This window comes from Eucyclogobius newberryi, unplaced genomic scaffold (assembly GCF_026437365.1).
Source record: "Eucyclogobius newberryi isolate DKJ021-1_F unplaced genomic scaffold, fEucNew1.0.hap1 SCAF_3, whole genome shotgun sequence".
NCBI lineage: Eukaryota > Metazoa > Chordata > Actinopteri > Gobiiformes > Gobiidae > Eucyclogobius > Eucyclogobius newberryi.
This window is the reverse complement of record NW_027315945.1, coordinates 21,679,747-21,816,896: the sequence shown is the minus strand read 5'-3', so window position 1 is coordinate 21,816,896 and position 137,150 is coordinate 21,679,747. Positions and strand designations below refer to the sequence as shown.

Sequence of the window (137,150 nt, the reverse complement as noted above, 5' to 3'; positions counted from 1 at the left end):
TTTATGTAATCAGCTTTACTGTTTTAAAGTTTTCTTTTTAAAAAGTATAAATTAATTTGTGTTCAGTCAATGGTATGAGATTGTAAACTGTATTTGTAGTCTACTGTAGGCCTTTAACATTTATGATGTATTATAAGAGGTTGTGCACAAGAGGGCGACAAACACCTAAATACTCCAAACTTTTCAGGTCATTTGTGTTCTGCTCTGAACTAGATGATTCTTGCAGACATCTTTTTGTCCATGTTGATTTAATGTAGGTCAAATACTCAATTTATCCCTGACCATTTTCGCATCCACATTTTCCAAAATAATTTCAGCAATACATTATTTCTTCATGGCACACTTTTAGTTTTGATTCTGCAAGTATTTGATTTCCTGTAGCCTTTGTAGTTCATCACATGTATGAGAAACCTTAAAATCTTGTTTTGTTTTTGACAATATTTTACCTTTTATAAGTTAAATATATCATTAAAATCAGGGCCGGCCCAAGCCTTCATGGGGCCCTAAGCGAAAACATTTTTGGGGGCCCCTCACCACGTCATCAGAATCAGTTTTATTGCCATTGTCAGTGAACAATTCACATATGGGAACTTTCTTCAACGCAAACAAAGCGCACCAAAACTCCAGGGCATCCATTTGCCAGTTAGTTTATTCTCAACACCTCACAAGCTCAAATATTGATAACTTAAATCCCACAATGCAACTTGGTATTCCGCTGACATCACCTCTACTCCCTGTACAAATAACACACGTCCCAGATATGTTTTTGGGTGTATTTGTGGGCGTTAAGGGTCTACAGCCACATTAGCACATTAGTTTAAATTAATGAACAGGGGGGTCTGGGGGCCCTCCCCCAGAGATTTTCAGACCTTTTTTGGGTCTTCTGCTGCATTTTAATGTGGTCCAGCCGGCTAAAGTAAGAGTAAAATGTTGAGGTTGTAATGCTATAAAATGATGATGTGATGAAACTGTGCCAGGAGAATATGACTAAAGCCAGTTATTAATACATTAGTGTACTTAATTACTCAATACAATATTGGCTATGAAAAATAATTATGGTCAAATTGATTCATTTTAACTGAAAATGTAAAAGTAATAGTTATCCTTACTAATTTATCTTTTACAGCTCCCAACTATTCCTTCTTGCTAAAGTGACAAAACAAGTTATATTAAATTAAACAAATGGCATAAGCATTGCCTGATTAACAATTAACACTGATAAAACAAACATGTTATTCCCAGAGAATGAACAGAACAAGAAGTGAAGGTCCAAACCTCGCTATAGTGAAGAGACTGCGTTTCTGCAACTTTGCCACTTTTATATAAAAATATATAGTAAGATTCTATAACAGACGTAATCATAATATGTCTAGTTATTTTTCACTATCAATTTATTATAATTTATAACAAATAGTCTAAAGATGCTTTTTAAATCAATTGAAACGTTTTATTGCTCTATTAAAAGTTAATTACAATATAAATGTTTGTTCTGATCAGAACACCACACACTGGACTCCTGCATGAAACAATGCTGCGATGTGATTGGCTGATGGACCTCACGTGCATAAACCTTTACGTTCCTCTTATTGCACTTTAAGAAGTCAAACAGACATCACGAGTCACGATTGATCTCACACATGGTGATGTGAGAGAGAGGGGACGCAAACTCAAACCGCTCATCTCTGACTGAGGCTGCACAGGGGCCCGGGACAGGGGCCCGGGACAGGGGCCCGGGACAGGGGCCCGGGGCCCGGGACAGGGGCCCGGGACAGGGGCCCGGGACAGGGGCCGCACACTGTTCACTCCAAAGTCTCACGTCAGAGGTTCTGGACGAGACGGCGCTCGTCTGGACCGGATCTCCGCCTCTTAGTGACCCGGGGCACAGACGCCCCTCACCGGCCTCACCTGCAGCTGACACTACGGGGCTGGTGTAAATGTTAAGCTTTATTATCTTTCATTCAGACATATTATTGTGCGCGGGGCAGAGCTCTCGTCGCCTCCAGCCTGAGCGAACTAACGTGACAGAATCGTGTTGTTTCAAACAGCAGCATTAACCGTCTCTTTGTAAGAGAAGTTCAATACCTGGAGAGTGTTGTTGAGTTTGCAGTTTCTTTACATCGTCGGCATCGGGGGGATATATTCCTCTGGACATGAGGACCATGTTCTGTTGTGTTTATGTTTTGCTCTCGAGCTCCTCGCGCACAATGAAGTTGCCCAATCAGCGCAGGTTTGGTGTCTCGGTTGCCAGATTGTCATTACAAATAAATGCGGTTTGTGCGTTATAATGTTACCGCTGTGTGCGCTGCCGCGCCAGCAGCGCTACTACACTAGTGGCGCACGCTGCGCTTGCACTTCGCATACGACGGGTTGCCAGATTGGGGGCCCTATTAACGCCTCGGGGCCCTACGCGACTGCTTAGTTCGCTTATAGGCTGGGCCGGCCCTGAAAAATATGTCTGTAGTAGGGGCAAGTTTTTGAGATATTTTGAAGAGGAAGAACGTCATCAGGAGGAATGTTGGCAGTGAAATGCAAATGAGATTTGTAGCACCTTCAGTGAGCGTCTCCAAGTCAAGCTCAACCAGTTTGTCTAGTTTCAAACAAACACTTTCGGGAAAGTAAATGTTTTTTGTAAGTGCAGTGCAACAGGAAGATGTGAGTCAAACAACACAGGTGAGCAACTTTCTTTTGATTTCTCAAAACATTTATTTTATTAACGTTATAACATACAAAAGTATTCACATGTGTTGTGACTAGTATATTTGTCTTAATAACTAAGCTGTTCAACATGTATGCAATATATAACATCTTGGTTTGTCACTGTTGTATTAATGTGCGTTATTTAAAATTCTAAAGAAATTGTAAACACTTAAAATCAGAGCCAACAGAACAAAGCAACATGGAGAAGAAAGTTGTGGAGCTGTTTGGGAGGAAGAGCGTCTTTGTGGTTCTGGCCATTCTTCAGATCTCAAAACACACCTCAGGTAAGTATTTCCTGCAACAACAAAACTGAATAAAAATAGATTTCAATAAAACTTAAAAGAGAATGTGTAGTGCCACACACAAATTGTCAAATGTAGGGCGACCAAAAAATACAAACATCTACAATGAGTAGGTTGAAATATATTTACTTATTTGGCAAAGACAGACTTCCTCATACCCCAATCAATCTTACCACATTTGTAACAAACTGTGTTAATAAGAAAAAATGTAAAATTATTATATAGTTATATTATATACATTTTCTGTGATCGGGTCACCACTACAGTTTAGCAACCTGCAGAGTCAGGTTTGAATCCTGTACCTCCTGGTGACTGAGCAAAAATAAGCCTGACACTCCACTTAATAATTTATGTCCACTAAAAAGATTCTTCCAGAATTAAAATTAAATTGATTTAGTTTACCAAAATGTGTTAAAAATAAATGTTCAAACGATAAAACAAAGGGGGAGATTAACTAGAACAAAGAAGGAGGAGAGAATGAAGTCAAAGACTGTCTCTTCCTGCTGCAGCCACCTCCAGGTAGAGACTTCTCCTCCGTCTTTAGGGAGGCCACAAGATGGAGACAACTCTAATATTAATTAGACACAGTTAAAGCAAAATCTCCTTTTTTGTCTACTACACAACCTTATCACTGGGTTCTCCCAAACGCAAAGTTTGTTGACCTAAAAAACATAATTAAACTGTTACTAAGATCTGTTGTTCAGGCTGCCATCTCTGCTGTCGTCTGGTAATCATGAGGTAACCTGTTTAAGCTTGATTGTGTTTCACTAATGAGAAAGCTTTCCGCTCCTCTTCTTTTCAGCTCAAAAGACCACCACCACTTCCTCCACCACCACTGTCCCACCCTCCACCTCGACTGCCCCTGGGCCGTCCCGCAGCTACCTGACTGTGCCCTCAAACATGACAGTAGGACTGGGTGATCCGGTTCAGTTTTTGTGTGGAGTCCCCAAAAACTCTGAGGGTTTAACCTTCACCTTCTATGGAAGCAGTCACAACTACAGCCTCAGCTGCCCCAGTGGACATGTCAAGGACATACCACAGGTAAGAAACACTGCAGTAGAAATAGGCACCACAGGCACCAAGTCACAAGTCTCAAAATACTGTATAGTATACAGAGGGTGGGTACAAACTACGTGGCACAGATAAATGACAGTTATGTCTATCCATTTGCAATAATTAATATATTTTCAGAGAGCTACCAAAGACCTTTTGTAATATGGTCAATAGCCATTATACAGATTTCTATTTTTATGTAAAGAAATTAATGAATGAATTTAAAGAAATGTACAGAGTAATTTGTGTTACCCAACGAAATAATTAATATCATATCATTGTAGTGAAACTCATTTAATGTGGCATTTAAATATGATCTGTCAAAAGCCTTCCTTGGGACTGGTGTTGGGAATAGGGATGGGATGATAAATAATATTGTTTATTGTGATAAAAGAGAAAATAATCGTTTGATAAAAGAGATAATAATCGTTTGTAGTACATTTGGTATGATCACGATAATCTCCATTTTATCAACTAATTGTTTTAAAAAAGCCAGTTATCTTTTATATTTTTCTCTAGATGGTGGTAGTTTCAACAAAATACATTTCTATGATAGTTATTTAAACATTTTCAAATTATAATAATGAATATACATTCTATTTTAGACTGTCAGCAATTTTAATTCTTGTGATATAATTGATATAAAAGGATTCAGGCCATCATAATCGTGATACAAAATGGCATTATCGTCCAATGCCTTCTTGTGAACAGGCTCTAAATACTGTGATACCTCAATCAGGTTACTACAGGTCAACCATGTCAAGTTAACAATCAATAAACAAATACATAAATTATGCATCCTTATTTTCCAGGCTCTTGAGGGGTCTTGTCAGGTGCATTTGGAAGAGCTGTTGGCTCGGTGGGTCCTCAAAGGCACGTCTTTACCGGACAATGGTGCACGGGTGGTATGTCAGCGAAGAGGCCACCCGGCTGCACCTACTGCACACTTACATGTATATGGTACGGTCGCTCAATTCAACTACTATAACCAGAAATAAACCAATATTAATACTAATAGTATTTATTTACCAGATAATGGCTCGGGAAACTCTCTACTGATTGGAGTGGCCCTTGGAGGATTTTTTGGTGTAATAGCAGTGTTTGGTTTGCTGTACCTGATGCTCACCAGATCTGAGAGACTCCGGATCTGCTTCAGAGGTGAGATTACCTTATATGTCCAGCAGAGAGAAGCATTTAGCAGACAAACTTGTAATAGTGATAGACAACAACTTAATTACAAATCAACAGTTTATAATGTATATTGTTCTTTGGGACTTTCCTCAGGAAAAGACAACGGACCAGACGATCTGACAGAGATTGTGGACAACATTGAATCCACTGATATATCTCCTCTGCCCAGTCTCAGTGAGAAAATGAGAGATCTGTGATGAAGCTTGGATAAGCCTGATAACTTTCTTTTCACTAATGAAGTACATCTATTAACAAAATGTAACAGTGATTGCACTTATTCTAAAACATGAAGGCTCAGATGAAAAAGTTCCTCATTATGTCCAGCAGAGAAGTATTGTACGAATATCTAATCTCTTTTATCTCAATAATCTTGAATTAACATGAACATGAATGAATGAATGAATGAATGCATAAAGCACTATTTTTCCCCAAACAACTCATGCAGTGAATTTACTCTAATTACACTTGTGTTTGTATTAAGAATGATGTATGCTGACGCTGATACAATGTACTAATAAAATACTTAACTCCTTCAGTCTATAATTACATATTACGCTTTCTAGTGGTCAACACGTCACATTTCACAAAGAATTCCACAGTAGCAGGGAAGAATGCACACAGCATTATGGACTAGAGGTGTAATTGATACATAGATCTACAAAAAATGAATTTGAGCTTCAATAACAAATAACCTTTTTGACCACTAAAAGAATACAGATAATCTAACGTAATAAAAACGTAATACAATAGACAGTGGGCAGATATTAGCCTGTTTTTACTTATAATATAGACAAAATAGATTAGTTTCTTTGACCTGAATAACAAAAATAACATTATCTTTTATTCTGGTCTTGTGCTAAGTGTTGTCTGAGTAGAGGACTGAAGCCTTCCTGTGTGGCCCTCAGTTCATCAGCTCGTCGGGTCCTTCATGTTGTGACACCTGACAGAGGTCACACACACCACACACAGGCAGCGGCTGGCCAGCAGGGGGCGCCTCTCCAATGAGCCTGACCCACAACAGAAACAGAGCTACATGTTTACTCAGCTGCTCACACGCCTCATGCAACTTTATGACACTTTCCGATCTGTCTACGCCGACACTGTCTAGAGCAAAGCACAGGGAAGTCAAATCGCCAAATCTGCACACTATACAGTTAAAGTAGAATGTGTTGCCCTGGCATTTAACTCTACAAACTGCAGTGGATGGGAAAAGGGCAAAGGCGGGGCAGGCACAGAACTATAACGAATTTTGACTTTTATATTGATTCAGTGGATGAAACTTAATTAATAAAATGTCTTCGACACCGGGGAGGATGTCACCCTGCATTTTTTTTCTTCTTCCCTGAAATAAACAGTTTGATCACAAAAGAGAAGAAGCAGATTTGTGTGTTTTTAGGGTCCGCACTTTTGAACTGATTTAATCTAATTTTACAATAAAGAAATAATGTAGTAATTTCATATTTAAATATTATTTTATATTTTATAGCAAGTATACATTTCTTAATTATATATTGAATTTATCAGATTAAAGTCAGTCAGCCTCAGCCCACAGAAGTGCCTCTAGGGCAGGGGTGCCCAAATTTGCCCTGCTGTCACAGTGAAAGACAGAGATGAGATGTTGTTCTTTCATTTATGTTTCTGTTATGTTAATTTTCACAGACAGAGACTGAAATGTGACAAAAAGTGTGACAACATGCCCGGACCCTCCAACCCATAAAATGAGCACATCGGACCTAATTGGACGGTTATTCAGTTTTTACACTGTATTATTTAACGTCGATTGATTGTTTATATAAGTGAATAACGCAGTGAAGACACCATGATGTTGTGAGTGATTTGACTGAATTGTGCGTGGATTTGAGCCCTGCAGCTCCTTGTTGATGTATAAACAGTACAAACACCGTCATCGCAGAGGGCCGTGCTGAAAGTGTCAGCAAATCTCTGTGTCCCTGTACTGTGTGTGAGTGTGTAACCAGATAACATACCACATGATAACCTGCATTGTTCATGGTGTATTTGAGACGACCTCCAAAGTACAATGTTGTGTGAGAGATAACTCAGTCAACAATAGGTTAATGATTTGATTGAGTTAAACAAGGAATTTATAGTATGTGATGTGATGTGAATGATGGAAGTGACATTTTACAACTTCCTGTGGAAAAAGCCCTTAGTATGGACAAGTGACATTGAAATGTGACGCTCTTTACAGTTCATTTTAGTGTAGAAAAGTTGTGTGAATGTAATGTTTTTTTATTGAAGAATAAGTATGTCTATTGAAGTAAAAGTATATGCTTCAATTGTGTATGTAAAACTTGTAATACAATATAGGTCAACCATGATAATTAAATCCCAGTATTTTTAGTAAGTTGTTTTGCCATATTCAACATCCTTAAATGGCATGGCAAGGTGCACTTGATATGTTAAAAAAATGCAATCAGCAATTAATCAATAGTTATACTCTTATTTCTAGACTAGATAATGGTCCAGGAAACTGTCCTGAGGATTTTTTTTGATTTATCAACAGTATTTGGTTTGTTGTACCACAAGATTATATCAATCAGTCAAGTATGCTTTGTGCCCACTAACTGTGGTACTGGGTACATTAAATAGACCAGTTCACTGTATAGTCAATACTTTAAACTGTTATTACTTTTTTCTGTTTTCCCCGCACCCTGAACACACTGGAATAGACTCTTTGTGCTGTTGAATAATGATCTTATGTCCGCACAAAAGCAAACTACGCTCTAAACACTTTAATGCTTGACAAAATGGCGTAAAAGATCACGTGACTCTACAATGAAACATCGTAATTGTATTGTGTTGATTACATTAAATATTTAAAGCTCGCTCAATAGTTTATAATCACTAATGATGCTTGAGTTGAAATGATATCCATAGCACAGAGCCTCACACACTCATAGCTGGGCTAATTTTGTCATGACAGAGAACAAAGTGACCTACAGTAAGCTTTATGTAGACACAAACAGTGTGACTGAGCCTTATAGCCTTTTCCACACCTCAAAAATGTATAATTAAATATCTGAAATAAGTAAAAGAAGGAGCTAGTATGAATTGAGTTGTCCATTGCATTATCTCTGGTGTTAGCGTTTATCTCATTGTCGCCAGTTTTCTCACTTATCGAGAGGACTTTCAAGTGACGGTATAGATATTAATAGCTACTTTCACCATTGTATGTGGTACTTCCATTCCAGGAGACAGAAGAACTAACCAACTGTTGTAACTGTTCACACCATACTTTCTTTATAATTAGATACATCGTTTAGCAATGCCCACAATCTGCTATGCATGCAAAATAATAAAACCAAAGAACAAAGAACTTCATAATTTTAATGTTGTTTGTTCCGGCTATTGTTAAAATGTAGTTTATATAATTTAATGTTACTTACACATGTCATGTATTTAGTTAACCTCAGTTTGGTAGTCTGAGGATGAAGGATGTGTGCCCTACTTCCACAGGGAAAATGTCTGTCAACCTTGAGATCAACAGAAACACTTTAACCCTTCACATTCTGGCAGCTTTGTACAGATCCGTCAACCTTTTTCGGCATTTATTCCATTTTGTCCACCATCTGATACAATAATTATCAAGCTCCTGGGAAGGAAAAAATATATAAATAGAAAGCTAAAGTCCACTTATTTTCAGTCAAAGCATTCATTCTGGGAAGAATCAGGGTCAGTTTGTACTCTAACCCAAAATAAAATATATATAGTAAAATAAAAACCTTCTCACATTATTGCAAGTCCCTAAATATATTTTTTGTGGAATCTTAGCTTCAGTTTGGAAAAAAATAATTGTTAAAACCCAACAAATGCTCAACAAGTCAGTCCAATCTACCAACAGCAACTTCATATTTTTACCAAAGATAATCCAGGCAGTATATGAAATCTGATTTTCCTCTGGGCAGAACCAGTTCCCACTTATATTTAGAGTAAATCAGACGAATCATTCAAAACAAGTGTCTCATCTTCACAAAGAGTTCAGCCATTTGTTTGCACTCAAAAGGGTTCAAGAACAGCTTCAGTTTGAATTCGAAGAGACTTTAAGGAAACGTTTCCCAAAAGTTTCACAACATAAACTTGTCTTTCAATCAACAATTGCAATATTCATACTTCATATAGTTCTTTGTCATGTAAATAAAAAGTTCACTTGTTGGATTTGGCAGACTGGGGATTATTTTTCCAGGTTGACGACTGTACGCTGGTGTTTATGCCATAACACAGACAGAGGCCTCTAATATGTATGTAAACAGTGTGCTGCCATCATGCACTTTAATGCAGTGTGAAGTGCACCAATGTTTATATTTCAAACAACAAGGAGGAGCTGGAAATATTGAATCCGCTAAAAACGACAAGACGCACTTTAGTCTGGACACTGAACCTTTACTCACGCTTCTCTGCAGCATCAGCAACTCAGGTAAATCCAGATAATGTCAATATTTTTGATCAGATAATGTATTATTACGCAATGATAAAACTTTTTAAACTTGCATTGCAAAAAAAATAAAAATAAAATAAAAAAATCTTAAAACTAGGATAAAACTAACTGCTATGATGTCTATGTAAGCAAGGCTAATGATGGTGCAACTGACTAATGTTAGATTCATAAGCAGGATAATGCCATAACTACTTATAACTATTAAATGTCCCATGCAAGGACAAGCTGTAATCTCATTACATTACAGCTCATTAACTTAATGCATCTGCAAATATCCGTTTTTAATTATGTTTTTTTTGGCGCATTTAGTGGACATAGTTCATTGGCACTTGACAACTTCACACCTATACATGTGAAGAATGTATGATGTCACATAATATTGACAAAGAAATATTCTGAATTTGTAAATGATGAATGTGAAACTGCAGTTGCTTCAGTAAGTAGACACAAGAGTCCCCAGAGGCTGAGAATCTAGAACCTGATGTGTGAAAACATGCTGCGTTTTGGCCTGTGAGAAAATGTCTTTCTCTGTTTACTCTCCAAACACCCACAAAGCACCCCTGCTGATGAGATCCTGCAACTAAAATTCTTAAAACATGTAGTGCAAGACTTTACTCTTACTTACACTATTCATGTTATACATTTCAGGTGTATATTAAACATGAGGAGCCTCGGTTTTATAACATTGCTGACAGGTAAAGAAAGAGCAAAGAACAAGTTTTATATTATTTACATTGATATGTTTAATTCATTTTGCTTAATTTAATTTTCTACCTGATTCCGCAGCACTCTTTGCCCTTTTTGTGGAAACTGACGCAAGTAAGGCCATCATTTAACAATTACTAAACACATACATAGTGAGGATTTGCACACACAAGTGTTGCAGAATCAATTATTATTATTCTGCCAATCTAATGCTTTTTCTTTCTTGTTTCTTTTCAATTCGGCAGATCCCTTTGTTTACAGTAAGTATCATTGTGTATATATAGTAGGGCAAATATTCCTGACAGTGAATATGGAATTACTATAAATTGTGTGCTATAGAGTGTCTCATTTTATCTATATTCTTTTTTTTTTCCAGACTATGAAAGGTTACGAATTGGAGGCCTGATCTGTGGCAGCTTGCTAATGGCAGGAGGGATTGGAGTCATCATCTGTAAGTGAAAGAAAGCCACACACATGAGCTGTATTTGGACAGAAACCCAACACAGCAGCATGTGTCCTCATGCTTGTTTGTCTTCATTTTTGCAGATCACAAGTGCAACAAAGTTCAATTGAAGTAAGAATTTAACACTTTCAAGTAACTGCGGTGGTGGAGTGTCAAGGTCTAGACTAAAATAAACTATAGAAGAAGTAGAAGTAGTAGCATCTGTATCAGCTAGAATACTTAGTTTATTAGTTATAGTAATAGTAAATGATAGTAGTAGAAGACGTGGTAATAAGTGGTGGATTTGGTACAATTGCACTAGTAACAATAGTAGTCATCATTGTACCAGTGGTAAAAGTATTAGTACGAGTTCTAGTACCGGTACTGTAGTGGCAGTAAAAGGACTATAGGGAGTAGCAGTCGTTGTACTTATTGAAAATAGCACAGTAATAGTTGTGTTTGAAGTTGCAGTTACCATACACTTAAAGGCCCAGTGAGTGTCGGGCTCCTCCTTGTCTTCATGGTGGGGATGGGCGATACCATATGAAGTACTTTGGGGGTAATCTTTTGGATACCGATACTCAGTACTGGTCTAACCTCATGAGTGAAGGCATTTCAATCAATGCAAGTATAAAACGGGTGTAAAATCGGCTCAAGGACACACACATACAGACAAAACAATGAAGAAATGGTCAAAAATACATACATACAATACTTCTATAGCGATACACCTATCCCTACTTCATGGATATGTTATTGCTACATGTCCCGCAATAAGGCATTAGACTTATCATTCATTAATCCAAGTGCAGGTGTTTAAAATGCTCAAAAATACTCGCTTGCATTCTTACTGTGAGCAGAGTCAGCTCTCCACAGATCCGAGCTGTGACTAGGCCTAGTAGTGTCACTTGCTTGTCTCCATGGCGATAGTTACGTTTAATGCCATACCGTGGAACACAAGCATGCGGTGGGCCCTCTGCTTGCCTTGTCCTATTGTCATCTTTGTGTTTTCACCTTCACAATCTATTGTACTAATTGCCGCCCGCCCTCTTGTGTTTTTCCATCCTTCTCCCACAGGAAAATAGACGATGACAGTGAAATTTGATCGCACACCTGGCAGTTCGAAACAGGAAAGGGCAGACGTGTTGGGACAAAACAAGGGTGGGTGATGGGCAGGAGTGGAGAAGTCATGTGATGTCACCTGTGAAGACTCGAGCAAACAGACAATTGATAAGAAAACAATGCTCCATCAACGTAAATGTCTATAGTTCCTCTTTTACTAATGTATTATTGTTTAACAGTAAATCAATGACAGAAAGAAAACATTGTCGCTTATAATGGATTTTCATCCATTACCTTTGAAAATCAGACATATTCTCAACAGATAAGTGGATTACGTATAAACTATCAGCTCCACTTTGTAATTCATAGTTATTCCAACTTTATCTGGCTAATTACTTTGTGCAACACTGTATATTGAGATAATTATAATGCATTGTCTTGATGGCGAAAGGGGTTTGTATTGTTTATGTCCTGCAGTTCATTGAGTCATTGTATCTATAGTTAGAACACATGCATACTTCTTGTAGTGTATAGCTAGGATATAAGGATGTAATAAGGTTTTCATTTGATTTGCCTTTAAAAAAGTACCAGTGGTCTGATTAAAAGCTAAAATGCAAACTGCTTTTCTGTTACCATCTTTGTTATTCAAGTAAGTTACAATACCTGCTGACTTCCCCTCGCCACGCAAGGCAAATACAAGTGGAACATTTTCCAGCAAACCGTTCCCGACAAACAAAGAATAATGTCAGCTCCTCCTCCAGCTCAGCGCTGACCCTGGATCAGCTTCACGCCCCTGTGCGCGCCTAGATTTTTACTTTCTCCATTCCTGAAGCGACAAAACTCCGCCGACCCCAGATCAGGAAATTGTAGTAAGACTCCAACAGCTAAATACGCAACCGCTTGAGTTCAAACCAAGCCAACCTGTTGAGCGTGTGAGTGAAGGGTGTGGACGCACGCGACATCCTGTGAGAGAGAGAGGTTTGGACGTGGCTGAAGTTTACGCACAAGGGTAAGTCCGCGACAGAAGGAGTCATTTGTGGCTCTTTGTGATTTTTTTATGCAAGTTTGGTGATGTTTTGGGCGCTGGCACGGCATCTTCCTGAAGTTGTACAAAGTTATGTTCTGTTTAGTCCAATTTGAAGAATGGCGTCTCCGTCTGGATGATGTGACGCGTGCGTAAATTTGATGATGAAAAAGTGTCCTATCCACCATCTTGTACGCTCAATACTCAAATGTGTGCCAATGGAAAATTAGGCAATACATATTCATTAGAAATAAGTAGTTCCATTGATGTTTCCTCCTTATTATTGGCAAAGATGTTTACAAAGTTTTAGTTTGGGACGCATCCCAAAACGATACAATATTATGTATTCTACATGCATTATTAAATCAGTATTTCATATTTTAATAATTACTATTTTCATCATATTGATCTGTTAAGTGGTGGTAAGGAGCGAATTTTGCATAATTCACACTTGTGTGTGAAATTTCCAGGAGGAAAAAGGTCATCTAGACCTGCTCAAACGGCACTGGGACAGAACATGATAAGGACAAATAGAGACTCTCAAACTATGCTGATGACAGAAGAACATATCAAAAGTAGTATGCATTGATTCAATTAAATAAATTAATTAATAAATATACTAGCTTCTCCTTGAATTGAAGTGGACACAACCCGTAATGTATGGTTTGTCTGTTAGATTTCTTTGTATTGATCCATATTTAGGGATCAATGATTGTGAATAACAAGCCAGCATTACCACGGTCTCATATTAGGATAGAGGGACCATATAGTAGTAAACCTTTACAGAGGTTTGTTACTATTACTCATAAGTTAAAGGTCATTTTGGTGGAGGGTCTACTTTCTTGGCTTGGCTTTTCAAGCTTTCCTTTTTTGGCTCTTATCAGTCTGTAGTTTGCATTGCTGTTCTCACCTTGCTGTATTTATTTTGTATTTTAGCCTATTTTATTCTTACACATATTTATTTTGCATAGACACTCACTCACTTTAGTATATATCTTTTTTTATTATTGTTGTTATTATTATGTATTGTATTATGTTGCACCTTACTACTGAAGCAAGTTCCTAGTTTTGGAATTCTCTCACTCATAATGGAAATACAACTTTTCTGATTGAACTTATCTATCTTGCATTTATTTAATTTAGTTTAAGGTGCCTATATAAACGTGTGTTTCCACCCCTGAAGTGGGGCATTGGCCGAACCAACCTCCACCCCATCAATGCTCTTCTGCCTGGCTCTTTCATGGTTGGTCCGCTTAGTTTATTATTTATTTGTCAGTTTAAGATACATTAATCTAATCACTTAAATCATATGTAGCAACAGGCTGTTCTATTACAAGTGTTTTTTATTTCTCAAAATACCTATAAAAACATGCATTCTCCACAGATCTGACCTCCACACTACTAATTACATCAAAAGTGCACCATGGAACGTTTCTGGTGGAGGGTCTGACACCTGCTCGTCTCCATGGAGATAGTTCATGTTAATGCCATAGTGGGACATTCTAGGCAAAGCATTGACCTCCACAGAGACAAGCCGGTGTCAGACCCTCCACCAGGAAAGTTCCATAGTGCACCTTTGCTGTAATTAGTAGTGTTATAACCTGCATAGAATCATACATGTTTTGGAGTCAGAATGAAGGTCTTAATAGGTTTCAAAAGGACCAAATTGTCGCAGTGACTTTGCTTTGTCAAATGACTTTCCTCTTCTCATCTTTCCCCCATAGCCTCACGTGACTCTGGTCTTAAAAAAGGCTGTGAGTGAAGTAAACAATCAAATGGAATGACCAGCAGAGAAAGCTTTTAGGAGGTGCCCTCTACTCAGCTTTCCATCATCACACAAATAAATATAGAAACTTTTCTGACCACGAGACATTGATTTTCGTTTACTACAATTGCGTTTTCTCCACTGATTGTACCATGAGTACCAGAATGTGGGGTGAGTAAAGGTAGTATAATTATTAGTGTGGAAACTAGAGCACCTGAGTAAATTGGAAAAATATAAATTATATAAAATAGTTATAATTGTATTACTTTGATGTGCTGACAGAAATCAGTAGAAGCTGAGGAAGAGCATAATCTTTAAGTTTTAAAAATCTTGTATTTCATTGGGTTCTGCCACAGTAGCCTATAAAATTAACTGAAAATGCTATCCAAAGCAAAAACGTACTGAAACAAAAAGTAAATCTCAATCTTTCCATAATGAGGCAAATAGTGCTGCAACTTGTTTAAAAATTGGTTTAAATTTGGTGATGCTGAATGTATTTACATGTTTGCCATGTCTTTTTGCAGTAATTCTGGCTCTGCTTGAGTCATAAAAGCTCTATTTTCAGCACATGTTTTGGAGTCAGTTTATGGTCCAGACAACGATTATTTTTATTAAATTAGTTGCAATTCATTGATTAACTTTTTTCAGTCCATGAAGCATTTCAATCTTGTAACATTGACAAAACGTTTGACAAAAGAGAGACACTACTAAGTTATTAAAAAATGTACAGCATTAAATGTAAAATAATGACTTTCTAAAACCAGAACTAGCTCTTGGAAGGCAATGGAACTGTGCTTTGTCCCATGTGAGACAGTTAGCTGCTCAGTGTTAGCCTGTTACCAAAGTGACTTAGAGCTCTAGTATGCACCACTCCCTCTCTGCCTCTTTCATAAGGGCCTTCCTCTCTCCCACTGGGGCCCAACCACTATCTCACCGTCTTCCCTTAGGCCTACATTCTTCATAAAAGGAATTGCTTGTTTCTGTTTTCTTTTTCTGGTTCCCCCTGTCTACATGGTGTTGTCTTCCTCATTTCCCTGTGTCTACATATTTGCTCTTCCTCACCTCTAAAGGCAAATGTACTTGTGTTGCTAGGCTGCAATTGCCATGCCATGTCCCTAGGGTTTGTCTTTTTAATAGTTTGGATGCACAGAGTGATGAACAGTGGTCATGTGCAGTCACTGTTGTATGTCAAGCAAAATCATTTATTAGAATTAGAACTATTACAATTAATAGTTATTTACACACCATACAGTTTTACACATTTCTACTATATTATTTTGTTTTGGACACCATAAATACATGCCTTTTATAACAATGACAAAGGCATTATTAAATGTCAAAAACAAAGTCAACTAATAGAATATTCATTGCAGATCTTGATTCTGTCCCAAAAGCACTAAACATCACCAGCACTTTTATGCTGCTCCAGAATGTTTATCTTTCATGTACCTCATGTGTGTATCAGAGGAATCTGGCTCGGCTAAATTAAGAAGAAACCATTGCTGTGAGAATGGACAGCTGCCTTTGTAGTTGTAGGAACACACAGATGTATGTCCAGTGTGGGACGTGAACCGATCATTTGGAAAAACACACACTGCCTCAGTCACTCAGATAAATAGTTTGGATACTACAGTAACATGAAGCATACAATTAACAGACTTTGAATGTGACGGTGAAAGTAAACTCACCTTAACTAGACAATGGACTCTCACATTTAAAGCTGTATTATCTAACTATGTATGAAGGAGGATAGTCTGTAGTAGGCCTTTAGTTGTTTAGTCAATTAATTGGGATGGACATGAATTGTGATTTTTAATCTGCCTTTTAGCAGAAAAAATACATAGAGATATATAGAGTATATAATGTTACTATATATTCTGTATATATATTTGTAATTCTGTGAACTCCAGTGATCTTGTTGACTTGTGGTTCAAATAAATGATCAGATTATAGAGATACTTTTGAGAGTTTTTGACAGCACCATAAACCTTTCTCTTTTACTCGAATAATCAACGTGGACCAAAAATGTCTTTAGTCGACAGCAGCCCTTGAGGGTCCGCCACCTTCTCACCTCCATGAAGATACTATTGCTTTGCCTGGAATGTTCCACATTAAATATCAGTATCGGGCCACATTACAGGTTAGATCAGTTTAATGATACACTTTGTAAAATTCTAGGCAAAACAATGACAGCTTCATAAAGACCAGCAGGGGTGCACCACCCTGCAAAGTTACATAATGCACCTTTAAAACATCAAGCATTCATGGTAGCAATTTGTCTGATTTCTTAACCTTTTGTACCCTTTACTTTTACTAAAATCTGTCTACAGTAAATGGACTCGATTGATGTTAGTTGTAATTTAAGTTTTGACAAGATACAACTATAGTTATAGTAGAGAGTTAATCCGTAACATTTATTACATTTGTGACAAAAAAGCCTTGTTTATTCAAAAATTAGGGTAATTTGAGGAAAAAAGTCAATTAAAGAGTCTTTCAGGAAGAGTGCCTTTATAAAGAGGATACTTGAAATGAATGAGTGAAACAGACCTAACAAAGAGGAAGGAGGTATGGGGAGGACAAGCTGAAGAGACTGGAGAGCATTACAGAGAGAGGTAACACAAGTTTGATCAAAAGAGAAGAAAAAACACATTGGCTCAGATAGTTATTTGGCCTGGTCTTGTCAAATCTCAAAATCTATGCCGGTTGGGCCTGGTTAGTGTTTGATTGGATCCGCTTGGAATACCAGGTGGGTTGCTGTGTCCTTGGACAGATGTATCATTGGGCAAAAGTCTTAAATGCCTCGATGCTCATGAACGAAAGGGTGTTCAAGACTTCTCTGTGTTGCCATCGCCATTGGTTACGCATGTAGTACATACCATGGGCTGCACCTTAAACAAACATTTGATTTACACTCTAATGTTCAAACTACAACTGTGCAAAATGTGTTCAGTTCCTCAGTCAGTTCAAGGGGCAACTCAACTTAGATTTCTGATATATCTTTAGTTATTGAATATTACCAGTTGCAAGTTAGTAGTATAGTTTAATTTCAAGTTGTGCTCTTTATAGGCTTCTCTCTGCATTTCATTTAACAATGAAAGTGATGGAGTTGACACCATATCTATTATGTATCAATGTGTCTAGATTGTCTACCGTTGCATCGCGTTCTTTCTCATACACTCTCTTTGGGTCATCTCCTCTCTTTCTGTCCTTCACTGAGCTCTTTACAGCTCCTCTCTCTCTGGGTGTCTTTATTTTGAGGTGAGACTTCTCTGTGGTGGTTTTTGGCCCCTTTCCCATCCTCCACATTCCCCCTGCCTCACTGTGGGTTGCTGTGGAGAGAGTTAGAGAGAGTGACATCCTTGTCTTGTCCGTCCTTTTCGTTGTTTTGATTTTGCTTTCCCTACCAAGGCCAGATTACTAACAGAAATTAAATCTACACTATCTGTTAAAGGTTACTAGTATTTATCTTTCCAGATTATTTGCGACAAAAACAGCTTTTCATTTCATTGCCAACTGGTGCAATCTTGAATCAAATGTTATTAAAATGGTGAGATGAAGGATCTTATAGGTTATCAGACATTAAAGGCTGATCAACACAAAAAAACTACCACTATTTAACCAAAATATATGCATTTGTTAATCTAATTTATGTAACAACAATACACTCACAAAGTTTCATGATGGGACACACACACAATTAGCCACAACAAAAGACTAGGGTCAGTTTATTGAGCACTGATGTTTAAACTTTAACTTTGCTTTTAGGTTACTTCTAAATAAAAAAACATATTCTGAAGGTACTAAGCCTAGTTTTCTGTTCATGTGACTATAATGTCACTGTAGCCCACTGTGCATTTCATTTTTACCTTTTGTACTTTAAGTAAATAATCAAATTGTAATTGTGACAGTATTTGTGTGCCTGTCTTATGTGTGTTTTCCCAACACTTCCTCTTGTGCGCTTGTGCCAGTCTGTTGTGGGCACGGGCATGTTTGCTCATGCGTGCTGAGTGGAAAGTGTAGTCGTCCACAGGGTTTGTCTCCTCCCAGAGCTCATGCTACTTCTGTTGCTACCTAAACAAACCTCAGGGGTTTCTGGAGTTAATTAGAGGGAATTTGACACCATGACAAACCAGACCATATCTAGACCAGAACCTGGACAAAGTCAGGACACAAAATTTAATATATGTTTTTTGGTTGTTTTTTATTTGGAATAGAGATTGTCACAGGACATTTTACCCTTTTATTGCCCTTTTGAAAACAAGTGTTGAATCATGTCTTTGTTGCCTCTGCTAGCTGGTACCAGTACAATCCTGTGTCCAACTTCCACCAACTTGAAACTAAATAATTTGTGCCATAGGGATGAGAGCTAATGCGAATACAAAAAGCCTCGTTTGTGTGTTTGGACATGTTTAGTAAGTAAATGTGTCACTTTCTCTTGCCTCATTTCTCATTTTCTCTTGTGATCAACCAGAAAGTGATCAGATGACACTTGACATTTCAGTAATTTGTTTACTCCAGGCAGAAATCAGATCATGATCAGATTTGTAGTGTGCATGTGAACAGAGTTTTGTATTGCTAAATTTATTTTTTGTCTGTCTTTTAGGTTTACAAGCCTTAAGACTGAGAATGTCAAAGATTATCGCATTGGTGTTGATGACAAGTAAGTTAACACCCATGTCTCATGTTGAGCACTTTTAAATTGTTCAGATAGAAATATAAAGGTATTGAAAATGAAAAGCCTGATCATCCAAGACATCCATCTCTGCCAATAAACCTGAATAACCTTTTTATTTATTTGTAATGATCTTAAAGAATGCTTTGTCATTTATAATGCTTTAGTTAACGTGTTTGTTCTGTGTCCAAACTTTTGCAGGTGTGTCACTTGTCTTTGCAAATGAAGAAAAGGGTAAGAGGGTTACTAATACTGTCCATTTTATTAATCTTTATTTAAACCGATAAGAACCCATTGACAACTCTTTTTCAAGGGTGACCTACATACCAATATATCAATAGCAAAGTACATGTGGGAAACTATCCAAAACAGTCCAAAGTGTATTCTGGGTTTATTTTACGTAGAAGCCTATTGATGTCAATGATTTGCTAGCAAACCAACTAGGACACTGGTTTATTGATGTTCACCTGTTTTCTTAAACATTTATACTATTGAATTATTAAAAAATACTGAACATTTTACATCTTTTATATAATTTTAACTCACTTTCTTTCTACAGTCAACTCTGAAGATGACCCATTCACTTTTGGTAATATATTTATATTTTTTATATTGTTATAAGCTAAATTTAAGCTGTTAATTTGTTGTCTTTGTGTCTTCCTGTAGACTATCACCAGCTGCGTGTTGGAGGCCTGATCCTTGCTGCTGTGCTATGTCTCATCGGCATCACTATTCTTCTCAGTAAGAAAATAATTATTTCAACATCAAATATCCAATTATCCATGAGGTACAAATAATGACCGCATGCTCTTCTTTTTCCAGGTGGCCACTGTAGGTGCAAGTTCAATCAGAATAAGAGGTAACACCTTAAAATGCTATAGACTGTATAATATTTTAAGTAGTATTGTGCAAATATCAAATTAAAATGTCTATGTTTCTATCTTTTCTATTTCTACCTCTTTAAGAAGGAGGACGGGAAGCAATGCACAGCAGATGCTCACTGACCAAGGTGGGAGACCAGCTTTTTGCAATTTATTACTTTTGTAAAGTATCTTAACATGTATCCCAGTATGTTTACAAGCATATACTGACGGGTTTATTAATTTATAAGATCCATGATTTATTTATTTTGAAATATTTTGTTAAGCTATCTCTATCTGCAGATATTGTCATGTCAATGCTACTGTTGCATTGGTGCTAAAATGACGTTTGATTAATATAAATTATATTTGTCCTGGCCATATGTTTAGTGTAAACACATGGAAACTACCCATGATGCTTTGCTTTGCTAAATGTTTCTTGCTGTATAACAGGTGCTGAGTCTTAGGGTGCTTGGCAGACAGAGCAGTGGGAGTGCATAAACTCCTGTTTCTATTCTCTTCTGGCTGCACTTAATACATAAGTGTATTCAGGGGTTTCGGTTTGCTGTTATATGCAACATTTTGAGGTCTTTTTTCCCATTTACAATCTATAATATTTCAACTGTCAAGCGCTAATTGCTCACCATTCTTAAACCCATGTATAGAGTAATTATATGTGTGCTGCCATTTCACACTACACTACACCAAAAATTACTTTAAAAAAATAAAGAAATTCCTTCTTTGTAAATGGTTGCATTTAATGAACAAATAAAAGATTCTTAAACTCATAGCTATGTGAACAGAGAAATAGATAGCAGTCATAACACATTCAACTATTTAAAATGCATTTCCACAATTAAATTCAACAAAAGAGCTTACAGTAAATGCAGCTGGAGGTGAGTTATCTTATTGTTGTCCATTTTTGTGTTTCCAGGTCGTGCTTGCGAATGCTAAATGTCTACAACTCACTGGCTTCACAGACCTGCAATCACTGCAGAAGAAGTAGCTGAGGCTTTTTTTAAACTTTAGTTCGACGCAACAGGAAGTATACAAGGAAGTATAGAGCAGAGCAAGTGCTGAGAGCTGTACGCTTTCTGCAGCCATAGTACAACAATATGAGGGTTTCTGTGGGTATCAGCAGAAGTAAAAAATGTATTTTAATGCCCCAGTTCAATGAAACAACCGCTTTTTTTAATTTAACACTTGGGTAAAGAAGTAGTAAAGGAGGCTACATTATTTTTGTTGGATTTTCTTTTGCTAATTTCCGAGAAAAATCCAATGCTTGTAATGTGGGAAAACGTGTTTAATACCGTACAGAAACCCGTAACGTAATATTGGTTATGCCTTTATTCACTTTCAATACCTGGAAACATCTTGTTCACAAAATGTCTATCAAAAATGTATTTTACTGTAACAAGCGAATGCTGTTTTGTTCACGTTTTGTTTCGGTTGATCTCTGATTGAAGTTCAACTATACCCAAAAATAGTCTGTGTATTAGTCTTGACGAATTGTAAAATAGATGTTTTAGATAACGCTGGACCATCTAACCTTTTTCATATGTTAAAACTAGTCAGTGAAATGTCATAATCAAGAATAATGTGTATTTACGAATAGGCGTTAAGGATTACAATGTTCATGTTTATGAAAACAATGTTGAAACTAAAGACTGGGTTGATATTGTTGATATATACACATGGTACAGAAAATGTGTAATGGTTTTGTTATGGCCCATTAAAACGTTAAGAAACAAAAAAACTAAGTTCAAAACAAGTAACCTTAACTTAAAGTACTGTAACATTTTACAGATGACGGAAGATATGGATGTGTGCATAGTAAAATATACATTTAATTAAAATAAAACATTCCGCCAGTGTGTCAGGAATGTTAAGACCATATAGCCCTTTTTGTTTTAAGTGTTGGCGCCATCTACTGGTGTATTTGAAAATGCATTTTGCCCACTTGTACACAAAAGCAAATAAACTTTACCATCGTGAACGTTTCATTGCCAGATATATTCTCATTCATCATTTACACTTCTGCAACTCAATCACCAGGGAAAGGGGTTCAATGCAATTTTAGTGTAGTTCTATTTGTAAGCGGATCCTGGTTGTCCCGCGGTTGATTGTCCCACTGCTTTTTAAATCCACACTAGAGGGCGCTGTTATGTGGCGTATTATCTACATCAGAGCTTCTTATTGGGCGGGGTGCGCCTGGATGGAGTGGGCGTAGCCGTGCCCTGAGGGAGAAATGAAATGCCACGTCTGCGTCTGCCCCTGTGCCCCTCACAGGAATGAGTCACAACTTTGGCTTCTCTTTGCGCAATATGTGCTATGTCTCTCCTCTGTCTTTCCTGTCTCTCCTCTGTCTCTCCTCTGTCTAGAAGAAGAAGGCAGGCACGCACTGTCCGTGGATCTGTTAAGGCATTTTCAAAGTAACTGTAGACTTTTGTTTTATTCCAGATAAAGGTTTGGCCAATTAACTATCGTCCTTCCATTTTGTTTCTAAGGTTCAAGCGGCCGTTAGGTGCGTAGCAGTTGTTTGTCTGGAGCAGTTGTTGTGGGAGTGGCGAAGTGACCACCGCTCCGTGTGTGGGTGGGCTCCACTTTAAAAACTTCCTCGTTCGTCGAAGGAAAGAAAGGTTCAGAAGTGCTCCTTAGAGTCACAAGTAAATCATGGAGTATAAGTCTGAGGAGAAGGCGGCCATGGCAGGACAGCCGAATCCTCCACCCTACCAGGAGGACTCATCTATGGGGTACTCACAGCCTGGTCAACAAGTAAGAGCTTTTATTACATGCGGTTATACACTGTGTGTGTGCGTGTGTGCGTGTGTGCGTGTGTGCGTGCGTGCGTGCGTGCGTGCGTGCGTGCGTGCGTGCGTGCGTGCGTGCGTGCGTGCGTGTGTGCGTGTGTGCGTGTGTTATGCAGCTAAAATCTGGAACAGTCTTCCTGAAGATGTGAGACAGGCTTCAACTCTGGCAATGTTCAAATCTAAGCTAAAAACAGTTTTGTTTAGCTGCGCACATGACTGAAAGGATTTTTTCTTTGCACTCTTCTCTTTTGTTTGTGATTTTATTAGTTTAGAAAATCAGTTGGATTGATAATTTTTTATTTAGTTAATTTTATTGTATTTCTGTTTCTGTAATTTCTTTGTGATTTGAATGCATTTTTCCTGCTGTGAAGCACTTTGAATTGCCTTGTGTATGAAATGTGCTCTACAAATAAACTTGCCGTGTGTGTGTGTGTGTGTGTTATTTTAATTAACTAAACATAATATTAGGCATGCAAAGTTGTGCTGTTAACCGATTTGTTACTAATCCCTTATTGAGATATTGTGATGGTCAACTAATTAGGTAATTAAAAAAAAAGTAATCTACAGTATGTACATGCTTGAAAACATTCCATACGAAAAGAGGATTAATGACTCAGGCAAAGACATTACCAAAATGACACAGGGAAAATGAACATTATCTGTTTATCATCCTCGCCCCTGAGGCCACTGCTTTTGTGATTTTGGAGTTACAAAAATGTATTGACTTGACATTTAATTAAATTATGCTCAATTGTGTCCTTAAATGACATTACTTTTTATTTATTTTCCAGGGTCAACATTGATCAAAAATATTCACCAAAACAATAATTGCAAGAATAACTAGATAATGTGCAATGGCTGAAGCCATTGCGAGAGTCTGCATTCTTGCGTACAACATGTGTGTAAAAGTACTGCATGTGTGTAAAAGTACTGCATGTGTGTAAAAGTACTGCATGTGTGTAAAATTACTACATGTGTGTAAGAGTACTGCATGTGTGTAAAAGTACTGCATGTGTGTAAAATTACTACATGTGTGTAAGAGTAGTACATGTGTGTAAAAGTACTGCATGTGTGTAAAATTACTTCATGTGTGTAAGAGTAGTACATGTGTGTAAAAGTACTACATGTGTGTAAGTACTAATTTGTTGAATTGTGAATGTGTTGAAAGTGATTTGAAGTGTGGAAGGGTGAATATTTGTTGAAAAACTGAATTGTGTTCAATGCCCCATTCATTTCAATGAGAAGAAGGACTGATACTTTTGCAAATACTGCAAAAAGTACAAGTTATTCAAATGTCAGAAGTAATAGCACCCTAAGACAGTTAAAGCGATCGTAAAGAGCTATAAGCTGTTGAAATCGGTTAAAGTGTTAAGGAGTTGAAACGTAATCCTGGAAAACAAGAACATTGAGTGTCTGCTTTATGACGCAGACACTCAATCAGAGCAAAATAATAATGTGTGTCAGCTATAATGCAGAGTATAGGATAAAACAGTATTATTCTCATACTTCATTTAATCCAGATTTGACTCAGTTCCTCTGTAATAGTCACGTCATAGTAAAAAACCTATAGAATATATTTTTGATGTTGTTGTTTTTAACATTATTGGCCAAATCCTTCCGTCATCGCTTCCTTGGATTCTGCTGTTGTGTTGTTGCTGCTGTTGCTGTTGCTGTTGCTGTTGCTGTTGCTGTTGCTGTTGCTGTTGCTGTTGCTGTTGCTGTTGCTGTTGTTGCTGCTTCACTTCATAGATGTTTATTTCTTTACAGTTTGCTGGGAACCCTCAGCCCTACCCCGGTCAGCCCTACCCCGGTCAGCCTTACCCCGGTCAGCCTTACCCCGGTCAGCCTTACCCCGGTCAGCCTTACCCCGGTCAGCCTTACCCCGGTCAGCCTTACCCAGGAGAGTTCTACGCCGGACAGACTGTGATCGCCTTACAACCCCAGGCACCTCTGTCTCCCCCTGAAAATGACTACCTGGGATACTCCATCTTCACCCTGCTGTGCTGCTGTATGCCACTGGGGATTGCTGCCGTGATTTACTCAATCTTTGTAAGTTTGACTATTTTAGCCCTCAAATATGGATTCATAAAGGATACTACAATACAAAAGAGTAGATTGGCTGTAAGGGGCAGGAATAATACTGAGCAATTTTCCAGTTGACTCAAATTTAAACTTAAATTTAAATTTTAAATTATTATATATTTTATTAGTATTTATAGTTTATAGATTATATAATGTAGTGTTTGAGTAAGTCTTGTTGAAGCACTATTTTAGATCAGATTTTGACCTGACCTGGTTCTTGTTCCGAAATATGACAACAGATTTAAGCATCTGTAATGTTCTTGTTTTGTCTTCTAGTGCTGTGGTGGCACTTGTGTCAGTGTCAGTAAATACTAGTTTATTTGAGGTTTTATAATGTTCTTTCTTGTCCCCACAGCTAATGCATAAACCACTAGTTCATTGCCGGATGTGTTGACCCTAACATGAACTCTGCAAGATCATGATTGTAAAAAAAGAAACCAGTAAGGGCCAGTCAAGCTTGTGTTTTTGTGTTCTGGCTGCTGGGAAAATAGGAAATACAAATTGTATGATGGTCATAACATGGCTTCACCTGTTCTTCAACATCAGTAGTTAAATAGGGATAAAAATAAAAAAACGTTAATATTTTTTTATGACTGAAGATTTGGTTCCTCTTCCTGAAATCGTTAAATCTCTGTAAACCACCACATGTATGACTTGTAACTGTAAGTAGTGGTAGGACCAAATATTGCTCCAGGCTTGTTAGGACATATCTGCCAGATTAAACTTAGTTGAAAAAGTTCCCATGGAAACTCCAGATTTGACTCATGAGTTTCACAATGATTAGAAAGTGAAAGGAGCATTTCAGCCACATGATAACATGATAACAGCTTATTGTGACACTAGGTTATAAATCAAGAATGTATTAAAATCTTGTAATCTGAAAATGTCCTGTTGAATATTAGGTCTGAGATTCTTAGTAAATTTATCCCACAAGAACTCTGCTGGATTGTGTTTCAAGCCTTCAGAATCATGTGCTTTCAATAATCTTTTGAGATATATATTTTATTTAGAGTGTTCTCAGCATCACTGCACTTTTTCCAAATTAAACGCTGGCTGTACAGTTTAATATAATATACAATCTAAAACATGGAAATGGGCAAACACACCCTTTCTGTAAAAGCCCAGATCCCACGGTCACACTTCCTAAATATGGCTGATATCAGGAGGCTAATGATTAAACTTAAACATACAGTATGTATAACCTTCTGATACACCATCTGCTTGTTTCCATGGCAATGTTATTGCTTCCTCCCCTCCAGAACATGAAACATTTTATTTAACAGTGCACACTAGTTTTGAGGGTAGCACGAGGGTCAAACGTATCTATCTCCACTGATAAAAGCAGTTCTGCGACGAGATAAGATATACGTTTGTCATAATGTGGAAAATTCACATTCAGTAAAAGCATTTCCATGAAGGTGTTCTCTGCCCCCAGAACAGTCACCATAGTGCACCTTTAAAGAGGACACATAAATGCGGCATTTTGTGGTCATCAGATGTTGTCACCCGTTAAAATCGAATTTCTCCCTAGAGGACAAACAGACCTCAGCCGAAATGTTGTATTAGTCATATTATAATTGCCAATCATTAAATAAACGATAATCTAATCTGGCGGGCGTGCAGTTCTTATTATGTCCCAGTTTGTATCAGAACATGCCCTTTTCTCCTTTTCTTTTGTTCTATAGGGCTTCACTTCTTTTTCTTAAATTATCAGAAACCACAAGCAAGTACTTTTTATTATTAGACAAAATCAAGCACAATGAGGACTAAATCAATCAATCAATCAATTAATCAAGGTTTATTTGTAGGGCACAATTCATACAAAATGTAACTCAAAGTACTTTACAACCATGAAAATACATAAAAATCACAAAGTCACAATACAAATACAATAAAAACATATTAACATCACATTAACATGTATTTAAAATAGTAAATTGCAGATAAAATGTCTGTAGGTTTCAGGTTTCAGTTGGGTGGGGGAAAAAACATATTGCCATCGCAAGTAATATAGTACACTATAAATGCAAAAGCTCACTCAGTGACTTGTGGTGAATCAATGGCTCTCCTTGTGTGTTGGAACAGCGCAGCCCTTTGATTTTGCCTCCACAGTATGTCATCAGATGCATTCAGTTCAGCCCTTTCTCAGAAACACTTGCCAACCCGTATTCAGCCTACTCCATTCTACACTAGTGAGCCAACTGAAAAAAAAAGGTATACTTTACAAAATCCATATTTTTGTTGTACTCTAATAGGATAATTTGGGCAAACTGCAACAAAAAAAGGTTTAAAGTAGTCATTTGATTTGAGCAGTTTTGAGGTTTTAAAATGATCTCATCTGTGGTCAATACTTTTTTCAAAATAATCTAAACATTGTATACCGGTACACTTTTTTTTAAACAGATTTACAGATATACAATATTTTAGTCAGTTGTAGCAAAAATTCCACTCAATCGCCACTCCCTTTTCTCACACGCCCCATTCGCTTTCATCCTCCTCCTTTAGTGTAGGCGTGCTGACCACTTTCACTTCCAGTTTTGAGTTGTTTTTCAGGTAAATCTAAGACAGTATGGTTATATAGATACTAGTAGTAATATACAATTTAAATGGCATAGTTAAGATGTATATATATATATATATTTATTTATCAAACTTATCTAAATAGTGTCTAATTTTAATATCCACTTTTATTTATTCATTATTTACACTGGACAAGACTGACTGTGGCACCTCTCACTGCACAAGATTAGATCTCACATATTATTCCGTTTCAAAGTCAGGTCAGGTCAGGTGCTTTATCTTAAACACACAGGCTCCACTTCTGGAACGAACAAAGTCTATTCAACCTGATCAGGCTTGGTGCCGAGTCAGATCGCGCCCATGTCTAAAGTTTGAACACAACAGAAAACATTGTCATGGCAAATTAATGGGTTCATGAATTCCAGGAGCAGCTGCTGTGAAGTGGGTGAAGGGCCACAATTCTTTTGGACAAAATACATTCATCAAGTGTTTAAGGAAAATGAGACAAAATAGAAAGAAAGCTGAGACCTGGTTTGTTGTTTTATGGAAAGGTTTAGTAAAGTTGTGAAATTAATTGATAGTTGATTGTTGTTAATAGATCATAGTTTTTAGGTTTTTTATATATTGATATGCCGACACCTTAACGTGGTGGAGGGGTTTGAGTGCCCGAATGATCCCGGGAGCTATGTTGTCGGGGGCTTCATGCCCCTGGTAGGGTCTCCCAAGGCAAACAGGTCCTAGGTGACGGGTCAGACAAAGATCGGTTCAGAAGCCTCTTATGACGACGACACAATCAAGGCAGTTCACGTCGCCCGGATCGGCGTCACCGGGGCCCCATCCTGGAGCCAGGCCTGGGATGGGTGCTCCATGGCGAGCGCCTGGTGGCCGGGTCTTACCCCACGGGGCCCGGCCGGGCACAGCCCGAAAGAGCGACGTGGGGCCGCCCTCCCGTGGGCCCACCACCCGCAGGAGGATCCATAGGGGGCCGGTGCAGAGAGATCTGGGCGGCAGTCGACGGCAGGGGCCTCGGCGACCAGATCTCCGGACACAGAGACTAACTCTGGGGACATGGAATGTCACCTCGCTGGGGGGGAAAGAGCCTGAGCTTGTGCGGGAGGTTGAGCGATACCGACTAGATATAGTCGGCCTCACCTCCACGCACAGTTTGGGCTCTGGAACCCATCTCCTCGAGAGGGGCTGGACGCTCCACTTCTCTGGTGTTGCCCGCGGGGAGAGGCGGCGGGCTGGTGTGGGCTTGCTGATAGCCCCTCAGCTCAGCCGCCACGTGTTGGAGTTTACCCCGGTGAACGAGAGGGTCGCGTCCCTCCGCCTTCGGGTGGGGGACAGGTCTCTCACTGTTGTGGCGGCCTACGGGCCGAACAGCAGTGCAGAGTACCCGGCCTTCTTGGAGTCCTTGGGAGGGGTACTGGACAGTGCACCGACCGGGGACTCCGTTGTTCTACTGGGGGACTTCAACGCCCACGTGGGCAATGACAGTGACACCTGGAGAGGGGTGATCGGGAAGAACGGCTTCCCCGATCTGAACCCGAGCGGTGTTCAGTTATTGGACTTCTGTGCTAGCCACGGATTGTCCATAACGAACACCATGTTCAAGCACAAGGGTGTCCATCAGTGCACGTGGCACCAGGACACCCTAGGCCGGAGGTCAATGATCGACTTAGTTGTCATGTCATCAGACCTCCGGCCGCGTGTCTTGGACACTCGGGTGAAGAGAGGGGCAGAGTTGTCAACCGATCACCACCTGGTGGTGAGTTGGATCCGCTGGCGGAGGAGGAAGCCGGACAGACTTGGCAGACCCAAGCGCATTGTGAGGGTCTGTTGGGAACGTCTAGTGGAGCCCTCTGTCAGTAGGGTATTCAACTCGCACCTCCGGGAGAGCTTCTCCCATGTCCCGGGGGAGGCTGGGGACATTGAGTCCGAGTGGACCATGTTCTCCGCCTCCATTGTTGATGCGGCTGCTCGGAGCTGTGGTCGCAAGGTCTCCGGTGCCTGTCGTGGCGGCAACCCCCGAACCCGGTGGTGGACACCGGAAGTAAGGGATGCCGTCAGACTAAAGAAGGAGGCCTATCAGGCCACTCTGGCTTGTAGGTCTCCGGAGGTCATCGACGGGTATCGGCAGGCCAAGCGAGCCGCGGCTCGTGCTGTCGCAGAGGCAAAAACCCGGGCCTGGGAGGAGTTCGGGGAGGCCATGGAGGAGGACTATCGGTCGGCACCAAAGAAATTCTGGCAAACCGTCCGGCGCCTCAGGAAGGGGAAGCAGTGTCTCACAAACACCGTTTACGGTGCGGGTGGAGGCCTGCTGACCTCGACTGGGGATGTCGTCGGACGGTGGAAGGAATACTTTGAGGATCTCCTTAATCCCTCAGTCACGTCTTCTGAAGAGGAAGTAGAGACCGGGGACTCGGAGGCTGGCTCATCCATCACCCAAGCTGAAGTCACTGAGGTTGTCCGCAAACTCCTCGGTGGCAGGGCTCCGGGGGTGGATGAGATCCGCCCTGAGTACCTAAAGTATCTGGATGTTGTAGGACTGTCTTGGTTGACACGTCTCTGCAACATCGCGTGGCGTTCGGGGACCGTGCCTCTGGACTGGCAGACCGGGGTGGTGGTCCCTCTGTTCAAGAAGGGGGACCGGAGGGTGTGTTCCAACTACAGAGGGATCACACTCCTCAGCCTCCCGGGTAAGGTCTATTCCAAGGTACTGGAGAGGAGAATCCGACCGATAGTCGAACCTCGGATTCAGGAGGAGCAGAGTGGTTTTCGTCCCGGTCGTGGAACACTGGACCAGCTCTATACCCTCCATCGGGTGCTCGAGGGTTCATGGGAGTTTGCCCAACCAGTCCACATGTGCTTTGTGGATCTGGAGAAGGCTTTTGACCGTGTCCCTCGGGGTGTCCTTTGGGGGGTGCTCCGGGAGTACGGGGTCCGGGGCCCTTTGCTCAGGGCTGTCCGGTCCCTGTATGACCGGAGCAGGAGCTGTGTTCGCATTGCCGGCAGTAAGTCAGACCTGTTCCCAGTGCATGTTGGACTCCGCCAGGGCTGCCCTGTGTCACCGGTTCTGTTCATAATTTTTATGGACAGAATTTCTAGGCGCAGTCAGGGGTCGGAGGGGGTCCGGTTTGGGGACCACAGGATCTCATCTCTGCTGTTTGCAGACGATGTTGTCCTGATGGCTCCATCAAACCCGGACCTGCAACATGCACTGGGACGGTTTGCAGCCAAGTGTGAAGCGGCTGGGATGAGAATCAGCACCTCCAAATCCGAGGCCATGGTTCTCGACCGGAAAAAGGTGGCTTGCCCTCTCCAGGTGGGTGGGGTGTCCTTGCCCCAAGTGGAGGAGTTCAAGTATCTCGGGGTCTTGTTCACGAGTGAGGGAAGGATGGAGCGTGAGATCGACAGGCGGATCGGTGCAGCGGCTGCAGTGATGCAGTCGCTGCATCGGACCGTTGTGGTAAAGAGGGAGCTGAGCCGAAAGGCAAAGCTCTCTATTTACCGGTCGGTCTACGTTCCTACCCTCACCTATGGTCATGAGCTTTGGGTAGTGACCGAAAGAACAAGATCGCGGATACAAGCGGTCGAAATGAGTTTCCTCCGCCGGGTGGCTGGGCGCTCCCTTAGAGATAAGGTGAGGAGCTCGGCCACACGGGGGGAGCTCGGAGTAGAGCCGCTGCTCCTCCACGTCGAGAGGAGCCAGCTGAGGTGGCTCGGGCATCTGTTCCGGATGCCTCCTGGGCGCCTCCCTCGGGAGGTGTTTCAGGCATGTCCCACCGGGAAGAGGCCCCGGGGAAGACCCAGGACACGCTGGAGAGACTATGTCTCTCGGCTGGCCTGGGAACGCCTCGGGATCCCCCCGGAGGAGTTAGAGGAAGTGTCTGGGGAGAAGGAAGTCTGGGAGTCCCTGCTCAGACTGCTGCCCCCGCGACCCGGCCCCGGATAAAGCGGCAGAAGATGGATGGATATATTGACCAATTCATTAACATAATTATAAAATACTGCGGACTAAATGTTTCCTCATGGTTGCTTTTGTGTCTGAAAAGACGGAACCACATCAATGGATTAACTTTACACATGTGTTGCAACAATGGAATTTCCCCATTGTGGGACAAATAAAGCCTTATCTTATTTTACCGTACCATATGTTGACGTTCCCTTTTCAGTTCCTCTTCTCTTTTGTGGGATTTTAGTTTATTTTCTCATGTGACAGTCAAGATGCTTACAAAATAATAAACCCATTAACACTGTACAATTTCTCTGCTGAATGCAAAAGTAAAAAATGAACCGTACGGTAAATTGAAAAATGTTTTGTATGGTGAAATACCACAGTAAAATGAATAATGTGATGGGACAAATTAGCTTCTGCTTTTAACTTTTAGGTTCATCAGCAGTTTTGTCCATATGGTCACAATGGTCCTTACACAAAGGGTAGATTACAGATTTGACTCTAATGTTAAAACCTCATGTATTTAATTTTCAAAAATGCTATTGTGCTGTTTATTGCCACTATCGTCTTGCAATAGGACAAATGCAAATGATTCTTCTTTTTGAGAATTCCCTGACAATACACCTTGTTTGTGTGCTGTCTCATATACTGTTATCCACCACACCACTGTACGATAGGCTCAATGGCTTCTTTCTTTTGGCCTTGTGATTAAATCTTCACTGTATATCGGACATGCAGTCTTCTGTTTCACTTACCCTGATTTTATTGTCTCTGTCAGACACGACAAGCCAACAGCAGCGGAAATCGAGGAGAGGCAGAGCGAAGCAGCCGTTGTGCTCGAACGCTCAACCACACCGCCGTCGGATTGGGTCTCGTGTTCATCATCATCTACATCGTCTATGTATATGTCATTATTAAGTCAAACAATTAATATGCCACAAAATAGTAGGATACTTGCTAATCATGTGAAAATGTTTGGGGCCTTCTTTGCCAAATCTAGTCTTTAGTGATATCAATCAATATACCTTTTGTGGATGAAATAATATAAACTATACAGTGTCATTCAAAATGTATAGTTTTTTTTGGGAATCTTAGTCTCCATATTTCTCCTGTTAGATTGCATGACATGTGGTATTGCTTAAAATGCAACTTTTATGCAGTAATGTACTCTTATTGCATTATCCAATAGTTTGCACACGGTTTGCTGCTATGCATAAAGCAACTTATGTTTTTTTTTTTTGTTTTTTTGCAGCTCACCGTTTAAGAGTGTTTGGAAGCATCTGGCTGTCAAAGGTCTAAGAAAAGTCCTCAAAATGTAAACTATTTTTTTGTTTTACATTTTGTTCAAACTTTGTGCTTTCATGTCTGCTTCTTCCATGTTTGCTTCTTCCATGTTTTGTATTCACTTTATATGCATTTTAAATAAAACTTTTATTCTTCTTGCAGTGTTCTTTATAATATTTGCAATTACACTTGTGAAGTATATAGTATAGTATTAAAATAATAAATGTAATGGGCTTCTTTGTACGATGTTTGTTGTTTGATTGCTTATTATTTAAAAAAAAATCTGTTCAAATGTTACCAACAAGGAGCAATGAGATCTCAGACTAGCTCATAAACCTCAACAAGAGCATGCCACTCTGAGACGCACACCACTGAAACCAGTTTCCTGTTATGCATGGAGCAAGTTGTGGTGTTTTTGTAGAGCATCATTGGGTTGAAGACATTTGGCTGTCAAAAGTGGTCAAAGAAAAGTCCTCAACCAAAGTTATGTTACATTTTGGACAAACTTTGTGCTGACAGGTCTGCCTCTTCCATGCTTTTTAATCAAGAATTAAAAAAAAACATCTGTTATGTGACAATTATCTGTAACAAGTAGGTGTGTAGTAATTGTGTTTTTCCAACTGTGGAAAGGGGTCTGTAGATCAGATTACTAACCCAGTTTTTATTTGGAGACAAACTGAATAAGATACAATGAGCATGACCAAGGAGAAATGTCAACAATGGTAGAAGTGGAGCTGTCCTTATTGAGATTATGCAAAGATGGAAACTACTACTATATTGTCAATATTTGTCACTTTTAGACTTACTCACAGTGGGAAGAGTAATGAAGTGTATTAAAACTAGGTCCATGCAAAGTTAGGCCTCATTCTGAGACTGGCTTTTAGGAATATGTGTGTTTCTACCAAAATGTCTATTCCACGGAATGTAAGGGGCCCACATCTGATTAACTACCGAATGGGAGATGTCTCCATTCGCTGCGAGGCCTTGAGATGCCTTGTGTACATCTGTGTAAGCGCATGATCTCATTTCTGTAACTTCTCCCCTGGTGCTACCCAAATAAGGATACCTTTACATCTTGTTCTCTCATTGGCTAATCCGTTGGTACATGGATAGGGTCATACCTGTCAGATATTGTTTATCGGTCTTTGTGCGTCTTCAGTATATAAAGGCGAGATACGCCCAGAGACGAGGTTCGTCTTCCTGATCACCAGCGGACCCAGGGCGCTGTTTTCTGCTGTCCTGTATTTGACACTGCTTTCTCTGTAAATAAACTACCTTGAAAAGTTTGCAGAGCTTTGTCAGCGTGAATCCTTTGTCTACACCCGACGCCCCAAACGAGCATTGATCCAGCCACCACAGTAACCACAAATGTTACTCAAGTAACCCCCCCCCCCCCAAAAAAAAATGCAGAGTAAAGTAATTAATTAATTACTTTTTCTCGTTGAAAAAAGTATTCCCCTCAGTGTTACATAATGGTACAGTCCAGTAACAGCTCTGTTTAGTATGAACTGTGTTTAAAGCTGTGAAGCCGATCTGCATTTGCATCTCTGGAGTCTTTATTACACAAACACACCACCACCAGGACGCAAATGGCGCTTGGTTAAAAGTGAATACAAAAGCCCACAATAGATCGATCTTTATGAAGCGGGTCTTTTAGACATCACAAACAATCATGTCCCCGGTGCAGTGTCCCCATGTCGGGTCCTGGACCTGTAAAATGATGTACTCCGGTGTTGGTGCTCGCGTGTGTTGGAGCTCATGCCATGATGTATGGATGATGCATGGATGATGTATGGATGATGCATGGATGATGTATGGATGATGTATGGATGATGCATGGATGATGCATGGATGATGTATGGATGATGCATGGATGATGCATGGATGATGTATGGATGATGTATGGATGATGCATGGATGATGTATGGATGATGTATGGATGATGTATGGATGATGCATGGATGATGTATGGATGATGCATGGATGATGTATGGATGATGTATGGATGATGCATGGATGATGCATGGATGATGTATGGATGATGCATGGATGATGTATGGATGATGTATGGATGATGCATGGATGATGTATGGATGATGCATGGATGATGTATGGATGATGTATGGATGATGCATGGATGATGCATGGATGATGCATGGATGATGTATGGATGATGCATGGATGATGTATGGATGATGCATGGATGATGCATGGATGATGTATGGATGATGTATGGATGATGCATGGATGATGTATGGATGATGCATGGATGATGTATGGATGATGTATGGATGATGTATGGATGATGCATGGATGATGTATGGATGATGCATGGATGATGTATGGATGATGTATGGATGATGTATGGATGATGTATGGATGATGCATGGATGATGTATGGATGATGTATGGATGATGCATGGATGATGTATGGATGATGTATGGATGATGCATGGATGATGTATGAATGATGCATGGATGATGTATGGATGATGTATGGATGATGTATGGATGATGCATGTGTGTAAAACATATCGCTTTTAGGCTGTGCCAAACACGATCCAGGCGTCAGGAGGAGCTAAGAGGAAGCGCAGACGGATGTTTGTGTTCTGTGTGTTTTACTGAGTTTGTCCAAAGGGATGACAAAAGGTTAGAATCCGGGCATAAAACTTAAGTGCACACAATGAGCACGTGAGAATAGTGACTGTGCTCGAAGTGCCCACGTAGAGAAACAACACTATAGAGGAGCAGAACATGAATATAAGACCGAGGCTGCTCCTCCTGTCTCCGGGCAGCTGTGGCGCGGAGCACGGCTGCTGTTTGAGCCCATGATGCACTAGAGCTGCACCATGGAGAAAGTAAAGAGTTTATTATAACAGTGTGAATGATGCGTAGCAGGAAAGGTGCCGCTAAACGCAGTGTCTTGTCTTGTAATAAACACACGTAAGACATCGTTTTAAAGGCCAGGAAACACTTTAACATCTATTTCAGGCTTTTATGTAGTTCTAAACTGTCAACTCACCCAAGCCCGTTCTTGTGCGTCCTGACCGTGGGACTGAAAGTGAACTGATCACGTCACTTTGAATCGGCGCCTAAACTACGACTTTTTTCTCATTAATTAAGTTTTTTTCTCATTAATTAATGACTTTTTTCTCGTTATTTAATGACTTTTTTCTCATTAATGAATGACATTATTCTCGTAGTGCAGCGCATTTTTATTTTTTTGGTTGGCCCTTATACTCCGTCGTACTCCGTAAGAAGTACAGTTCCTTCAAAATGTTCCTCGAGTAAATGTAAGTGAGTTCTGCTCGCACAGTAGGCGTGTTCGTGTTCAGAGTCTCTGGATGATCGACAGTTGAAGTGTCCAATGAAAGCGTAGAAAAAAAGCCTCGTAGCCTCGTGCAGACCAACAGGCTTAAACAGAAAACTGCGACGTGGATCGACACAAAACGGATCTGCGCCTCTTGTTTTCTTTGTCCCGTGGATGTATCGTCCCGAGGCCAATCGCACTGGGGACCATGAAGCGGCAAAAAACTGGACCACGGCCTTGTCTCCTCATAGTCGTCATCTGCTATGGTCCGTGCGTCAGTACCTGTCCCTGAACCATGAATGACCACTTTGAAAATAAAAAACATAATTAAAATACATGTGGCACAGAATTCTGTAACATTTCTGACTACAATAAGATAATTGCACCATATGTATTTGGTTTAGTTAATACAATTTACATTTTTTTTTTCTGAAACCCAACAAGAACTAAAAACAAAAAGTAACATCTCTAACATAAATATTAGTAGATTTTTGTACCAAGACATTTAGTTACTTATGATGTAGTATTTTGAATTTATGAATTAAGTATTGACTGGTGATTTGCTGCCCTCTATTGACGAGGCTGCAAACAGAAAACAATATTTTGGTCAAACCAAGCTGCTTTACCCTTGTATCATCATCAAGAGCTAGGTCAGAAAATCGGGTGGTTTGATCCCCAGCCACAATAAAAAGTGTAACCACACAAGCAAACTTACTACTCTTAGACATTAACTTTATTGAATAGATAAGTGCCAAACAAATCAGAAAAATATTGAAAATAAATATTACAACGTATTCTCACAATAGTTAACAAAAAAGAAATAATCCAGTTGTACAGAAGACACTTAGGGTTGGAGTAAATTTACTGTATCTGTATAGTTGGATTAAAATGCACAGCTGATGAATGAAAATAAACTGTTTTAAAATGTGGCAAGTGATATTGACTTGTGTTGCTGAACTACAATAAATCATTTCCACACAGCACTGAAGGCCAAACGATGTTTAACAAGAACATGCATCATATTCATTGAACATTATTTCAATATTTACACTTAACTTCCCTCGTTTCTAAACTGCAACATACAATTTGAATAAACATTATTTCTACATTCTTCTCACGAAAGATTAAGGTGTAATTACGGAAGTACTTTAAACAGCACACTTAAAAATAACGCTGCAAGAAAATAAGCAATCATTTCCCTTATTGATAGATCAGTATATGCACTTCAATGTGGAAAGTCAAGCAATTAGAATTTGCTTTATGTTTTAAAAGCACATAAGTGGAACAGTACAAGATTAACTGCAAAGTACTTGGTGCCTCAATACAATCTCTTCATTAATAGCCATCAATGAGTGACAATAGGTACAAGTACATGAATGAGAAATGGTTTTGTTCTTAATAAGAGCGGATGGCAGGAGGAACATGGGCACAATCCTGCTCATCCAGAGAGTGGTCGATAACGCGGCGGTACTCAAGGGTCACCTGGGAAGACACAGGAAATTAATGCTTGGGTTCATCTTATTTTAGGGAATGCAAAAATTTAAGTTAGAGATGCGGTACCTTTCCAGTCTTGGGGTCAACATATGACATGGTGTGTTTCCTCCAATGCTCCTCAAAGGGCTTCTTCTCCTGACCCGGCAGGGGCTTGGAGTAGTCATACTCATCAATGCGATCCTAGATAGGGAAGAAAACGTAAAATGCATATTTAAAAATAGGTACCAATTGCGCACAAATATTTAATATCTATATATCTATATGATCTATATATCTGTATGATCTATAGATCTAGAGAGATAGAGATAGAGACCTTGAAGTCCTCTCTGGCATGAGCTCCTCTGCTCTCCTTCCTCTGCTCAGCAGAGTGGATGGTCTGCACAGCATTCAACATAAGGTTTTGCAACTCCAGAGTTTCCACCAGGTCAGTGTTCCACACAATACCTGTAGAAAAAAAAACAATTAACCACACAGTTTCAAAGATATAAAATGAAATAGGACAAGTAATTACCTCTGTCAAAAGTCTTAATGTCTTCCATAGTTGTATAAATGGCATCCATCTTGTCGCAACCTTCCTTCAGCACAGTCCCAGTGCGGAACACAGCAGCATGATTCTGCATGGTCTTGATCAAAGTACAGAAAGCTTTAAGAGTTTCCAATGACCTCATGTTATTGTAAACATAAAATGTATTTTACCTTCTGCATATTAAGCCTAATTTCAGATGTTCTCAGGGAACCATTTGCATATCTCAATTTATCCAAGTTGGCCACAGATTCCTCTCCTGCGTCGGTCTTCAACGGGGATAATTTCTCTCCTAAAAAGCGTCATCAGTAGAGTCAACATCTCTCCCAAAGTCAAATACCATAAAAATGTGTAGAAAAATCTCCACCTGGTTTGTGTTCTTCAGCAATTGTGAGAGCGCAGGCTCTGCCGAACACCACCAAATCCAGAAGAGAGTTGGCACCGAGGCGGTTAGCACCGTGGACACTGGCACAGGCCGCCTCACCACAGGCATACAGTCCAGAGATCACCTTGTCATTTCCATTTTCATGAGCAATAACCTGAAAGAATATAGAAATGTGAGATGGGGTGAATGTTAAGTCATAAATTAGTTTGAATACCTACCTGCCCCTTGTAGTTGGTGGGTATTCCACCCATGTTGTAATGTACAGTGGGAAGAACAGGAATTGGCTCCTTTGTGACATCAACTCCAGCAAAGATCATAGCCGTCTCTGAGATGCCAGGCAGCCTTGTAGCCAGCTGCTGAGGAGGAAGGTGGTGCAGCTGCAGGTACACGTGGTCCTTATCTGGACCAACACCCCTGAACCACAAGACACAATTAGCATCTAGCATACATGAAGACAGTGTAATTCAAAAAACAAAACCTTTTGGTACGACTAAATTATTTATGCTTAGAGAAAATGCATTAAGGGTGCAAGGGACAATTTTTCGGCGATTTGAGAACTCAGGCGGAAGTGCGCATGCGCACTCTCCCGTGCGGACTGATACAACACACACGTGCGTTTGTTTATTAGCGCGACGGATCGCATTGCATCTCTCATCTCCCGTTGATTTCCGTCTTCTTCTGAGTCAGCTCGAACGGTCTTTCTCCGTCTTAATTTTGTCCCGTACACTGAGGGAATTAGATTATGATAGATCAATATGCTTAGACACGCGGAAACGAACCGCACGCGGCTGCAGGTGAGCGATAGGTGCGTTTTATGATTGATACGAGGCAGGACTAATCGGCAGTCCACGCCACGAGGAAATAAGACTCAGATTTGGGCCAAAAAAATCGTCCATTCAACCTTTAAGCTTTACTGTCAATGCTGACATGCAGCTAATAGTGATCCACAGAGGCTATTTGAGCAACCAAAAGGAACAGCATTTTAACAGCATTTTAACACCATTAAATGCTCAAAACATTAACATTTGCCCATACCTGCCCTCTCGAATTTCTATTGTCATTGAGCGTGACACTACATCTCTGGATGCCAGGTCTTTAGCGTTAGGGGCATAGCGCTCCATAAATCTCTCTCCTTCACTGTTAACTAGGATTCCTCCCTCTCCACGGCAGCCCTCAGTGATCAGACATCCAGCTCCATAAATACCTGTACGTAAATAATACAGCGCTCCATTAAAACTGAAGACAGAATCACACCATACATAATTCTAAGAAAAGTAGAGCATTTTTTTCATGTATCTGTTAATTTTAGATTCATATTTCAAAACGTACAATAACGAAAACCTTACATTAATTTTCCAATAATAGGATAGTCATAATTTCCTCACCAGTGGGATGAAACTGCACAAACTCCAAATCTTGGCAGGGGAGACCAGCTCGAGTAACCATTGCATTTCCATCACCTGTGCTTGTGTGTGCAGAAGTACAGCTAAAAAAGGTTCGCCCATAACCCCTACAAAAGGTAGAAGTAAAATATTGAATTGTGTAGAGTTAAAGCAAAAAAATAAAAAAAATAAACTACCAATGCCCACCCAGTAGCAATGACAGTATTGTTGGCTCTGAAGCGGTGGATAGAGCCATCTTCCATGCACAAAGCAATCACTCCTTTACACTCCCCATTCTCCATGAGCAGGTCAAGAGCAAAGTACTCCACAAAGTAACTGGTGTCATAACGAAGTGACTACAAGAGGGTAGAAGATTATAATTTAGTATTTAAAAGAGCTGACTTGTAAACGCTTACCATCATTATAGAATATTAACCCACCCGTCCATAGAGTGTATGTAGTAATGAATGTCCAGTTCGGTCTGCTACACAGCAGCAGCGATGGGCCTGGCCACCTTTTCCATACTTCAGGCTCTGGCCACCAAAGGCCCTTTGGTAAATCTTGCCATCCTCAGTCCGGCTAAATGGCATGCCAAAGTTTTCCAGCTAGACAATTGAACATTTAAGTGTAAAAAATAGATAGGTAACACGTATAAATGTATTCAATGGAACCTGAACTTTTTATTTATTTTGTATCAGTCATGAAATTACCTCAACTACAGCTGCAGGGGCTTGTTCCGTCATGTAGTGGATTGCATCCTGGTCTCCCAACCAATCAGATCCTTTCACTGTGTCATAGAAATGCCACCTCCAGTCATCTTCCTCCATGTTTCCCAGAGCTGCATTGATACCACCCTATTTATAAAAAGGGACAATCAAAAAATGATTGTATACACAGTCTATATTAGGTCTATACTTTGAAGCAGCCCAGTGCTTACCTGTGCAGCCACAGTGTGGGACCTGGTGGGAAACAGCTTGGTCACACATGCTGTGTTAAAGCCTGCCTCAGAGAGACCAAAGGCAGCTCTCAGACCTGCTCCTCCAGCTCCTACGACCACAGCGTCAAACTCATGATCCACCACAGGGTATTGTGTAGAGATCTGAGAAGAAAATTATTATTTTGAGTAGGACTAGTACGATAAAAGAATCCTGAGGTGACACTTCTGCCACTGGTATTCAGTGTCAACTTACATCACCAGACACTTTTGCATTGTTTTTCTTCCCATAGACAGAGAAGTGAAAATCTCTAGAGCGCTCCACTGCAACTGCAGGAATCTGAAACAAATAATGTGTTTACTTCTACATTTACATGTCTCCAAAAATCATTATAAAAGGTGAAAAATAAGCCTCAAAACAACACTTTTTAGCGTTCTGTTAGCATGTTAGCATCAACGGCTCTTGGACAAGGGCAGTGCAGCACAGGGCAATCCAAGTTTGTAAAGGTTGTACATCACATAGAGTTTAATTCACAAAAATGTCAACGTAATGTGGGTTCTCTTCAAAGATGTTTAAAATTGTTTTTGTTTTTGTTACAGAAAACCACAAAAGTAAATGGTATGTATCCTTCGTTGAGGTGTCACATTGAGCTACATAAGAGCTTACGCAAGTCACAGACAGTCAGTTACGAAAGCCAAAGACAGCTCATATTTCAAAAATCTTGGAAATCATGGACAGAGTTATAGTGAAATATGTGATCAATCAGTCTCCTAGCCCGTGTACTTACTGCTTTAGATTTGAGTAAAGTCCTTTGGGAGAGGAGTCTGGAGGCTGCACGGACACTCGCCATGTTGACGGTAGAGACAGCGCTGTGTGGGGACTATGGAGGGTTTGGACAAATCTGCTGCACAGGACCGAACCATTCCCTTATCATGGGGGTGTTGAGTAGTGAATCACGTTTATGAAACGATTTAAACTAATTGCTATTGCTTTAAAATGTTGTTTATCCTCTTTATAATGCTTAGGAAACGTATTGTAATATTTTAATACGTACAATACACACTTTATACCACTATGAATTATAATATGTTTTAAGATATAACCTGTTGTCAAGTTCACATGGACTATAACGGCAACAAAGTTGTATAATCTGAGGTTTGGGTGTACGGCAGGACAAATGTATAAGTGACCTAGACTTTTCCGTCAAGGTGAGATTATGCACCGGTTATTTTATAGACACACGCCCGATGTTTGTAGTCATTTGACAGTTGTTCTTCAGTTTTGTCCCTTTGGTCATTATCAGAGCTTGCAGTTTGTGCGGGCTAATGAGAGCTAGCTTTAGCTCCTAGCCTTTGTGGCTTGAGACGGTGGATCTATTATGTTGAGACACGGATCAATATAATATGGACTTTTTATGCGTCTAAGTTTAAGATGGCAGCTGACGCATCTCACTGTCACATCCCCCCCCCCCAAAACATCTCGGTTCTGTTGCTACCACTGACTGTATCTGTATATTCTTCTTCTTCTATAGTTGTTGTTTAATGGCGGTCGGTATCCAAGCGTTACATCACCGCCAGACTTTATTCTTTAGACTTCAATCTTCAGTTCAAAACCCACAAATTCCAAGCACATGAGATCTTCTTCTTCCTCTTCTTCCTCTTCTTCCTCCTCTTCCTCCTTTCCACGTTGGCCGGCATCCACCCACTGTAATTGTGATTTCTGGAGTTACTTAGAAGTACTTAAAAGTTGTTGTTGTTGTTGTTGTTGTTGTTTTATGGCGGTTGGCATCCAAGTGTTGCATTACCGCCAGACTTTATTCCTCAGACTTTGTCGTAGTCCTCAGACTCTGTCGTAGTCCGTAAAAGTACTCCTTCCATTGCTTTGGTGTTACAAAGCCCATGAGGTCATGATATGTCTTTGTGACTAGAATAGTTGTTGTTGTTTCAGACAACAACCGGCTTTATTCCAGGGAGACTCTTCTTCATCTTCCTCTCCTTCTTTGACGTTCGGTGCTTCCACCGTACAGCTTTATTCTTTAGGCTTCATTCTACAGGCTTTAATATTTCCACTGATGTCGCTGCTTGGTAGCCGTGCGTCTACGAGACTGGACGAGGACAGGAGACCACCCCCACCCCCATCTCGTCACTCTGATCACTCTGACTCCCCAAAAGCAGACCCCCATCACTCCGACTCCCATTTAGCGCCTTTAGCCTGTTTTCTATATCTGCCCAATCAAGCTCCTTTGTTCCAAGGAATCTCCCTGCAGCTTTAGCAATGATCCTGATCCTTTCAGTTCTGCTTTGAGTCTGAGCAGCACAGTTTACAACATCCACCATAAAGAGTACAAAATCCTCTCTATCCACAACCAGGGTATTCTCATTAATTCTGGAACCTGCACACTTGGGACCTCCACTCTTGAAACCTTCACACTTCTTGGGAGCCACGCTGGCCTTTCTCATTTCGCCCTGGCTGGGAGCAGCGCTGGCTCCTCTCTCTGTATTTACTCTAAACTCGTTACTTGAAACTTTCTTGACTGCATCTGCATAGGATATATCTTGAGAGACCTTTATTTTCTGCACCTCAGCAGCTCTTTTGCTAAACCTGCATCCCCCGTAGGCAGAGCTATGTTCTTCCCCACAGTTACAGCACTTCAGTTTTGCACCCACGTCACACTTCCCATACTCATGATCTCCTGCACATTTACCACATCTTTGCTTCCCTCTACAGACCGCTGCAATATGCCCAAAGCGCTGGCACTTAAAGCAACGCAGGGGCGGCGGAACATATGGCCTGACGCTATAGCACATGTACCCAATGAACACCTTACTAGGCAGGCACCTCCCTTCAAGTGTTACCATTACCGACAAGCTGTCACATCTTACCCCAAACCGGGTCACCTTCAAACGCCTAGCGTCCACCACCGTAACTCCAGTCAAATTCTCCTTAACTTCATCCACAGACGTCGCCGTAGGGACACCTACGATAACTCCTCTGACCGTGTTTCTTTCAGCATCAGACACAAGAATGTCCTTTCCACCCAGACGTTTAGTTCCAATCGCCTTCCGTTGCTGAGCCGCGTCCTTGCACACGACCAGCAGCGAGCCATCTCTAAGGACACTCGCACTCTTGATCACTCCCACAGCTACAGTTAGGCTCTTTGACAATGCCACTGAATTCCACTCCTTAAAGGATGCACTATCCTGTGCAAGCTTTATGATCAACTTACAGTCTCTGCTCTCACCCCGGATATCAATAGCTTCAGCCTCATCCTGCTGCTCATTCCCAGAACCCTCGGACGAGCTAAGGGACTTTTTACGTTTCCGGGCACGTGCAGGCAGAAAAGGCTGCTCCTCCACGCCGTCCAGAATGTCTTCCATCCCCGATCCACTCTCCTCCGCCATCTCCCGTCTCCCCCTATGTTCTTCCACACAGTTAGAGCACTTCAGTTTTGCTCCTTCGTCACACTTCCCATACTCGTGATCACCTACACATTTACCACATCTTTGCTTCCCTCTGCAGACCGCTGCAACATGCCCAAAGCGCTGGCACTTAAAGCAACGCAGGGGCGGCGGAACATATGACCTGACGCAATAGCTCACGTATCCAATGAACACCTTATTAGGCAGGCATTTCCCTTCAAGTTTTATCATTACCGATGGGCTGTCACATCTTTCTCCAAACCGGGTCGTCTTCAACCACCTAGCGTCCACTACCTTAGCTCCAGTTAAATTCTCCTTTACCTCATCCACAGTCAACATTGTAGGGACGCCTGCAATAACTCCTCTGACCGTGTGTCTTTCAGCATCAGACACGAGACTGCTCTTTCCACCCAGACTTTTAATCTCAATTGCTTTCCTTCGCTAAGCCGCGTCTTTGCACACAACCAGCAGCGAGCCATCTCTAAGAACTCTCCCACAGACTTATTTAGGCTCATCGTCAATGCCACTGGACTCCACTCCTTAAAGGACGAATTTTCTTGTGCAAGCTTTATGAACACCTTACACTCTTTGCTCTCGTTCCCAATATTTGCAGCTCTATCCTGCATCTCACTGCCAGAACCCTTCGACACAGACGAGCCAAAGGACATTTTACGTTTCCAGGTACCAATGTCCACAGGTCCACTCCCCTCCGCCATCTCTTATCCCTCCGGACTGCCCACTGCGCAGCCCTGAGTCCTCTTCTTCTTCCTTCCCATATGGACCGCTTTGTCTGAGATCGATAACGATTCTTGGAGTTACTTTCCTGGTTGTTGTTGCTTACCCCCACTCTTAACTGATGCCCTCTTCTCATGATTTACCAATCCCTCTAAAGTTTCTAAATTTCTCCACATTCACTATGTCTAAATCCTGGATAGAATGGAAAAAGTATTGTGCTAAACTTGAACCTCAATAACGACATCTTATTGACACTTTTCTGCACATATCATTCAAATATTAAGATATTCATTTTGTATAGATTGCTCACCCCTGATCCTGGATGAACTTTTTGTGTTATCAGCCCTGTACAAAGTTGCCAAAATAATGAATATGACATGACCCGTTTCACTGTAGCCCCAATGAACAACTTGAATGACCCTCCCAGATGGAACATCCAACCGGACGGTAGAGGACGGGGTCCAGGGGCTGATGATGGGAACAAGTGGAACTATGCCCTCCTCGTGCCTATGCTGGGACTGGCAGCTTTTCGTGAGTGGTTTTGTGTTTACAAGAATTTCAAACGTCAGATTTGGGTCTTAGTAGGGCAGGGAATGATGCGCCCATCATGATTCCATACAATAAGTTATGGTCCATGATACAATATTATCACAAATTAATTATAATATTATATATTATCATTATATTATTATGTATTGATTAATAATCAATACATTGATATGAACACATGATATTCTGCAATAAGACCTAATGCATTTTAACAAAAAAACCAAGACAATTTTTGCATTTTGTAAAATATGCCAGAAAATACTTATGGCGATGCATAAGGATTGATACAGTAGCCTGCAATATCAATACTGTGTCACCAAATTTAGATGTATCAATATTGCAATATTTTTACACACCTCCAAGTCTGACTTTATTGTATTACAGGCTGGATTTGGACTAGAGAGTCCCAAAGGGAAATCCAAATGGTTAAATCTCAATATGAAAAAGACGTGACCATAATAAAGGATGAAATGGAGGCACGCTACCAGGAGACGCTGACTGAGAGGCGGAGGGCAGCAGCTTCACTGGAGCTTCAACTGGAGAAGGAGCAGCAAAGAGTGACAGGCTATAAACAAGCCTTGATTTCACAGAGTCAGCAGCTAATGGAGGAACGGAAGAAACTTCAAGAGGTAATATGAATGTCTTTTTTAATTTGTAATTTTCTCAGTTAATTCTGTTTTCTGTGGGAGTCTGGATTCAAGAATGGTATGGAGTGGATTCTTAAGTTGTCCAGTTGTTTCTGTGGTTTATCTCTGGTTACTCCTGCTTTCTCCCACTCTATGTTGAAATTAAGATGACATACCCAGAACTGGTGTTGGGTCAAGCTATCGGACGTATTAATGAACAGTGTTCGAAATTATACTCAAACACAGAATGACTCCACATCTTGCTTAGCAAGGAGCGTGCTAATCACTTTGCTGGTATGTTATGGGGGAATTATGAAAGTGAGATGTTTCCCTGACTAGGCCCTACATGGGATGTACCACCAGAAAATAACACATGTGCCTGATATCACAAAATCCTACCAATGGCTAGAAAGAGCCGGTCTGAAGGACAGCGCAGAGGCCCTGATCATGGCAGCACAGGAGCAGCCCCTGAACACCAGATCAATAGAGGCCCAGATCTACCACACCAGACAAGACCCAAGGTGTAGGCTGTGCAAAGGAGGCCATGAGACCATCCCACACATAACTGCAGGGTGCAAGATGCTGGCAGGGACAGCATACATGGAGCGCCATAACCAGGTGGCTGGCATAGTGTACAGAAAACACCTCCAAAGGTTGTGAAGAATGACCGAGCCAAGGTCCTCTGGGACTTCCAGATACAGACAGAATGGTAATAGCGAACCAACCAGACATAGTGGTGGTCGACAAGGGGCAGAGGAAAGCCGTGGTGGTGGACATTGCAGTACCATGGGATGGTAACATCCGGAAAAAGGAACACGAGAAACTAGAGAAATACTAAGGCCTGAAAAGAGGAGCTGGAGAAGGTCTGGAGTGTGAAGGTATCTGTGGTGCCCGTAGTGATCGGAGTACTTGGGGCAGTGACCTCCAAACTGGAGGAATGGCTTGAGCAGATCCCAGGAAAGACATCAGACATCTCGGTCCAGAAAAGTCTGTGTATATGAAAAAAAAAAAAATTATACTAAAAAATAATAGTGAAAATGTTAGGCGCAAAATTAAGTAGTTTAATTAAATCTCTGTGTTCCAAAAAGTTGATGAAAATGAAAAGTGCTTTTTAATCTGTCTATTCACATTAACTTAACTTTATCATTCATGAAGTTGTATTTCTTTAAGCTGGTCCCATACTAGAGGAATGATGTGTTAAGCAGTGTGAACAAAAGCAACAATTTCAATTATCACAGATAAATTGTAAAATTGTGATGTTGACAATAAAACGTGATATTGTGACTTTTTACAGTGGCTGTTTTTCTCTGACTGTACCCGGCCATGACATATTATTTACTGACGCAAACACGTGTGAATGATTACTTGACTTTCTACTTCATTTGCAAGGAACGAAATGCCTTGGAGGAAGAGAAGGGAAAGCTGGTGAAAAGCGGTGCGGCTGGAGCTATCTTGCACCAAGCTCTGGAGAGAGAGAATGAATGGCACCAACGAGCAACTGCCACTCTGAACGAGCTGGAGCACCTTCTAGTGGAGCGGCAGAGCGCCTACTGCTCCATTATCCTGCCAAGAGAACAACGTCTTGAAATGGAGAAAAACATACTGCTGAAGGCCGTTAAAGACCCCACAGTGTCAGAACTTAATCTAGAGTCGGACTTGAAGGACATTTTTAAGAGGGACAAGTATTGTGCAGACTTGCTTAATATGGACAAGAGGAAGAATGGGAGTTTAATGTGGGTCTATCTTAAATACTGGCAACTGCACGTCACTGTTCAGAAACACAAGAGAGCGGAAGATGCACTTTTAGGAAATCAAAGTGAGAAACGAATGCACTGAAAAATGAAATGATTTCAGCATAAATGTGAAAATAAAAGTTTTCAGCTCAAAATGTCGTGTCTGTTTTTTGTTTCTACAGATGTAAAGGTACACTTTTTAACATGATATACTACTTGCTTTTCTCCATGGAGTTATTGCTTTGCCTGGGATGATCCACAGTATTATGGCATTACACTTCTCTATGCCACATGACATGTTTTTCTTGCATAGAAAATACCTTGAAAAACATGCATTCTTATTGTGAGTGATGTTCCCAATGGCATTTTGTGGAATATTCAAAGCGAGGCAACAGTAATAGTATCTCCATGGTGAAAGGCTGGAGGCAGACCCTCACCAGAAAAGTTACATAATGCACCTTTAAAACTCTAAAACAGTGTCCAATAAATGAGATGCAATGCTGTCTAACTGGATTAGGGGAACAAATCGTTCTTAAATTGCACTACATGAATCAACAAAAGTGATATATATATTTTTAAACAGCACTAAGCACATTCTGAAGTAAGTTTGAAGGGCTGTAAACGGAAACCCAACTAAATATTTTGCTTTGTGACATGCTTTATGGCAAACAAAAGTTTAGATTAAAATGGATTTCTTCAACTGTTTCATAATTTAAGACTCAATAAACCTGTTTTTCTCAGGTATGATACAGTAGATTGCATGCAAATGATAAAAGTTACTCTCTTTTCTGGCCCATATAAGACCATTCCTGAGGCAAAGGCATCAAGCTGACAGCCCTGAAGTTAGTTTGAACAGGTTTAGTGAGGTCTTCTTCAGTCCTCTTAATTATTGTCCTATTGTTTTCTTCTTTGGAGGGCCCTCTGATTTTCTGGAGAAGTGGCAACTGGTGCTCTATCGTGTCTCCGTCTCTGTTGCTCAGCTTCAGTGTCTGGTTCAGGTTTCTCTCAACAATGAAGTGGACCACCTGTTGCTGCTCATAACTCTCTTTGCCAATGCGTTTTTTCTCTGACAGTGTTAAGGGAGTGTCTGCAGTGCCGCGGCACGCGGCCGAAACTGCCATGTTATTTCTGTAGCGGCCGCCCGCCGCGGTTCCTGAAACTGCACCGCTATTTGACCGCGTTTAGCGCCGTTTTAGACCGCGCCGGGTTAGGGTTAAGGTTAGGGTTAGCCATGAGGCTATAAGGGAAATGCCGCGGTCCCTGAAACTGCGCAATTTGACCGCGCCGCGGCTCTCCAGCCACGGCCTTGCCTTTTATTTATATAATATATAAATTATATATATATTTAATTATAAACCATTATACAATGATACAAATACATTTCTCCATGAAAAAACATTGATCGATGTACGTAGTATACCCTGTCCTAAATTTAAAAGTACCTGTATTGCGGTCTTGTTTCTATCACTAGACTTATCCAACAAGCCTGGTAGCGCTCTTTTGTCTAGTGGTTTTCCTCCTGAACATCACAGGAGTTCACCAGGTAGAAGCCTTCTCGACTAATGCAATGCATTAAGCCAGTAAGTGCTGTCAGTTTCTTTAAAGAAACGGATTATTAATAATTCTAACCCCTGAGTGCTGTCTAGACCTGCAGCAGGTTGGAAGCCTTTTAAATATCATTGGAGGGTTCTATTTTTACTTTTGCATCACACCAATGTTCTCGTATTTGGCATTTCAAAGGATGGCTTTCATTAAACATAAAGTGGGAGCTTTCAGTACTTTGAAATACACCAGACTTGTGTTTGTATTGTATAGTTTGAAATAAAATGGCTTAATGTGTAAGATTATCTAATTTAGAAGAAGAAAGAAATTGACATTTTTGTGACATAGTGTATGTAGTGTGTATTTGAAAGTGTTAATCTAGTTGAAAAAGAGCCAGTAGGCACACATTTATCATTCCTGTCATCAGATGGTTCATATTAAAGTTTAGGAAAAAAGTTACAGCTACATATAGCACAGGAACCAGTTTTGTGTTCTTTCGCAGTCTACACAACCTCTTCTGTTCATTACAATTACATATTTTTGTTGACTCTATACGAAAACATTTTAATAAGGCTTCAATATTGTTGAGCTATAGAAATATGAACATAGCATTTATAGATTAATCTGCATTAAATTCCCCCATGTGGGACAATAAAGGATTATCTTATCTTATTATTTTAATTGTATTTATCAATAAAGCCTTATTGTTAAGGATTTATTGAAGAAAAAAATAAAAATTGAATAACTGTCATAATCAGGCCTTTTACAGCAAATAAGAAAATCAACTGAAGCTCACTGTAATTTCAACTATTTTATATTTTATTTATCACAACATTGGGACTATTTTATAAAAAGGTCCAGTTTCCATATTTATTATTGACACATCATACTCCAAACCATGCAGGGCGCTTTCTTGGCCTCTCTATAATCCTTTTATCTTTGTCTTGTGCACTCGGTGTTTCTCCCTCATACAGGACAACAGTCTCCACTGCTGGCGCACCAAAAGGTCCACCTTCCATTTCTTTAATTTGATTACGAATTGAAGCAGTTTCTTTACAAACTTTGGCGTAACAGAAGCCACACAAGATATGCTTCTGTTTCAGATGGCCACACTCTGGACAGGGCTCAATGTTAGTCTAAGCACAGAGAAAAAAAGAAAAAAAAAAGTTGAAAATGTCAAATTAAAGAACATTTTGAGGAAATGTTACATTTCAAAAATCACCTTCAGTTTTAACAGTTTGCTCTCAGATCTCCTCCTTGTTCGGTTGATCTCAATACTACGTCTCTTTTTGGGTGCTGCCATCCAGAGGATACCATCAAGGAAACCTGGGGGCTGGTCTGGACCCTCTGGCTGCTCCTCAAACTCCTTCTCATTGTCAAGTTGAGGCAAAATACTTGAGCCGTTTACAGCAAATGCTGGAACTACAGACACAAGCACATCATTTCAGAGGGGACAATACTACAGGTGTATATCAGTTATTTCCATTTGTCATTTTGGAGCCAATTTGAAGGCAACTTTTCTTCTCCACACATGTGTAGATGTGTTAATTTAAGCAAGTCTTATTTAAATGTGTTTGTTTTTTTCTACCCTCTGAGACAGAGATCTTACATATGCCAAATTTACATTCTTGAGTTCATTAAGTATTGTACTTAATGAACTCAAGAACGTAATATTATTTATACATATTATGATAAAGGAAGACACAATGGTTATTATACATATTATTGGATAAGGACATTATACATAGAGTTGTTGTAATATGCTAAATAATAATAAAATAACTAAATAAACCAAGAATATGAAACCATTATTTAGACTACAGCATCTTCCATGATGTATGCATGCATGTACAAAATTATTTTAGATTTGGATCCTGGTAGGCTTTTTATGTAAAATGGGACACTGTAAACTATACACCATTTTAGGCCATGTATAATATATTATTCCTTCTCCAGACTTGAAAAGAACTGAAATGGCATCATGCGAATGTGTATATTTACGCTTGCGACCCAGCGGAAACACGGTCTAGGTGAGTGGACATACCCAGTTGCCTCTCAAATCCTGTCACTTGCAGAAGTCTGCTTTCAATGTGGAATAAAGACGTCCTCAAACGCTGTAGCATTGAGGCTAAATTCATCATTTTTCTTATTCACAGCACGCTATATTTTACTCAAGCAAAAGCCCACGGTCATTCAGGCATTGATGCGTCATTAATCGGCGACAAAACTATCTTCTTCTCTGGTTTCTTGCCAGGCGAATCTTGGTCGACCCTGCATGACAGCGCCCACTCTTGTTTTTATTTATTATAAAGATTTGACTATTTCCTAACTTTTAAATTATTCAGCCATCACATACAAACGTCAATGTTGTCTTATTTCAAAAGTGTAAGCGTGAATTTAACAAACCCGATTAATGTCCCACTTATTCCACACGTGATGTATTATGTGCAACAGTGTTTTTCTTTGTTAGCAGAGTCGCTAGAGGGCGCTACACAGCTCAAGTTCACTTTAATTCGCCTCGATCATACGCAGAAGAAAAAGATCTCAAGATGGCAGACCGAGGCTATAGCTTTTCTCTCACTACATTCAGGTAACTTTTGTTGAATAATGAAGTCTTTACCCTTTGCATGTTTCATTCCAAGTTACGGCAACATTTTCTGAGATAAAAGACAAAAGAAGAGCATGTCTAGTGTTGTGGGCGTCTTAAACTATAGTGTTTTTGAAGCAGGTGGCGTTGATGCACAGTCATTCCCGGTGAATGAGCTAACATTAGCTCAATGCTTCTAAAGCGAAAGCAAAATAATATGCATTTCGAAAACTAGACGACATCTTCAGCGTGATTTCGTAACATATTTTTGGAAAGGTGTTTTTGTCCGTGTGTCACTGGCAGTTGTTTATTTTCATGTTTTTAATGAAGCGCTTGTCTTCTGTTTCAGCCCTTCGGGTAAACTCGTCCAGATTGAATATGCGCTGGCGGCGGTAGCAGCAGGCGCACCGTCAGTGGGCATCAAAGGTAACTTTAATATGATGTATCTTTTTTATAATTTTCAATATAATGACGTGTGTGTGGTATTATAACCGTGGACATGTCACATTAGCAGTCTCGTGTTTCGTTTGAAAGTTAAAGGAAAATTCATGTTTTTCAGCAACCAATGGAGTTGTCTTGGCAACAGAAAAGAAACAGAAGTCGATTCTTTACGACGAGCAGAGTGTGCACAAAGTGGAGCCAATCACAAAACATATTGGGATGGTCTACAGTGGGATGGGGCCGGACTACAGGTATTGTCATTTAAAAACAAACAAAAACATGTAAAATTTTATAGGCATGGACTCGAGGGCAATCTTTGTTTTGCAGAGTCCTTGTTCGGCGAGCCCGCAAGTTGGCGCAGCAGTATTTTCTGGTTTACCAGGAGCCAATCCCCACGGGACAGCTTGTGCAGAGAGTCGCCTCCGTGATGCAGGAGTACACACAGTCAGGGTAAGGAAGGCAGATTTGTGAAACTGTCTCTGTTTACATGTCCTGACAGGGCAAATTGATAAAAACAAAGGTCTGTGTCTATGTGCATGCCCCAGCAATGCTCAATGTTACAGCTTTGTTAAGCTATGTTAATTTTGAAGGAAAAATGTAAGTTGAAAATTACAGGAAGCAGAGCTGAGTTCTAAACATCCCTCTGTAACCAATAAGTGACATTCCATAAAAAATTAGACAATCAACGTGTTTCAAAAAGGTGTTATCAGGGCATTATTTGTCAAATCATAGCTATTGCTCAATTTATATGGATTTTGGAGCTTGTTTTGCAGTATGATTACTAGTTAACAGTTATGTATTTACCTTACGTCACATCTGCTGCTCATGTCCAACCAGGGAAGGGCATAATAAACCACTAAAAATGTTGAACTTGGACGATATATGCAACAATTTCAATAAACTCTTAGTAAAGATGTTCACCTGACTGGCGCGCTGAGCGATCAGCCCGTTACACACTGAGACAGAGGTCCACAATAGTGTGAGTTAGCGTCAGTGTGAGTCGTTTTTTGTTTTAATGCCGCTGCTTCATTAGTTTACACTGGGCAGAGCGAGGCACCGTACCACTGACGCCGCTGGAGTGCAAAGCAGCCGCTCAGCGCGAGTGGGAGAGAGGGACTTTATTTTTAATTGATATGCTGTATTAAAAGGCAGGGAAGTTAATTGTTATAAAACCAAATTTTCCTCTCACTGGAATATTTGCAAGTTCAAACATAAAAAATACAATATAAATGTTTTCTTTTTGCTGTTAATTGTGAATAATCGTAAAATTGTGATGTTTCTCATGATGATCGTGAGAATATTGTGATATCCCTAACTGACAGATTTTTGACACTGACACTGGAAAATGGGTTTATTGAACTTGATCATTGGACAGATACATAGTAGATGCTGCTACTCACTTACTGTAATTCACCTTCATATTTCATCTTTGTAGAGGTGTTCGGCCTTTTGGAGTGTCATTACTCATCGCTGGATGGGATGAGGACCACCCATATTTGTTCCAGTCGGATCCATCGGTATTCCTTATAATGTTATCTTAGTCTTTGTCAAGCATATCTCCTGAGTTATACATGTGTTTACATTTGTCTTAAGATGGTTGAAAAATAGTTTTGTCTGTTGTGCAGGGTGCATATTTCGCTTGGAAAGCCACTGCAATGGGAAAGAACTACGTGAACGGAAAAACATTCCTTGAAAAAAGGTTAGTTATTTATTGTACCAACAATCAGTCATATCTGAATGGCTTTTGTTTTTCTTAAACTTGTGTGTGGAACAATTGATTTAAAAGTGCCCCCTCTTGTTTAGGTACAATAATGACCTGGAATTGGAGGATGCTATACATACAGCGATCTTAACACTCAAGGTAATGGTTAAATACATTAACATGTCAACCTTGATTTGCAGTCTTTCTAAAAACAATTTTTTTTTTGTTTTTAGGAAAGTTTTGAGGGTCAAATGACTGAAGAAAACATTGAAGTGGGAATCTGCAATGAGGCTGGCTTCAAAAGACTCACTCCAGCAGAAGTTAAGGACTATCTGGCAGCCATTGCATAATTAATATAATTCAATGACCATATTTTAAAAGGCACTTAAACCAACATGGACATGATGCATTGTAGTAAAAAGAATAATTCAATGTTTGAACAACTGGTTTAATAAAAATCACTACTACTGTGTCATGTTGTAATTGGTTTCTGTGCAGCAGAAGCAAATGACCTCAAGCTTTCCTCTAAATATTTAAATTAAGATCAAATAAATGACAAACAGATTTTTAAGGTTTCATATTAAAGCATAGCTGGTTACAAATACTGTGCACTAAATCTTTTTTGTAGGGCAGTAATGGAATTGGTGTAAGAATAATTAGTGGAAAGCTTGAGGAAAGCGGTCATCTGGGTGTCAGGTTTGTTTTACTATGTACGTTTACAAAATTTAAAAACAAAAAAACGTTTGTATGCCATTCATTGAAATAAAAATATTGATTTCTTGGGTAGATTTTGGTGTCCACAGTCGTCAGTTGATCACTCCTTGTGCAAGCCACCAAACAACCCAACTTGTACCCTACATCCATGCTTGACCAGGTTCAGAAGTTGTAGCGCATGCGCACACGTGTTATGGCTTGCGCTTGCATGGATTCACCTCCACAAAGACCATTGATCATGCACTGCTTGTGATTAGAGCACCGATATAGTTTAGATCGCTTCACTCATACAATGTCAGATATACGTTCTTTTTGAGGGATGAAATCTGAATCTCCGCCTCCAAAACAACCGGAACATCTTTATGTCCAGATATTCATCCGCGTGGAAAACTGTCCATAATATGGGAACAAATAAAGATATGATCATTACAGTGTCCCTCAATATCCAAATAGTTACAGCATATTGCTTGCTGTACAGAGAATATTGCGTGTATTTGTTGTCAGAGGTTTATTTTGTCGGGCGGAAGCAGCTGGGTCATTTCTTCACTCCCTGATGACGTTTATGGCGCCAGAAATCAAGGGTTTGCCGAAGCGCGAGCTCGAGGCTGTCACTCGCAGACTCGAGTGAGGACTATTTACGTTTTTACAGCTTTAAACATTTCCTTAATACTTTTGGCTTTGGCTGCGTGAGGTCGGATTCAAGATGGTGATACTACGTAGTAGCGGCCACGCCGGGGCTGAGCCTGGTGCGACCCCGAAAAGAGGCTCTTCGGAGTTGGACACTAGCTCCGAGTTTCTGTCGCTGCTTCCCGCGTCCCAGAGAAAAACCGCCAGGAAGACGCGCTCGTCCCGTGGCCTGGATGACAGCTTCAGCAGCCCCGAGAACAGCACTGCTGCTAATGTGAGCTGCACACACAACCCGCTAGCATGTAATGTGTATGAACACAGGGTTATAGAGTTTAGTTAACTACAAACTTTCTGTGCTATACCTTGACAGCTAAGCTAACTAGCAGACTGAGTTACTGATGATCTCTAAATATGAACGCAGGCTTGTTTATTGATGGCCTTTATATCTTTCACTGTGCAGCTGAACATGTACTCTTCACGTTTATTGGATGATGTGTTTTTCTTAAAGAATGAATCTTGAATAAATGTTTAATTCATCATTCAGGATCTCGGAAAACGGCGTAAAACATATCAAACTTTGTGAAAAAAACCCTTCAAAGTAGAGGAATGGTGACATCTCTTAGTTGCTTTAGTCTTCAAAGTTAGAATAGAATTTTACCAGACTGAAATTTGTCTTGGGCTGGAGTACAAACCTCTGCTACACAAGAAGAAGCACCAAAGAAAAAAAAAGAAGAGTCAGCTCTGGAATAAAGTCTAAAGAATAAAGTCTGGCGGTAATGTAACACTTGGTTACCAACCGCCATAAAACTCCAAAGCAGAACATACACATAATAGAAATACATATAATAGAAATACACTGTGACATACACTGACTGATCCACTCTGATAAGTTTGTTTATCAGCATGCAATGTTGTAAATGGTGACTGAGTGCTTTGTATTTGTTTGAATTATATATTTTCCAGGGACATGAGAAAAGTGAAGACCAAAGTCAGTCTCCCTCTTTAAAGACCAGGGCACAGAGGGTCAGACTGGACGTGTTGGAGGCAAAGACCAGATCTTCAGCAAATGATGACAAGGTTGGCATGTACTGCACCAGGTAAACACTGTTTACAGAAGGGCACTTTGTCAATTAGACATTCAAAACTTTGTGATAACGATTAACTTTCAATCTTTTGTACTAGAAAATCCTCTAGACTGCAGAAAAATGGAAAATTATCATTGGGTGGGTTTATTATCTTTATTGCTCTGAATTTGCTCTGTTGGTGTCATCTAGATGATAAATTTATATTTTGTTTAGATATAGATGAAGAAGTGGAAGAGTCGTCAACTCCAAAACGGAGCCATTTTAACATTAGACACAGGGAAACTGAGGATGAGGAGGAAGATCATTCTGTGAGGCGTAGCTCTCGAATCACCAGGTACAGACTGGATAAACGCAAACAGTCTGTGCTTTATGATCGCCTCATAACCAAGTAAGTGTGGCATGCGTTCAGTAACAACAACTTGAGAAAAATTGCCCTGACAAATACAGTAACTAATTAATTTCTCCTGTGATTGTCGTTCAGCACCGCAGAAGCTGTTCTTCAAAAGATGGATGACATGCAGAAGATGAGACGCAGGCTGAGAAGCAGAGACACAAGGACACAAGAACAGGTAAAACTCTGCAAATGAACAGGGTAAAAGAAAAAGGAAAATAATGCAGGAATATTTATGATACAATCTTTGTTTATTTTATCCTGAAATTAGGACCTGGGAATGTACACAAGGGGCCGCCGATTACGTTCACAAAGGTCCAAAGTGGAGAGAAAAGATAATAAGGAAGAACAAAACCAGGGTAAAACTCTTGTTGTAGTGAAACTTTCCATTATTGTCTTACACAGTATCAACTTTAATGTTTAAATGCTTTTCCAGAAGAGGAAGATGAGGATGATCAGGATGAAGATGTGGACGATGAAGATGATGATGAAGATGATGATGATGAAGATGATGATGATGATGAAGACCGTGAAGATGGTGAAGATGAAGGGGAAGAAAATCAAAAACGTTATGACTTGAGACAACGAAAGGCAATGGTCCGTTACCAGGCTCCACAGGAAGGTCTGGGACACACGAGACAGTCAGTATAGAGTCTGTTTTTATTGTGGCACTCATTCATATGTTTTTTATTCTCGCAGAGCCCAAAGAGCCGAGGAAACGCAGTATATACGATCACAGATCACCAACCAGACGCATGTTTAGATTCAGCTCCACTGCCCCAAGAAGTCCTTACAGCAGGAGAAGAAGCAGCAGGTTGGTGCACAAAAATATGATTGAATGTTTTATTAAATCTTTAAGGAAGTTTATATTATTCACACACACCCTTTATTTTGTTTCTGATTCTTTTTATGCCACTCAGGAGTAGTTGTGAGAGGTAACTGGTTCTATTTGTTGTTGTGCGCGTGCGTCTAAATTTGAGATATTTATTAGATTAGATTTGGTGGCACAAAGGCAGTGGCACAAAGTACATTTTACAGTGACTGGGCACAAATGCGTGACCATAGTCTCTTCTTAAACTTCTGGTTGGATGTATTTTTGTCGAGTAGAGTTTGGCCTAACCTTAAATTTACACCTGGAGCTATGTACATATATTTAGAAGTGTCAATCTACACCAGAAAGTCAAAGCTTCACACTGCTTGAACACCAAACTGTTTCATATCGATTACATATTAAATGTTGGTTGGATGAAGGGGATTTCAAAGCTTTACAAAAGTTTGTAAGAGGGACAATACTTTACATAGAGCAAATCAAATATTAATTTTCCTTAAAACATAGAGCAAATCAAATATACATTTTCCTTTTAAAAAAAACAAAAACATCTTTGTTTCTTTTACCAGGGCTGCTCAATGCTCTGAAATAGCCTAGTTAATTTTTAACTATTGTATTATAGTAATTTGATATCTGTTTGATATTGAATCTGTTTTCCACCTACACATGACAGTCCAAGATATCTGTATTTATTTTCAGTGCCAGGGTCAGGTTTGTGACTGCCTTGGTCTGAACACAAACTGAGCTTTAAATAATCTCTGCAATTACACCTGTCCGCAGCGGGAACAATTTCACATTTGGCCAGCACATCATCTTGGATGAAGAGCGCATGGAATAATAAGCAAAAGGAAGCCATGTGAATGCACATGCGACATCCATTTGTCAGATATGCAAATCGCCACGCAGAGACATTAGCGGAGGGAGTTTTGCTGTTAAGAAAAGCGGGAGGAATGAAAGAGCCCAGCAAAGAGTGTCAGTGTGGCTTCTATGAAAGTCTATTTAATTTGCGGTGGAGGACTTTGGAGGAGCAGAGCGTAAAACAATGAAGCTGCAGGCAGTGGCTGCACAGGCAGAGCTGCTCAATTCACCTCCAAATGCAGGACGCTCGTGTGGCGTCTGAAAGGACTACAACCTAGTGCCTCTGCGATTATGTAATGTTTTGTAAGATTGCAATGTTATCGGAAATTAAATTAATCGTTCAGTCTTATTTCACTATGTCTTCTGTCTTAAGATGTCTTTATGAAGTACATTATCAATTCGTCCTAGTCCATCATGAATAATTTCCATAGGTCCTGGATGTGGCCATAATGCAATACACATTGTTTTAGCGGCTGTCATGTTTTTAGATGATGATTAGATGATTTGACCCTTCCTATGATTTCCCTGCTAAAAAGACTGAAGAGCTGTACTACTCACGCCCATTGGGCGTGCATGTGACATTGCTAGTGTTGATGGTCTGACTGGCTACTATTAAAAGCGATTTCTGTGCTGCTGCACATTGCCTCAGTGTGTGAATTGGTGGTAAGACCTAGTAGTTAATAGTAAATAAAATTCAATATGTTTTTGTCCTGTCAGACGACGACACGCCATCCACAGCAGTGACTCTACTTCCTCCTCATCGTCTTCAGATGATGAGAAATTTCAGAGAAGGAGAAGTAAAGGCAGGTCAAAGCCTGTCAACAGGTGAGTAGTGGCCGTTGCATTTTGTGACTTGAAGAGAAAAGCCATGATGTGCTGAAACGGGTGATCAGAGATCGACCTGGTTTTATTTATTTTATCGTGAGAAAATGATACTGCCTTAGTACATTTGTGCTGACAAAGACGACTTGGATTATACTTCCCGCATGTAGATTCTGAACGAAAATGAGACGCACCGAGGGCAATAGAGAAAATGTCGGCAGTATTTATAGTCTGCTGTTCATGCGGCTGCAGAAAGTAGAAAATCGGAACTAGCTGCAAGGAAATCCTGTTCATTTCCACGCGGACCGTCCGCTTAGTAAAAAAAATGTTTGCTTGCGTGCTGAATCTGGTTCGTGTTGGCAAAAGTGGCAACATTTTGCCACACACACCCTCCTGGACTCTCTCGGACGTCATAAACTTAACGTATGCCTGTTCTGTGTCAAAGAGATGAAAGTCATTATTGAGCTGTGAATGTAAATTATTTCATACATTTCCTCTCTGATTATAGATGTCTACCAATGAATTTAGTTAAAGAAGACCTGCTTGGAATCCACAAAGACAGAATGAAGATTGGAGCAAGCCTCGCAGATGTGGATCCAATGCAAATCGACAGAACTGTAAGCAGCATATTCACATGTGTCCAGGCCGTTAAGCCATTTGTTTGAATATGGTTGAAACTGACTTGTTTGCTTCAGGTGCGCTTCGATTGTATTGGAGGCCTAGGGAAACACATCTCAGCACTGAAGGAGATGGTCGTCTTCCCACTTCTTTACCCAGAAATCTTTGAAAGATTTAAGATACAACCACCAAGGTAAGATGATCTTGGATGTTTTTAAAAGACAACATTTTATTGCAACAACTGAACAATAACTACCACTTGTAAGAACTCTCAAACCTAGATTCCAATGTCTAATAAAGTAACAAATGTACTGTATTTTGTTTATTCTTTAGGGGCTGTCTGTTTTATGGACCGCCAGGAACAGGCAAAACCCTTGTGGCAAGAGCTCTGGCCAATGAGTGCAGTCAGGGGGAAAGAAAAGTGTCCTTTTTCATGAGGAAAGGGGCCGACTGCCTCAGTAAATGGGTGGGAGAATCGGAGAGACAGCTGCGGCTGCTGTTTGATCAGGTAACAACATTATTATATTAATGTTGCTTTGCTGTGAAAACACTCCTCTCACTCTCTTAAATTAACACAGGCCTTCCAGATGCGACCATCTATTATCTTCTTTGATGAAGTCGATGGTTTGGCTCCCGTCAGGTCGAGTCGACAAGATCAAATTCACAGGTCAGTATTCTGGCTATGAATTAGATGTAAAACTATCAAATATGATGTTTGCATGAGCGGTGACCTAATTTGTTCCTGTCATTAGTTCAATTGTGTCCACTCTCCTCGCCCTGATGGATGGATTAGACAGTAGAGGAGAGGTAGTTGTGATCGGGGCCACAAACAGACTCGACTCCATCGATCCAGCTCTGCGACGACCTGGACGCTTTGACAGAGAGTTTCTCTTTGGGCTTCCAGACCGAGAGGTGAGAGGATATCAGTCATCACTGTCTGACACTGAATAGAATTTGTATTTTTAAAATGTTTAAATTTTTTATATGGTAGGCAAGAAAGCACATCCTGAAAATACACACTAGGCAATGGACTCCGCCTCCCTCAGACTTTTTCCTTGAAGAACTAGCAGACAAATGCATTGGTGAGTTGGTTTTATTATTTCTACAATCTCATTTTGGTTGAACTATCACAGCCCTTCTAAACTTGATTTTCTGATTTAACTAGGTTATTGTGGAGCTGATATCAAAGCGGTGTGTGCTGAAGCAGCTTTATGTGCATTACGACGTCGTTACCCACAAATTTACTCCTCATCTCAAAAACTTGTGCTTGATGTCAATTCAATCACTATTATAAGCAAAGACTTCATTACAGCCATGGCTAAAATAGTTCCGGCCGCTCAAAGGTAAGATACATTTGACCTTGTGCATCGTCCTTTGGCAGCGCTCGAGTTTTGGTGATTTATATTTTGGGTATTTTTAAATCTCAGAGCTGTAGCATCACCAGCAAAAGCTCTAATCCCTGCCATCCGTCCCTTGTTGAATGCTACGCTACAAACTGTTCTTCAGAGAGTCAGAAGATTGTTCCCACACGCTGAGCTGGGATTGAACAAGAAGAGAGGTCAAGGTAATAAATCCCAAATAGTTTGGTCAATTAAAGTCTATTTGTCTAATTCTGATGGTTTGTCGTCCAAAATAGATCTCCCGTTGGGGTTGTCTGAAGATGATTTGATGTTTAGTGACGAGGACGAGGTCTGCTCCTCTGAGCAGTCACATGTCCAAACTGCATCTGCCAAGGAAAGCTTCAACCTCAACAGGTGGGCTTCAAGTAGAGGTGGGCACGGTGCCTCAATATTTAGCTTTTATAACAGTAAGACATTTTGTGCAACAGAAGGTGTCATTTGTTTAACTGTTCACATTTGTTGTATTTTTGAAACCCCTACCAATACCTTGGTTGGAAGATGACAACTTGATTTCTTTACATTTAAAAAATTGAAATATGTTTTTGCAGAATTTTAAGATGCACCTGACATTCAAATTTTGCCTCTCTTCAAAATAATTAATAACAAACAACAATTTTTCTTCTGGCTTGATTCTGTGTGTTCAGGAGCGTGCTGAGCCAGCCCACATCGTATCGCCCAAGGCTGCTGCTTCAGGGCAGACCAGGCTCTGGGCAGAGCTCTCACTTGGCCCCTGCTGTACTTCATGCTCTGGAGAAGTTTACTGTTTATACTTTGGACTTGGCAGTTCTGTTTGGGGCAAGTGCAACTGCTCCAGAGGAGACGTGTGCTCAGGTCAGAAACCATTGACCTTAATAGAAAACATCACTGGTTCCCAACATTATTTCCTTGAAGCCCCCTTTGTGTGACCCAGAGATTGGCTGTGCCCTTTGTGTAATACAACTGCCCCCACAAATGCCTCACATGATGAAAATAATAACCAAAAATATCCTTTATTTCAGACAAATAAGCAGCAATTATTGAGTTTATGGTCCCAAATAAATTTTACAATATTATTTGGGATTTTACCACTTTGTTTGCACAAATTATTACTTTGATGACCGGACCCTCTGTAATCTCTGGTGCCCCCTTAGGGTGCCTCGCCCCCATCATGGGAATCACACAGAGAGATTATGATTTCATAATTGTGTTAGTGTCTAATTTGTTATTGCTATAGATCTTTATGGAGGCCAAGCGCACGTCTCCCAGTATCTTGTACATTCCACACATTGGACAGTGGTGGGAAACTGTGGGTCCAGCCTTACGAGCGACCTTTCTCAGCCTTCTTGGATCTGTACCGGCATTTTCACCAATATTGCTGCTTGCATCTTGCAGTCTACAATATGACCAGCTCAGCACAGAGGTAACCAAGACTTATCTTTTGTCCACTTGCTCAGAACAACAGTAGTAAATGTCCCTATTTTTTCCATTTAGGTTCAGGATTTATTTCAAGTACAATATGGGGAAGTTGTCCATGTTCAAGTCCCCACAATCAGAGAAAGAAGACACTTTTTTGAGGACCTAATCCTGAATCAGGCGGCCAAGTCTCCTGCCTCAAGAAAGAAAGCAGGTGACAATTGAATTGTTGAAGAAACTGCATTTTAAAGACCATAATCTTGTACTTATTAGCGTGTGTGTTTTTCAGTTCTCCATGCACTGGAGGTGCTACCCGTTGCTCCTCCTCCTGCTCCCCGTCAGCTGACTCAAGAAGAAGTTAAAAAACTGCTGGAGCAGGAGGAGGGCACACTCAGGGAGCTCCGCCTCTTCCTGCGTGATGTGACCAACCGTTTGTCCCAGGATAAACGCTTCAAAGCTTTCACAAAGCCTGTGGATCTAGAAGAGGTGAGTTTATTCCATGAATGTCTTTTAACACTTTTTAACACATTTGACTGATTCTATCACGCAATTGTTTAGGTTCCAGATTATGCTGAGGTGATTAAGGAACCCATGGACCTCTCAACTGTCCTCACAAAGACTGACCTTCATCAGTATGGAACAGTCAAAGAGTTTCTTTACGATGTTGACCTAATTTGGCAAAATGCACTTGAGTACAACCCAGACAGAGACCCCTCAGGTACAAGGCTTTTTCATGCAGATACTTTCAATTATATAGTACATTAAAGCCGTTGGACCAAGGTGTGATGCCCATCTTTTCTTTTTTTTTTGAATAGATCGTCAGATAAGGCACAGAGCATGTGCATTAAAAGACACGGTTCATGCGATTATTAAAGATGAACTGGATGAAGACTTTGAGAAGATATGTGAAGAGATAAAAGAATCACGCAAGACGAGAGGTGAAGTATTTGTCAACTAAGTCAACATTTTCAAGGGTGATTATACCCATGATGTCTTTATTTTGAATATCCCCAGGTTATGCCAGTGCAGCGCTTGCTCCCTCTTTCTACCATGTCCTTCCAAAACAGCCCAGAATAATGTCTGGTGAGGCCAAGATTAGTGATGTGACCCCACAAAGGGAAGAACCCAGCACCTCATCTGCAGGCCCTCCTGTAACACCTCTTACAGCTCCTTCAACCCCCAAACGCTCAGGTAAAAATACTTCAGAATAAACAAAATACATTTCAAGTCACAAATACATTAATAACAAACCTTAATTGTTCCTAAAGGTCTAAAGCGGAGGCGAAGGAGAAGTCGCTGGGCTTCTGGAGTCATTGCAAAAAAAAAGGCTTCCTACTCTCCTCATGTGGCTAAAGACGAAGACGATGACGATGAAGACGAAGATGAAAAAGGAACAGACATGGCACAGGAAAAGGGAACGAGTGAACAACAGGACAGCATGGTGGTCAGTGTCGAGCCCTCAAATGAACATCAAAAGCAAGGACAAGAGCGGGAGAGGAGTCGAGCTGTTGCAGATGAAAATAAAGGCTTTGGCTTTGAAAAGAACAGTCAAGTTCAAAATAAAGGTGGAAGTGGTGAGACAACTGAAGCCTTAACACAAGTGCAAAATGACGGGGAAGCAATGATGGAGACTCCTGCCCAAAAACACTCTGAATCAGTAGAAAGTAGTGATGCCGTTGGTCAAAACCTGGCAGCAGTGGAAGCTGAGCAAACCCAGAGGTGTCAACAGCAAAGTGTAAAGGAAACTGAGCCAAAAAGCCACAGTGAAGCGATGGTGCTAGATGAAACTTCAAAAGAAGGTGATGGAGGTGAGGAACTGTCTTATTTTTCTCAATTTTGTTTGAATGTTCCGCATCATAAAAACCATTAACCCTTTTAATCTTCCTGTGTCTTAGAGCGGACTGTGCGACGTGTGACACAAGCTCTGAAAAACACGGCGCAAAAGCAACATGTGACCGTCGTAGATCAAGCACTGCAAATCCTGGAGGTGGACAGGGACAAATTAAAGGCAAGACATATTCTGCTGTATGCATTTCGTTTTTTTTGTCCTAAATAAAAATCTTAAATATTTTTGTTGTGTAGGAGCTGCTGGAGAGGGTGGTGGTGAAGACTGAGGGTTATGAGGTCTACAAGCTTGAGAAACTTTATGCCCGGCTCTGTCAAACAATCTACAGACACCGGCAGGAATACAACAAAATGGCACTGATACAGGTTTGTTACTCTTACATATTTGGTTAAACTAAACGGGGGGATGTCCAAACTTGTTTTAATTGTGGGCTGCATATCAATTCCATATTGAAAGAGAAAGCGGAGGGACACAGTGGTGGTTAATGCAATGAAAGGTTCAAACATGTGCATTTAACAGAAGTAATTTAATATCTGTTTCACGCCAATGTTTGACAAAAAACTAACAAAAATTAGTCTGAGGGCTGCATTTGGCCCTCGAGCCATAGTTTGGACATACCTGATCTAATCCATGTGATGAAGCAATTACTTATGTAGTGACTATTGCATTTGTTGTATTTAACATTTTACAATACATTATTTTTTTTTTTTTAGGAGTTGGAACTTGAAATTCAAAAGTTCTGTTGACATTTCTACAGCTACAATGTGTCATTTCCAAATTATCTTTTGAAAAATGTAAATATTAACCACTTTAGGTGTATTTTTGTAGCTGTTCATAATGGTTCATTTTGTATACTGTTTTTGATCATTAAATGTAATATTGATTTTACAGCACATGTTTGGACAATGTTTCTTAGAAGATACACAGTAGCAAAGTGAAGAACGGTGACAGCCCTAACTCTATTTTCAAATGAGTTTAACACTTAAAAATACACTGCATGTGAAAAAATATTCTTAATGTATTCACAATTATTCATAGACTGGACCAAAAATCCAGCGAACACGGTATATTTAGACGATGGCCAGTATTAGTTCTGATTTTTTTAATGTGTGATATGACCAAAAGAAAAATGACAACCTGGTGAAACCCAAGACAAGTTCCTATTGATTGTGAATTCTGTTCAGACAATGGCAATAAACCTGTTCTGATTCTGAAATGCATCAGCAATGGATTTTAGAGTTTGAAAAACAAACTGCAAGAAACATTTTAAAATAACGTCAAACATTTAACATGTTCTCTAACTCTCTAGATATTTGTTTTTGCCACGTTGTTTTTTGTGTGTGTGCATGGTTTTTCTTTGTCAACAACTGCACTGGTCTGAACAGCCGGGAAGGAATCGATCACCACCACATGTAACTGTTGACATGACATTCATTTCAATCTCATAACTCTATCTTGGATCAGCTTTTTGTTGGTCCTCAAAGTCTTGTTCACACCCATTTTGCAGACGTAAGAATGCAACTTGAGTGAAAGCAAATCAAACGCGTTATCCCCATGTGTTGTCCTCACGTAGCTTCTGGCGGGTCACGTAAGGACAGCCTGGCAACAAACCACGTTAAGCAACATGTTTATGAGCCGATTTACGGCATTCATGTTTGCTCAATAGATCGGACCATACGTTATCGCGCCAATAACCTACTGTCCAACAAAGTAATAAGTCTATGAATTGTGTACAACATCAGTGACACCAAAAAAAACCCACGAAGATTCGGGAGTCGCCGTGGAATGACGTCACTGCGTATCACTGAACGATGACGCTGCTTGATCATTAAAATCTGCCCTTAAAAATGATCAGAGAATGTGATCAGCTGAGTAACACCGTAGCAATGGAAACCGCGCGTTAAATGTCCCGTTTTGTGGGATGTAAGCGCGGAAGTGGAGAGCTGTAAACGACCAGTTCCGACGGAGAGAGAGATGCCGGTGGTTTGAGCATCTGCACACGGGAGCCGTAGCACCGGGTCCCGCCTGTCTGCGCGCCTCTCTGCCGGGCTCGGAGACCTGCGAGTCACGGCAGCCTGGAATGCTTGGCCGGGGAAGCGAGAGCCACCCGGAGCCCGCGTGTGTCGATCCAGGACGTCTCCGATTCCCGTCTGCACCGAATTTGTGCAGTTGTGTAAGTTTACCGCCAGACGTGATCAATAACAGTGACTGGCCCAGCTAACGAGGCCCGCTCCACGCACACGCCATGTAAGGCTTTCCTGCAGCTTCATTAATCATGTATTAGTTACTTTGTGTTCGTGCAAGCGAGCTCATAATGGCAAAACACACGAGGGTTTATTCATTTTACAATTCTAAGCTTGTACAAACAACAAGAAAATGCCCTTCAAGAAAATGCATTATTTTTGAAAGATGAGTTGATTTTTTTTGTAGCAAATACATGACTTACTTTATTGTGAAATTGGTAAGATTACTAAAGCATTACAGGAAATTAATCGTACTTGGCATGGGTAAGCAAGCAATAGCAATTCAACTGCTCAAACAGGTATTGTAGTAGTAGTTGGTAGCATTATTTACCAATTCATTACCAACTACCTTATTAATGTGTAACAATACTTATATGAAGCTAAAATAGCCATACTTTTTTATTTGGTTATTGATAGATGAAGGCTTAAACCTCAGCATTGATCCCAACCTTTTTGTTGTTATTAGACATCATAATGTCCAGTCGTCGAAAATCAACTACACCTTGCATGGTGGTGCCGTCTGATGTGGCAGAGGAGGTGAAGCAGAGGGCTGAGGTGCCCCAAGACCAGCAGCCAAGGGTGGGGGTGAAAGAGCCTGAAAAAGAGGCTCCACCGGCTCAGGACTTGGACCAAACTGTGGTAGTTGTACCCACTCCTTCAGATGCAGGTAAGAAGCTTTTATTGACTAAGACAGCGTTTTTTCAGTCGCGACCCCCATAATGACAACCATTGGAATTTGCGACCCCCAACACACAAAAAATAGGCAATCCACAAAATCAATGTAGTATATTTATGTCTATATGTTTTTATTTCATTTTCAGGACATTGGCCCAGATACATTTATTTGGTTGACCAACAATCAGAAATCTACATTTACCACAACATTTGAAAGGTGTAAAGTCTTGAAGGGCTATTGCATACATATTTAATTTACCTCTGAAATAATTTACAGACTGCCAGGTTGAGAACCATTGCACGAAGGTACCAAGCCCTTGAAACATGAACAGATACTGTGTTATTTTTGTCATATAAATGATTATTGAATGTTCTATCTCTCAGAACAAGCAGTTGGATCAATTACAATTCACCTCACGTTAGACATGTACACCAGAAATAAGTAATGCTTTTTGTAAAGTATTGCAAGGACATGTGCATTTAAAACATTGATTTAACGCCCAACGCAAACATATTTGATGAATATAATCTAAACTGAAATGAATGTGTGTCTTAGATGAACCAAGTACATCTGTTGTGGAGGACAGTGATTGCGTCGGTCCCACTGCGAAGCAAAGAAGTATGAACCCTTCAGAAGATCCCAGCAGCGACCAGCCAAGCACCGAACCACAGAGTGACACCCCTGATGAGGGCGTCGCAGACCCCACAAGTGTCAGTGCCATCTCTCTCAGCAAGACCCCAATCATGAGGCTAAAGACCAAATCTGAGCCAAAGAGGATCGCTGTATCCCTCAAATCGACAGAGGAAGCCACAGAAGGTTTTGGAGGAGGCAATGAAGGGGACGTGGGGGGAGAGCAGGAGCCCATTGAAGCCCCTTTGGGACCTATGACACATGTGGACATGTTGCTGCATGACTCCATGAAGCTGGGAGGAGGTTTGCTGCTCAGTCCTTCACTGGAACAGCAGAGAAAATCATCACTTTTAAATCCTACTGTTATGCCCGCTGGCTTTGCGCAAGTAGGTTATATCTCAATTAAATATTCAGTGGCAAACTATACGTTGCTTGGAATTATTTGCTATTTACTCTCTTTATTGCTTGTATCTTAGGTTCTTTCTGCTTTTCAGGCCCAACAGAGCACAGCGTCCTCAGCAATCCAGCCTCAACTCCTAATTCCTCTCAGTAGCATCCCTTCCTACAGTGCTGCCATGGACAACAACCCTCTTCTGGGCAGCACATATAAGAAGTTCCCTTATCCCTCTATGGCTGAGATCAGCAACCTGGCAGCACAGACACAGTTCTCAGAGGAACAAATTAAGGTATATAAAAATATATGTATTATTGTCCATAAGGCCATTTTGTGGACATTTCTGCTGTACATTCATATTATGTTCAAATGTATGTGACAATCAGAGGTATATAAATAATTACTAAAAGTTAGTTATATGTTTTGTGCAGGTGTGGTTCTCAGCTCAGCGGCTGAAGCATGGCGTCAGCTGGACCCCAGAAGAGGTGGAGGAGGCTAGGAGGAAGCAGTTTAATGGCACAGTGCACACAGTGCCACAGACGATCACTGTCATCCCTGCTCATCAGCTTTCAGCAGCCGCCAACGGCCTGCAGTCCATTCTCCAGACCTGTCAGATTGTGGGCCAGTCTGGCCTGGTTTTCACACAGGTTTGTGTTGTGTGAGTGTAGTGTCAACAAAAGACAAATCAAAACACTTTATTCTTCATTCACTTTGAAGGTTGGCCCAAGTGGAAACCTCCCTGTTACGAGCCCCATCACTCTGACCGTGGCAGGATTGCCCAGTCAGTCCCAGAGCTCCAGCAGAGTGTCCTCCCAATGCAGCTCTTCCAACAATGAACTGAAACGAGCCACAACTGTCCAGCCCCCCTCACTTTCTCCACAGGTGACACAATTACTGAGGTTTGCAGTTAAATTATATTTTTAAAATTTATATGTAACTTTCCATTTTGCTTTAAAGGAGAACTCAGCACTTTGTGCTGACACATTTGGTATGCGACCTAAGAAGTCCAAAGAACAGCTTGCAGAATTAAAAGCAAGTTACCTGAAAAACCACTTTGTTACTGATGCGGAAATTGCACGTTTGATGAAGCTGACAAACTTGACAAAAGGTGAAATCAAGAAATGGTTCAGCGACACCAGGTACAACCAGCGCAACTCGAAGAACAGCCATATAATAATGGTTCAGGATGGTGCTCGAGGCGGTAGTGGTATTAATGCCACGATTGTTATTGACTCAAGTGATGAGACCCCGTATTCTCCCAACCCAATCCATACACCCCCTGTAAAAGAGAAGGAAACACGATCAAAATCTTGGAATCCATTTCCTGATTTCACACTGCAGAAGTTTAAAGAGAAGACACCGGAGCAGCTGGTGGTGTTGGAGGAGAGCTTTGAGAAAAGCATTACTCCCTCTGATGAGGAGCTGAGCCGCCTCAGAGCAGAGACCAAACTAACACGACGAGAGATCGATGCCTGGTTCACAGAGAGACGGAAAGTACCAGCAGCCAGTGCCTCCTCGCCAGACTCTGAAGAGGGCAAGCTGGAGATGGACTCTTTCAAAGCAGATGAAGGTGGAGAAACCGGTGATACTGCTTCTGCAAAAGGAAACCAGACTCCCCCTGGAAGTGAGAGTAAAGAGCTACCGTCTACAAGCTGCAGCAGCAAAGATGTGAAAGATAAAGGTAAAAAGACTCCAGAACAGCTGCATATCCTGAAGTGTGCCTTTGTTAAAAACCAATGGCCAACAGCCGAAAAGTACGACCAGCTGGCAGAGGAGAGCGGCCTTTCTCGCGCCTACATTGTCAGCTGGTTTGGAGACTCACGCTACTCCTGGAAGAATGGGAACTTAAAGTGGTTCTTTCAGTATCAAAGTGGCAACGTTGAAGCATCAGGCAGTGGAGCAGGTAAAACGGCGGGTGGGCGGAAAAGACGTGGCAGGAGTCGTGGCTGGGGTCGCTCACGGACACGAAGGCAGACGCGAAGGTCAACATCTTACAGCGCAAATGTGGACGTACCTCCACCAAAGAAATTCAAGAACGGCAGAGATGTGCTTAAAGATTACTACCTGAAGCACCGCTTCCTCAACGAGCAAGATCTGGACGAACTGGTCACCAAGAGCAACATGAGTTATGAACAGGTAAAGCCTGCTGGTATATCGCATTCATGACAAACAAAAAGAAAATATTTTAAGTGATATAGGTTGTAAGGATGGTTCAAAATTTGCAACGTGTCGTAGGTTGTATCATGAGTTTTGGAAATGTAAAGAATGTTGCGTTTCTAGATACTAAGTGTGATCTTCTTTAGGTGAGAGACTGGTTTGCTGAAGTCCAGAGACGTTTGGACATGGGACTAGACCCTTTTCAGGAGGCGGCCGTCCAGAGGCCACACGGAGAAGGAGAAGACTCACAAGTCCCATCGGAACAACAGTCTGGCCTCAGGATGGGAGAGGATGATGAGGATGAAGATGAGGAAGATGGAGAGGATTCGGATGACAGTGAGGTTTGGGAGCCCTCACTGAGTGTGAGGAAATCACTGTCTGTTTCTGAAGACTGATGATTGTGGAGGATTTCCAATGGTGCAAGAGAAACAATACTGAAATGATGAATGCTGGATAATCACATATTTTGCACCAGTGCAAACTTCAATTCACTGTATTTTCTAATACATGCCGAGACTATGGATATTAGCTTTAGTGTTTTAGAGTTGATAATCATGAAAATAATAATAATCCTGATTGGGAATGACTGACTTAGAGGAACTGAAAACCAAATGCTAACATTAATGTCAATAAGTAATACCATGAAGTGCAATCCTCAACTGAGGTTCAAGAAAAACTGTTGACAGGAGGATGCTGTGTTTATGATCTTCATCTTGGATGTTTCATCTTTGGTCCTAAATGAACTGCTGAGGCCAAACTCTGATGTGTTGTGTTTACGAGGGAGCTTAAATTGATTGTTTTCACATGTGACCATTAGATGTCACTGCAGAGCGCTCCGTTAGAGGACTGGACTTGAACATAGGCTTGTTTTATCTGTTGTCATTTTTAGCACCTGCAACAATCCCAGAACTAGTAGTTACTATTTCCACGGACAAATATGATTGCTGACACTGAAAGATGGTAATGTACTGGTAGTTAAGATTGTACCTTTTGGATTTTGGGGTGTGAGATGGCTGCTTAAGTCTTCCCTTTATACAGCACTGTGTTGGTAGTAACACAAGTAATTATGATATGTTTTAACTGGATAACTGCATATATAAAGGTGAAATTCAAAATAATTTGTTGCAAATCACAAAGTTTGAAAGTATGGCATCTTGTTCTGTTGTAATGTCCTGTTAATTGTTGTGCCAAAGTTGAATGTGTTGTCCTCTGAGCAGTAAGGCGAAGGCACAGTCTGTGACAGATACCACAGTCTTCAAGTTGCGTGAAACAGAAAATAGAACAGGTACTTTTTACTTTTTGATGTACCCGGTAACCTTTTCAAGTAGTAAATAATTTATTTAATCACTCAGATTAGAGCAGAGACTACAAATAACTGGTTCTGTCAAGCTTTCCAGCAAACACTAGTAATACTTTATGGTATTGTAACAATCATGTATTCAACTATTGTCTGTAGGGCAATTACTATTTTGTAGCTTTTCCAAATGTTTGTGAGGTCACAGCTGTGATAACAGTGTTACTTTCATTTCCACATACAGTTCAAATGAACAACAAAAACAGTCAGTCCACCAACCAAATTACAATAATCCACTCAACAGAAAATGAGGCCTGTGAATATTAAGGTCAAACCTTAACGGACACTGTCTAACAGTATTTTGAGTAATTGTGTGTCTCAATTCTGCACTGATTTAAAACAATCTTAACCACCTACTAAACCTTTAAATGCACTTTGTCCACATGTGCACTTGTTGGACTAAACCTTGATTTGGCACCTTAATCTCTTAGGATACCATGAAATGGCTCTGAGAGACCAAATATTTTATATGGCTAAAAGCTAAACCAGTATTTTGCCTTTTTATTCTTCATTATTTTTGGAGGAGGGATCTTGGCAGTTTATTTGTTTTATACAAATGTAATGTGTATGTTTGTATGGCTCAAACATAGCTGAACAATCAGTCACTAAATTGCACAATATGAGCCAATTTTAACATGTTCACTTTAATACATTTCCATCTGCCCCTCTCCTTCTGCCAAATTAATGTTCTGAATAATCGTATGCACTCCCGAGACATATCTCTGTAGATGTTTGTACTGCTTTGTCTTGGTGAATCACACAGACCGATGCACTGCTGATGGGGCATATGTGCGATAAAGCCTGACCCAGTGCATCTAGTGGGAGAGCAGCGACAATGAAGCTTGTAGATAAACCTTTGTGCCTCCATGGCTCGTACTCTTGGTTGAACAAAATTGTACTAATCTAAAGGTGATAAGATTAAGTTAATGTGCTGATTGTTCAACCTAAGAAGTGACACATGGTTAAGCTCTGCTTTCTTTCTTGGTCATGTTCAAAGATGCCTATGAACTTTTGAGGTTCTGCTATAATATCATGTCTAAGTTCTTGAATCTAACTGGTGTTTTTGTATTTTGACACCAGGCATTTGTCACAGTTGATTCCTGTACTGTGTGCTCACTTTTAATCAACTGTTCTTAGCTTGTAGCGTATAGATTAAGCTTTCAATGTGTTACATTCTTCATGTGACAAGTGCCTGGCAATACAAAACTTTGAGCTATACGTACTTTTGTCTAATCCTGCATGCAATAACTATCAATTGCATATTTTGTACACACAACAGTAATTTGGCTGTGTGGGACCGTTAAAAGCCTAACCCTGGCAATGGTAGCTTTAAGCACCAACTTTTTTCAACACATTTTGTATAAACTCTATGTTGCTTTTGGCGTTATCTAGTGTCCTTTACCATCCCTTTGCCTTAGGCAGGTTTTTTGGGTTTTGCTTTTCTCTGTTTTTTGTTATAACTTCCCATTTCTAGTGTATTCTTTCAGGTTGTTGTTTTGAATGGATCTGTATTCATTATCTAATAACTGTGTCCTTGCAACTTTGTCAACATATTAGTGGTTTATTATTTTCAATATGGTTTTCAAATGTCTTTTCTTTTAGACTTTTGGTATTTAGATAACAATGAAATGTAAAGTCACAACTCTAACTGAAAAAATAAAAATAAAAAGACTCACATGACTACAATTGAATTACATTTTCACAAAATCTGGACCATTATTCTGAAACATAAATATTAGTAATTTATTACAGCAATATATTTTTGTTTTCATCTTAGTTGATACATAATTTGCTACATGTTTTGGGGGAAATGGCTTGTGACTTTATATTTCTGATTTGTTCTTAGATTATGTTCTTAATAGTGGTCCAGTCTGTTTTCTCTTCTCTTTCTGCTGTAGTCCTCATGTGTACTCTGTATTTAGATCAACAGCTGGTTGAATGTTTAATGGCAAACTGAGGTGTAAGTGTTTTAACTGTTGGATTGATTTTTTTGGCACAGTAGACGCTGTTAAATTTTATTGTAATAATAACCGTAATTTTGTAAACTCACTCATGTATTTTTGTCTTCTTGGGATCTTATGTGACACTGAGTCTTGAAATAATTAGGTATCAAGACCATTAAAGAGTGAACAGGAAGTTGTGTCCTTTTATCTACGTTGGAATAATTTAAATCCATGATCGGGACCGAGAGAAATGAGACTGATGAACTCGACATTGGTTGGCCGGAACCTTTGTTAGCGGAACCATTGTATTTATGCTTTTCTAGACGTGCGTTTTATGATAACGTACATAAACATTGGCGTGGGACGATGCCAGCTGTGAACAGTTTTAATCATAACTTGCATGTTATTCACTCGAGTTGTGTCTCTCTTAAGTGTGTTGTTGTTTCTGTCATATGATGGAACTTTTCGGAAGCACGTTTGACGACTCAATGTTTGTGGAAACGAGGGACCGTGAGTCGGTGGCTCTGGATTCGTACAACGCCAAAGTCTGCGAGCCCCAGGTGAACCTTACTTTTCTTTCTTGTTAAGATACACATCACATGTTTAGTTACATATGTTGTCCACAGTGGTTTTGTGCTGATGCTGCTCTCGAAGCTAACGATTGTTTGGAGAAGCAGAAAGTGATGAAATTCAGAGGGGATTTGGCTGTGAGGAAGGGAGAGCATCAGGTGTGTTCATTGAATTACCAGATATTGTTATATTTTCGGTTTATATAAACTACATTCATGTGCTTATTTTGTGTACCCTCAGAAAGCCTTTGACGCCTACAGTGCATGTCTAGAGTGGGTCTCCGATAACAACCTGAACATCAGGAGAGATGTGCTGGAGGGAATGGCGCGATGCTGCATCAAAATGGGACAGAAAGACAAGGCACTGGAATATGTGGATTTACTAGTATGTTGCAGATTATTTGAAATTATGTTAAAACACAATATTTCACATGTAACATGATTTGTCTTTTCTTGTTGGTATACATGTGCTCATGGTGATAATTTGATAACTTGTGTCCATTCAAAAGATATATTTAGTTTGAATTGGTAATTGCTATGGTAACAGTACTAGATTTTCAACACAATGAAACCCATGGGTATTGATAGTTATTGCAGCAGACAATATTGTTTTGCATTGAAGTTGTTGTCACATGCATGTTCAATACTATAAAAAGAATGTGTGTGTTTTTGTCATTTTTAGAACAAAGAAGCCTCCAACACATGTCATCTGACCAGTCTCCTTTTACTAAAGGTCTGCTCCATACGGATTATTCATCTATCTGCTGTATAGATTTACAGGTGCACTGCAAAACCTTCCTGGTAGAGAGTACACTCCACTCCATTCGATAAATTGCTCAGTAGCATTTTGTTTCCATGGAGATGGAGAAGTTTCATCCCATACTGTGGAACATTATAGGAAAAGCTATATTATCTCCATAGAGACCAGCACCTTCCACCAGAAAAGTTACACAGTGCACCTGTTAATGCTATCTGAATACAAAACTAATCTGTTTCCCAAGGTTAGTATCTACCACCATTATGGAGATGTACAAGCAAAGATGTCATGTCTGCAGCATCTTTGTAGTCTACTGCCTTTTAACCCTTGGCACTGGCTTGACTTGGGACACGCATGTTTGCAGCTGCTCCGTAGCGCCAATACTACAGGTATTGTTCAGTCTTCAACACGAGAGCAATTTAAAAAGATTAAAATGCTCATTCATCACAAACTGCCTTTTTTCTCTTTAGTAGAACCCTCCAAAGGTCATGGCTCTGAAATGGTCAAATTGCAAAGTAGTGAAGAGGCGGCAGATCTTAATGAAGACACAGTCTGGCTCAAAGCTTGTTCATGTTTCATCAGGTCCAGGTAAAACATAATTGGAATACTCACAGCCCACCGCACTATGTTTTAAAATGGTCTAGTTGGTTATTGTGTTTTATGTTGAGGATTTTCTCCCTTTCAGACTGTTGCTGAGAATCCTCCAACAGCAACAGTCCTCTTTTGTGCTAAAACGCAGTGGAAAGGCCTTGGAAGAGACTGATCAGGCACTCCAGCAGCTGGAACCCACAGAAACGACCATACAGCGTCTGACAGAGGTATAACAATAAAGTAATGCACGGGCCAAGCTTGTCTACAGTATATGCTTAATATATTCTTTTGTCATTTTCTAGGTAATGTCGGAAGATCTTATTCCAGATAAGATGAGGGAGGATTACCAGGATGGTGAAAGTTTGGCCATTGTGTGTATCCAGAGCTTCAGAGAGCGCTGGTGGGACAGAATCCTAAACTCAGGAATGATACAGGACAAACCACACTCCAAGGACAAATCAGACACAAATATTTGATTGACAAAATGATCTGTGCTTCATATGTGCTGTATACAATCTTTAAATACATTCAAAAATACATTGTATTTAGTCATCTGTATTGTCTCTTCTGAAGGAACTACTGTAAATGTGTGCGTGTTTGTGGTCTCTCATTCACACTTTTGCTCCTTGTTAAGGGTTTTGCTGAGGTGGGGTGAAATTGCCTCAGTTTGCTCTGTCCATCGTCGAGCTTATGAACTGTGTCGTAAGAGCTGAAAGAGCTTTGGCGTGCCATTGGTCGGTCTCCCATGGTGTTAGTTTGAGTCATCCAGGCCAGTCTTGAAGATGGTTTCACCTGCTGAGGGGCTTTTGTTTCTAGAGCAGGCTGTCGTTCTGTTGCGGGTAAGAACAAGTTGGACTCTTTTGGTTGTGTTGAAGTGCTTGTGGTTGGCGATCGAATCTGTGTTTGTGACTGACGGGTGTGATGTCTCTGGGGCTGGTCTTGCACCTTCGTCCCGTTTGATCTTACTTTTGTTTGTAACCTGTATGTTTGCCCCCAGAAACCCGTCGTGCCAGATTGAACGCATTGCTTTTCTGGGGACATGAAAGATGGTGTGACTTTTGAATGATCAGCGTGATTTGTCTTTGGTTGCGGTGTGTTATGTTCCCGCCTGTGTTTGTTAAACCCCGTAGCAATGCCAGGAGGTGTTATAGTTGCCCTGGGATGTTTCTGTGTCCAATACTCTTCACATTTCAAACTATAGCGACCCTTACTCAAGTCCTTATTCTGGGTGCTGGCATCAACAGCTTTGTCCTGTCTGTGATGTGCCCACAGAGCAAAAGTTGAAGCTGCTCCTGTGGTCCCAGGATGAAGGCCATTTTGTGTAGAATGGGTGTATGCAGTAAGATTAGTTTGTAATTTGGATTTTGTGTAAGTGTGATGTCTCTGCAAAATGTCCCCTTCGGTTTGAGTATGATCCTGTGCAGGGATGCCACCTAGTGTTGGCTTTGTAAACTTTTGCATACACATGTGCTGCATCACTGGTTGCCTAAGAGGTCTTGGATATTGAGACGGGGCTATGTTGTTTTGTGCCCTTTCCTTTTTGTGACTGTTTAAACCATCTTCAATCCAGTCCCTGATACGAACCATGTCTGTTTGGTTTGATCTGACCTCACCCTTCTGTTCTTTATTTGTATATGAACTTGTTTTAAAAGTAAGCGAGAAAGACACATTGATGAATCCAGACACTGGTGTTGAGCAAGAGGAGAGTCTTTCAAACTCTTCAAGGAAATGTGAGACAGCACTGCCTTTGACGAAGAAAATAAGAGTCCGATGGACCATCCAGGAGAGACAGGAGAAACTGTGAAAACAATGTACCCAAATTAAAGCAAGTTAAAAACTCCAAATAATTGCAATAAAAGTTTATTTATTTTTTCTACCTAAAGGAGCCCGTCAGCGCCTCTGTCGAGTCATTGATGATAAAAGTTTCAGATACTTGACCACTGAGCTTTCTACCTGTCTTGGCACAGTATGTTTGTCCCTCCACGCTGTGTACTGAGAATTTCTAGAAAGAGAGAAACAAGAATCAGGGCTTTAAAAAGGAAACTATTTATGTATACATTTGTTGTAAAGACTTATTTTACATGTAAAAGTAAATGTGTTAACAAAAGCCTAAATCAGGTTTAGATATGTTTTGGGGTGATGCATATTTGAATATCTACCCATGTAAACATAGCAGACACATGGTGAAATGTAAAGAATGTATGAATCATTAATTCCCCTCCATATGGGCAGTGGCCAGGGGAGAGCTTTAGGTGAACATTACACACAGAAGAAACAAGTCCATTTTGAATGAATGTATGCATCTACTTACAGAGGGAACATGAAGTGACTTACAGGAAAATCCTTGCCTTGGAGTTTGAGCTCCTGCCACATGTCTCTGAAGATGCTCAGGTTTAAATGATCCAAAAAGAGCTGGACTGAGACAAATCTCTTCTTACTCGCTTCAAGCAAGTCACACAACAGCTCCACATCACTGAAGTGGTCTGTCACTACTGCAAGCGACTAAACAAGAAACCAAGTAGTTACATAAAGGAGTCGGAAGCTGACAAAGGTCTATTCCCTTAATGCACAGACAAGCACAGACAGTAAGGCACAGATAAGTCAGGCCAGAGCACATAAAAACACAGAAACATCAAGCACCTTTTCAGCTTTTCTGATGAACTCTCTGACCACATCCCTCAGCCCAGCAGCTCTGTTCTCAGTGTACAGATACACTTCCACATTGGACTCATTAGACTGAGAACTGACTTTCCCATCTGTGAGCAAAACAAACAATGTCATACAAATATACAGGAGCAAACTGAAAACACCCAAGCAGTTTATTTTGAGTATGAAATCTGATTATCGTTATTATTCTGTATTTATTTTAGCAACTGTAGTAAATCTGTGTCAGATGACTACACTTGAATCCTTTTCAACGGTCCAATGATAAAGACAATTTTACTTTGAAATGTATAAATAATATCACTAAACTTATTCATATAACTTAAAATATTTGGATCGCTTATGCACAGTGTCTAAAGCAATATCAGGAATGAACACGTTTGATTTATTTTCTTTTTAGCTGCACTTTTCATCAAAACAGTTTATATGTGTGTACCTTCTTTGGAGCTTAAACCGGCTTCAGAAGAGTCACCGTCTTTGGACTCTGGGGGACATGGTGTGACTGTGGAAGGAGAGCTGGGAGAAGAGCTTTCAAACCCATTGCCACTGCCATCACCTCCATCTGGTTCAGCTGTTACATAAAACACCCTTTTTTTTTTTTAAAGGTTTCATAGGATAAAACAAACAGTTCATCTTTTAAAAACACATACCATTTGTGTTACTGTCTTTTCCATTTTCCATAAAGTACTTCTTCTCCAGCTCTGACAGGAAGTCCACCTCTCCCTCTGCTTTCAGCGCCTCTTCGTATCCCCCCATCCCACAGGACAGGAGTCTGTCCGCCGCCAGCCGGGCACTTTCATTGTGGCTCAGGTCCAGCGGGGGTTTGCTACTGGCCAGAAAATCCAAACTGGGCGAAGCTGGTATCCTTAAGTCCTGCACCCTTCTCCTGTACTTGCCCTGAACTTTCACCCTTCTGCACCAGAGAGGAGAGACACTATTTGCATCCATGAGAAAATGTTAAGAGCACATATCATCTTTTGTTAGTCGACTGTTGAAAATATAGACCCTGACTATGCACCAGTCAACCGTGAGACCTGTGCACGTTACTGCACAGAGGCAAAGAATGTTTCACTCTTTGGAAGGAAATGGGGAAAACTGTAAAACACGCCCCTGCTTGAAGCAAACCAAACCTATAACTAGAGATGACATACAAGCCCTGAAGCCACAATTTTAAACGTTTAAACATTCATCAGAAAAGAACATATAGATAGTGATTGTTTAAAGGGTTCTATATGATCGCCCTTGATAGGTATTTTTTTGCTGCTTGTTAAAAAAAAGTACTTGACATTTCTCCAAGATCCACAAGAGTTATTCAAAGGTCAGCACATGTTGAAGGGAGGAGGTCTGAACATAAATGAGTGACAGATATAAAGATGGGTGTCAGCATGGTTCATGTCAAAGTCACACCTGGTGCTTTCAGGGCCCTAAACCCATCAGTAACTCGCACGTAATGTTATTAAATTATCAAAAGACAAAACTATGAGATTTAAAAAACATCAGCATCAACACAAACGTTTGTAATTGGCCCAAATCGTTTAATTTAGGTTCCGTTTCCCATAAGCGGTGTGGGAAATTGTAGATACTAACTTAATTGAGTGACTTAAAACCGTTGTTGTGTTTACATTGAGGCACAGTTTGTTGATTATAATTATTTTCCAGTAAACAAACCTACAATGACAACAGCGAACATTTGGTATTCAATATTTAATCCCCCAAAAAAATAATCTTATGAAAAAGATCCATAATTTAAAAACAATTATGTACACAACATAAAATGTAAACTACGTTCTCATAAAAAAAATAAGACAATTATTTTTACTATGACAGTAGTTGATGGTGAAACAGACTTATCTTGTTCCCTAAACAACAACAACAACAACAAAAACAACAACAACAACAGAAGTCACACAGGAGTCATTGGGAAACAGGGGAGGACGATGAGAAGACAGACTGAGAAGACATAGAAATTCCTTCTTTGGCTCGAGCGGCAAGTTTCTGCCTCAATTCACGGATTTCCTTGAGCAGCTCTCTCTCCCCGTCGTCCAGCTGGGCTCGACCTCGGTCCAGAGAGACTTGACAGGAAGAGGAAATGACAAAAATACATTTGATCACTCGACTGAACACAACTATGTAGGCACTGTGCTGTGAGACTATGGATTGTGTGATTATACCAAACTAATAAATCTCTAGATGATACTGAATACTTACAGTTGGTGGAGTTACTCTCTGTGGGCGAGCTGCTGTTTAAACACACCCTTGTTGGTCCTTGTTGCCGTGGAGTAGCTCCAGTTCTGTGTTGCTGGTTCATAAAAGCAGCACTAGTACTTGGCAGGTTGGCCTCGGTGGTGCCATTTGAAGTGTGAGGGATTCCATTAGAGGAAGATCTTTGAGTTAGGTCACCTGTCAAAATAGTTCTTTTTAAAATATTAATACTGCTATGTTGTTTTCATTGGATAAATGTATGGATTCTACAGTGAGAACTATAAGTACCGTAATACTTTTGTAGGCCTAAATCTTCATTGAGCAACTCTAGGGTAAACTCTGTTTAAATCTAATTTGAATTGTATATACATATTTACTATGTATATTTCCTGGCCATGAATTGATTACACTTTGTGTACATCCTGTGCCCACAGTCACATGACCCCAGGGCCTTTAAATGCCACAGCTGGTATTCATTTTCAGCTGGTTTCATGTAAACCCAGAAGACACTGCGTGTCCAAACGCAGACTACCTGTCCATGTAATAATGCAGAACGTTAATCAAGATAACGAGTGCCTCTGACCTTTATGACTGCATTTTTTTTTAGATTGCAAGTCGTTTTCTCACTCAATGTTTAAATTGTTTTGATAGTTGTTTGATAGTTGTAAGTCTATTTTTTTCCTTTAAATGCTAATGAAGCATCTGGCATATTCCTGTGACAATACTAGAAAAGTTCCAAACACATTTCATTAAAACTCGACACCTTGTTTTGGTAATGAAAAATTGGTGTTGGAAATGGTGCCTTATATAAAGTGTGTAAATAAATAATGCATACCTGTGTTTCTTGGAGACATGCGTTTATGCTGCTGTGTAAACCTGGTATTCATGACTTCTTCCCACTAAAAGTAAAAAAGTATAACAGAGTGATCAAGGGATTGAAATACTCTAATGTTTTGGAACAAGCTCTGCACCGCACCGTCTTTCCTGCCGCCGCTCTCACAGTGTCCGTCAGTCTGCTCTCCGCTGCCTCTGTTTGCGCGTCAATCTCAGTCAGTCTTTCTGTGTTTCTGTCATGCTCAGCCTCAACCTGCTCCAAACGCGCCACCACCTCCTGCTCCCACCCCAGATCCAAACGCTGCTGGAGCGCCTCAGCCAGCGAGCCCTCGTGATCCTGTGGAGAAAAGACAGATTCAAGGTATTTCAGCCACAAACTAAACATAGTACTTTTAAACCAAACAGGGGGGAAAAAAGATACATTATTTTTCATGAGTCGAACACATAAAACACACCACAGAATGTCCAGCTAAAATGTCAATAAAGCAATCAATAAGTTAACAAATGTATAAACGCACTCTTAGACATGCAATATGGAAAAAAAGAATCAGGCAAAGCAAGTGCAATGGCATTGTGGGTAATCTTTAAAGGCGTTATCTAATTTAAATTGTCTGTTTTGTTTTGCAGAGAGCGAGCAAAGTTGCTGAAGGGCCTGTTTTTCCTGATCGCTCTTGACACGATGTGACTGTGTTAAATAAAGCAAATATAAAAGGTGTGCTCTCACCTTGTTTACCTGAATGTTTTTATTTGGTTTGTGGAGTCGCTGCGCAAGGTTCTCACTCTCTCGTTCTGCTTTTCTCAACCTTACTTCCACATCATCGCCAACTCTTCTCTCAGTTTCCTCCTGCTCTTTCAACAAATGCTGAATGAAACACAAAAATGGTTAATTTTTGTATATATAATATTCATGTCAATGTAAATTTGAAACAAAAACATTTATAGATATCAAAATCAGGTATATTGGCAAAAATGTAGTTGGAGATGGTATTTGGTGCAGCCATTTAATTGAGTCTTTTGGCGCTAGAGACGTTCGTGCCCTTTGTGGTTACTAAATTAACAGTGAATTAGTTGGCATATCTGACCAGTCTTTCACTTTCATTCTTTATCACAGTTATCACGCGTACATCTGACGTGCCACTACAGTGTTCGAAAGTTAAATAGTAAATGTAAACTCCTACTACTGTCCCCTTCTTATATGAAGGACAAAAACTATAGGCAAACTTATTTTTTTTTAGAAAACAAACACTAACTACCATAGTAAATTTACAATGTCCAAAATGCACATATAGTAATTTGAGCAACAAACGGAGGGATGGAGGGAAAACGGATTGATTTGACACCTCTTCAAGTCGTCTCCTTTGAGCCTCAAGCTCCATCTGCCTCACTTCCAGATCTTGAATGGCTGCTGCCGTTTCTTGATCCCGTAGATCCATCTGTTGATATGTTTTATTATTATAGATGGAAAGTTCAAAATTTGGGGTTCGCATGGCATCCTAACATTTCTGCTCATAGATTATTTACTGCCAATCACATACATATGAAACACATATGTATGTAGAGTTGAATTGACCCCTTTTCTCTATCTGACATTATCACATCATAGAGGTTATGTTTCTGCTCTTGATAATGTCTTGAAATTAAAAACATAAATTAATCAATGTGTGCACCTTTCTACTGATCTCCTGGTCTAGTTTCTCAATTTGAGATGCCTTCATTTTCTGTTGGTGTTTGAGGAATCGTCTTCTAGATGCATCGAGCAGCTGCAGCTCTTTCACTTTCAGCTCCCTCTTCATGGCAGCCAACCTGCACACAACAAAACCGCACCTAAAATCAAATCCCTGCATCATCTGTTTTGTTAATAAATCAAATGATCTGGTTTACTTTTCTCTCTGCCGAGTTAGCTTTTCCTCCTCTTGTGCAAGGGTGTTTCTCCGCTCTTCTTCAGCTTTCTGCAGCAGCTCCTAATTACAAGAGATTATATTTTGAAATTCTTAACTCCATAGCATTTTCTTTTTTTTCTTTTTAATATGCATTTTCAGCGACCTGTTGTGTGTAGTAGGTCTCTTGGTCAGCTTGTCGACGAACAAATTCTGCATGCATTACGGACAACTCCTGCCTAAAACGACAAAGCCAACCATTTATCCTCATGTAATACAATACTGTATAATATACACTAATACAGAATGGATTTATCACATTTTAACAGATACTACTGGCACCTTTCACGCAAATACTCCATCTCCTGCAGCCGTATCTTCTCCCTTTCACAACTCTGGTATTCCACTATGAATTCTGGGTATTGATTGAAGATTGGGTACTGTCCTTTTGTGAGTGGAGTGAAGTCAGAAAGCATTGTCTTTGGATGAATGTCCACTGGGGTGTTGCTCATCAAATGATATGCTTTCTTGATCATGGCTCCCACGTCCATGTTGTTACGGTGATGAAAGAAATACTAAAATAAAAAGGTTATTCTAGATTTGATTAAAAAAACTCATTGCTGTGATAAGAATAACTGATTTACCTCAAAGTCTTGTTTCTGAGAGCATTGTAACAGAGGCTCTCGACTGCAAGTGGTATAAGCCACACAGGTCATAAGCAGGAATGAAGGATGATTGGTGAAAATGTTGTCAAAAAGTCGAAGCCACTCATCTCGAGTGAGAACCTCAGAGAACAGGGTTTCCAGCAAGGGCCAAGCATACAGCTGTCAAAACAGTGGATACATGTAATGCGAGCCGCAGGGCCGAGCTGCCAGATCATGCTGCAGGCTCTGCTTCTTTATAGCTGCATAGCTAAGCAGTGGATTTTCATTCAGTTAAGGATTTTTTTAAGAATACGAGTATATGAGATAAGTGCAAAGTAATTTGACCATGGATCTGATGCATGACATTAAAGGATTATTATCCCGAATCACTAAAATGCAAATCAAGAGTAAGCTAATTATGAGAAAACAATGAAGATTCTGGCTGCTACCTGTGAAGTGACGCCACAGTCCACCAAATGCTGCAGGAGTTCTTTGTCATGATGGGCCAAAACGTTTTCTACCATGCTCAAGATATTGAGAGGAGGATTGGGGAAATATTCAAACCAGTGCTGGCACCAGTTCACTGTAGGAAAATGAAATGTCAGTGTTGTACTGTAAATCACTTAACTAGATTTATAAAATTATCTTGTAGACATACCTATGACTGTAGCAACCACCTCGAAGCAAAGCAACGGATTGTTCTGAAACAGCTTTACAAAAGGAAAGGCCACAAGAGGGAGATACTCCACCTCTCCAAAAATGGCTGCCCAGTGAGCCAAGGCCGACAAAACTCTATGCAAGAGAATAAAAAGTAGTGCTTGGATAGTCGTAACCACAGTTCATATTGTTAAAGCTTGGTGTTAACCTTTGCAGTCCCCTCTGTAGCTTCTGGCTTTTGATGGGATATTTGTCATGCAGAGAGAGGTGTGCGACGTGGAGACCTTTGTCAGTCAGACTGCCGTATGCAGCATAGTTTTCTGGCAGGAACAGCAAAGTGCGCCACACAAACATTCTATGAAAAAGACAAGCACAATGTTTAATTATCCCAACACTGACACTGAAACTAACAACAAAACACTATTTTACCTATATTTAGCAGGATATTCTCCAAATTCCTTTAACATGGCCACTAATCGCTTCCTGTTTAAACCAGCAGGCAATTCATTCTAAAGAAGACACAACATTTTACTTATGGCGTTGTACAATACTGTTAGTGATCTCAAAGGATGGGAGGCTGAGCTTTATACCTCTTTATCATCAGAAACACCACTAGGTCTTAGGATCTTTGCTTCCGTCCGTCTACCTGAAGATGGAACTGGTTTATGCACTGCGCCTGACTGGACTTTAACCTTTGGCACAGTCTGATCAGCTTTCTTGTGTTTAACCGCTACAACCTGTGAATGAGGAGGCTAGAAAAAATATATGCATAAAATGACAAGAGTCGAATCCATAATTCTTTTAAATATATGGACCCTGGAAGGTACCTGGTTTAATTCATCTGTCAGACTCTGCAAACTGTAGATGTTGATGCCACCATTATCCATGATAGCAACAACATGTCTACCATTGGGACAAACATCTACAGAGGTTAGGGCATTGTCGGGTGAGCCAATTTGAAATAGAAGTCTGCAAGTGTGAATGTTGATAAAACGCATCACACCATCCTGACTGAGCACACCCAGAGTCTAGAAAAAGATAAACTATGTGTTATTTTAAGAATCAAAATGGTGCATCTGAAATATCTAAAATAATATTATCACCTGGTTGGCTCCACTGTCTAAAGCGTGTGGTAGGAACTCAAGTTGTCTGATAGTTCGGACTTGTGAAGGCATTTGAATCACTTGGATTAGCTGTTTATTTTCCAAACACCAAAGGTGCAGCAGGTTGGAGCGCCCAGCTGACACAAGGTTCTTACCATCACTGTCATAAACATTGGAGAGGGATCAGGTAGACTCTCATGAAGCATCTTATTTTGGGTTCAGCATTGCACTCCATTGGTATTAAGGAGTAACGACCCCTACCTCGTGACAGCAAAAGCCTTGTATGAGATTCCAGGTCCACAGTCTGGGACAGGCAGTTGGTATTTGCAGACCAAAGTATCACTTTCCCAAGCGAAGATGGAGTCATCACTGAAACAGCTGAGTATAGTATTACTATGAGGAAGGTAAAACACCTGGTGAAAAGAAGAGAACTTTGTTAAAATACGGAACAATGTTCTCCATCTTATGCTGCATGATGAAGAGATGGATGAACCTTACTGAAATGATTACCGGTACATTTATTGTGTATTTTGAATTGGAGCATCTTTACCCTCTGTATGCCAACTGACTGTCGAACATTGAGCTTCCTCTTTCTCTGGAAGGTATCCAGGTCCCAAAGCTGAGCGGTGTCTGACGAGGTGGTGATGGCATATCTGCCCGAACTATGAACAGAAATGTACGAAACTGCTCTCTCGTGGCCACGCATCCAACTTACTAGCTGCTTTGTGTCTGTCCATAGAAAACAGAAGGCATTGCAAACATGAGTGGTTGAAACATTGATAATAACACATTATAACAAAGGTCTTGAGATTTTGGTCCTGACCCACATTAAGGTCACTTCACCTTTATCAAAACATTTAAGCGTGTAGTCTGCCAATGCCACAAGAAACTCTGATGTTCGTCGAAGTGTAAATGCCAGAGCAGTGCCGGCCTGTCCGGTCTTCTGCACCAGTCGAAATCTGCCCCAAAATCACATAGACACATGATTGGACACATTTCTCCACTATTTCATAAACCATGCTCTAGAGTCAGCTGGATCCTTAATATATGTGTTGTTTATAACATTAATTATGTCGTTAATTATTGTTAATTATTATTAATTATGTGTTTTTTTTTGTTTTTTAAGATTTTTGGCCCATAGGCTTTATTAGACAGGAAAGACAGCGTGAAATGGGAGATGAGAGAAGGGAGTACATGCAGTAAATTGTAGCAGTCGGGACTCGAATCCACAACACCGGGCAGCAAAATATGTGTTCTTTATGGCCAGTTCATTGAAAGTCACCTGTTTCTCCCGATGTCAAACACGTAGATGTTTCCATGGTGATCTCCAGCGATGAAGGACTCTCCTGTGGTGTCAAAGGCAACGTGGAGGAAGCGCACAGTCTTGGCCTGTGCAGTGCGGACCACGGTCACCATAGGCCTGGCACACAGAAGAAGAAGAGTAAACACACAATAAACCCCTTGATTCCGGCTTCTTTATTGAGGAATGTATTTTATACTGTGTTTGCAGTCACAAAGTAGACAGAATATAGGACAATAAATGTATTTCATCCTAGAATATTCAATTGGATTAGAGATAACAAGTCTTGGGACAAAAAATAGGTTTATATGAGTTGCAAAGTTGCATTTAGGGCTCATGACAGATCAACAGGTGTTTAGTGAGAACCAGCACATACAAACTTTAAATGATAAAAACACACTGTGCGCACAGGTAGTACATAAAGTTAGTAAAACCAAGAACAGTTTACAAAACAAGTAGTTGTTAATACAATAATCACGTTGTATGTTTATTACTCACGCTTTTCTCGACGTTGGTTTTCGATGCCAGATATATCCATCTTCTTTGTTCCCGATGTCCGTTTCTTGCATTGTAAAAAGTCTCAGTGCCCTTTCTTACATTGAAAAGTTAGAGCTAATTACTTGATAACACCACCACTAATGCTAAACAGCTAACAGAGCTAACCAGTAATCTCTGCAGGCGGAGCAAACAGCGCGAATTTTAAAAAAGAGTCTTTTAAACAATCGCTGAAAAAAACTAAAACTACATGTAATTGCTCTCAGGCTAAGGTAGAAATATTTAGCTAACGAGGTTATTCAAAAGCACTTTTGTCATTAATTTATTTGTAAAGTATACATAGGTAGCCCATCTCAAACATGTATAAAGGAATTATGGGAGATGTAGTTCTAATGGTTGCCAGGTTACAACAACGTATTCATCAGAGATATGTTTATTATATTCTTATTATTAACTACTACACCACCACCTCATAATTTACATAATTGACTTTCATCGTAGTATATTTTTTCCTACATTTTTATACTAGTTTTCTAATGTTTACGCTAAAGTAAAATGTGTCTTCTGAGTTACTTCCGTCATTTAATTTTCAAAATAAAAATAAAATTAGTAAAACAACCCATAAATTCATGTTTTTTCCATATTTTGTCTATATTTAAAGGTATAATTTGGTAAAAGATGAACAGATAGCAAATAATCTAAGATAAGAACAAACATGTCCATTAATGGTATGTGTGAGCATTTTATGTTGAAGGACAGACAGGATCCACCTCTACCGGTGATATCAGCAGCTAGCCCATTAGCCACGTCATGTAAACTAGCCAAGAAGCAGCTCTGAATTGTTGGCAAACACCATCTTTTAGGATTTACGACCGACTTTTTCTAACATAGATAGTACGTCGTGGATATATATTTGCCTGTGATTGTATGGAAAGATGTCAGATATCGGGGACTGGTTCAGAAGCATCCCTCTAATCACACGGGCATGGTTTGCTGGGTCTATAATCGTTCCTTTCGTTGGAAAACTGGGATTAATTAATCCCATGAACCTCGTGCTGGCGCCACAGTTGTTCTTTAATAAATTTCACGTAAGTGTTTTATCTTTTTTTGTATCTGAATAACATAGTCAAGTTGTCTTTTGGGTGTAAAAAGCAGTTTAAGCAGTTAGCAAGTGGCTAACGAGTACCTATAAGGCCTTGGACTTAACCGACCAATGAGAGAACGCGACGTATACGCGAACTTCCGGATGCTGTCAAACGCTTATCAAGCGCTTATCAAGCATGGATCAAGTTATAAATGAATATACAAAGCTCCATTTAACAGTCCTTTTGGTGTATTCGTCTCCTCTTATTCCCTCGTCTAATAGTTTGGAAAATGCCAATAAATCTTATTCATAATGTTTTTAAAGTTTGACAATTAGCGAGCTATATGGGTGTATGATACTATTGACACTGATTATTATCAAAATTATGATGATAAATAAGTAACATGTCCCTTGTTCATCTCAATGTACTTGTGCTCATTCATCTTAGCAGAAGCCTTGTCTTTTCTGTTCCGTTTCATTGTAGTTTTGCAAAAGAAAAGTCGGTTGTCTTGCAATATTTTAAATTTAAGTCAAATTTAATTTAAATTAAATTTTGTGCCCGAAATCACAACAGCAGTTGCCACAATGGGTGACTGTGAAAAACAAATAAAACAATGTTCATAGGAAAGCACTGTATGAATTAAATCTCCAAACAGACAACCTACAAATCTTGTCCCTGATCATTGGGTCCATAAAGCCACATTTTAATGGGGTCTTTCCCCAACTCTTTATTAGTGATAACTGGAACATGAAAAATTGAAGGTTTTTGACCACACTTTTAAATTATAGGTTTTATAGAATTTAATTTTACACTGCCTGTCCAAAACATGTAAGGAGAAGCAGAAACTAATGTACAACAGATCTGAACCCCAGTGAGAGTGTTTGGGACGAGCTGGAGAAGACTTTGTGCAGCGGTCACTCTCTCACGTCAACACAAGATCAACTGGTGAAAAATAATGCAACACTGAATGGAAATAAATATTTTAATATTGCAGAAGCTTATTGAAACGATGCCATTGCGAACGTGTGCTATAATCAAAGCGAGGCCGTCCTATAAGAAATATTAATATTACAATTAATATTGTGCCCCTTTTTTCTGTGGTGACCTTTTGGACAAGAAGAGTATATGTTTGGTAAAATTAATTGTTAAACTGTTTTGTATAACTACAGCTTCTAATTAGATGTAACTGACAAGTGTTGATCCTTTTTTTGTGTCCGAGACAAAATTAAACGCAACAAAAGTCTCACAAGAAAATGTTTCACATGTGTGCATAATCTTTACATTATTTGATTGTCACTGATGATTAAACGTTTCAAATCTTTATTTTCAGTATTTTGGTTTCTCACCATTAATATGTAATAATATTTTTTTGTTGAATTATACAAGTTATTACACAGTTAACATTGACGTCTTTTCTGTTTCAGCTATGGAGGCCTGTAACATCAACCCTGTACTTTCCAATCTACCCAAACACAGGATTTCTTTACTTGGTCAATCTCTATTTCCTCTACCACTACTCCTCAAGGCTAGAGACGGGTAAGAGAACGCTGCAAAACTTTCACTATTAATGAAACGAATCACACTCTCGGATCAAGGTACTCTATTGTTGTTCTTAGCAATGTCTTAGTTTGGACGAGTACAGTCACAGATGGTAGCAGAATTTGTTTAAGGGCTTGAGATGTGTAGGGAATGATTCACTCCTTAAAATAATATTAGAGACTGTGCTATACAGTATTAGATTTGTATTTTAATCATTTTTGTTCAATCAATTGATCAATATTTCTCTCTCTGCAGGGTCGTTTGATAGCAGACCTGCAGACTATGTCTTCATGCTCGCCTTCAACTGGCTCTGCATCGTCGTATCCTTAATCATTTTATTCAGATAAACCCATTTACATATTGTCCTTATTAACAGCAACTCTTCTATTAGCAGTTATGTCTCGCTGCTTATTTAGTCTTTGTGTCCTTTTTTCCCTTCTTCTCCCATCTTTTGTGCTCCGCTGCAGTTCTGTGTCGTGTCAGGGTGGCTCTGTTCCAGTGGCAGTGTCACTCTACCCTTGCAGAGGAGAGAAACCTAATCTAGGTCATATGCGGAAAAGAGGGCCTGCTCAGCCCTCTATTTTTCTTAGTAGAATAGTATTTACATCATAACGGCAACGGTTAGTGTTTTGTGCGTTGATCTAAGGCAAAACATTTAACTAATTTTGTGTATAGTTTAAGTTCACATCAGGCAAACAGTGCAATGGGTTCATATAATGTTTGTGCTGTAAAACAAGTCACAAGGTGGCAGCTCTGAGTCAAGTTTCTCTGTTATTCTACTGTCCTTGACTATAACTGTAGATAGTTGGACTGCTCATGGACATGCAGGTGAGACGAAATTCACAAATTAAAATGTTAAGTGAACTCATTAGTTGTACCACTGGGGGGGAAAAATAACATTTTTTTTTATTTTAGCTGCTGATGATCCCACTCATCATGTCAGTGCTGTACGTATGGGCTCAGTTCAACAAGGATACCATTGTATCTTTCTGGTTTGGAACAAGATTCAAGGTAAGTTTAAATAGTTTGAGCAGGTTAGACTCCTACCCTTTAACAATCACATGCTTACAATGTTGTGGTTTTCTTGTTGTAGGCACACTATCTACCATGGGTAATACTGGGCTTCAATTTCATCATTGGTGGCTCGTACGTAACAGCTCATCAGTTATAATCAGTGTCAATTTATTTGCCAAGGTTTTAAATTTGTGTTTCTTTTTTTTTTTTTTACTTTTTCACTAGTTTTCTGAACGAGCTAATTGGAAACCTAGTGGGCCACCTCTACTTTTTCCTCATGTTTAAGTACCCCATTGACCTTGGCGGACGTGCCTTCCTCTCTACACCAGATATTTTGTAAGTAAAACCTGAACTGATTTGAACAAAAGTTCAACGAGGATGTTCTCATGATGAAGATTTAAGCAGGACAGACTGATTAAAATGTCTTTTTAACTTTTAACGTTGTGTGACGCTGTTTTTAACCTGCTTCGTTGTGTTCTCTGCAGGTATAGATTTTTCCCAAACAGGAGGGGAGGAGTGTCAGGCTTTGGAGCACCTCCCACCAGAAGAGCAGCTCCGCAGGAACAGGCTGGGTTTGGGGGAGGGCGATACAACTGGGGAGAAGGATTTCGTCTGGGGGGCGAATGAGTTGTACCCCCATTGATAAAATGTTAACCTTAAATGACTGCAGTTTGTCATTTTGGTGAAAATGTATGCTTCTCCACAGGATAAAAGTTTTTCAGTTTGACAAGAACACATTTGCCCCAGAAAACTGGAATATACCTTTATCAATTTATATATTTAGATGTACAAACTTGCCTCACTTTTTCTTAATCTTCATCATCTGGTTTTTTTTACCTCCTGTTGGTACATAGACAAATCACAGCTGTTCTATGATTTAGAATCTTGTGTCCCTAAGATGCCATATCAGATTACATTGTAATTACTAGTGTACTGGGGAGATGATCTGAGTACAGCTTTTTAGAGCTTTGTTTGGAGGTCTGTACATTGATGTAAAGTGATTAAGTTACTGTGGCACAGACTTCGCCGTTGTCTTAATAAAAATTCTGTCAGGATTAGATTTTGTTTTTGTAAATATAACAGTTGTTTAATGAAAAGTACATCCAGTCCCCGTCTTTTATTGACTTGTGGCTTGTAGACAAACCCAACATCACGGTCATTGTAGAAAACATGTCTCCATAACAGTTGGATGAGTATTTATTCAGTTGAAGCAGAATAACTGTAGAGAATGAGAAAAAGCAAGCGGTATTTATCACAAGCCGATAAATAGCCAGTATTTCAGATAATTCTAAAGCAATGCCATCAACAGACATTCAGCAAGCACTGCTGTACTTCTGTTTAAACAGTAATAAACTGAGTGGTAGCTGCACACACAAATCTCTTACCCTTTCTTATAATGCAAATGTTGTCTTTATTAACCCAGCTGTAAATCTGAGGGGCAGTCCACAAAAGTGGCTAACTACATAAGGCTTATGTGAAAAAGTTTCCCTTTTTTGTCACTTTGGCCTCATAAAAGAGGGTTACCCATGTGTGGCTCATTCACTATGGACAGAAGGCTGTTGCAGCGAGCTTAGTTCTGAACCAAAATGACAAATTAAGAAATGTAACAACATAAAGCTGGCTTATGCATTTATCCAACAGTCACTTTAGTGGAATAACCCTCCGTCTGAAACTTCTAAGAGATTATATCAAGTGCTATGTCTTTTTTTGAAAGAAAGGACATGGAAAGCAAGAAATGTGTGGTCAGTGATTATGAGAAACTAGTCAGAAAGGGAGCTTTGATTACGTCACCATGCATGAGGAATTTATACCTAAACATCTGCATGTTCAGACCGTACTTCAAGTTTTGTTTCAACAGAAATGAGAATATGTATTAAACCATAGTGATAACTGTACCATGTTTAGAGATAGAGACGTGTCAGGTGAAAGCTCCAAAGGCAGCGTGGCATAACAAAGCAAGACACACCAAAAAAATAGAAAAAGAAACTCACTCGGTATGTAATAACCCACATTCAGCACTGTTTGAGCCTGTTAAACACTTCTTAGATACTGAGACAAAACATTTTCAAAGAGACGACGTCAGGACATACAGTGCTTTCATTCCTTGGTCTGTGCTAATGCAGCTCAATTTGCCCAGAACTGCAACCCCTCAGTAAAGCTGTGGCTGTTCCTCCAAACACTGTTACTCCAAACACTGTTACTCCCCCTAATTGCACTTCTAGCACTTTCCAGTGTAAGTGATTTTCACTCCCACTGGCAAAATATGATGAGGCCAATGAGAGGCTGCAAAAATAAGGAAAGGTTAGTTATCAAATGGCTGGTACAGTTAAGCTGAAAATGCCTTACTTTACTTTATCTATTACAATGACAGGAATATGTACAGTAAGTGCCATTAGAAACTACGCATAATGAACATAACGATTTTCCAAAAAATATGACAATATTTTTCAATTATTATACACTTTGATCATAAAACAAAAACATTTCCTGTATGGGGCTGTATAAAATGGTAACCAAAAGTGCCCTCTTAGTAAAACTGTACAAACACACAAAATATTTACAATGGTGCTTTAAAAACACACTTTGTAAGAACAATGCATCAAGTCCAGCTTTGGCACTCCTCTCATGTCCATTTATGCACCACACGTTGCAAATCTCAGGTCCATGGTGCTTCAGGATGAGATCTCAGTGAGACTGCGTCGTCACCGCGATGGTCAACTTTAGGTTTTCTTGTGATCATCAGAACAAAAAGAACCGTCTCTGAAACAACAGAACAGGATATTAGCAAAGGTCTTGTATGCTCATGTGAGCGTGGTAATGATCACGTGGCACAGCTTTGAAGTGTGCTAATTACACCGTGATAACTTCCTGGGTGAAAGGGGCTGCAGCTGTGGCGTCTTAAAAAAACAGTTCACCATTTACCCTCCCACTTTCTAGTTGTGCCCAATTTTCTGTTCCTCTCTGACAATTCAATTGTTTCCTTCATGTCATCATCATGTTATTAGGCAAAAGCCACACCAACAATCAAAGAGGTGGATACAAAACTATCAGTCTTATGCTTTTCCAGGCATTTAAACTCTCTTTAAAATATTCTGCTTCATTCATTCTCAATTGTCCTAGCACATGGCAGTATGTGGGTGGTTGCTGTTGGTGGATTAGTTCTTAAACTACTGGGCCACATCTGTGTGTGTCACAGCTGTTTGAGGGTTTTCCCCCACAGCCACAGTCACATTTACCCACCTGAAATGCAGACAGACTCAATGAATAGCTGCCTAAAGTAGTGTTCACAGAGATACAATTTTCTCCACACTGACAGAAATAAATGTAGTTTCTAAAGAGACCACTCACTTCCCACTGTCAGCAACATTATCCCCGTTTTTGTCTGGTCTAGTCTGCCTCCGGTCAGTTACTCCGTGGTCCAGCTCTGTCGTATTCTCACCAGGATTTCCTTCTGCAAAGCAAAAAGAAAGCACTTAAAGCAAATGTACTAGACATTTTATTGGTCATACATTATGTTTTAGGGGATTTTACCTTTTGCAGTCAAGGTTTCTACAGAAATAAATGGTGGTTTATCCTTGTTTGCGTTCAGCTGATCTTGCATCCACTCAAGTGTTTCACCATGTTTTAGTGCTGAGCGGTGGTCCTTGAACCAGCGCACAATGTCGGTGCGTCCCAGACTGGTTTGGACCTCAAGCTGACTGTACTCGTCTGGAGAAGGCCACTGTGTTCGACAGAACATCTGTTTGGATTTTAAAAAAATTAAGAAATGCGTCATAATGACGTTTTCAATTTGTTCTTGGGAAGATGTTTTTTTTTCTACACATTAACAAATTACCCCATATTTCAAGTGACTCAACTACATGTTAATTCATAATATAATTTTCAACCCCAAAAAATATATACATACTCATCCTGTGTATGTCGCATATGTCACACTTGAGCCTGGTTTGAGCGCAGTTCTAATAGTGGTTTAGTATGAAAATGCCATCTAAAGATTCTACTTGGGAATGTGATATTAATATAATAATATAAGTTACACCACTGTCTTTTTAGGTTTTTAGGTTAGGCTTTTAAGATTTTACTTTTCACTCCTGACTGTTTTTACTTTGTTATGTTTGTGTTTTCTATTAATGTTCTGGTTTGTTCAGATTTGTTAAAATTGTAATATTATTAAAAATAATATTATTATTATAATAATTAAAAAATACACTTTAAAATCTGAAGTATGTAAGATGTGTTCTTTACCTCTCTGAGCAGAGTGAGGGAGCGGCTAGTGATGGGCGCAGGGCTATTTGATGCGGAAAGGACGGGGGGATGGGGCGATGAGGAGGAGGAGGAGGTGAGGATGGGAGGAGAAGCGGAGGATGAGAGAGTTGGCGGATGTGGGGAGGACACTGCCAGGACCGGAGGAGATGCGGAGGAATAGGACAGAACCGGGGGGTGAGGAGAGGACAGATGATGTTTTCCGCCCTGTTCACGGTGAGCTGCCCCGTTCTGCATTGCCCCTGGACGATCATCTGCGCTCTTCATGCTGAGCAGAGCCTTCTCAAGTGCTCTGCGCTCGGAAAACCAGCAGTCCACCTCAGTTTTGGAAAGACGGGTGTCCTGGGCCAGCTGGTCTGCAGGGGGAAAAGCGCAAAGCGGTCAATAAAGATGGCAATGAGTGACCCAAAAACTGTGAATTTCATGTCTCTCCAGGGGAAGGTACAACAGGCTCATTAAAAATATTCCTGCAATTTCTGTCAAGTCGACAACCGCAAAAGACAGCGATGCACCTCCACTGGGGTGAGGGAACGTTAAGTCACACTGAGTAGACTGCTTTTCTTACTGATCTGCTGCAAGGACATTTAGCATCTAAACATAAAGGATAATCTGACCATTAAGTAAATAAGACAAAAGTCCTAGTGATTTGAGCCTATAATTATGTGTGCGTGAATTTACAATCTTTGTATAAAAAGCGCTTTATAAATAAAGTTTGATTGATTGATTGATTTATTGATTGATTGATTGATTGATTGATTGATTGATTGACTGATACTTGATGAACACACACCATGTAAAGATCTACAGTATGTAGTGTTATATTACCCAGCTCAGCTTCCGTTGGGCAGCTCCTCTTTTGGAAATTCTCCTCCAGAGCCTTTAGCTGCTCCGAGCTCTTGCCCTTGACTCTCTCCAGCAGCGGAAACTGACTCAGGACAGTCTTTTTAACCGCACCGTCTTTAGAGGGAGTGTTTACTTCTGCTTTCACCAGCACAGGTGGAGGAGGAACACCTTTAAGATAGACAAACAGTTTATGAAATTAACACAAGTCTTTCAGCTGGCCACAAAATTTATATTTTTGAAATCATTTTACAAAATAGACAGCAGTCAAGATCAGTTACCTTTGAGATTAAGAAGTCTCTGTTCACTGAACCACTTCTTTATTTCTCCCCTGGACAGCCCCGTGTTCTCGATCAGTCTGTAGATCTGTAATATTGAAAAACAAAACAAAAAACAATGAAAACTGACTTACTAATTTTAGATCCCTTTAAACTTTTTTCAAAATATTTTACCTCATCTTCTTCAGGGAAAGGACACTGCGTGAAGCTGGCCCTCAGCACAGACAGTTGCTCTGAAGTTTTGTTTGGATCAAGAGTGAAACTCAGGACTTTTGGTGATGATAGTTTGGGTGAAAGCACAGGGGCAGAGATTGTTTGAATTATGGACGGTCGTTTGCTCTCTGTCGAAATCACGGGAGAAGCAAGGGGTCTTTTGAGCGACTGTGCAACCTGCAAAAAAACAACAACAATTACCTCAATTACCTAACAAAATAATTCATTATTCATTGGTAGGGTTTAACTTTAGCTTGATGTAAATTGGAAAAGCAAAAAATAAACATGATTGTAGGTACATTTGAAAAGTTTTCAGAATGTGGCTTTGACAATTTGAAAAATGTTATCATCAGTTTGCAATGAGGAATTAAAGGTCAAGACTCTAAACATACAGGACATTTGACGTAATCCATTGCATAAAAATTCACCTGGACAATGTTTTAAATTATGACATTTCAAAGATTGAAAATAACTTTTGGATGGAAGTCTTGAGTTTAAAACATTGTCCAGATGACTTGCAAGTAACTTTATACATTTGACATATTTAGTGTACCTGATTAGCCACAGTGAGAGCCAGCGGGGCGCAGGTGACAACTGATCCATTGGCCACAGATGTGAGCACCAGGCTGGTCTGTCCCACGAGCTGACAGGGCAGCGGCTGGAGGAGCGAGGTCGTGGTGGATTTGGAGGCCGAGGTGTGTGTTGAAGAACTGGAGGATGTTTGTGAGTTGAGCTGAGGGGCCACTACAGCGAATGTATGAGAGATTGTACCGTTAAACATTTTCTTTCTTGCTTCTTCAACCTATTAAAAAAGAAAATGTATTTTAGTTTAGTTTTCACTGTCCAGATAGAAATTCTGTTAAGTGTGATATTTACCTCCTCTGGCGACCAGCTAATACCCTGTTTTAGTCGTTGTGTGGTGAACCAAACTTTGATTTGCTCTTCTGGGTGTTTGGAGGCCGCAGTAAGCCACGACAGCTCAGCCTGTGTCGGATAAGGAAACTTGTTGAAGGAGGAGATGAGGGTCAGGTTATCGTCGAGTGAAGGGTTATATTTGGTCGTGTTCAAGGGCACAGCAATCTTGGGCACCTGGAACATACAACAAACAATACAGGGAATTTATCATTTAGAGATGTAGCTGTCTATACTATTATGACCTCCTTCCTGTTTTTGCTAAAAACAACTGATACACATAGAGTTTGGAGCTATATTGAAACATTTTTGTTTTGGAGCTATGGAAAATTTGAATACTGAGGATACATCCATCCATCCATTTTCTACCGCTTGTTCCCTTTCGGGGTCGCGGGTGACTGGAGCCTATCCCAGTGACTCCCTGCGACAAGTTGGCCACCTCGACAGTGGCCAACTTGTCGCAGGGCCAACACAGAGACATAGACATTACAGACAGTTCACTGTCACATTCATTCACTAGGGCCAATTTAGAGTCGCCAATCTTACCTAACACATGCATGTCTTTGGACGGTGGGAGGAGCCGGAGAACCCGGAGAGAACCCACGATAACACGGGGAGAACATGCAGACTCCACCCAGAGAGATCATGTGGTCTGGTCTGGGAATCGAACCCATGATCTCCTTCTTGGGAGGCAAGAGCGCTAACCGCCTTTGCCACCGTGCACCCCTACTAATACTGAGGATATTATCTATAATTTAAACAATTAACATGAATGCAAAAAGAGACAGAAACGTCTCGTTTGAAGGGTATAAATTGATATTTCTGCCCTTTTATCATTAGATTTATAGTCCAGTCTGGTTTTTTGCAATACTTGAACCTAAACCTGTTGTGATTCATGTGCAATCTATGTGCTGTCGTGACACATATTCATGTGCAATTACTGTCGGGATCACATGCAATGGTATTTATGTATTTATTTATTTGTCTATGGGAGTTTTTGTTTATAGGAGATCTTCTACTGAAAGTGTTTTTCAGACTTCCTATAAGTGATCTGTTCTTTTCTTCTGTATCTGCCTCTGTATCTACCTGCGTTGCACCAATGAAATTTCCCCATGTGGGACAATAAAGGAATATCTTATCTTATCTTAAACCAAGACGTTTACAGTCACATCTTAGCACATGTATTCTGAAAATATTGTCTGAATATTGTTGTTAAAGATCATATTAAAATAAATTGAGATATTTTGTTCTTAATAATGAGGCCGACAGCAAGATACACATCTATTTTCCATTGCAACCAACTCTACCAACTCTACAACCAACGAACTTGGTTGTAGAGTAAAACAACGGCAAAATTACTGCGTCAAAATCTGCCTGCGTCTGGGGCATCACCTCCAAGGACAAATTGTTCTTTCTACCCAATACAGGTACCACAATCCAGAGTGTGTGGTCAGAATGTGTGAGTGGTGTGTCAAACCTGTGTGTAGTTTAGAGGCCGCTGTAGTGAAGGCATGATGTGAGCAAGGCAGTCCGCTTTTAGGAGTGTCGACTCTGGGATAATGACGGTTCCGTTCACATTCACTGCAGTGATTGGCTTCTTGACCAACTCAGGGGCAAGTTTACCCAATGCTCCATCTGTCCATTTACTATCCAAAGACATTATTTTTGGTTTGCTGATTTTTACTGCAGTGGATTTGTTCATTGGAAAAGCACTGTGTTCCTCCACTTTACCAGAAACAGAGCTAGAAGAGTTGTAAATAATGGCATTATTACTGCAGCCTTCTATTGTCTGTTCTAAGATTGTCTGATTGTTCATTTTGATGCGTTTGAATTTGAAGTTGCTCTCCCCAGGATGGCACCTCTCATTGTGTTCTGTTAAGGTGTCAAACTTCTTTGTGTTAAAATTGCAGACAGCACACAGGTACAGGGGGTTCAAGATGACATTGGGATGGTTCGCGTCAACATGTTCTTTAAAAGTGTTCAGGTTGTGAGTGGAAAAGGGGCAGTATTTGCACTCGTAGCCTCCTTGTTGCTTTTTTTGAGTCTTGGTAAGATTGGATTCTGGTGTGTGGTTTGTTGATAACTGGGAATCTGATGCTTTGTCCAGTAGGTTCAAGTCCATTGACCGTTCTTTCTCTGGTAAGACATCCGTTTCCATTGGAGTGGCATCAGTATGATTATTAATGTTTGCCTAAAATAAGATTCATAACATAAAATGTGTTAAAAGGTAAAATAATAAAAATGACAGATACATATACACAAAAAATATGTCCATAATTTAGTACCTGTAAATCACATGGATCATCCGTTTCATCATCATCTGGCTCCACAATGGTGTGGTCTGGTCGGATCATACACGGAGTAGATGCCTTCCGTCGACTGGCCATGATGCTGACTTAACCCAAATGTGTTTTTTGTGCTTAAAGTTAAAGTGCCCTGCTCCACCCCGATGTCTGAGTGAAGGGCAAACAGTAATGCAGAGGACGCAGCAGAATGTCCAGAAGAAACTAACAAAATATCCAGTATGAAAGGAAGGACTTTGTGTCGGTCAGGTGTAGATGAGCTTGTCCCCTCAGCCGGGGGACATGAAGGTCCAGTGGAGATAGGACAGTTGAGCCAAATGTTCGCAATTAGGGCTTGCTGACAGTGTCAGCTCCAGTTCTGGAGGACCTCCTGCATGACAGGGTGTTACCTAAACAGAGAAAACAGTCAGTCAATAACTATCAACAGTTTATCTGAAAACGAACGTGCAAATGTATTTGAATTATCAGTTCCTTAACCATATATGTGGACTTTGTTCAATTATGCGACTCCTTTGTAAGACTTTAAGTGACGATGAGAGATACGAGTTCAACTTCAGACTGAAGCTGTATTGTTTTTATTCTTTCAGACTAGAGCTGGGTTGAAATTTTTTTTAATACGATTTTTAATCAATTCGCATATTAATGACCGATTATCGATTCGTATGTCCAAAGATCGATTTTTTTTTAAATAAAAAAAAAAAAAAAAATTTAAAACAATTTTGTAAAAAAAAAATTAAAAATGTTTTACTTTTTTTTTTGAAAAATGCTCAACGTTTACATTTTATACTTCCAGTTTCAGCACTGGCAGTGTGTGAGCAGTTTTAAAATAAAAATACTTTTGGTAGCAACCGCTTTTGGGTGAATTCTTAATTATTTTCAAGCATAATAATAATGCACTGGTTAGTGTCCCAGTAGGAATCTACTGTTGCAGATGTAGTCACCTCAATGATGTCCTCCATTTATTGTCCTGAATTATCTTTCTTGAAGGTAGATTGACCCTTAACTTTTTCATCAGTCTTCCAGCCATCAGTAACTACCAATACTTGTAAGATTTGCTGTTTAATATTGATATAATACTAGTTTTAATATGTTGCTTCTCTACACAGTCATGAAGTGAAATACATTTTTCATTTTTAATAACATTAACCCCCGGATCGAATCGAAATTGGATCGAATCGGAAATCAGATCGAAATCGGATGGAATCTGAGAAAATCGGGAAAAAATGATTTTGAAACGTAAAAATCGGAATCGAATCGATTCTTGAAATTTTCTCTCTCTTGTCATTATTTGACAAGAGAGCGAAATCTTTACAATAGTTGAATGGGTATGTTTTGGGGGGTTTTGCTAGCAGGCCTTTTATCAGTCTGAAAATGTCCATACATTACATTTTGTACCAGATAAAGCTACAAAGACAAAAGAAACTAGAAATATTATGGTTTCAGCATCTTGAAAAAAAAAAAATAGATTAAAATTTGCAAGCAAAAAAAAAGTAGTAATACTATCCATCCATCTTTATTATTTCCCATACTTAAACCTTTAGTATTTGTGTTTTATAGATCAGAAATTTGAAACAGCTCCTAATCGTCCCATCACCGTCCAAAACTAAAGACACAGCTCATGCAGCCGCCAAGAGAAGACGCAACAACATTGTTAAAATGCAGACTCATTACCGTGAAGTCGCTATAGCAACTGTGATGTCTGTAGCAGAAACACCCAACCAGAGAAACACTGACTGTATAACGTTCATCAGCAGCACTGAACAGACATAGAAGACTGGGGATAATTTGGGTGTGTCGCAAGGCCCATCATTAAGTGTATGGCAGACTCAAAACACAAACACACATGCTGTATTGAAAACCAAGAGGATGCTTGAGGTAGTCAGTTTTGATGTTACAAGCTGTGATAAAATGTGAATATATGAGTATATTTCTGTGATGTATTTTATCTGCATAATAGTGATATATTATCTGCATCATTAGTCTAAGAGAAGAACGGGTGTGTGACAAACTGCAGTGAAGGGGTCGTAAAGATGGGACAAAGAATGTTGCCTCAGGAGGGGGTGTGACAGCCCAGAGGAGTTTGGGTAATGTTTACCCAAGGCTTGATCTCTAGGAAAAATACCAGCTGTAAAACAAGTGCCTTGATGTGAAGCTGACCAATGAGAAATGTGACCAGCCTATTCCAGAATACCTAATTAAACCAACCAGCATGGGAAAAAACGGGGTGAGACGCAGGAGGGTCAGCCAGGCTCCTTACAACGGCTTGGCTGACACAGCCCGGCGTTTTCTCCCAAGCTTGCCATACAAATGTCTGATATTTCTGTGTCGTTTCATATTCTAAGTTGAATTGTGTTCTCGATGTGTTACGGAATAGCATCGGTGCATGTCTCAATTCCATGACACAAGCTTTAAATAACTACTAAAATATAAAATGTTTACATAATTCTACTGTATAAGGATAAGACTTTGAGGCATTTTATTTGATACATCCACAACCACAACAAGACACTATGAAAAAGGCTGTCACTTCACACAAAAAGACACACCACGCGAGCTACACAGTGTAAACATTGTTCAGCAAATATGTTGGCAGTGTTTGTTGCTCCCACTCACCTACTGTCACTGTCTGCCCTAAATTCAGCAACAAGACATGTACCAGAGCCCAGGGGAAATGTGCTGGCTTCATCTGTAACAGTGCTTTAGTTTATATGACCTACTGAACTTCCACTGCTCCTCTGCTCTTACAGCCTGAGCACTCATCGATGCGTTTGTGGGCGATAGTGGCACGATGACGGGAGAAAATAGGAATAGTCTAAACCCACACAGGTAGAGAAAGCATAGAGAAATGCTTAATTTATGCAGAGTATGTTAGGCAAGCTGTAACACTGCATATTTTAAATGCTGCGTAGCCATTGATGTGGGCTGGTTAGCATGGTAATTAGAGGCATAATGAGTCATTTGAGCAAAATATTGAAAACACTGCCAACACTAAAAAAGAAGCTGAGTCACAATAAAAGAAACAACACACCATGTAAACACAAACACAGCCGGTCACATACACATAAAAGTCCTTCACAGAGTGCCTCAAACAAAGTCAAACACTGTGTATTTACTGCTGAATGCACTTGATCCTCTGGCACAAGCACTGCCTCTTAAACATGTTTGTAAGAGGATGACAGAGAAAGCTGCTGGAAACTGTACCAACTGCAGTGTGAAGACATTTAAATACATAAACAAGATATACTACATCTATATAGTCATTATATTTGCTCTAATCGGGCATAAGATTAGAAAGAGATGCCATCTTGCTGAAGATTGCCTTCTTCAGCCATTTCATCTTGTCTATTGAAACTGAGCAGATGGGTGAGATTTTGTTTCTTACATCACTTGTCAGAGTTATCATGTGCATAGAACTGCATGGACTGGCATGCAAGGGGTTTTGGAGAAGTTCTCGCATAGAAGTCAACTTGACATTAACATTTGGAAAATGTGAGGTATACTTTATGAATCTCTAGTGAGGGAATTCAGTCTCTGCATTTGACCCATCTTTCAACCAGTGCCAATGGGGCAACCTGCCAGGAGCTGCAGGAATGAGCTGCTGCAGTAAAGCGCTCGGATATGTTTTGGCTTGATGAGGGAAACCAAAGTACCAAGAGGAAACCTACCAGACACAGGGAGAAACATTTCCACTCAGAAAGGCCCAGACGGACGAGGAGAGAAGCCCACCACTTCTTGCTGTATAGCTTGACTGAGCAACTGCCCCCTTCCACTCTCAAAACAATTATAGTCACTTGTCTCTGCAAGAGCTTCATGTGCCAACCCCAAGCGCTGATAATCCTAAATTCTTAGTACTACAGTACATCAGTGCATATTAATTGATGGATAATAATGACGGATTGACTGGCAATACCAAAAGAGAACAGCTGCAGGAACAGATGATAATAATAAACATTGATGTGTACCTTCTTCTTTCCATGGGGTGGTATTTGATCACTTCAACTGTCTTCCTCTAAAAACAATCCTTTATTTCCGTAATGTCCCTTCAAACTTGATAATATATTTTAATGAATGTTTGAGTTATACACCAAAACTTGGCTGCTTTCGTCTCCACCTCAGTCTCCCACCTGTTTGTTTGTGTGTCTAGCCCAGTCAGCCTCTCTGTGAGCTCCCACTGTCTGATGCTCATTAAACTTGTATGAATACTCAGCCTGGCATCCTCTTGCTAGCCTGTCTGTCTGTCTGTACGTGCCTAATGTCTGCCCGTGTGATTGGTGCATCATATTACTGGAGCCATCCCTCTGTAGAAGTTACCTTAAATGCCACAATACACTAATACATTCATCAGCTATAATCAATTTAGGCTGTACTCTGGCAAACCTACAAGAAAGGGAAAATCAATCTGTCAACTATTGAGGCACTTATGTCCAAAAATAGATTAAAAAAAGATCCAATTGTACAGTATATCTTTATTTTTAGAGTAGAGAAATTGTATGGCACAAATAAGAGATCATTCTGAATAGTTGGGTAAACAGATAATCTTTATCGCAAGAAAGTAAATATACCACACACACAGAGACAGAGACAGAGACAGAGACAGAGACAGACAGACAGACAGACAGACACACACACACACACGCCAGTGATCAGATACCCTGCCTCACCATGCAGCCATGCATAGAGGGTTCCAGCACCCTGAGATAAGATCCACAAGTACATCAAGGACAAGGCCCCAACAGACCAACGTATGACTTGCTCAGTGAATGTCTCAGGCAATGAGAAACAGAGGATGAGGTGCTGGAGGGACCATCATGGGAGGACAAGCCCTTAACATGGGATGGGTTTCCAGTCCATATTCTGCACATATGTTTCTGTACACTATGCCACTTGGTTATGGCGCTCCATGTTGAGTTCCAGTGGTACATCCCATGGGTTGGGGTTAGGGTCCCTCCAGCACCTCTTCCTCTGTTTCTCATTGCCTGAGACATTCACTGAGCAAGTCATATGTTGGTCTGTTGGGGCCTTGTCCTTGATGGGACTGGAAACCCCAAGGTCCAAGTGGATCCTGGATCCTGTGGGACTTACAGATAAAGACTGTCAGAATGGTAATGGCAAACCAACCAGACATTGTGGTGGTGTATAAACAGCAGAGGAAAGCCGTTGACGTGGTAATACCAAGTGATGGCAACATCAGGAAAAAGGAACACGAGAAATACTAAGGGCTGAAGGTGAAGGCAAAAGTGGTGTCCGAGGTCATCAAAACAGGCATCTTAGTCCAAAAAATGTACTGTGCAGAACCCTCAAGCTCCCTGGCCTCTGGTAGAGGACCAGAAAGGGATGAGACCACCCGCGAGAGTGAGAGGGGAATTTCTCGATATAATACGTGTTTTAACTATTAATTTCAGGCAAGCTATTTAGTTAAACTATTAATTTTAATATTTAGTTTTATCTAATTTACTAGAATGTATTGGTTCAAATAAAATATCACAATACAATACAGTAATCAAATACTGCACCTGTTTTCATATTGTGCAGCCATTTTCTGTGTCTGTTATACATATTAGGGTTGTGAATGTGCATGTTATGTGTAATAAACACCTTATTTGCATATCTGCAGTCTTAGATAAATCTGCCACAACTTTTTGTGTTTTGATTAAACAATGCAAAGGTTTGAAATGGATTCTTTGCCTGGTGCAACTCACTGCCTTTACTTTGAGTTGCTACTGGTAAAAACACATTGGCTAAGTGACTAGCCAAGAAGCTGATCAATTATTTCATTGCAAAATTTTATGACACTGAGCAAATCTAGTTTGCGTTGCACCATTTCTTAGAGTAGAAAGTGGGAACTGACTTTAGCATCTTAGTGCCAGAGTTTTTAGACGTTCAGTCATCTCAAAAGTTCTGCAAGGAGTCCTTGCAGCACAGAGTTGCAGTATAATGCCGATTACCACCACTAAAGTTGCAGAAACATAAACTAACTAAAAATAACACAGACTTTTTAGTTGCATCTACACACTGCCCTCAATATGTAACACATCACAACCTGAAAAACTGTACTCTCAGCAGCAGCTCCGTTAGCACTGTACTGGGCGTGCGTCTTTGTTTTTTTTTCCCCATTGACTGCCTGTTCCACAAATCAGCCACTGCAGAGGGGAGGACGAAGTCAGTGTTGGTATAGAGATGCTGAAGAGAAGCAGAGGCATTAGTACAACAGGTCCCAGCAGGGGAGTGCGAGGCAGAGTTTCGGACCGGAGCAGAATTAATTTAAATCTCATCACGAAGCTCCTCTTGCGTGCAGCAAAATGGTGCACTGTGTGATCGGTTCTGCATAGCAACAGAATTGATGGCAGGAGTAGAGACCTATGAATAATATTTTTTTTAAAACTTAAATGCTTAAATAGTTAGTTTTCTTTACCACAATTGATCATGAGAAGGGCTGCACAATATATCTTTATCAGATAACAATTCAGCTTTCTTTAGATTTTTCACCAAATAAATAAATTACATATGACATATCAGCAGTGATGAAACATGTTAAACATAAATTTCTCATGCTGCACTATATCACTACTACCACAATATGTTCAACTTGCATGCAGACCTCAGCAAATATAAAGAACTGCAGTACACACTGTACAGTACAGCTCTATGCTGCATAATTGCACTTTTTCATCAGCATTTTAAATCCTCTTCTGGTTCAAACTCTTTTTGTTACAAAAACACAAAGAGACATTTTAACAAGCTGCCACTGTGCCACATAAGAGCGATACAGGCCGAGGCAGCTTTGACCTTGTTTGAACCAAAACAATGTCGAGTCGCTGTGGCCTATATACGCTGCATTACCAAACTGTCAAGCAGGCTGCTCTGCATTCAACTCCACACCCTCTTCTCTTAAACAAGACACACTTTCTCTGGAAACGCAACTATGTAATCATCTTATATTCTCTTGTAATGTGAATACAAAAATGGACTAGGAATACGTTCACACTTGCACACTTTAAGACCCGGACTAAACCTTGAAGAGGACAACATCAAGTAAACATAAGACTCAAATGAGGATCATGAAGAAGAAAGGATAAAACAAAGCTGTTGTTACCTTATGACACCCTGCACCATTTCTCAATATATAGCATAACTACCTTAAATAAGTCAGTTATAGGCTAAAGTTGATATTCTAGCTTCAACACAATAACCTCAAAATATCTTGCAAGTTTAAAACCTGACTTTATCTACACTTTTATAGCTTCACTGTTGTCGTCTGGCAGGCGTTGTGATGTTTATGATCTGATTAAGTCCTGCCCTTTCTAATAATTGGGTTGCGTAATAAATGGGACCAGGTTTAGTTAATGGTCTTTTATAGAACTACAATGGCGGAATACATGGAACAGTTATGTTCAGATACAAAATTATAAAATATTCTGACACAATATTCTAGCAGTAAAACCAGAACAAAACCATGCAGTCGTCCAGCATTAGTGTACCAAATACAACAGTGGATGTCAAAATAAACTTAGTAATCATTTCATTATCGTTATATATTGTTTGGGAAGAGGATCAAAATCAACCCAACAAAGCAGTCCAAAAATATCGGCAGAGCTTTTTGTCCAGCATTTGCTCTGGATTCAAAAATGTATCTGTACCAACCATGAAAAAACCATATTGGTCGATCTCTATCGACCAACTACACTATATTTGCACATGTGTAGCTTCACTGCTGTTGTCTGGCAGGCATTTTAAGGTTTAATCTGTTTAATTCCTGCCATTTCCAATAATAACTGGGCTGTGGAATAAAAGGGTTTAGTTTGAGGTCTAACACTACAATTGTCTGAAGAAAATAGGCAATGCAGCACGAATAAATGTTCAATGTGGAACAGTTATGTTTAAATAGGAAATGGTAAAAACTACATTCTGAATAGAAAACCTAGTAGTAAACCAGGCATTACTATCGCACCCAATGCAGCACATGAAAGCGTTTTCAACAAGTCTCGGTGCCAGAACTGACTCAATACACTCAGAAAGGGCAAGCTTTAAAAATATCTGTGTATCACCCACTCCGAAGGTTACCACGGCAACACTATAAGCAACAATGATCATGTCTTGACAAAGGAGGAGCGACTGAGCAGGTCAACACAACATGCACAGAACTGTCCACCAAAGTACTTCTGTCATGTCAGTCTCATCCAATTACAATAGACACACAACAGATGGCAAGAGCAGGTGGATGAACTAAGCAAGAAGATGTTTCATGACAATGTCAGTTTCAGTCTGAATAAAGCAGCATTTTAAATGTAATAGTTCCCCAATTTGTTCATCATCTTTTTATTCAATCTTTACTCCAGAAGAGTCCAAAAATTGCTTTATCCTTAACTACACTTTGAAGTTGTCATCAAAACATGGCCATAAACAAACTATATCCTTCTTCAAGTATGAGCTGCAGTGGCCGACATGGCAATTAGAAAGGCACCTACTCAAACAAAGAAACACTTTTAGAGACTCAAATTCAGAATAGCATTCGGATTATAGCCTTTGCGAGGGCCCAAATAATGATAATCCAGGAGACTTTGGTTTTCATTATCTTATGTTTGCCCAAATGTTCCTGCACTCGCACCGTTTCTATGGACCAAGCTCTCCACCTGTCAGTCCCGTGGCTTCCCTGCAGTGGGCGTGGCCTAAAGATTCTCACTCTCGCCTTCCTCTCATTGGCTGGTGCTGGTATGAGGGTCGTGTCTGTGCGGTGTCGCGGGGCTGACGTGGTGCAGTGCAAAGTCTCTCTAGTCAGCACTCTCTCTCCTCTCTCTCTCTTTCTCTCCCTCCCTCTCACTCTCTATGCTTCTTCCCCCTTGTTTCTAAACTTGAGAGATTTCGAGGGCACAGTTGGGATGTGGGACGGTGCCCATCTACTCAGGCAGAAAATGACCTACATGACAAACAGCGACGCAAGGAAACTTTCTCAACAGCTGCCTGCAGTGCTGCTGGTGTTTTGAATTTCACCAGCGCAATTCAATTTGTCACTCAAAGTAGTCTAATTTCCTGTGACATTGTGCAGGCTGGCAGGAGGGCTAAACGGAATATTTAAACTTGGTGGTGCGCCCTGTGAAATCCACAGTCTTCTGGAAATGATGACGACGCAATCCAACTTAAGTCTAAAATCAGAAACGCATACATTATTGTGCAAAGGTCTGGGCACAGTTCAGTTGCGAAATAAGAGTAAAATAATATAACTAGAGGTACTTGGAAAAAAACAATTTACAAAAACAGATGAATTTGAAAAAAAAAAAAAAAAGCCCAAATCTTAAAATGTACCCTTTGTCTAAATCTATATTGGTGACATAAAACGATGAATCCATTCCTTCTTGAGCCAATACCCTCAACTAATACAGATATAGAGAAATCTTCTAGCTAACTACCTTTCCAATTGTCCACACATTCACACTCACAAATCATTTGTTCTAATATTTATCTTATCTTATCTAATCTTTCATTTCAAGACTGTGATCCAGATTTTCACTTAAATAAATTCAGCCATTCTTGTGCATCAAGTCCATTATTGTCATTTTTTGAATTGTTGTTGAGAACTTAAGTGAGTATTTATCTAAGCTAAACTAATAGTGAACTGTACATCCTTTCTTCCACATCCCAAATGTTTGATCAGTGACTGCAGTGACATTCATAAAAGGGTTCGAGTGGGCATGATTCTCCTACAGTTATCACTCACACTAGACAAACTATACTATTACACTGTCTAAATGTACTGACTTTACCTTTTGTACACTCGATACTAATGTACCACAAATGTTCTTGATGTTTTGGAGTTTTCTTTAACCAAACATAGCTGAAGCTTTTCAACTGTCTCCACTACAAAGGAATCTGATCGATAGATTTGAGTGTGAGATTCATGCATCATGGGAAACTCGACTGAAGTGCAGTTCTGGAGACCTTGGGATACAGATATTGCAGCAGCTGACACTATAAGAAGTGTACTGTAGTTTTCAAGCCTGGCTGCAATACTGTGCTCTCTTTTTTGTCTAGTTATGGCATTTTCTATAGTGTTTATCTCTTGTAAAAGAGGACATATCATGAATACAATAATAATCAACTTAAATGAGCTTTTAAAACCCTTTAAACAACAGTGTTTCATAATCATTTCTATGAAACACTGTCTTTTCTTTACTTAAAAGTTGTATTTTGGTTGATTCATCCATGTTTGAATAATCTTTATTGTCATCCAAATCCATAGATGTAATTACCTTATTGATATATGTGTGCAAGGTATATGTGTGCAACTCTTCTTATTACTCCAAACACATCCATTTTTACTTCATTTTATTTTGACAGTTCTGAAGATGTCTCGCAGATAGCAGCTGAAACATGTCATCAAGGTAATTACATCTCTAAACTTATTGTCTTTGAAAGGTTTTTGTTCAGAAAATTGCTGTTTCCATCCACCCCTATCCCCACCCACATCCCTGTACTTAGTTACAATTATTGGAAAATAAAAGACTCCAAGTGATACATGTAGGGTTCTAAATGTCACATAGCTAATTTTTTGTTTTTATTTTTACATGTAAACATCTGCTGCTTATTTCAGTGAAATGAAGCCTGGAAGACCTAACTCCACCCATCTACGTCAAGGCCACCCTCTCCCCAGCTCAACCAACGCACCCAGTCCGGGCGTCGGCCTCCATGGCAGGACCCCTCTCCCCAGCGCCCTCATCGCACTTAAGCGGCATCCGCCTGTCCGTCTGAGAGAGTCAGATCCCTCACTTCACCATGGACTCTTCCAGGTTTCTGCGCTTATCCCAAAGAGGTTATGCAGTTTTTCCCGGCCAAGAAGGAGGGTGGAAGGTCAGGGGACGTCTGCATCATGGCCCTCGCACCTGCTCCTCATCCCCAATCAACGCTCTCAAGTGACTCCTTCCCGCTCCCAATCAGCGCCCAGGCGGTCACATTTAAGCCCTCAGGCAGATGGCTCGGCCGTTCAAACCGTACTGCGACCCACCACCTCCCCTGCTCCTCCTCTGCATTCCCCTCATCCTCTACCTTCTCTCTACATCTACCACAACCAGTCTCCAGGCTCCGTGGGGAGACATCTAAAACAAATAGATCATGGAGTGCCCATGATCGCAACGTCTTCCGCCGAGGTCTGAGCGCCAAATAACCCACGTAATAAAACTTGCTAAACAGTCCATTCTCGTCGTCTCTGCGTCTCTCCAGGGTGAAATGTCAGTTTCTATCATCAAGCTTTTTTAAAAAATATTTTTTTCAGTTTACAATTAACAAAATGGAAAACGATGAGCTAATTGTTATATTTACAGTTCAGTACTAAAAAAGAATACCATAATATACTGTAACTCCTAAACGCACTGATCCTTGTGCATCTGCATCACATTTACAGATACAGAGCTTTGCCTTCAAACTCCCTCAATTCCACACTAAGCCTCTGGGCTCCGCCAACAGGTGATGAGCTCATCTCTGTGGTTGCCTTAGTCACATCACAACACTTCTGAGAAGCTGTGGTCCAGGCACAGTATGTTGTGGTGGTAAATTCAGATTCTTGAATATGGGGGGAAATCCAGAATTCTTCAATCAGTATTGGGGTATTCCCACAAGACAAAAGATAATCAACAAAAATGTCATAATTTAGAAATTAAGTCTATCATCCAGTTTGCACAACAACAATATTTTTACTGGCATAATTTTAGTAAAATACTATAAGTCATTGTGATGTTATCTGAGAGCCAGAAAGAACTAGAACAAAGACGCTGATGACATCATTGCAGAGCCAAGCTAAGCACGACCGCCGCAACGACAACAACAGCCTCCAAGTAACCCGCGATGAGTCAGGCGCTACAGCGACAGGATTACACAGCCCAGCAACTTGAGCTGTGATGGAGGACATGAAAAATACTCAAATGCTACCAAACCAAATAAACTAGTCAAGATGTCCCAAACTGAACTGAAGGCAGGTGTAAAGTAGATGTCACAAATGCAAGAACAATAAAATACAGGAATTGCCACAAAAACAGTTATTACACCAATTCTACATTATTTGCATTGACTCCCCATTCAATTTAGATTGTATTTTAAAATGTTGTAGGGGATATTTTATATGTTATTAATGTCCTCCCACTTATGAGAGAGGGTGACATTCAAAGTTGATATTGATTAAAGAATTGGATCAATTGGGGCACCAGCCATTGATTAGGCATTTACAAGCATATCTCAATGTATTTGTTTATTTTTTTTAAAAATTATCTGAAGGTTTATGAGAACGTAACCATGACATTGGCCCCTTTTCTGGTCACGTTCCCAAATGTGGTTCATAAAGATTTATTGACCAAATAATTTAACAGATAAATATGCAATATGCAAATTAGTCGGAAAGAGATGGAGACGCTAGACATCAGAATCAGAAAAGGTTAATTGCCATGGTCAATGAACAGAATTCACAAACATAGGAACTTGTCTTGGTGATTCGGTGCAACATAAAACAATGAACAATGAACAATGAATAAGTCAAAAAAGAAACAATTTAAATCTGCTATAGGATAAATATATTTAATGAAATTGAAATTAGGATTAATATGTACACAAATTTACAGTTGAGTTTACATATGTAGTGCGGAAAGTGAACACTGCAGTGAGTGATTAAATTATGGTTAAAGTGACTGTGTTCATGAGTCCAACGGCAGTGGGAAAGAAACTGTTCTTGTGACGGGAGGTACTGGTCCGGATGGACCGTAGCCTCCTGCCTGAGGGGAGTGGCTCAAATAGTCCATGTCCAGGGTGAGAAGGGTCGGCTGTGATCCGACCTACACGTCCTAGAGCCCTGGAGACGTACAGGTCCTGCAGAAATGGAAGTCTGCAGCCAATCACCTTCTCAGCAGAGCGCACAATGCGCTGTAGTCTCTGTTTGTCCCTGGCTGTGGCTCCAGCCTATCACACGGTGATGGAGGAGGTGAGGATGGACTCAATGATGGCCCTGTAGAACTGCACCATCATCTCCGCTGGCAGCTTGGCTTTCCTCAGCTGCCGCAGGAAGAACATCCTCTGCTGGGCCTTCTTGATGAGGGCGCTGATGGTGGGCTCCCACTTGAGGTCCTGGGTGATGGTGGTGCCGAGAAAGCGAATGGAGTCTACGGTGGTGATGGGGGAGTCTGTGATGGTGAGGGGGGGCCGGGGGGCTGTAACTTTTCTGAAGTCCACGATCATTGTCCACTGTCTTCTGGGCATTGAACTCTAGGTTGTTACCGCATCACCAGGACACGAGCCGGTCCACCTCTCTCCTGTAGACAGACTCATCCCCGTCCGAGATGAGCCCGATGAGGGTGGTGTCGTCTGCAAACCTGATCAGTTTTACAGAGTCATGGCTGGAGGTGCAGCAGTTTGTGTAGAGGGAGAAGAGCAGGGGAGAAAGTACACAGCGGAGAAAGTGTGGACAAAGTCTGCAATCAGATGATTGAGCATTTGCCTTGGGAGAGAAATGGCTCTGTGAGTTCATCTTAATCCAAAAGCAGTCATTGATGGAAAAAGTTTTTCTAATGTTCAAAAGAGTGAAGCCTCTGCTCCATACGCAGAGACGTCATAAATCTCCAGTAGCATGGTACAACCTTAGTCGCATTCCTGTCACCATGGCAACGTTCTGAGGTGTCTGCAGTTCGCTTCAATGATATTGAATATTTTTTAAGAACTCTATGGACTGGCTCCCACATATGTCTCAGACCTCATGCTTCCACACTCCTGCGTGCTCGCTTTAGTCTGAGGGCTTCAGCTTGTTGTCCCAAACATGAGGAGCACATGCTCAGGTGACGCTTTTACCCCCACAAAATGACGTTCCCTTCAGTTGATATCCTGCATTTTTATTAGAGCTGGGAGGATATATTTTTTGCACGATACAATCATGATTCATAGAGCCCGACACAATCTGTATTGTGATTTTGTTATATTGTATATATATATTGTGATGCACGATATATATAGTGTGATTGGATATTGTATTGCAACACTGCAAAAAAAATACATTGATTTGTATAGCAGTAAACAAAGTAGGTATAATGGTTCAATATCATTAGGAACTGCAATACTTTGCCCTGAATATATTAAACAGCGTTGTAAATCAGTCTGGCATTTGTGAAAAGGTGCAAAATGCACATTCGTGGCTGGAGTTGTGCTTTCTTCCCTTTTTGAATTAATCAGCAGCAAAGCTTATTTTAACAACTGATGGCAACACTGGCTTTGGCTGTAAATGATTTAGCACATATGTACATTTAGCAAAACACCATGAAAGTCTATTTAAAATATAGAACCCTGCAGCTTTATTATAAACAATATGTCATAAGTATTGTGATAAAAGGTTTCCACTATGTTTACAAAACTGTGTGACATTATATTGCAAAACAATATAATGTCACACAGTATTTGTCCCAGCCCTGTTTTTAATAGTGTTTGAGCTATAGATTCAGAACAATTAGCATACTGTAATAATAATAGACAATTCAATCATCAAGACAAGTCAATCGTCACATCTGAAACCAATAAATGCTTGAATAATCAAATGAATGACTCTCAATTACGTTACAAATGCACTGGCGTATGTGTAAAATTGTGTAAAATGTAAAGCATTGTCTTATTGGACTTCACAATGACACACCAGCTTTTCTTCTTAAATCAATAACAACTTTGACAGAACAGAACTGTCAACAGTAAAATATTAAATCATCACTCATACATGGATATATTAAACCAAATGTCTGGGCACTCAATAGCTGTCAAAACTAAACGATATTCATTTTATGACTCAATTGGTGGGATGCAGTTTGGCAAACAGTGCTGTGAATTTTACAATTCAGACTGACAGGGACAGACATAGCCTTGTTCGCTTTTGTTCTTGCCATTTGATGAGTGTAAATAGTTGAAATGTAACAGGAACAAACGGAACACATCGTTTCACAGCCTGATGTTTGGGCCGTGACACTCTTGAGAGGTCAAAACGCTGCTATGTAGCTGGAGGGAGGTGGTGGAGGTGGGTTTAAAATCCTAAAGTAACAGCTGGCTAAAAATCTGTACATAAAATCTCTTTTCCAAATGCTCAGGCTCTCTTTTTGTTGCGTACGAAGGATGGGACAATGCCGAGGCAATACAACCATTACAATGGTTAAAACAACAACATTTTAGAACAAATAACAGCACTATGTTAAAAGTCTTGGACAAGCTCTTCAGAAATTCCAAGGAAAAAAGAATGAAAACGCGTATACAATACTACAAATGTATATTGAACAATGGAAAGGTGGTAAAACGGCCACAACAAAGTAATGTTTTGTTGAGCCATAGTTGATTCCTCCAGACATAAATAAAAAAAACCCATAAAGCTCCAGTTTGAAGTTCCAATCAATCTAAAATTATTGATGACTAACATACAACCAAGCAAACAATAAAAGCTTCTTCAATTTTAGTCACAACCTATTCCTTGATGATGCTGCTCACTGTATCTTAAGAAAATCCTGTCTGTGATTTTTCCATTTTTGACAGATCCCACCAAGAAACCATACAAGGTTGTTTTATCCGAACATGTGAAGTGCAGCGGGAGCGCGTGTCTCAAAGTCTGTACTCTGAGGAATTACAGTAACAGAAATGACAGGAAGGTTAAAGAAGCTGTGATCAAAATCCGACTGGTGTCTGTTGTGGAGGTTTGATGGGAACAGCATTAGAAGAAATAAACACAGGGGTCACAGTAAGCACCAAGTTTATCATCAAACAGTATCTGACATCCCTCAAGTCATGACACACATTTTATCGACTAGTTGCGTTGCATGCTTTTGGCCCCAATTACTAAAACGCACCTGTTGTGTCAGTGTAAGACAGATTTTTGAGACTGTGGCATAAATTCATTGGTGCATTGTTTTATAATGGGGTAAATGTAAAATGAGAAAGCTGAACCAAGGTTAGAATGAATTAAAGCGGCAACTCATGATTATTTTGAAAATCGATTATCCTTTCGATTTATTGAGTAGGTGTTTAGATCGCGAAAGGCCTGTGAATATAAGATTTTTACTAAATCTGAGCGAAAGTGAGGACAACCTAATGAATTCAAGTATATTTACAGACAAAAAAATAAGCTTTTCATCAAAATCAATTAACGTACTTTGTCTGGTGCATAAAAGGTCTTCTCTTCCTCTGTTTTGACGTTTTGTATGGTGCAGATAAAGATTGTTTTATTATTAAATTACTTGACAGTAATTTCAATAATAGATTAGTTCCAATTCACCTGTTATTTATGTAATCACATATTTGTCATGCATATTATTAAAGCAAAGTTGTTGAGTCTGTTCATGGGATATTTTATTCGCTTTGGATCATCGGTTCAGTTATGTCTTTGATTAAATTGTGCTCATACATTAAAGGTTGAATGGACGATTTTTTTGGCCCAAATCTGAGTCTTATTTCCTCGTGGCGTGGACTGCCGATTAGTCCTGCCACGTATCAATCATAAAACGCACCTATCGCTCACCTGCAGCCGCGTCAGGCTCGTCCCCACGTTTCCGCGTGTCTAAGCGCATCGATCTATCATAATATAGTTCCCTCAGTGTACGGGGCGAAATGAAGACGGAGAAAGACAGTTTGAGCTGACGCAGAAGTGGACAGAAATCTACGGGAGACGAGAAATGCGATGCGCTCCGTCGCACTAATAAACAAACGCACGTGTGTGTTGTATCAGTCCGCACGGGAGAGTGCGCATGCGCACTTCCACCTGCGTTCTCAAATCGCCGAAAAATCGTCCATTGCGCCTTTAACCTATCTGGATCAATCAGGGTTTTGTTTTTGTTGTAATGGCTCATGTAATAACTGTCATTTATTGTGGAGAATAATGGTAACTATCAGTAAATAAAACATGCTTTTTCTATCCTAAATCTACAACTCCCAGGTCTACTTAAGGTTTACGCCTTCAGCCATAGAAGCCCATCATCATCATAAGTCTGCACAATATTTAAAATGATTGTTATATGGTAAGTACAGAGATATTGATACTGTTGCGATAAATTGACACAACAAATTCATCTACTTTAAAACAAATTGGCAATGTTCATGCATTAATGTCGGCTGTAAGTAAAACGCTGTCAAAATAAAAATTAACAGAGACAAAACAGAGAATACATCAAGACTCGTTCTTCCTTTTTCAACGTTTTCATTGTCGAAAACAGTACACGTCTGTCAGATTGTGGATCCTGGTGTGACTGTGACAGGCCCGTTTAGTTTGCCATATCAATACTTTTGCGAGATAAGATAAGCCTTTATTTGTCCCACAATTGGGAAATTCCAGTGTTGCAACACAAAGTAGGTACAGAAGTGAGTAATAACAGAAAAAACACTCTAATAGAAAAGCTTTTAGAAAAAAAACTCTTATACTATACAATAATAATAACAATAGTGACACTGTTATTTACAGCTGATACTGCTACTGTCATATATTGTAACCCATCATTTGTTTGTTGTTTCTCAAATAAATAACTCCCCCTAAAACTGCTTGGGAAGTCATTGAATCCGCCAAAGTTCTGCCAGAACAGGACGTCGCGCCGCCGGTTCCACAGCCTGATGCGGGGCCAGTGGCTCAAGCTTGTCCCCCAAACAAACCGGCAGAGGGTCCGTCTGAGCCCGGCCCGTGTCCTGTATGGCGCTATAGCACGGCGTTTGGCAGAGGAAGGCGGGGGGGGGGAGAAGCATCACTCGGGGGTTACGTTACATCTACATCAGAGTCGCGCAAATCAAAGTCTATAAACAACACCACACTCCCAAAAGTTGCAATGCGCCCGCAGCACCGCGGCATTCGAAAGAGTTGTCCCGGGGAACGTGCGGCGGGGGACGCGTAGACGCTCCGTTCCCCCTTCTCGCCATCGACGTAACAACATGTCGGCAGCAGTGGACGGCCATGTTTTGCTGGTTATGTCGACACTGCTGGGAGGAGGAAAAAGTAGACACGATGTTCCTCCACGTCCTTCGCCGCCGTCGCCACACGCGCGGCCCACGCGTCAAAGCGCCAAACTTAGCCCAATTAGCAACTTGGTGCGACATCGTCCGCAGGTGGAGGCGACAAAGTTCACGCGCCGAGACAAGTTGAAATATTTATAGTGAGGCTCGTGGCGCTCGGGAGACGCACGGGGCGATGCTATTGACGCGAGGGGGTCCGACCAAACAAGTGCCATTAGCCGTAACTTGAGAGAGTTTGTATTTACCAAGGGGGCGTCACGGGCCAAACACACAGAGGAAGAAGAGTTTATCCGTTTCTTACCTGCCGAGGTTTTGGCGCGATGCTCAGGTGAAGTCGAGCGTCAATACAAAGCAAAAGCTCCCGTTATTACCCCACAAACACTGCCAGAGCCGGGCTAGGCAATCTCGCCGCCGTCCGGTAACCGCGGAGACAACGCCAGGCGACAGGAAAGGGAAAATTGGCGATCACAAGAAGAAGGCTCTACGCCAAAAGCCACATGACCGCCGACGTCAGAGTGCGTATTTGCATGCCGCCGTACCGAGGCGCCGGAGTCCGTCCGCGGAGGATCCATGGTGCTGAAACGGGGGGAAAGTTGGGAGCCGATGGGCCGAGGAAAGTGGCACAATCGAGGGTGCGGGCCGCGGCGGCAGCACCGGAAGCGATACGAAGCATGCTCGGTGCTCTAAAAACGCATGACCCGTTGTTGTGGCGCTGTCAACTTTCCCCTGCGCTGACGCCGGCCTGGCTGTCTTGACGTGACCTAATTGGATATTACATGATCAATGGGGGCGTCCGTGTCGCTCAAAGCTCCGCCCCTCGGTGCCCAGGTCCCGCCTCCCCATCTCTCGTCTGCGCTTCAAGTCTGGCTATTTCGCGCGTGCGTTCGGAGCGCCTTGGAGAGAGCCGCGCGCGGGGGGCTGCTGCTGCTGCAGGAGACCCCCGCCCACGAGCTTTCGGTCGGTAGCCCGCGTACCTGCACAGCAAACCCGTGAAAGCGTTTTTGGCGGTGCTGAAAGGTGAATCTGGGGTCAGAGAGTATTTATTGTGGATGAGATGCTGTCCTGAAATGACAGCCAACTTTGTGACATGTTTAGACTCCCAGCGCCATCTGCTGGTGGAGTCTGGTATTGTTTTCAAAGAGCTTGACCTTGGCCCACCCCTGCATTAGGTACATTGAACAGATTTGTGTTCATTAAATGACGGAGTGATGTTAAACTGTCAGTATCGCCTCGTTTTTTGTTTCTTTGGGCTGCTGTGTAAAAAAAAAAAAAAGGTGTGTAATCAGATCTCAGACTGTGACGTGGCCCATTTAAAATAAATTGGGTCAGTCTAAGAGGCTGTAACACATTTTCAGGCAAATGGTCACTGCATGCCTTTTATGAGCTACAGTTATGAATAAATCTGGCTTAATTTGGTCTTTATTGAAATATATTGAAAATACTAAACAAAACACTGGTGGATGTTTAGTCACAATTGAAAGAGAGGACGTAGAAAGGCTCAACGTTTGATCTATCCATGCATTTTACTTTACAGTAGCCCTTATCACACAAACTACATTGAAAATTTACCCTTGTGCCTTGCTAGGAAAATGTGTTAGTGTTCCGTGCACATTTTGTAATTATGAAAATATCCATATTTTTTCAAAGATTGCCAGTTTATGCCCAGTTTATGCCCAGTTTATGCCCAATACCATGTATACCAAATTTAAATTGTGTACAATAGTTCAATAATAATACATATTTTTTTACTCTTACTCAGATCAGTGTGAGTGGCCTATTAGTGTGGAAAGTCAGTAGGAATGTGTACTTTGGGATATTTTTTGTTTTTGCATGAAGCCTGTTCGTAGAGCACCCTAGGCTTCCATTATAAATGCCAATTTTAGCAGTCCCCATTTATCAAATGCCTATTATAAGATAAGATAAGATAAGATAAAATATTCCTTTATTGTCCCACATGGGGAAATTTCATTGGTGCAACAAAGGTAGATACAGAGGTAGATACAGAAGAAAAGAACAGATCACTTATAGGAAGTCTGAAAAACACTTTCAGTAGAAGATCTCCTATAAATAAATAAAAACTCCCATAGACAAATGAATAAATAAATACATAAATACCATTGCATTTGATCACGACAGTAATTGCACATGAATATGTGTCACGACAGCACATAGCTTGCACATGAATTTCACAGTAATTGCACATGAATTGCACATGAATTCCAACAGCAATTGCACATATGACAGAATTGCACATCAGTATTAGGTTAGGTCAGTATTGCGAGTGTTCAGTACTAACAGTTTTTTGTTATAAAGTCTGACAGCAGCAGGAAGGAAAGACCTACGGAACCTTTCCTTCACACAGCGAGGGTGGATCAGTCTCTCACTGAAGCTGCTCTCCAGAGCGAAGAGAGTGTCCTGCAAGGGGGTGACACTCATGGTCCAGCATAGATGTGAGGACCCTAGCCAGGACCCTCCTGTCCCCCACCTCCTGCACCGTGTCCAGAGCACAGCCCAGGACGGAGCTGGACTTCTTGATGACTCTGTCCAGCCTCTTCCTCTCCCTCTCTGTGATGCTGCTGCTCCAGCAGGCCACACCGTACAGGAGGGCCGATGCCACCGCAGAGTCGTAGAAGGTCTTCAGGAGTGGCCCTGTCACTCCAAAAGACCTGAGTCTCCTCAGGAGGTAGAGCCGACTCTGGCTCTTCCTGTACAGTGCGTCTGTGTTATGAGTCCAGTTACATATGTGACATTTAATTAATGTGGGATTTTCTTTTACTAAATTGCACATTTTCATGTGCTTTTAAAGCCATTGATATTATTGGCTCGAGCCATTCCATGGAATGGAATGCGAAGAGTCTTTGTTCTTGCCAGGTTTCTAACCCTTATTATTATTATTCTTTCATGGTCATTTTTCCACAACTCGGGCATTTTTGACCCCCTGAACATTGATGAATGTCACACATGGGGACATAGACGCGATCGGCTCGGCCCGAACTCGAATAAAATGGAGGTTGCGAGAACGCCCATCTCAACAGTGCCAACTAGTTCAAAAAAGAAAAAACATGATACGCTTAATCTTTGGCCTAGGCACATGACATGTGGAACATTGATAGAGCTACCTTTGACCTCGGACCTTTGACGAGTAAAACACACCTGGCAGCATCGCTCTATGATAAACAGGAAGTCAGCCATGTTGAATCAAATCGTTCCTAGGTTTTTTGTCCGATCGAGCTTAAAACAACACTTTTTGCATCTAAAGACATTGAAATTTAATAAATAATTATCCAAAAATGTTTGATATTCCTTACGGTCTCCGCGTAACACGCCCTCAATAAAGGCTTAATTCCCTGTTTTTTCAAGGACAAGTCACGCCTATTGGAATTGATCTACGGAGCTCATATTTCACTCACTAATGCGTTTTTATGATCTGATTGGAAATAATTAATATCCATGTAACAAATTTACTCTATAGCGCCCCCTACCCATTGTGTGAAAAACTCAACATTGTCTGATTTGTTTGAAACTCATGGATTATATACTCCTCAAGACTCCATGAAAAAAGTGCATTACAGATATTGTGTATTTTTACAATTGGCCAGCAGGGGCGCAATTAATGCCTTCACTTCCTCTTCCTCTTTTATTTTGATGGAACATTTCCTCTCGTGCCGTAGTCTTAGCATTAGCGCTGGCATAAGCATTAGGGGCGGGTCTCTGTTGCTAGGTGACGGAGGTACAGGGAGGAGGGGGTTTAAAGAATAAAACCTAAAGAATAAAGTTTTAAGAATAAAGTCTAAAGAATAAAGTCTAAGAGAATGCAGTGTCTGGGCAATCGCGATCAAAACATGGTCGCGCGGGAAGGCGGTCGCGCGGGTAGCGAGAGCCATCATTGCCGCTACCGCGGCTTTAATTAGGCCCGAGCGCCACAAGCTGGCGAGAGGCCATTAATCTCGTAAGGCCGTGCGAAGTACGGCTGCGAAAGTGCGCACGTAGTGCGCACGAAATCGAGCGCGAAGCGCTCGCCCACTTCCAAACACTCACTAACGCACTCCTTCACTCATGCACGCCCCGTGCATACTAATTAGTTGTAGGAAAATGGAACATTACCGTTGTAAACGGGCGAGGCCCGTGCAAAAGTGCGCACTAAACGAGCACTTTACATTGATATATAAAGCACTCATTTGCGCTAAGTAGCTCACAAATACGTTCCCCATCTCTTGCATGTTCCGTGCATATAAGCATGTAATGCAAAAATTTAACATTATTACTGTATAGAGGGCCAAAAACACAAAGTGGGCGGAGCCCACTCAAAATTAACGAAAGTACCCGTCAGTGACCAGGGACCCACACCATGAGGTAGGAAAGCGCGAGCGCTTTCCGAAAATGTATAGTTTATGATATTTGAAAAATGGGAAACATTGTTTTCGCATCGGAATATTTAGGCCCGAGCCCCAGCAGGGCGGAGGGCCTATTGCTCCCGCAACGCTGCCGAAGGCAGCGTTGCCGAAGGCAGCGTTGCAACTGTCTGACCAAACATGCGGGCGCAGCCCGCATGTTTGGTACCCCGTCGCCCCTGGCAAGTACAGTGAACTAGCCCATGCCGAAGGCATGGATCATGCATACTTACTCCTGCTATGACAGAAATAGTCGACAATGAGTGAATGGGCGTAGCCCATTCACTCATTGTTGACAACAGCAGCGCGAAGCGCTGCATTCCTCCAAAAACCCTCCTGGCATCGTCCTGTACGCGAGAGTCCATGCCGCAGGCATGGGCCATGCTTGTATCTGCTCAAATCAATGGAAGTCTATGGGGAGTGGGCGGGGCATCCCGACGGAATAGGGAGTGACGAGCGCGTAAGCGCTCGTAATGATGATTCCACCCCATGACGGCATCGGGAAGGCTTAGAGCTTTCAAACGATGTATCATTTGTTGTTATAGTGGAAACAGCTATATTGTTTTTGCTAAAAATATTATTAGGCCCGAGCCCCAGCAGGGCGGAGGGCCTATTGCTCCCGCAACGCTGCCGAAGGCAGCGTTGCAACTGTTCGACCAAACATGCGGGCTGCGCCCGCATGTTTGGTACCCCGTCGCCCCTGGTAAGTACAGTGAACTAGCCCATGCCGAAGGCATGGATCATGCATACTTACTCCTGCTATGACAGAAATAGTCAACAATTAGTGAATGGGCGTAGCCCATTCACTAATTGTTGACAACAGCAGCGCGAAGCGCTGCATTCCTCCAAAAACCCTCCTGGCATCGTCCCGTACGCGAGAATCCATGCCGCAGGCATGGGCCATGCTTGTATCTGCTCAAATCAATGGAAGTCTATGGGGAGTGGGCGGGGCATCCCGACGGAATAGGGAGTGACGAGCACGTAAGCGCTCGTAATGATGATTCCACCCCATGGCGGCATCGGGAAGGCTTAGAGCTTTCAAACGATGTATAATTTGTTGTTATAGTGGAAACGGCTATATTGTTTTTGCTAAAAATATTATTATTAGGCCCGAGCGCCACAAGCTGGCGAGAGGCCTATTAGTCTCGTAAGGCCGTGCGAAGCACGGCTGCGAAAGTGCGCACATAGTGCGCACGAAATCGAGCGCGAAGCGCTCGCCCACTTCCAAACACTCACTAACGCACTCCTCCACTCATGCACGCCCCGTGCATGCTAATTAGTTGTAGGAAAATGGAACATTACCGTTGTAAACGGGCGAAGCCCGTGCAAAAGTTTGCACTAAACGAGCACTTTACATTGGGATGGGATCATATAAAGCACTCATTTGCGCTAAGTAGCTCACGAATATGTTCCCCATCTCTTGCATGTTCCGTGCATATAAGCATGTAATGCAAAAATTGAACATTATTACTGTATAGAGGGCCAAAAACACAAAGTGGGCGGAGCCCACTTAAAATCATCGAAAGTACCCGTCAGTGACCAGGGACCCACACCATGAGGTAGGAAAGCGCGAGCGCTTTCCGAAAATGTATAGTTTATGATATTTGAAAAATGGGAAACATTGTTTTCGCATCGGAATATTATTCTTTCTTCTTCTTCTTCTCGGGACCAACCCCCCCATTTTTCACCCAGTGAACATTGACGAAAAGTCACAAAAATTTGCACACCTCTAAAAATCGTGCCTCTCTACATTCTGGCTATTTCCCTTTTCTAAAATCTAAAAAATTGGCGCGTCAGCGCCCCCAAATGTACCAAAAATGCATTGAGGGATGGGAAATGACCCCAAAAAAATCTGATCGTAGAATCATGAAATTTGGCGCAGAGGTAGATGGTGACAAGAGAAGTAAAAAATATTATTACGGCAACGCCGTCTGCCCAACCAAATGTCGGCCATATTGCTTCAAAAATGGCTAAACATGACTTCGGAGTTTTTCCAAACGTCGTACTTTTACAAACTTCTCCCAGGGCGTTGGCCCTAAAAAGCTGAAATTTGGTGAAAATGCTACTGAGGAGTGGGACATCAAAAGTTATCCAAATTACATTGATACCTCTCACGGTCTCTGTGCGGCGAAGCCGCAAACTGTAGCTAGAATTTCAGAAATCTCCCATATTTAAAATTTCTGCCATTTGCGCAGATAAAGTCCGAATTGCGTCAAATTAGAATCAGTTGTTAAACTCTTTGCCCTAAACCTACTTGAAGTGAAATAAATTTATTTGGCGCCACAGCGCCCCCTACAGATTTTATATGGAGGTTGAATGTTTAGTTTTGCGAAATTATCTGAAATTTGACACACAACTCAATTTTGGCATCCCCATCAAAAAAGTCAGTGAGACCCATGTCATAATTGTTATGGCTTTGCCGTAGCAATGACCAAAACCTCCCATGTTATTCCAATGGGGAAATCGCCAGAACATGTTTACACTTTAGACTTTCACAAACTCCTCCCAGGGCGTTAGCCCTATTAACCTGAAATTTGGTGAGACTCATCTTCAGGGGTGGACCATCAAAAGGTATCCACATTTTTATTCAAAGAGTCACGGTGTCTGTGCGGCAAAGCCGCACATTTTGCCAAGAATTCAAAATAAAATTGCTTTTTGATGGTAAAACAAAGGGGAGAAGATGTAACAGCGTCACAGATTCAGCAGTAGGCGTAATAAAAGGACAATTGGGCCGCGTTAGCGCCCCCTCCTCTTGCGGCGTGGCGGCGGTGTGGCGGCGGCGTAGCGAGGGCCGATCATTGCCGCTTGCGGCTATATTTATTATTATTTTTCTTGTTCTTCATCGCTTTGAACTCTAATTTGACCCCCTGAACATGCTCAAAAACTCACCAAACTTTGCCCAAAATTCAGAATCGGCGAAAAATTTAGTTTTTTCTGGGCCATTTTTTTCCGTTAAAAAATGGCGCGACAGCGCCACCGACAAAAGTCAAAATACATTGCGCCTATGGGAGACGCCCCGAGGTCAACTTTGTCGTAGAGCTACGAAATTCGGAACACACATTCCTCTCGTGAGGACAAAAAAAAAACATTATTGTGGCCACGCCCCCAGATTTACCCTATGGCCGCCATCTTCCATTGAAAATGAAAACACGCTGTGTTAGCCATTTTGTTCACGTCAAACTTTGACGAACTCCTCCTAGGGCGTTTTGCCCACCGACTTCAAAATCGGCGGACGTCCTCTGGACAAGTGGGGCATCTAAAGTTATCCAATTTTTTGAGATACCTTTTACGGTCTGTGTGAGGCGCAGCCGCAAAGTTGGACAACTTATTTTGGAATATTGCAGATCTAAAAATTGCTCCCATTTGATCAAAACAAGTCCGATTAGGACCAAATTTGAATCAGTTGTTAAACTTTCTAGTTTGGACCAGTTTAGGCTGACAAAATTGAAATGGCCGCGATAGCGCCCCCTACAGAGTGACCTTTAAATTAACATTGAAGGTCAAAAATTAGTTTTACCAAAATTGTCTAAACTTTACCCAAAATTCTATTTTGCCGTCCCGATCACAAAAGCCAATCAGACAAATGCCTTAATTTTTACGGCGTAGTCGTAGCGATGACAGAAACATCCCATGTTATCCCTATGGGAAAACCACAAAATCTCTCAAATTACCACATTTTTATGTTTCACACTTTAACAAACTCCTCCTAGTGCGTTTTGCCCACCAACCTCAAAATCGGTGTACGTCCTCTAGACAAGTGGGGCATCTAAAGTTATCCAAATTTTAAGGATAACTTTTACGGTCTCTGTGCGACGGAGCCGCAAACGTTTCCCAGAATTCTGACTATTTGGCCTTCAGAGTAGCCTATAAACAATAGAGTTTTTCCAAATGACATGACATTTTGCACAAAATTCTCAATTGCCATCCCCAAAATAAAAGTATGAGAGCCAAAGTCATATTTTGTACAGCGTAGCCGTAGCGATGACAGAAACATCCCATGTTATCCCTATGGGGAAACCGCAAAATCTCTAAAATGACCACATTTTTACACTTCACACTTTAAGAAACTCCTCCTAGGGCGAAAGCCCGATCAAGTTGATATTTGGGGAGAATCATCTACACAAGCGGGGCATCAAAAGTTATCCATATTTTGATTTTAAGTACTAGGGTCTCTGTGCGGTAGAGCCGCAAATATATGTCACAAATGGGAAAAACGCCAAATCTTGAAATGTTCACATTTACGCTTCACACTTTAATGAACTCCTCTGTGGGCAATAGCTCGATCAAGCTCATATTTTGGGAAAATAATCTACACAAGCAGAGCATCAAAAGTTATCCATATTTTTATTCCAAGTGTCACAGTCTCTGTGCGCTGGAGCTGCACATTTGACCGACATTTGTGTTCATTTGCACTGGTTAAGCACAGCATTGTACATGTACAATGTGTCGCTGTCTTAGTTCTTAGACAATTGCGTTAGCGCCATCTCTGTAAAATGCAGAGAGCAGAGTCGGAAGGCCGGCGGCCCGCGAGCGCCGTTGGATGCCGCTTGCGGCTTTAATTATTTTTATTTTTCTTGTTCTTCTTCAGCGCTTTGAACTCTAATTTGACCCCCTGAACATGCTCAAAAACTCACCAAACTTTGCCCAAAATTCAGAATCGGCGCAAAATTTTTTTTTTTCTGGGCCATTTTTTTTTTCGTTAAAAAATGGCGCGACAGCGCCACCGACAAAAGTCAAAATACATTGCGCCTATGGGAGACGCCCCGAGGTCAACTTTGGCGTAAAGCTACGAAATTCGGGACACGCATTCCTCTCGTGAGGACAAAAAAAATAAATCATTGTGGCCACGCCCCCAGACTTACCCTATGGCCGCCATCTTCCTTTGAAAATGAAAACACGCTGTGTTAGCCATTTTGTTCACGTCAAACTTTGACGAACTCCTCCTAGGGCGTTTTGCCCACCGACTTCAAAATCGGCGTACGTCCTCTGGACAAGTGGGGCATCTAAAGTTATCCAATTTTTTGAGATACCTTTTACGGTCTGTGTGCGGCGCAGCCGCAAAGTTAGACAACTTATTTTGGAATAAAGCAGATCTAAAAATTTCTCCCATTTGATCAAAACGAGTCCGATTAGGACCAAATTTGAATCAGTTGTTAAACTTTCTAGTTTGGACCAGTTTATGATGATAAAATTGAAATGGGCGCGATAGCGCCCCCTACAGAGTGACCTTTAAATTAACATTGAAGGTCAAAAATTAGTTTTACCAAAATGTTCTAAACTTTACCCAAAATTCTATTTTGGCGTCCCGATCAAAAAAGCCAATCAGACAAATGCCTTATTTTTTACGGCGTAGTCGTAGCGATGACATAAACCTCCCATGTTATCCCTATGGGAAAACCGCAAAATCTCTCAAATATCCACATTTTTATGTTTCACACTTTAACGAACTCCTCCTAGTGCGTTTTGCCCACGAACCTCAAAATCGGTGTACGTCCTCTAGACAAGTGGGGCATCTAAAGTTATCCAAATTTTAAGGATAACTTTTACGGTCTCTGTGCGACGGAGCCGCAAACGTTTCCCAGAATTCTGACTATTTGGCCTTCAGAGTGGCCTATAAACAAGAGTTTTTCCAAATGACATGATATTTTTAACAAAATTCTAATTTGCCATCCTGATCATAAAAGTATGAGAGCCAAAGTCATATTTTGTACGGCGTGACCGTAGCGTTGACAGAAACATCCCATGTTATCCTTATGGGAAAATCGTAGAATTGCTCAAATCACCACATTTTTACGCTTCAAACTTTAACAAACTCCTCCTAGGGCGATAGCCCGATCAAGCTCATATTTGAAGAATATCATCTACACAAGCGGGGCATCAAAACTTACCCATATTTTGATTCTTAGTGCTACGGTCTCTGTGTGGCGGACCCGCAAATATATGTCAGAAATGGGGAAACAGCGAAATCTCTAAAATGACCACATTTTTCCGTTTCACACTTTAACAAACTCCTCCTAGGGCGATTGCCCGATCAAGCTCATATTTGGGGAAAATCATCTACACAAACAGGGCATCAAAAGTTAGTCATATTTTGATTTTAAGTGGTACGGTCTCTGTGCCGTGGAGCTGCAAATATACTGTCACAAATGGGGAAAACGCCAAATCCTTGAAATGTTCACATTTACGCTTCACACTTTAACAAACTCCTCCTAAGGCGATTGTCCGATCAAGTTCATATTTGGAGAATATCATCTACACAAGCGGGGCATCAAAACTTACCCATATTTTGATTCTTAGTGCTACGGTCTCTGTGTGGCGGACCCGCAAATATATGTCAGAAATGGGGAAACAGCGAAATCTCTAAAATGACCACATTTTTCCGTTTCACACTTTAACAAACTCCTCCTAGGGCGATTGCCCGATCAAGCTCATATTTGGGGAAAATCATCTACACAAACAGGGCATCAAAAGTTAGTCATATTTTGATTTTAAGTGGTACGGTCTCTGTGCCGTGGAGCTGCAAATATACTGTCACAAATGGGGAAAACGCCAAATCCTTGAAATGTTCACATTTACGCTTCACACTTTAACAAACTCCTCCTAAGGCGATTGTCCGATCAAGTTCATATTTGGAGAATATCATCTACACAAGCGGGGCATCAAAACTTACCCATATTTTGATTCTAAGTGCTACGGTCTCTGTGTGGCGGACCCGCAAATATATGTCAGAAATGGGAAAACAGCGAAATCTCTGAAATGTTCACATTTACGCTTCACACTTTAACAAACTCCTCTAAGGGCAATTGCTCGATCAAGCTCATATTCGGGAAATATCATCTACACACGCGCGGCATCAAAAGTTATCCATATTTTTATTCAAAGTGCTACGGTCTCTGTGTGGCTGACCCGCAAATATATGTCACAAATGGGAAAAAAGCAAAATCTCTCAAATTACCACATTTTTATGTTTTACACTTTAACGAACTCCTCCTAGTGCGTTTTGCCCACCGACCTCAAAATCGGTGTACGTCCTCTAGACATGTGGGGCATCTAAAGTTATCCAAATTTTAAGGATAACTTTTACGGTTTCTGTGCGACGGAGCCACAAACTTTACCCAGAATTTGTACTATTTGGCCTTCAGAGTGGCCTATAAACAATAAAGTTTTTCCAAATAACATGACATTTTGCACTAAATTCTAATTTGCCATCCTGATCATACAAGTATGAGAGCCAAAGTCATATTTTGTACGGCGTAACCGTAGCGATGACAGAAACATCCCATGTTATCCTTATGGGAAAATCGTAGAATTGCTCAAATCACCACATTTTTACGCTTCAAACTTTAACAAACTCCTCCTAGGGCGATAGCCCGATCAAGCTCATATTTGAAGAATATCATCTACACAAGCGGGGCATCAAAAGTTATCCATATTTTGATTCTAAGTGCTACGGTCTCTGTGTGGCGGACCCGCAAATATATGTCAGAAATGGGAAAACAGCGAAATCTCTAAAATGACCACATTTTTACGCTTCACACTATAACGAACTCCTCCTAGTGCGAAAGCCCCATCAAGCTCATATTTGGGGAAAATCATCTATACAAACGGGGCATCAAAAATTAGTCATATTTTGATTTTAAGTGCTACGGTCTCTGTGCCGTGGAGCTGCAAATATACTGTCACGGATGGGAAAACAGCGAAATCTCTGAAATGTTCACATTTACGCTTCACACTTTAACAAACACCTCCGTGGGCAATAGCTCGATCAAGTTCATATTTGGGGAAAATCATCTACACAAGCGGGGCATCAAAAGTTATCCATATTTTTATTCCAAGTGCTACGGTCTCTGTGCGGCGGAGCAGCAAATTTGACTGACTCTTGTGTTCATTTGCACTGGATTGGCCATGTCCAATGTGTCCCCGTCTGTCAAGTTCTTTTTTAATTCAACACACAATAAGGGCGCCATCTTTATCAAGTCGAAAGCGCAGAGTCGGAAGGCCGGCGGCCCGCGAGGGCCGTTGGATGCCGCTTGCGGCTTTAATATTCTTTCTTCTTCTTCTCGGGACCAACCCCCCTATTTTTCACCCAGTGAACATTGACGAAAAGTCACAAAAATGTTCACACCTCTAAAAATCGTGCCTCTCTACATTCTGGCTATTTCCCTTTTCTAAAATAAAAAAAATTGGCGCGTCAGCGCCCCCAAATGTACCAAAAATGCATTGAGAGATGGGAAATGACCCAAAAAAAAACTGGTCGTAGAATCATGAAATTTGGCGCCGAGGTAGATGGTGACAAGAGAAGTAAAAAATATTATTACGGCAACGCCGTCCGCCCAACCAAATGTCGGCCATATTGCTTCAAAAATGGCTAAACATGACTTCGGAGTTTTTCCAAACGTCGTACTTTTACAAACTCCTCCCAGGGCGTTGGCCCTAAAAAGCTGAAATTTGGTGAAAATGCTACTGAGGAGTGGGACATCAAAAGTTATCCAAATTACATTGATACCTCTCACGGTCTCTGTGCGGCGAAGCCGCAAACTGTAGCTAGAATTTCAGAAATCTCCCATATTTAAAATTTCTGCCGTTTGCGCAGATAAAGTCCGAATTGCGTCAAATTAGAATCAGTTGTTAAACTCTTTGCCCTAAACCTACTTGAAGTGAAATAAATTCATTTGGCGCCACAGCGCCCCCTACAGATTTTATATGGAGGTTAAATGTTTAGTTTTGCGAAATTATATGAAATTTGACACACAACTCAATTTTAGCATCCCCATCAAAAAAGTCAATGAGACCCATGTCATAATTGTTATGGCGTTGCCGTAACGATGACCGAAACCTTTCATGTTATTCCAATGGGGAAATCGCCAGAACATGTTTACACTTTAGACTTTCACAAACTCCTCCCAGGGCGTCAGCCCTATTAACCTGAAATTTGGTGAGACTCATCTTCAGGGGTGGACCATCAAAAGTTATCCACATTTTCATTCAAAGAGTCACGGTGTCTGTGCGGCAAAGCCGCACATTTTGCCAAGAATTCAAAATAAAATAGCTTTTTGATGGTAAAACAAAGGGGAGAAGATGTGACAGCGTCACAGATTCAGCAGTAGGCGTAATAAAAGGACAATTGGGGCGCGTTAGCGCCCCCTCCTCTTGCGGCGTGGCGGCGGTGTGGCGGCGGCGTGGCGAGGGCCGATCATTGCCGCTTGCGGCTATATTTATTATTATTGCCGCATATATGTAACTCCATAAAACTAAAAGACATTTCACTTTGCCTGATATACTTGTGACTGGCTCACCCATATAAACCAGTGGGAGGATTTAGTTTCTGGCATTTTATGTTTTGCTATACTGTCATTTTTTCTCCAAACTGATTTCTCCCATACGCCTCAATCCCTCTACAAATGCTTTTGATGAGTGGCCCAATTTCCCACACATTTCCTTTGCCATAATCACCGCCCCACACATACCCACAAACATGTCATTTTGGATTGAACATGCAGGCCATAGTCCAATCTGTAGATTTGATTACAAATTTTACGTCTTCTCTTGGATTTCTTGTCACTGAGGCCTATAATCATAATTTTTTAGGGAATCATGAGGTTTTTTTCACAATGCATGTTTAATTTATTGTAGCTATCTGAGACTGTGTAACTCATCATAATATGGTTAAAAACATAAATTTTTAAGCCTAAGCTTTAAAATGAATGCTTGAGCTTTTTATTTTACCCAACGTGCTCAAGAAACTGAAGAAATATTGTTTTTATTACTTTGTTTACAAATGTACAATTTTTAGGGATTTGGAGGCTGTGAATTGAATACCCACAAAACAGCAACAAAACAGCAACAAAGATATACTCACTACCAACACATCCAAACCATTTGTGTTTTCCAGGCACACATTTTCCAAAGACGCCTATGCTTTATAAGGTTACAATAGAGGTCAAGGGGGGGAAAAGCTAAAAGTGGGCACATTTTTTTTTTAAATGTATTTTTGTTTAAAGGTATTGGCTTCGAGACATAGAAATAAAAAAATAGCAAATATTAATTTTCAGATATTGAAATTTTGAGAGGGGATGGTCAAAAATAGTTAATGGGAATCAATTGATATGCACATTTCCAAAGCACAGCCACGTTGTCAAAATGGATTCAATTGGAACAAAAGATTTAGACGTTTGTCTAAAATCTATGTGGATTTTCATGTCAAAAGAACTACCACAGCCAAAGTTAAAACTAAATTTCCATGAACAAGGCCTATTAAAGACCATAGGCCTAGTTCCATGCATTACATTTTGTTATAGGAATTTCATGCAACCATTATTGTGTGTGTGTGTGTGTGTTAGAAATTTCATCCACAGCAGAGACTATTCAAATGCCAGTGTAACTTGCTGCTCTGTTTGCTGAGAATAATAGCCTTTAGTCACTCAAACCAACATTTCCACGTAACACACAAAAAAAAACGTCAGACAGCTGTGTCGAACATGAACTCAAAAGAGACAAAAAAATATTCTGTGACAGATTGATCTTGGGTTTTTCCTTAATTGTGTGTGTGATTGAAATTAAAGATCACTAGATGGTGCCAAATGGCTGCTCTGTTGCAGCTGTTCATGTCAGGCTCAGAGGAACCACAACACACTGTTCATTCCGCTCAACATTTACTGTATGTGTAAAAAGGCTGTAGTGACTGAGTGATGTAGCGATTGATCTCAGGCGCAAACCAGTGCACTCTGTCATTGTGTCTTAGGGCACAATGGGCAGTGTTTGTGTGACCTGGCATTGGTGATGATCAAAATGGTCATAGATGTAGCTTGACAAAGTCCAGGGAAGGTGTAGTTTGGAAGTAGTTTGCCACACCGGTGGTGTCCCACTGAGGAGTGACTGTATTGATGAAGGGAAAAGCTCAGTGGTAGAGTGCTCGTCTTCTGATCCAAAGGTCGGCGGTTCAACAACTCGCTCGGTCAGAGGTTGGTGGTGCGATCGCAGCTGCCTCATGTGAATACTGCCGTTGTGTCCTTTTGCAAGACACTTAACCCAACTCTGCGAACATCTGGGGTGTGAATGTGTGAGTGAATGGGTGACTGGTTCCTTGATGTAAAGCGCTTTGAGTACCTTGACGGTAGAAAAGCGCTATATAAATGTAACAAAAAAGGAAAGTTGTGCATATACTGATGTATTATTATTATTAAATAATCATTTACTTGGCCTTTGCTTTTCACTTTTTATGAATTGGGGAAAATGCATATGGCTAATTTATCATGAACATTGACACTGCTCAAATGTACCTATAATGTGCATATGCGCATAATAAATAAAATAATTTAATAAAATCTACTAATGCGAATGACTGAGAGAACTACAATGCCCCACAATTCCCCATGTGCACCATCTAAGGCAGGGGTGGGCAAACTAAGGCCCTGCGGGCCACATCCGGCCCGCAGGGCCTTTCAATCCAAATATAAAAAAAAAATATGTATATATATATATATATATATATATATATATATATATATTCTTTTTTTTGCTCTCAGGCATCTGTCTGCACTTGTATCCTTAATTAATAAGTGACGTGAAATAATTTTAAATAATAGATTCAATAGCCTATATTTGACAGAAAAGTGATATTTTATTTGATATTTAATTTTGGGGATTTTTTTTTTTTCACACCAATGATCGCGGGCTGGCCCTCCGCTACTTGCCTGGATTCAAATATGGCCCTCGGAGGAAAATAATTGCCCACCCCTGATCTAAGGCCTGTAGTTGCTGGATTATATTGATATACTGTACTGCTCCTGCATCTTGGAAATCCGTTCAAGTGGACTTGAGGTTGAGACAACTGATCTCACTTTGGGGTTTTCAAAAACAAAAAGAACAAAAAACAAAGAAAGAGAATCCTATTAAAACATATCTGTGCTTTTTTATTTGTTCTTAATAATCTAAATGTTTTTGTGATTTGTGTGCTGTTGTGTTTGTGTTGTATTTCCGTTTGCTCCAGGTCACCCTATAAAAGTCTTGATCTCAATGGGTTCTTACCTGATTAAATACAGATTAATACATAGATAAATATAGGCTATAATATTACAACAAATGAAAGATGATGAAGAATTATTTTTGTAAACAGAGGCACAATACAAAATTAAATCTAAGAGTCCAGGGATGCGAATGAGAAATTAAATCATGGTGCTTTTATGAAAAGAACCTTGTTTTAGATTGAGCCATTTTAGAGTGGCGTTGTACTTTTTAAACAATACTCAGTGGGATCCTGGTGGCTTGGCAGAGGAGCATGAATCCGCATCAAGCCAAAACAGATTTACTGTTTAATGTGCAAAGAAGTAGTGATTAAATGAATGGTCTCCGGTCTTGCGAAACACTTGGCTAAGTCTTGATTTGTTTAGTCAATACAATTCGAAATAAACTCTGCATTTACTAATCATGGAACCATCTGTATTTGTAAGTGTTACCTTTTAGCTTTTACTCCAGATAATTTGGCCTATAATTACCATATGAACATACATGTAAGATAAGATAAGATATTCCTTTATTGTCCCACATGGGGAAATTTCATTGGTGCAACGCAGGAAGATACAGAGGCAGATACAGAAGAAAAGATCACTTATAGGAAGTCTGAAAAACACTTTCAGTAGAAGATCTCCTATAAATAAAAACTCCCATAGACAAATAAATAAATAAATACATAAATAAATACCATTGCATGTGTTGCCCACATGTAGATTGTAAGGATGAATTTAGACTGTATGCATATACTACATATATACATGTACTTATGTATATATATGCATATACTGTATGCATATATATACATAAGATTCAGACAAATGTTGTCTTTCATTATCTTTCATTAAAAACATACATTCTTGGTAATTGAATAAATTAGAGCAAACAATGCACAAAGCTTGGCGCTATATGTTTCCCCAAGGCTCAAGAAAAGTGTTAAAAACTATGGAGACAAACAATTCATCACCCCACCATTTCTGTCTAAGGCTTATCCTTGTTAAATGGTCCCTATGCGACAGTATCATCTGAAAATATTTTTGTGACATGATTTGGAACTAAAATTAATTTAATACTTTTGTCCAGAGTTGCAGCCATGATGTTAGCAGTAAATCCACTGATCCACAGCAAACATTACATAGCTCTAAATGGGTTTGTCCATGGGTTCCATGTAGGTCCTGCATGGGTTTGCCCACTTGGAGCCCACATCAAATCTGAAAAGGGTTTTCTGTGGGCCCCATTTGGGCAACACAGGCAAAACCATATAGGCCCTATATCTCAAATGGAATGCCTGTGGATTATTAGAATGTTAAACAATTAGAGCTCAACCAGTAAGTGTGTAGAGTTAAACATACACCACTCAAGTACTGCTCCTCGTTTAATCCTTATTGAAACAAAAGATTCGGGCTCAACATTTGTAACCTTAAATGTTCAAAGTTACCATCAACAGAGCCCTCCAATAAAGAACGGCCACTGTGTCTAAAGTAACCACGCATGGAACGCTAAATGCTGCCCAGTCTGAAAATGGTAGACAAGGCCAATGCCAGTAGAGCGGGACATCCACAAAGCTCACATTCAGATCCTTTCTGTCCATGACTGTGGCAATTTCACCACATTTTGATCCAACAAAGTGTTCAAATATAGCTATTGTCTTATGTATTTGTCAGTATCTTTAACAGATCAGCTCATTCAGCATATCTCAGGAAAAGTTTACTCTGGAAGGAATAATAAAGGATTTTTCGTGCCAAATCTTACTCTCATTTCCTCGTGGCGTGGACAGCCGAGTAGTTCATTCACATGTCAATCATAGGGCACAGCTGCACAGCTGCAGCCTCGTCGGCACGTCCCCAGCATAGCAGCATGTTTCCCTGGCTGCGCATGCGTGGTTGATATGCCGGTGTGTGTTCAAGTGTATGGATCTATTATAATATTGTCCCCTCAGTGTACAGGACAAAATTGAGACAGAGAAGACAGTTCAAGCTGGCTCGAAGAGACGAAAATCAACGGAGACGAGACATGCGATCCGTTGCGCTAATAAACAAACGCACTGCGAGGCTTTTATGTGCTTCCGCATGGGGGGAGTGCGCATACGCACTTCCGCTTGAGTTCTCAAATCTAGTTTAAGTTACAAATATTTTTGACTAATTTTGACTAATTTTTGTGTGTTTACTGCAGTAAAATGTTTAAATAATGAAAAATACGATATGTATTTGCATGTTAAGCAGAGTTATTTCTATTAATGTGAGTTTCTAAAGTAGAACATGTTTTACTTTTGAAGTGCTTTTATGGCAACATGGCAAACTTAAGTGGGGCCCACATACATTTGCCCAAATGCAACCTTTGCCCACCTACCCCGCTTGCATCTCATGTGGCGCCCATACTTACAAGCCCAATTGGGTCCCAACATAT

General features: G+C 40.5%; 15 protein-coding genes and 1 long non-coding RNA gene across 23 annotated transcripts; 10 read left to right on the top strand and 6 right to left on the bottom strand.

Annotated features, from left to right (window-relative positions):
- The first annotated feature begins 2,641 nt into the window (after positions 1–2,641).
- LOC140374516 (uncharacterized) lies at positions 2,642–5,755 on the top strand. Its single transcript, XM_072461443.1, has 6 exons — positions 2,642–2,670; positions 2,877–2,981; positions 3,802–4,040; positions 4,865–5,012; positions 5,085–5,210; positions 5,337–5,755. The coding sequence occupies exons 2-6, from the start codon at positions 2,897–2,899 to the stop codon at positions 5,438–5,440; spliced, it is 702 nt and encodes a 233-aa protein (XP_072317544.1). The 5' UTR covers positions 2,642–2,670; positions 2,877–2,896; the 3' UTR covers positions 5,441–5,755.
- A 5,089-nt stretch (positions 5,756–10,844) lies between these two features.
- LOC140373928 (uncharacterized) lies at positions 10,845–12,350 on the top strand. Its single transcript, XR_011929054.1, has 2 exons — positions 10,845–10,978; positions 11,924–12,350. It is a non-coding gene; the product is annotated as an uncharacterized lncRNA (long non-coding RNA).
- A 354-nt stretch (positions 12,351–12,704) lies between these two features.
- LOC140374125 (phospholemman-like) lies at positions 12,705–21,894 on the top strand. Its single transcript, XM_072460925.1, has 8 exons — positions 12,705–12,917; positions 19,301–19,357; positions 19,571–19,603; positions 19,929–19,958; positions 20,036–20,110; positions 20,192–20,228; positions 20,335–20,378; positions 21,164–21,894. Exons 2-8 carry the CDS (start codon positions 19,324–19,326, stop codon positions 21,181–21,183), a joined length of 273 nt encoding a protein of 90 aa, XP_072317026.1. The 5' UTR covers positions 12,705–12,917; positions 19,301–19,323; the 3' UTR covers positions 21,184–21,894.
- A 621-nt stretch (positions 21,895–22,515) lies between these two features.
- LOC140374456 (uncharacterized) lies at positions 22,516–33,040 on the top strand. 2 transcript variants are annotated; one of them, XM_072461355.1, is made up of 5 exons: positions 22,516–22,661; positions 22,737–23,004; positions 24,807–25,088; positions 32,378–32,500; positions 32,852–33,040. In XM_072461355.1, exons 2-5 carry the CDS (start codon positions 22,903–22,905, stop codon positions 32,861–32,863), a joined length of 519 nt encoding a protein of 172 aa, XP_072317456.1. In that variant the 5' UTR covers positions 22,516–22,661; positions 22,737–22,902; the 3' UTR covers positions 32,864–33,040. The 2 variants fall into 2 exon arrangements, with proteins under 2 accessions (XP_072317456.1, XP_072317455.1); XM_072461354.1 differs by lacking the exon at positions 32,852–33,040 and having other exon boundaries at positions 22,517–22,661; positions 32,378–32,825.
- Positions 33,041–37,211: 4,171 nt separating this feature from the next.
- Positions 37,212–41,820, bottom strand: sdha (succinate dehydrogenase complex, subunit A, flavoprotein (Fp)). The gene is made up of 15 exons (XM_072461439.1): positions 41,700–41,820; positions 41,168–41,251; positions 40,915–41,076; positions 40,688–40,831; positions 40,418–40,582; positions 40,185–40,333; positions 39,981–40,105; positions 39,631–39,799; positions 38,814–39,009; positions 38,578–38,749; positions 38,384–38,502; positions 38,199–38,310; positions 38,001–38,131; positions 37,754–37,867; positions 37,212–37,675 (listed from the first exon to the last, which is right to left on the bottom strand). The coding sequence occupies exons 1-15, from the start codon at positions 41,760–41,762 to the stop codon at positions 37,589–37,591; spliced, it is 1,992 nt and encodes a 663-aa protein (XP_072317540.1). The 5' UTR covers positions 41,763–41,820; the 3' UTR covers positions 37,212–37,588.
- A 213-nt stretch (positions 41,821–42,033) lies between these two features.
- On the top strand, positions 42,034–48,113 carry ccdc127a (coiled-coil domain containing 127a). 2 transcript variants are annotated; one of them, XM_072461441.1, is made up of 4 exons: positions 42,034–42,120; positions 45,463–45,597; positions 46,000–46,244; positions 47,631–48,113. In XM_072461441.1, exons 2-4 carry the CDS (start codon positions 45,468–45,470, stop codon positions 48,075–48,077), a joined length of 822 nt encoding a protein of 273 aa, XP_072317542.1. In that variant the 5' UTR covers positions 42,034–42,120; positions 45,463–45,467; the 3' UTR covers positions 48,078–48,113. The 2 variants fall into 2 exon arrangements, with proteins under 2 accessions (XP_072317542.1, XP_072317543.1); XM_072461442.1 differs by having other exon boundaries at positions 42,043–42,120; positions 45,494–45,597.
- A 599-nt stretch (positions 48,114–48,712) lies between these two features.
- Positions 48,713–49,592, bottom strand: LOC140374295 (uncharacterized). The gene is given in 2 exon segments (XM_072461148.1): positions 48,713–49,053; positions 49,416–49,592. Coding segments are annotated over 2 exon segments (435 nt in total). The 5' UTR covers positions 49,548–49,592; the 3' UTR covers positions 48,713–48,750.
- A 720-nt stretch (positions 49,593–50,312) lies between these two features.
- mrpl32 (mitochondrial ribosomal protein L32) lies at positions 50,313–51,723 on the bottom strand. The gene is made up of 3 exons (XM_072460374.1): positions 51,561–51,723; positions 50,739–50,938; positions 50,313–50,652 (listed from the first exon to the last, which is right to left on the bottom strand). Exons 1-3 carry the CDS (start codon positions 51,655–51,657, stop codon positions 50,401–50,403), a joined length of 549 nt encoding a protein of 182 aa, XP_072316475.1. The 5' UTR covers positions 51,658–51,723; the 3' UTR covers positions 50,313–50,400.
- Positions 51,724–52,005: 282 nt separating this feature from the next.
- psma2a (proteasome 20S subunit alpha 2a) lies at positions 52,006–54,718 on the top strand. Its single transcript, XM_072460792.1, has 8 exons — positions 52,006–52,106; positions 52,453–52,529; positions 52,663–52,795; positions 52,872–52,994; positions 53,980–54,061; positions 54,170–54,243; positions 54,348–54,405; positions 54,480–54,718. The coding sequence occupies exons 1-8, from the start codon at positions 52,066–52,068 to the stop codon at positions 54,594–54,596; spliced, it is 705 nt and encodes a 234-aa protein (XP_072316893.1). The 5' UTR covers positions 52,006–52,065; the 3' UTR covers positions 54,597–54,718.
- An 839-nt stretch (positions 54,719–55,557) lies between these two features.
- LOC140373597 (ATPase family AAA domain-containing protein 2-like) lies at positions 55,558–65,716 on the top strand. 3 transcript variants are annotated; one of them, XM_072460177.1, is made up of 30 exons: positions 55,558–55,861; positions 56,551–56,684; positions 56,770–56,810; positions 56,892–57,060; positions 57,154–57,241; positions 57,335–57,422; positions 57,500–57,685; positions 57,763–57,877; positions 57,984–57,998; positions 59,468–59,575; positions 60,081–60,189; positions 60,268–60,383; positions 60,524–60,698; positions 60,769–60,857; positions 60,943–61,102; positions 61,182–61,272; positions 61,356–61,533; positions 61,618–61,754; positions 61,827–61,944; positions 62,235–62,421; positions 62,804–62,989; positions 63,061–63,196; positions 63,272–63,468; positions 63,541–63,700; positions 63,798–63,920; positions 63,997–64,173; positions 64,251–64,790; positions 64,878–64,990; positions 65,065–65,193; positions 65,542–65,716. In XM_072460177.1, the coding sequence occupies exons 1-30, from the start codon at positions 55,664–55,666 to the stop codon at positions 65,572–65,574; spliced, it is 4,296 nt and encodes a 1,431-aa protein (XP_072316278.1). In that variant the 5' UTR covers positions 55,558–55,663; the 3' UTR covers positions 65,575–65,716. The 3 variants fall into 3 exon arrangements, with proteins under 3 accessions (XP_072316278.1, XP_072316277.1, XP_072316279.1); XM_072460176.1 differs by having other exon boundaries at positions 55,559–55,861; positions 56,886–57,060; XM_072460178.1 differs by lacking the exon at positions 57,984–57,998 and having other exon boundaries at positions 55,559–55,861; positions 56,886–57,060.
- Positions 65,717–66,652: 936 nt separating this feature from the next.
- LOC140374468 (zinc fingers and homeoboxes protein 1-like) lies at positions 66,653–74,331 on the top strand. Of its 2 annotated transcripts, none has more exons than XM_072461373.1 (8): positions 66,653–67,001; positions 67,538–67,738; positions 68,303–68,763; positions 68,872–69,063; positions 69,203–69,418; positions 69,489–69,653; positions 69,729–70,907; positions 71,075–74,331. In XM_072461373.1, exons 2-8 carry the CDS (start codon positions 67,546–67,548, stop codon positions 71,321–71,323), a joined length of 2,655 nt encoding a protein of 884 aa, XP_072317474.1. In that variant the 5' UTR covers positions 66,653–67,001; positions 67,538–67,545; the 3' UTR covers positions 71,324–74,331. The 2 variants fall into 2 exon arrangements, with proteins under 2 accessions (XP_072317474.1, XP_072317473.1); XM_072461372.1 differs by having other exon boundaries at positions 66,655–67,001; positions 68,854–69,063.
- Positions 74,332–74,535: 204 nt separating this feature from the next.
- Positions 74,536–76,654, top strand: cunh8orf76 (chromosome unknown C8orf76 homolog). Of its 3 annotated transcripts, none has more exons than XM_072461375.1 (8): positions 74,536–74,785; positions 74,852–74,953; positions 75,036–75,179; positions 75,477–75,527; positions 75,796–75,940; positions 76,022–76,139; positions 76,237–76,369; positions 76,445–76,654. In XM_072461375.1, the coding sequence occupies exons 1-8, from the start codon at positions 74,678–74,680 to the stop codon at positions 76,616–76,618; spliced, it is 975 nt and encodes a 324-aa protein (XP_072317476.1). In that variant the 5' UTR covers positions 74,536–74,677; the 3' UTR covers positions 76,619–76,654. The 3 variants fall into 3 exon arrangements, with proteins under 3 accessions (XP_072317476.1, XP_072317477.1, XP_072317478.1); XM_072461376.1 differs by having other exon boundaries at positions 74,537–74,785; positions 76,025–76,139; XM_072461377.1 differs by having other exon boundaries at positions 74,538–74,785; positions 76,037–76,139.
- On the bottom strand, positions 76,641–79,760 carry LOC140374469 (uncharacterized). The gene is made up of 6 exons (XM_072461374.1): positions 79,457–79,760; positions 79,243–79,377; positions 78,783–78,898; positions 78,477–78,644; positions 78,020–78,144; positions 76,641–77,940 (listed from the first exon to the last, which is right to left on the bottom strand). Exons 1-6 carry the CDS (start codon positions 79,752–79,754, stop codon positions 76,719–76,721), a joined length of 2,064 nt encoding a protein of 687 aa, XP_072317475.1. The 5' UTR covers positions 79,755–79,760; the 3' UTR covers positions 76,641–76,718.
- Positions 79,761–80,669: 909 nt separating this feature from the next.
- On the bottom strand, positions 80,670–88,142 carry tbc1d31 (TBC1 domain family, member 31). Its single transcript, XM_072460446.1, has 23 exons — positions 87,922–88,142; positions 87,406–87,543; positions 86,967–87,082; positions 86,674–86,852; positions 86,385–86,536; positions 86,124–86,283; positions 85,848–86,048; positions 85,611–85,772; positions 85,450–85,529; positions 85,229–85,375; positions 85,022–85,155; positions 84,813–84,946; positions 84,364–84,543; positions 84,062–84,294; positions 83,886–83,958; positions 83,724–83,803; positions 83,510–83,645; positions 83,183–83,275; positions 82,576–82,704; positions 81,985–82,179; positions 81,844–81,907; positions 81,015–81,206; positions 80,670–80,878 (listed from the first exon to the last, which is right to left on the bottom strand). Exons 1-23 carry the CDS (start codon positions 87,990–87,992, stop codon positions 80,721–80,723), a joined length of 3,207 nt encoding a protein of 1,068 aa, XP_072316547.1. The 5' UTR covers positions 87,993–88,142; the 3' UTR covers positions 80,670–80,720.
- A 546-nt stretch (positions 88,143–88,688) lies between these two features.
- Positions 88,689–92,656, top strand: derl1 (derlin 1). The gene is made up of 8 exons (XM_072461284.1): positions 88,689–89,006; positions 90,428–90,539; positions 90,798–90,862; positions 91,344–91,370; positions 91,458–91,553; positions 91,636–91,688; positions 91,782–91,892; positions 92,042–92,656. Exons 1-8 carry the CDS (start codon positions 88,854–88,856, stop codon positions 92,181–92,183), a joined length of 759 nt encoding a protein of 252 aa, XP_072317385.1. The 5' UTR covers positions 88,689–88,853; the 3' UTR covers positions 92,184–92,656.
- Positions 92,657–92,735: 79 nt separating this feature from the next.
- LOC140374398 (zinc fingers and homeoboxes protein 2-like) lies at positions 92,736–118,948 on the bottom strand. Its single transcript, XM_072461283.1, has 12 exons — positions 118,646–118,948; positions 100,348–100,754; positions 99,540–100,253; positions 98,027–98,239; positions 97,704–97,952; positions 97,112–97,327; positions 96,941–97,025; positions 96,645–96,830; positions 95,802–96,175; positions 95,088–95,295; positions 94,905–95,007; positions 92,736–94,316 (listed from the first exon to the last, which is right to left on the bottom strand). The coding sequence occupies exons 2-12, from the start codon at positions 100,447–100,449 to the stop codon at positions 94,277–94,279; spliced, it is 2,490 nt and encodes an 829-aa protein (XP_072317384.1). The 5' UTR covers positions 100,450–100,754; positions 118,646–118,948; the 3' UTR covers positions 92,736–94,276.
- Between the last annotated feature and the right edge of the window lie 18,202 nt (positions 118,949–137,150).

Coding starts and splice junctions, on each gene's coding strand:
- cunh8orf76 (XM_072461375.1), top strand. CDS start 74,678: ATGATGGAACTTTTCGGAAGCACGTTTGACGACTCAATGTTTGTGGAA. Junction 74,786..74,851: donor CCAAAGTCTGCGAGCCCCAG/GTGAACCTTACT, acceptor TGTTGTCCACAG/TGGTTTTGTGCTGATGCTGC. Junction 74,954..75,035: donor TGAGGAAGGGAGAGCATCAG/GTGTGTTCATTG, acceptor GTGTACCCTCAG/AAAGCCTTTGACGCCTACAG.
- derl1 (XM_072461284.1), top strand. CDS start 88,854: ATGTCAGATATCGGGGACTGGTTCAGAAGCATCCCTCTAATCACACGG. Junction 89,007..90,427: donor TGTTCTTTAATAAATTTCAC/GTAAGTGTTTTA, acceptor TTTCTGTTTCAG/CTATGGAGGCCTGTAACATC. Junction 91,554..91,635: donor GGTTTGGAACAAGATTCAAG/GTAAGTTTAAAT, acceptor TTCTTGTTGTAG/GCACACTATCTACCATGGGT.
- tbc1d31 (XM_072460446.1), bottom strand. CDS start 87,992: ATGCAAGAAACGGACATCGGGAACAAAGAAGATGGATATATCTGGCAT. Junction 86,537..86,673: donor AGTCAGTTGGCATACAGAGG/GTAAAGATGCTC, acceptor TCTTTTCACCAG/GTGTTTTACCTTCCTCATAG. Junction 83,804..83,885: donor AGACCTACTACACACAACAG/GTCGCTGAAAAT, acceptor TCTTGTAATTAG/GAGCTGCTGCAGAAAGCTGA.
- LOC140374125 (XM_072460925.1), top strand. CDS start 19,324: ATGTCAAAGATTATCGCATTGGTGTTGATGACAA. Junction 19,959..20,035: donor AGATGACCCATTCACTTTTG/GTAATATATTTA, acceptor GTCTTCCTGTAG/ACTATCACCAGCTGCGTGTT. Junction 20,229..20,334: donor AAGTTCAATCAGAATAAGAG/GTAACACCTTAA, acceptor TACCTCTTTAAG/AAGGAGGACGGGAAGCAATG.
- ccdc127a (XM_072461441.1), top strand. CDS start 45,468: ATGAACAACTTGAATGACCCTCCCAGATGGAACATCCAACCGGACGGT. Junction 45,598..45,999: donor GCTGGGACTGGCAGCTTTTC/GTGAGTGGTTTT, acceptor ATTGTATTACAG/GCTGGATTTGGACTAGAGAG. Junction 46,245..47,630: donor AACGGAAGAAACTTCAAGAG/GTAATATGAATG, acceptor TTCATTTGCAAG/GAACGAAATGCCTTGGAGGA.
- LOC140374469 (XM_072461374.1), bottom strand. CDS start 79,754: ATGGATGCAAATAGTGTCTCTCCTCTCTGGTGCAGAAGGGTGAAAGTT. Junction 79,378..79,456: donor AAAAGACAGTAACACAAATG/GTATGTGTTTTT, acceptor TTTATGTAACAG/CTGAACCAGATGGAGGTGAT. Junction 78,145..78,476: donor TCCAAGGCAAGGATTTTCCT/GTAAGTCACTTC, acceptor CTCTCTTTCTAG/AAATTCTCAGTACACAGCGT.
- psma2a (XM_072460792.1), top strand. CDS start 52,066: ATGGCAGACCGAGGCTATAGCTTTTCTCTCACTACATTCAG. Junction 52,995..53,979: donor CAGGAGTACACACAGTCAGG/GTAAGGAAGGCA, acceptor TCATCTTTGTAG/AGGTGTTCGGCCTTTTGGAG. Junction 54,062..54,169: donor TGTTCCAGTCGGATCCATCG/GTATTCCTTATA, acceptor TCTGTTGTGCAG/GGTGCATATTTCGCTTGGAA.
- LOC140373597 (XM_072460176.1), top strand. CDS start 55,664: ATGGTGATACTACGTAGTAGCGGCCACGCCGGGGCTGAGCCTGGTGCG. Junction 56,685..56,769: donor GTTGGCATGTACTGCACCAG/GTAAACACTGTT, acceptor CTTTTGTACTAG/AAAATCCTCTAGACTGCAGA. Junction 60,190..60,267: donor CAATGCAAATCGACAGAACT/GTAAGCAGCATA, acceptor TGTTTGCTTCAG/GTGCGCTTCGATTGTATTGG.
- LOC140374456 (XM_072461354.1), top strand. CDS start 22,903: ATGGAGTATAAGTCTGAGGAGAAGGCGGCCATGGCAGGACAGCCGAAT. Junction 23,005..24,806: donor ACTCACAGCCTGGTCAACAA/GTAAGAGCTTTT, acceptor ATTTCTTTACAG/TTTGCTGGGAACCCTCAGCC. Junction 25,089..32,377: donor CCGTGATTTACTCAATCTTT/GTAAGTTTGACT, acceptor TGTCTCTGTCAG/ACACGACAAGCCAACAGCAG.
- sdha (XM_072461439.1), bottom strand. CDS start 41,762: ATGGCGAGTGTCCGTGCAGCCTCCAGACTCCTCTCCCAAAGGACTTTA. Junction 41,077..41,167: donor ATGCAAAAGTGTCTGGTGAT/GTAAGTTGACAC, acceptor TTTTCTTCTCAG/ATCTCTACACAATACCCTGT. Junction 38,311..38,383: donor TTAGGCTTAATATGCAGAAG/GTAAAATACATT, acceptor ACTTTGATCAAG/ACCATGCAGAATCATGCTGC.
- LOC140374468 (XM_072461372.1), top strand. CDS start 67,546: ATGTCCAGTCGTCGAAAATCAACTACACCTTGCATGGTGGTGCCGTCT. Junction 69,064..69,202: donor TCTCAGAGGAACAAATTAAG/GTATATAAAAAT, acceptor TGTTTTGTGCAG/GTGTGGTTCTCAGCTCAGCG. Junction 69,419..69,488: donor CTGGCCTGGTTTTCACACAG/GTTTGTGTTGTG, acceptor TTCACTTTGAAG/GTTGGCCCAAGTGGAAACCT.
- LOC140374398 (XM_072461283.1), bottom strand. CDS start 100,449: ATGGCCAGTCGACGGAAGGCATCTACTCCGTGTATGATCCGACCAGAC. Junction 95,008..95,087: donor AGAAACCTTGACTGCAAAAG/GTAAAATCCCCT, acceptor TTTGCTTTGCAG/AAGGAAATCCTGGTGAGAAT. Junction 94,317..94,904: donor AATGTTGCTGACAGTGGGAA/GTGAGTGGTCTC, acceptor CTGTTGTTTCAG/AGACGGTTCTTTTTGTTCTG.
- LOC140374516 (XM_072461443.1), top strand. CDS start 2,897: ATGGAGAAGAAAGTTGTGGAGCTGTTTGGGAGGAAGAGCGTCTTTGTG. Junction 4,041..4,864: donor ATGTCAAGGACATACCACAG/GTAAGAAACACT, acceptor CTTATTTTCCAG/GCTCTTGAGGGGTCTTGTCA. Junction 5,211..5,336: donor ACTCCGGATCTGCTTCAGAG/GTGAGATTACCT, acceptor GACTTTCCTCAG/GAAAAGACAACGGACCAGAC.
- mrpl32 (XM_072460374.1), bottom strand. CDS start 51,657: ATGATGAATTTAGCCTCAATGCTACAGCGTTTGAGGACGTCTTTATTC. Junction 50,939..51,560: donor AGGATTTGAGAGGCAACTGG/GTATGTCCACTC, acceptor TTGTGTCTGTAG/TTCCAGCATTTGCTGTAAAC. Junction 50,653..50,738: donor GCAAACTGTTAAAACTGAAG/GTGATTTTTGAA, acceptor CTCTGTGCTTAG/ACTAACATTGAGCCCTGTCC.